Source organism: Peromyscus maniculatus, chromosome 2, assembly GCF_049852395.1.
Source record: "Peromyscus maniculatus bairdii isolate BWxNUB_F1_BW_parent chromosome 2, HU_Pman_BW_mat_3.1, whole genome shotgun sequence".
In the NCBI taxonomy this organism is placed as follows: Eukaryota; Metazoa; Chordata; class Mammalia; order Rodentia; family Cricetidae; genus Peromyscus; species Peromyscus maniculatus.
Genome location: NC_134853.1, coordinates 117,213,684 through 117,357,862, shown reverse-complemented (window position 1 = coordinate 117,357,862; position 144,179 = coordinate 117,213,684). Strand labels below are relative to the sequence as shown.

Sequence of the window (144,179 nt, the reverse complement as noted above, 5' to 3'; positions counted from 1 at the left end):
GGACAAAGGCCTTAAGAAGAAGAAGATAGGTAAATTAGGGGCAAGGAAATGTGAAAAGCCATACTATGCCTGACTCAGACCAGATGCCTTTCCTCAGATTTCAGAAAGAAATAGGCTTTTGCTGTGGCATGCCTTTGCTTGGTATTTAGCACTCTTTAAAGGGCTACAAAGAAAACTTTCTTCTCAGAGAAATCCACAACAGAAAAACTAGACAGGTCCAAGGAATATAACAACAACAACAAAACCTAGTATGTGGGGAGGCTACAGGTTCAATCCCCAAGGGTCTTCCCAAAAGGAAGATCAGATGAAATGTTCTCACTTCTATTTACTGCCTGGTTTGTTGTGGGCTTGTCACACTGCAAATGAATTCCAGTGGCAGCAGAGTCAACAGCACCCTCTGAAGAAACTTCTGTTCCTAAAGAGAACCAAACACTGGACACCATGGAAAACATTAAGAAATGGTTGTATAAAATAATAGACACAATATCCAACTCTTATGTATGGTCATGTAGGTCATGGATATTCCATAAAGAAGACTGGTGGAGAAAGCCAATGGAACTAGGACTCCATGGCGACCTCATAGACAGTTGCTTCTGATTAACATGGAAGTACATTTACAATCTGTTATTATCTTAGAAATCAAGAAATAAAAGTCACAATATTTTTATAGCTCTATTCTAAAAATAAATTTATTCTTCAACAATTTAATCACAATGGTGTAAGAATAAATACATAAATATTTTTAAAAATGAATTAATTTAAATCATTTTGTTTGTGTTTTGCTGCAGTTTGGATTGTAAATTCTCCTCATGCATAGTAGGCTTGTTTTCCAAAGGGGTTCAATTGGGGTGGTGGAAATTTTAAGGCAGGAGGTTTAGGGAGGGATTGTTCTTCAAACCATTGGGAGTGTGCCCTTGAAGGAGACTGTAGACATTTGTTCCTTTCTTTCACACCCTAGGCAGGAAGTGAGTATTTTTGCTCTACCAAGGACCACTATACACTTACCAGAGGTATAATGGGTCTACCTTATCATGGAATAAAGCCTCTAAATTCATGAGCGAAATGAATTGTTATCTTATAAAATTGGCTGCCTCATATATTTGCTATAGTAACAGAAAGCTGATTTCCATACTTTTAAATATAAAGCAAGTCCAGGTTAGATGGCAGATGCAAAGGTATATATAGAGAAGCATAGAGAGAAACCACTCATCTATCTCTGAACCCATTCAAATAGAAGTGTATTTCTCCTAAAAGTATTATGAAAATCATAGCATTCTGTCACATATCTGTGCTGTTGTACTTTTGCTACAATATTCTGTAATGTGGGGCATGTGTTTTCATGACCAATGCATATAGTATATCAAACTTGGTATACATTCAGTTTCTATTTGTTGAATTAAAAAATCAATCAATTAAAGAAAAACTGCAACATATTTTCTATCCTATTTAATTTCTTTTGGCTCACACCACATGGAATCATGATACCACCTCAAGGTTAACTAATTAACCTTAGTTAAAGATATTTGCATGAGTCTTTACAGTCTTTCTCATAACTATTTCTGAGTGCCATAAATACAAAACTGAAAGTCATGTGAGTTCATGGCTGAGGGATGAGCCTTCCAAGCTATTAGTTTCATACCTGAGATGAGTATGGCTGTATTTCCTTCAGAGTAACTTGATGGGTTGGTTCATGGCCATGAATCATGTTGGTATTCATAGACTTTAAAGAGAAGTCTGAAATTTATTTTCTTTATACAAATGTAAAAAAGGTAGATTGTCTTTTTGTAGGCTTCTTTGACAAGTCACTCACACTGGAGTCAATTCCCACCACAGCCCAAATTTTCCTACAAAGAGAACTTTTTCTTAACATTTTCTTAGTTATTATGCCTCATTTCTCATATGCTGTGGGATGTTCTGTATGTCCTGCGGGAGCCCATTCTTGAGTTCCTCGTGGCTTGATCCAGCAGGTCCACATGGAGGATGATTAGGACCACGGCCTGAGTGCAGGTGTCTGAGATGGTCTGCACTTGGCTGTGCTGGGGTATGGTCTGTATGTCAAATTGCTCTGATTGGTCAATAAATAAAACCTGATTGGCCATAGCTAGGCAGGTAGTATAGGCAGGACTAACAGAGAGGAGAAATAAAAGAACAGGAAGGCAGAAGGAGTCACTGCCAGCCACCACCCTGACAAGCAGCATGAAAAGATGTTGGTAAGCCGTGTGGCAGAGTATAGATTTGTGGAAATGGATTAATTTAAGCTATAAGAACAGTTAGTAAGAAGCCTGCCACGGCCATACAGTTTGAAGCGTTTACTTGGTTGGGTCTGAGCAGCTGTGGGACTGGTGGGAGATAAAGATTTGTCCTGACTGTGGCAAGGCAGGAAACTCTAGCTACACTTATAGAAACAGAATAGAAAGAGAAATCTGAACTTTAATTCTGATCTAGTCCTTGGTCCAGTACATGTGTCTCTACCTCATGAACAGAATTAGAAATGAACAAATGGTTAGCATGGGCTTAAAAATAACATTGTAACTTTCTCTCAGCATTCAAGATTGTTAATATACATTGGTTTTTTCTATATAAAACAACTGACTATGGTTAGCTCTTATTGGTATTTGCAAGAATGTGTGGTTAGGAAACTCCATAGATAATTTCACAAAGTTGTAAACTAGCTGATGAAAAATGAAGATATTTGGAGAAACTATATATGAGTTGTCAGTGAAACAGATAAAATGTTTATCAACCCTGGTGCAGAAAGTGATGTTAGGCAGGTAACAATTAGCACAGCTGATGATGTCCTGGTAGGCAGTGGTATAGGATAATACCCCAGGCCACCTCTATGAATGACACCAGCACCATTCTAGATACCTGGAACTAACACACATATGATCTCATAGAGATCTGTGGCAGCATTCACACCACCTGTTCATGTCTAAGCCTGATGGTTTCCAAGCATCAAGAGTGAAAGTTAACACATGTCCCCATTACTAACCCAGAAGCTATATCCAATTGATAACCTGCTGTGGATGTTGCTCTGTATGCTATGAATGTGTTGTTCTGGTTGGTTGATAAATAAAATGTTGATTGGCCAGTCACCAGGCAGGAAGTATAGGCAGGATAAGCAAACAAGGAGAATTGTGGGAAGGCTAGAAGGCTGAGTCAGGAGATGCCAGCCTGCCATGCAGGGAGCAGCATGTAATGGATACAGGTAAAGCCATGGAACACGTGGGGACATATGGATTAACAGAATGGACTGAGTTTAAGAGTAAGAGCTAGTCAGTGGTAGGCCTGAGCTAACAGCCGAGCAGTTTTAATTAACATAAGCCTCTGTGTGTTTACTTAGGTCTGAGCAGTTACAGGACCAGGCAGGACACAGGAATTTTATAAGTGGCTGTGGGAACTTGGTGCTAGGTGAACACAGGAAAGTTTTGTCTACATTAACCACTCTCAAAGGAAAAATTAGTTTTCTCCAATGGAGTCTCACTGGGCATATAAATCACATTTAAGAGCAGATACCCCATGGCCAGCACAAAATGAACTCAATGGAATTTTTAGGTTGTTGTTGTTTTTTTTTTCTCTCACAATTCTTTGTTTGGACATTATTTTTCTCTTGCAGATACTTTACTTATATATTATGGCTCCAATTTTGTTTTTATGGGTTTTCTGTGCATAAGAATATGTGTCAATGGGAGTGGGCTTTGAAGTTTTAAAAACCTGTGCCAGGCGCAATGGCACTCTCTTTCTGCCTGAGGATTGGGATGTTAAGGCTCTCAACTACTTCTCCAGCACCCCACCTGCCTGTGTGCCACCATGCTCCCCACCATGATGCTAATGGACTAAGTATGTGAAACTGTAAGCAAGCCCCAGTTAAATGCTTTCTTTTACAAGAGTTGCATTGGTTGTGGTATCACTTCACAGCAATAGAATAGTAACCAAGACAATTGTACAGTGTTATTGTCTGATTCAGCTTCTTAACAGACATTTGAAAAGCATTATGAATAGTCTTAAAAATAAATATTGCTCCTTTCCACTTCTCACGAATCTAATAACCTGAAGATATAAAATAAAACTGCAAAAGCTAAGCATTTTTTAGTGTAGATAGACCAAAATGCAACAATATTTTCACTTTTTCTTTCACACTTTTCCTCCAACTGACATTTAACGTTGGATTTTCCCTTTTTGCTATTGAAGAAGGGAAGTGGGATCAAAAAGCTTCTCCCCTAAAATGAATAACCTTCTGGGGCCTCAGACTGCAGATATCCTTGTCTGTGTTTTATAAAACTGAGTTCTGTAGCTACAAGAATGAGAGTTCTGGGGACAGCATGATTTTGTCATTTTGGTGCTGCTACTGATTTGAGGGCTGAAGTTCAGAAAGCCACTTTCCAATTTTAGGCCACACTTTTCTCTTTCTCCAAATGATAGGGTGCAGTGAAGGAAATTGGTAAGTTCAATTTACACCTCAAAATTCCTTTAATTGATTAAGTTAATTAATTAAGTTTAAGATCTAGATTAGCTTGATTTTCTTAGGCATCTAATTTACTACAAAGGAGGCAAGACTTTCTGACTATTAAGTATAGCTAGTGCCTGCATGTGGAGAGAATGACTGCTAACTTTGTCAAACATTGTGAACATATTGGAGTTTGCTTTGGGTGTATGTAGTGGTTAGCCATTCCAACTTTTATCTGGAAGTTCCAACCCCCATTGAGGCTTCAGTAACTGTCACTATAGGTAACTATAAGGCAGGGCCTAGAGAGGACCCTGAAGTCCCGAGATCTGGATGGGCCAGCTCTCTTGGTTCCTGGACCCTGGACGCTAGAGGTAGACCGAGCAGAGTTCTCCAGAGAATACTACTGGACTTCACCACACCTTTCCCAGACCGTGTTACCTATCCCTTCACTTGTAAATTACCCTACAAAATAAACCTCCCTTTTAACTGCGTGGAGTGGCATTAATAATTTCACCAATAGGTGTGTTTAAGCAATCTTGGAAGATCTCATTTGCATAGTCAAGAGTGTCCTCAGAGATTAGAAATATGTCTGTTATGTGGACAAATAACTTCAATGTCACAAGTGGGTCTTTCTCTGTTGCTGTTTTTTGGGAATAGTCTTTCTTCTTAAGAACATGTGCGTTATGCAGATGCCCACAGAAGTCAGTAGAAAGCATCCGATCCCTTGGTGTTCGTGATAAACTGGGTTGTAAGCTATCTGGTATTGGTGCTGGGAACCGAATTTACTTCCTCTGCAAGAATGTTAAGTGCTCTTAACCACTGAGCCCCTTCCTGTTCCCTGTTCTACTTTTAAGTCCAGACTGTGCATTTTAGAGAAAATGTGCAGTGTTTGTCTTTCTGGGACTGACTTAGTTTGCTGAATATGATGATCTCCAACTCTAACTATTTTCCTAAAATGACATAATTCCCTCAGTTCCCTGAACTCATGGTCCTCCTGCCTCACTCTCCAATGTGCTGTAATAGCAGGTATATACTTAGATCAACAAGTCTTTCTTTCTTTCTTTCTTTCTTTCTTTCTTCCTTTCTTCCTTTTTTTCTTTCTTTTTTTTTTTGGTTTTTCGAGACAGAGTTTCTCTGTGTAGCTTTGGCAACTTTCCTAGAACTCATTCTGTAGTCCAGGCTGGCCTCAAACTCTCAGAAATCTGCCTGGCTCTGCCTCCAGAGTGCTGAGATTAAAGGTGTGTGCCACCACCACCTGGCAACAAATATTTCTTAAGTATCTAACAGATGCCAGAATTTGTTCTAGGTGTTTAGGATAAAGCTATAATAATGAATCCTTTACCTGTGGAGACAATGACCTAAAGAACTATTTTTTTTTTTTACCAACTTTGCCTCAGGAAGATAATTCTACAGTTATTTTCTTAAAAATAGCCCTTAGGTGGGCAGGAGAGATGATGGATCAGTGGTTAAAAAATGCTTGCTGCTCTTCCAGAGGACCCATGTTCAGTTCCAGCACATATGTAGCTACTCACAACAGTCTGGTCTGTAATTCCAGTTTCAGGGAGTCTGACCCACCAACACCTGGCAACAGAGATGTGTGTGTGTGAAGGTAACTGATTGACAGGTGATGAAGTCTAAGGTCTTTAGTTGACAGCCAATAACCAGTTGCCAACTCTGTGGGGAGGGAGCAGCAGAACAAACACTCAGCCTCATTTCCCTCTTGTTCTCCAAACCATGTTGTCTTCCAGCTTCTACATTCACACCATGTACACTCACATTCACATATACATACATACAGGCTAAAGATGATAATTTTTGTCGTATTTTAGTAGTTTATTCTCAGGAGACTATAGTTCCTAATATTTAGTAGATACAGTTCAATCGACTTTTGGGTAAACAAATAAATGATTGGGTGTAAAACACACAAAGGAAGGAACTAGAGAATATGTGTTATAAGGCTAGACTAACGAATCAAATATGGGAAAATTTCATATCTCATATGTACAATGGTTATATATCGTTTAAGGGAGTCAGTTCTTCATTTAGATACTCATAAATATTGGTCAGGGATTCTGCAGAAGAAAACCTGGCATTAGATTAGGGGTGCAATTTGGTTTCCTTAATTCCTATTTCAACACATGAAATTAGATACTTCCCTGAGCCCTTCTGCTAGAATGTTAACTAGCCTGTGATGATCATGGCATTGTTGACATGGAGCTGCTTCCAGTGTCACTGTCCTATCCCTCGGTGGCCTAGCCAAGTTAACTTCTCTGAGCTACAGCTTCTGCATTTATAGATTGAAATGTACACAGACGTCTAAAACTGAGTTAGTGATGATTTTAAAGTACTGCTGTAAGTATCCATTAACTGAGCGCAAACACTGGACTCTTCCTCAATCTGCACTCCCCAAACTTGCTCTCATCCATAAGTCATGCAGAATTCAGAAACTATGGCATGCAGAAAAAGAAAGAAACCACTGCTGAATCTGAAGACATGATCTTACAAGCTGCCTGTAGCCCTGATCATGCTCATGACCAAAAAAAATAAAAATAAAAATCACACAATATTCAGCCTCTGGTGCTTCAGTTTAAACAGGAAGGCCCTGAATTAAGAGTTTATTTGATTTCTGGGTGGGCTGGGGGGAAGGAGAGGGGGCGGGAGGGGGGAGAACAAGGGAATCCATGGCTGATATGTAGAAATGAATTGTACTGTAAAATAAAAAATAAAAAAGAGTTTATTTGATTTCCCTATATCTTAAAAATACTTATTTGTTTCATCTACAGTTTGGAAATCCCTAAATTCTCAGAGAAATATTAGCTGGAAAAACATTCATATGCCTGTCTCCTTTTCTGACTATTGTGTGCAGGATGTTAGCACGTGGCTAACTCTGACTTGGTCTCATGAGATTTTTCCTGTGTATTTTGGGCTTTGTGAAATGCAATAAGGCAAATGTAATTCATCTGCAATAATCAACCTGTCTCATCAGCTATCCTTTTCAAGGCAGATCTCTTCCATAATAACTTCATTTCTTCCTAGAATGAGACCAAAAATGAATACAGTATAGCTATTAGGGTTATATTGCAATTTTTGAAAAGGGAATGATCCTAACATGAGCCTGGTTTCTTCCCTGCTGCTACACAGTAGGGTCTTGTGCTTCTGTCTTTGAACCCTTCCCTCTAAAGTCCTGAAAACTCATTCTTTGCTAACTATGAGCTTCTCTATCCATGGGGGAGGACAGCTTATTTTAACCTCCTGCCTTGAAACCTTACAGTACCTTGGCATATCTTCCTAAAATTCGATTAGTTCTTCACATAAAAAGCCCGATACTTATTGTTGTATCTTCTGTCCCCACACCACTCCACCCCTGAATAATTTTTAATACTAGTGATATGAATGATGGTGCTCAGCATTAAAAAGGGGGTGAGCTGCTCAATGGAGGTGAAGAGCAAGGGGCGAATAAAAAGACTCTTTTGCTTCTAACTGGAAAATTAAATGACTTTCTCAGTTTGGGTTATAAAAGGAAGAAAAAATTTCACTCAACTCTGAAGGCAAAAGATTTGATTGATGGAGCTGTTATCCTTGGTTAGCTTTATAATGACTTCATTTGGGTGAGTTGATTTTAAGAAAAATTGATTTCAGAAATCTGCCTCTGCCTCTGTGTTCTCAGTGAAGTCCACCACCACCACCACCCCACACACACTGCCCATTCTACAGCACTGTTATCATTAATGACCAGTGTTCAGCTTCTGATGAGTTTGTCCTCTAACTGCAAATGTACTGGTAGATGCTGGATGTGCTAACTTTGAAATTTTCACCCAGCGTTCTCAATAAGAAACATATAGTCTTGCCACCTACCTAACTCCAGAAACTCACAAGTTTGCTGCTCGGGCTGTTTCAGAACTCCCTACAGACAAAATGACCCTGACTCAAAGGGTTCCCTTACTTACCAGTGAGTCAAGTATGTCTGTTGAAGCAGTCATCATTAACTGTTTTACATCACGAGGGAACTGAAATTCAAAAAATTTGCGTAAATTTCTCAAGGTGACAAAGATATTTCAGATTTGAAATCTGAACTCACTTGACAGTTTATGTCCTTTTTATAGTATTTCCCTAGGAGATCAGAGTCCTGTACCTATTGTTCAGTCACCTGCCCTTTCTAGGTCTCTTCTCTCTAGCAATGAGGAATGTAAGAAGGGTGCACCAGTCCAGTGATGCCCCAAAGAAAGAAAATTCCATACCTGTCTGGCATGAGAGAAATTGTCAACAATGACCTCTCAGAACAAAATAAATATGATTAAAGCTGCTCTTCAGCCAGGATTGAAGAACTGCTTATAGTCACTAAGATCCCATGTTGCTGGTAGCCTTGGCTACTCATAGTTTCCAGGACAGAGTTCAAGCTTCTTGACTTAGCCCTCTGGGGCCTGTCATGGCTTTCTTTATTGCTTCCACTCTGCCTTCCTGTCTGAGTGTCTTAGTCTTCCATATACTATCTACTCAGCCAGTAATTTCAATAACAACGTTTCTGAAACACCTCGGACTTGCTTACCTTACCATCCTTGTTCTTCAGTCAACTCAGACTGTCCTTCAAAAACCTACTTCAAAGTCTGCTCTTCTGAAAAGCACACCCTCACTCAAGTTTAATTTAGAGATCATTGTTAGGTGTGCCATAGGAGCCTCGAGGTTCTTTCTCAGCATTACTATAATGGCTGACAGAATTTTCTTGCCCCTCACAGGTTTAGTGATCACTAAGGAAAAGGCTATACATATTGAATCCATTTGTATCTTCCACATCATCACACTAAGCAAGGTAAAAGTAATTAGTGTGTGATTTTGATTAGTAAATGATTGAGAATGGCTACAAAAACAAACAGTAAATGACTTTTGAGATGCCACAAAGGAGTTTTCCTATGTGTAAAATTACATTCTTTGCTTCCTGTTTTCACATCTTCTTTTTCCCATCTTAAAGTAGATAAAGTAGTGTCTAAAGTCATTCTGTGATATTATCTGCTATATTAAAGTTTATCATTAATGGCCTCAATTTTCACTGACAGAAGCTATGACAAACAACCTAAGACCTTGCTGTACTCTCACTTGTTACAATTATCCATACTTTCAGTTTCTTGTGGAGTGTAGCCCTTAAGAAGTTTTGCCTCATCCCCTTTTTACACTGTAAGCTATTTAACCAAGCATGAATTCAGTTTTGCTTTAAAATATAGGAACATTAGAACTGAATTTCTTGTCCAACCATAGCAATGACATAGAGCTTGTTTGCATATTTATATTCTTATTTTGTTTTATATTCTACTTCAAGTCAAACAATACTTACTACTGAAACTTTATGTCATACACCAAAACAATCTACAGACTTGGTATACATCAATTTACACAGAGAGCAATAAAAGTCCACCCCTGTGGAACTTATCTAGTTTGGAGGTCCTAGTTCGCTTTCTATTGCTGTGATAAACACCATGACCAATGACCACTGAGGGAGCACATGGTTCATTCCATATTTAAAGGATCATAATTCATCATTGCAGGAAATCAAAAGAAACTCAAAGCAGGAATCTAGAGGCAGGAACTGAAGCAGAGGCCATAGAAGAATGCTACTTATTGACTTGATCCATAGCTTACCTAGCCTGCTTTCTTGTACAACCCATGACTGCCTTCCCAGGAAGGGCACTACCCACAGTGGACTGGGCCCTCCAACATCAATCATTTAATCAAGAAAAATGACCCAAAGTCTTGACCTGACAAGTCTTATGGAAGCAATTCTTCAGCTGAGGTTCCTTTTCCCCCAGGTGACTCAATTTGATTTCAAGTTGACAAAAACTAACCAGCACAGAGTATCTTTAATTTTGCACAGGATAGTAATCACTTTCAAATAAGTGCAGTACATACAAACAAAGTGGATGCTTATATTCATTAAGTTGGTTTCTTCTTTGATAATGTATTCAACATAAGTACATCTCCCATCTAAATATAAATGCTGACTTTCTCAGATTTGAAACCTACAAGACAAACATAAAATGCTTGTAGAATTAGAATCAACTCACTTCTGATGTTCTTAAATAATGGTAACATAAAGCTTATAGGCAGTTTCAGTAATCCCTAATCAACGTTTTCTAACACATTAGCAGTTGGTGTCTGGAGTCTGACATTTGCTGTGAATGAGTGCCTGACAGTTTTTGTTGTGAGTTTCAGATGCTTTTGCCTAGCAGTTTGTTCCTTGTTGCCTTGGGGTAGGGAACTTTACTTTTCACTGTTACAGGAATCTCTCTGGATTTAGCACTCCACTGTCAATGAGAGTGGAAGGGAGGAAATGTATTCACTGGTGGGCTGAAGCCAGGGTAGCTCCTGAAAGACTTCGTTCGGTTCCAGTCTGGCTTGCATTCTCATTCTATATGCTAAAACTCCAAAGTGGGATGAGCAACAAGCAAGAAAGCAGAACTTTCTGGGCCAGGTAGTTTGGGGGCTTTGCTTTTGTTTTTCAAAGGCATATGGTACAGTTGACAGGTGTAAGCTTTTGAGGTCAGGTTGCCAAAAGCAACAACGACCTTGGGGTTGGGATGTTTCAATTTTTTTGGCCTTGTCCAGATCATTCAAGATAAAGTCATGTTTGACAATAGGCAGCACAAACAGTGCTTTTACTAAATAAATCAATAAATTGGTATCTAATAATTGGTCTTTTCTTCCTTATTTACTTCACTGGGCCACCTTTCACAGTGTCAATATCAGTTTTACAAAACACCCTACAGCTTCCCCTCAGGGTTCAAGGATGACTACCCTGAAGACTCCATCATGATTGTTCCCATTCTGGGATTGTACAACCCTTCTTCTGAGATATACCCATCAGTGTTCAAAAGCATATAGGGAACCTTTTCTTTTCCTTGAAACCTTACCAAGACCACTAAGGCATGAGCTGGCTCCTTTATGAACTAATGATATACAGTCTGTGGTATGTATAACTAAAAGATAATGTCTATGCAACTATATGTGCCACACATGGGAACATGTCATTTATTTTCTATGTCTCCAAAGGGTTAGTGAAAACCTTGAGAATTATGGGTAAGAAAATGAGGCTGCTTGCATCTTTCCTCTCTCTCATCATTATCTAAGCATTTTTTTTCCTCTCCTGAATCCTCTGCTTCTGGGTCCCCTACTTATTTGTATGTCTGTTTTGTCCGAATATCTGGTCAATGAGACCTGATATGAAATTACCTTCATTGTAGAGAATAGCAGAAATTATTCATTGAATCTGAGTTCGCTGACCATATTTCTGTGTAACTACTTCACTCTTGCTGTATATAAACTATACACACTGATACTGTATCCTTCAGCCATGCCTTACAGAGCAATAACTTAATGAAACACTTCTGAGTTTATAAAAGAGTCAGAAAGTGACAAGAGAAACAACAAGGATGTGGCCCTGGGATAGTTCACTCCAGATTCTATGAAAAAATATCATCACCTATTGGGTCAAGTTCACACTTTGTCTTTTTTACATGTTGATAAAAGATTGTGGACTTGTAACTATAGAAAAATAGAGGTAGCACCTTCATTTCACCAGTAAAGATACCTAGTCCACTCTAGGTTGTTAAATATATTACATAGTTTAATGTCTTTTCCTTTAAGTAATTGGTGGGAAAATAAACTCCAAGCAATTTATAAAAATTATAATGCCAAGAAGCCATAAATAAATGTATTGGATAAAGGAAGCCATTCCTGAGCCATTCCAGAACTTGGGAGGCTGAGACAGAAGGATCTCTACAAGTGGCCAGCCTTGGCTACATAGTGAATTCCAGACCAGTGACTACTATGTAGAAAAAGAATGGGGTGGCAGAGATGAAGCCACTCTTAAAGGATTGCATATTGTATGAATCCATGGAGAAAAAAATTCAACATATCTAAGTAGTTAATAAAAGGCAAAACATGTGATGATTAGGAAATAAACTTTTATTTCTATTAAAGGAAAATAGAACAAGGCAATGGCTCTTAGGGTTGGAGGAAGAGAAACAAACTTGCCTAGAAGAAAGAAAGAAAGTGACAAACCTTGGCAGAGAGACTAAAGCTGACTAAGCTGCAGAACCACAAACTGTTTTTAAATAAAACAAATGCCAAAGGTCATATGATTGTCTGCACAATGTGATAGGATGAGCAACTGTAGATTCCCTGTGATATCTGTGCTGCATTTATATCCTGTTTATTTTCTAGACCTTGGATTTACATTGATTTAGAAATTGACAACAATAAATTCCAGTATTTAAATAACACCTTCATAGAAGCTGAAGTTAGATAGATATGCAGCAGTCATGCCACACCCATAATCTTAGCACAAAGGAGGTAGAAGCAAGATGGTCAAAAGTTCAGGGTCAGAGACAGTTGCATCGTGAGTTGGGCCAGCTTGGGTTACATGAGGCTCTGTCTCAAATTAATTAGCTGACTAATTAAAATAAAAGTTAATATCTTGAGATTAATTCACTATGCTAACAGAGTTACAAAAACTCTATTTATTATCTCAGAAAAAGTTTTCCTAAAATTTCCCAACATTTAACTCTGATTATTTTTTTATTAGACATAGAAGGAATATCCTTAACCAGGTGAAAAGTATCTAGAAACACACCCTAGTTGGCAACACTTAATTAATGATAAGAGACTGAATTCTTTCTCCTAAGATGAGAAAGATGGCAAGGACATTTGTTTCACCATCTCTGTTGAAAAGATGTTTCACCATCTCTTTCCTCTGGGGGTTGTATCAAGGACATAAGGGAACTTTGGGGACTGGCACAGTGGTGGTGATGATTTTGCTCCAGATATATTTATATATCAAAACTTGCCTAATATATACTTCAAAATGTTGAGTTATATTATGTCTAACATATGTCAACAACGCACAATTGCACCACTTGCTGGTAAGCACTGTATGATCTGCAGTCTTACCATTCTTGATGCTCAGAGTAACCTGCAAGTTGCTGAGTAGAGACAGGCATGGTGTTTCAGAGATGTTTGAACATCTTCTACCACTGAACAGAACCACGACAAAATGAAAGACTTCCAGAAAGCACTTCACCAGCAGCAGATAAATTATAGGTTTTGATCTCACCCAGAAGCAAGAGAGAACAGAACAACAACAAAAAAAACCTTTAGAGTTCTATGGGCTTAAAAGTGACTTCTGAATTAACAAGGATTCATGTGCCTTGTGTACATTTATTACACTTGCTAATTTTCAGTCCTTGATCAGTCAAATGAAAATGATAAGTATTCATATGTCTACCCACTTAAGTTAGAATACTTTCATGATTCCTCATGGTACTTCTGCAGAATAGAAACAGGAGTCCAGGATCTGAAATGGCATAACTTCCTTAAAAGAATTTCATAACCAGAAGGAAGGAAAAACAAAGTGAACTCCTTATTCATATGATACTACACTAATGTCCTACTCAAAGTCAATAATCACTATTATTGTCTCAATTATAGAGATAAGGAAACTGAGGCTTGGGATAGCAGTTAATGCACATTTGTGATTAGTCAAGATGCTGAGAACAAATAACTGGTGAGTGCTCAGCATTAAAGAGTAAATCCATATCATCCCGTCTAAAATTCAGAGGACATTGCAGAAGATGAGACTAAAAGAATAAAATACCTCAGTGAGAGGAAGAGGGCTTCAAAACACAGGGTGTTTGTTTGTCTGTTTGTTTGTTTGCTTGACATGACATTGCCTAGGTACCTATGAACTCACAGCATCTGCAGTTAACTGCATAGGGCCTACACAAGACTGAGCCAGTGAATATTCAGTCCTAGATGGGGGAGGGGCGTGTGAGGTCTTGTCCAACCCACAGAAGTGAATGGCAGTCAAGAGCTATTAGAGGCAGGGAAGTCATTGCCTATATTGATGCCACAATGAGGAGTCACTCATGTTCTAGCACACAGCTTTTCACCCATGCCCATGTATGTGGCCCTGGTTATGTTCAGCAGGTCTGAAGGAGAAATCAGAGCAAAAATACATGGGAGTATGATAGGGCCTTACTGGGATGAAGAAAGGTAGAAATTGGGGTGGGAGAAAGATAAGAGAGAGTAGAGGGAAGAGAGTGGACAGAATGGATTACATACATGTATAAAATTGTCAAAGAATAAATTTAAAGAGTGAACGACTGCACAAAGCCATAAGCCTTCTGTAAGTCATAATACTCTTACCTGGATATCACATGATAATGTATCATGTATTTCAATCTGCTATCACCCTTCATGCCCTAAATATGTCTTGCCTCATTTCTACTCAATTGAGAATCAATATCACAGAGCTAAGCCAGACCAATGACTACAGAGAGAATCAGGCATAGAGGAGCATGAAAGAGAAAGACATGGTACACTGTGGAATAAATGGGGGAGAAGACAGAATAGTGTCCAGAGAAAGCATTACTAAATGTGGATTCAGTCATTGCAATGTATGTGGTTTTATGTTTGTCCAGGGGCTTGCCCTGAGGCAGGCTTGAATAGAATATTTAGCTTTATAGAAGACTAGTGATCATTTTCTTATTTATTCAATCTACAGAAAGGTTAATTATGCTTATGACTGTGGTTGGAAAACAATTCTTAGAAAATGCTTTAGTAACAACAGGTTGGCAGTATATGGAAACCATCTGCTTCCCACAAATGTTAAGGTAAACTTTCAAACTTGTGGGCTTAGCAGTTACAGATTGTAGAGTAGTTTAGTGGAGTGAAAATACATGCTGTGTTGATGTCGACTTTCTGAATCTTCTTGACATCCAGCCTAAAAGTTGAACCATGTTATAAGAAGAGTGGTCTCTGGGCATGTCAAAACTTAGAGCCATCTTTGCTTGCGCATATTAAGGCTAAGAGAACAAGAACATCACACAAGGGAATACAGTATTTATACTGAATGTCTTCTAAGTAAATTAAGCTGCTCTGGTTTGTGCTTGCCCTGACCTACTAATGGGAACAGGATCATAGAGGGAGGATTTGTTTCTTATAAAAATATTCAGTTTATTCTACAAAGGAACATAAAATGCTGCTCTCCTGACCCCATGGTGTGAGCTGCTCTCAAGGGCTGCAATTGCCTTGGTACCAGCTGCTTCATCATAGACCTGCCCTCTCCTCTTCCCTGGACTGCAGGGTTCCTTATCTCCCTACCTCCTCTCTGAAGGGCAGGGAGAAATGGAAATGGCTAATGTTCTCCAAGCTTAGCAAATGCTACAAGGGAAACTAATCAATCATTTATGTGCTTCTCAAAGAGACAAATTCTATGAGAATCACTCAGCTGATACTGAGAGGGAGCATTTTAAGTAGAGAGAAATTCAGAATTATGAATGGCAGTGAGGAGTGGACACAAATCATATTTGCTAATGAAAGTGAAAACTCTAATTAGTCCCTTGTGTTTCCAGCTTGCATAGCAACACCTTATTATGCTTAGACTCTGGGTGGCTTATGGCCATTATGTATTGAGAAATGGCCACTAAGATACTTGTGCCACATCCACCTCAGATCCAAGGACAGACCTGATTAGGGCACTGAGAAATGAAGAAAAGACAGATAGATGGACACACAGACAAAATGCTTGAGTCAGGTGGACTGGGCCCTTTGGTGAAGAAACCACAGCACCCCAGAAACTCAGCATGTTTATTATGAGTTATTGCATATGGATGGATGAGGAGGCAGGGTTTAGGGTACACAGATAAACAAGGGAGCAGGACTTAGTTTGTACAGCTAGATTGAGGAGAGAGATTTGGCTAATCTTGGTAAGAACAGTCTCTGCAGAACAGTCCTCAGACTGTAAATATCAGGATATTTTCTGCAAACACTGTCAACATCCACACATGTACCAGAAGGGAAGGCTTTGCTATTTTTGTCTGGGCCTGAGGCTAGGGTCCTTGACATGGCCAAGACAATGTTAGCAGCACACATTCACTCACTCTGAGCTTCCTACACACACTAATTAAAGTTTTAGGTAACCCTAGACTATATATGATTAACCCTTCTACACAACATCCTCACTCTTAATGCTTCTAGTGAAGCCTGAATATGTAGGGAAACAACCATGCTGTTGACCTTAGTTTATATGATGAGAGTCATGTAGAGATGATTATAAGAGGAAATTTTGTTCAAGACAGAACACAGAATCAGATTTGCTTGAATACAGATTACAGAGCATGATTCTATATACTTGACCTTGTGCTGGGCATTTAAAATCTTCAAATATTCAAGTTTTTATATTTGAAAACTCAGCAGATAACTGTACTATGTTTCTCAGAGGGTTTCTGCAAAGGAAAGTGGCATTTACCTATCATTGGTCCTTCTTAATCAAGTCAACTTTTGCTTATCCATGCTCACCATGACTATGTGATCAGATAAAAGATCCTTTTTCCAGTGTAAGAGGTTATTCTTGACCAATAGTAAAACAAATATTTCCTCTGGAAGAATATAGTTTGGGCATGGGTATGTGACTAATTTCTGGATAAAGGCTGGTGTGTGATGAACCTTTGGAGAAAAGAGACCTCTGGAAAAGTGGATTGTTCACTCTGATCTAGAGCTCTATGAAGGCAAGCCTTGATTCCATTTCTCAGGCTTGTGTCAGCCAAATGCAATTCCTAGATCTGCCCCAGCCATACAAAGCATCACAAGAACAAAGCTCAGAATATCCCAGAGAAGTAAAGCTAGTTGGATGATTGGTCAATAGTACAAGTCTATGAATTAGCCAAATAACTAGCTTCACTTTAATGACAGAATTATGATGTATAAGTCATTGTTTTATCCTTACCACACAGTAGTCAAAGTAATTATGTATGCTATAACCCAAGAATCAACTAAATAATAACCCTAGGGGCAACATTCTAGGTACAGAACAAAGTAGAGGCAAATATGACTGTGTCAAAAGGGGAACCCTGTCTGAAATTATCTCAGTCCTAGACTATGTGATAGCAACCAGTCCTCTACTTACCATTTCAAAGATGGGATAAACCCATTCTCGGGAATATGACATCATTTAAAAATACCATAAATTATCATACATACATAGTACTTGACAAATGATGGTCCACACCAGGTACATCAAGACTAAGAGTCAGATGACTGTTTTTCTAGTCATCAGGCAAGAAATCTACAGAACTATGATTACTATACCTTAAACAAGCAAATAATAGGAATGTAATCTGAGTGCTAGAACATTAAAAATTAAATGAAATCTCTACAACTCAAAATGTATTAATCTACACTAAAAATTTGAAATCTGGCATCATGTACATGTTATCTCAACCCTTGAGAAGTTGATACAAGAGCCTTGCTGTTAGTTCAAGGCTAATCTTGGCTAATAGTGGTCTCTAGGGAAAACTCAGAAACTAAATAATAGTAATTTGATATATAATAATAATAAGCTAAAAAAAGGTCAATAGAAATATTCACACTAAAAAACAAAAGGCAATATTTGCAGCTGATTCTGGTACATTGGATTCTTCTGACACTGTCAATAGATTTATGCTGCAGAATATTCCTTTATACTATGTGAAGATGTGTCACTGTCATTGGTTTAACAAAGAGCTGAACAGCCATCAGCTAGGCAGGAAGAGGTTAGGTGGGACTTCTGGGGACACAGAAGAAGAAAAGGGGAGTCACCACCTGGATGCAGAGGAAGCCGGACATGCAGGAGGAGAGGTAAAAGCCATAAACCATGTACTAGCACATAGATGAATAAAATGGTTTAATTTAAGTTATAAGAGCTAGTTAATAAGCTCAGGCAGAGCTTTCATAATTAATTACAAGTCTCTGTGTCATGATTTGGAGGCCAGTGGTTCAAAAACATGGCTACAAGGTTACATTAATAAATACAAGAAAATTTTTATCCAGGCTACTAAATATGCTCTTTAAAATTATTTAATTTGGGCCAGGCGGTGGTGGCGCATGCCTTTAATCCCCGCATGTGGAAGCAGAGGCTGGCAGATCTCTCTGAGTTTGAAGCCAACCTGGGCTACAGAGTAGGTTCCAGGAAAGGCGCCAAAGCTACACAGAGAAATTCTGTCTCAAAAAACCAAAAAAAAAAAAAAATTATCCTATTGTTTTCTCCCCAGTGTTTTACTATTTATGCCAAAGAATATAACACATCCATATCATATTCCACAAAACATCACTGTTTTTATTATACAAAACAATATTCATTTAATTTTAAATGCTTATGTACCTTCTTCCACTGTCTTAAATTCTAGTAGTTTTTTTCTCTCTTTTTTTTTCTAATGCGGGAAAGATTTATTAGGCTCAGTTAAAAGTGGCAGTGTCATTCTATGGGCTGGTCTTCTCTGCACTTGATTTGTTCTGGATTTCTGTCTCAATTTGCAGCAGAAAGCAGCTTCCCACACTTGTCTGTGGGTGTGTGGACACACTTTTAGGATGGAGTTAGAGATGATGCTGTCTAGGAAAGTGGCAGTTGCAGGTTCTCCTCCAGTGATGGTGCACTCACCAGCCAAGGGTAGTTGACTAAATTTACAGTACCAGGCATGGATAGTCTCCTACTGAGGAGGCCTTAAGTCCAGGAGGCAAGAGTGATTGTAAGAGACAGAGGCCCAGGGCATCTGCATCAAAATCTATATGATAGAGAAGTTACACCTGTGAAATCTTAAAGCTATCATTGGTTAAATCAAATCTGCATCTGGACTCTGATTACTTTGAAAGGCTAGTTTAACAAGTTGTTGGGCATTAAAAATGCATCATGGTAGTTCTCATCTCTCTTGCTTTTGATGTTTTGTTGACTCTATTATTCTCTTCTATAAACCAACTTCTTAAGGCCTTCTATCCTGGCCAACATCCTCCACACCCAGAAGTCCCTCCTGTTTTTTGGTTCATATATATCCCACTGAATCTAATGGTCAGGCTTTCACCCTGGAGCCACCCTAGAGTCATTTAATAGGATGAGAATGAGAGGTTTATTGTGCTTGGTTGGGCCAGGACACATTCTTCCCCATGGCCACAAAGGCACACAATCTTTATAGCCCCATCAAAAACTGTGACATGTGTCGTGGGGGAGGGGCTATTCTCAAGAGTAGAGGGTTTAGATAAAAGCATGCTGGAGAGCTGAAATTTGACATTAGAATTCAGTACACTTAGTGTCCCAAAGGTTAAGATTCATGGATTTCTACAAACACTTTACTGAGTCTAGCTGTGTCATTTGGCCTAAATATTCCTATATTTTGTGCTTTATTCTCTTCATCTACTAAATAAGTTACCAACATGGCTGTTGCAATCAAGTGGATGAAAACCCCCAAGATGCTTAGAAATATTCTATACATAGTAGTAACTACTAATTATACTAGTGGAGAGCTGTAAGTCTTGAGCTCCTAGGTACAAAGAGGTTGTGATTTGCCTTTGGTCACATCTTTTAATTTGCCAATGTAGAGACCATAACAAGTAAAAGAGATTGGAGCCCCACAGATATCTTTTAAACTCTGGAAGCTATGCATGTGATTTGTCAAGGATGACACTGGGTCCTCAGAGACATAAAGGCTCACTTTTATCTGTGCTTAGGGACAGTTGTATGATAATCATAATATCTTGTGCTGCATGGTGCTTTTATTTTTCAAAGTGTTTCCCATCAATTACATCATTTTACTTTTAAATATCCCTATGAGTCAGGAAAGACATTATCACCATTAGTTGTTGTTCTTATTATTGATTTTTTAAAAATGTTCTGCTTGTTATGAGCAAATATAGTCATCCTCATTTTTAAAACTGTTTTAAATATATTTGTTTCCAGTGAATTCTAGTGCCTAGCTTTCTCTGACAAGAGTGGCTTTATCCAAATTGGAAATGACAAACTTCCTTGACAAATGCACAGCAAGATGGCTTAGGCAGAAAGCCACTCGAGAGCGAGAGCTGGAAAAGACTTTTTTTTTTTTTTTTTTTTGCATGCAAACAAATGAATTACAAACTCCTCACTTCCTAATTCTAAACTTTTGCAGCAGTTAAAGTCATGAGGACGAAGGGCTCTGTGAACTAGCTAACTCCACAAGTTAGCATCTGTTCACATGGATCCCAGACAGCTGCCAAATGAATATGCTTGTCAATGTAAACAGAACCGAAGGAGGCCTGAGCCTCATGGAATCTTGAGATCTCCAGCACTGCTCCAGCTGCATGGAAACAAGTTTTCACCTCCTTTATTCATTGTACAGAATAGACTCTGAGAGGCTGAAAGGGAAGAATTTGGGTAGAGTTTGAAGCCACCATTTCAATTTAGAAAGTCACATTCCCTCCCTGAGCCCCATTACCTCTGCAGAGTTGAGAGACAATGCATTGTAAGAACACAGATGGATGTGAGCTGTACCCAAGTACACAGTTAATTTTCTGTGTTTTTATTACACAATATGAACAGTTTATATTTAAAGATCTTTAAATAATGCCAATATATGAAAAGATCTTATATATCACCAGGTGCATAGCAAGTAGTCAGCAAGTATTATGAAAGCAAAATAAGCAATTATGTATGTATGTATGTATGTATATATATACCTTACAGATGAAAATACATAGGTAATATACATAATTATAGTATATACATACATATAATTAAGAGGGTGTTTCTTAAAATAAAAACAAATGTATAAAATATGGTATGACTCAAACATATACTGTGTTATTTATAAAATTTTTGAATACATCACCCCTCTTTAAAATGAGAGCCACTGTGTTACACAGGTTAATCAAGGGTTATCTATGTAACGTCCAGTAGTACAGCAAGCATAATCTCTGCCCTGAGCATAATGAAAGCAAAGGACTTCTCCTCCATTGGGAAAGTACCTAGACAGGGCATTTTGAAAAACACATAAGAGGCTGCATCCAACCTAGACTCAGTGAACTTTTGCCAGGATGAGAAGGCTGAGAACAGCACGAAGACAGCAGATCTACTGAAGGTAAAAAAACAAACCTGGGCCAAATCTAAGGAACTGATTGCAAGAGGTAAAATCCTCAACTAATAATAGAACATAAGCAGCCTCATGTGTTGAAAGTACTAATAGAACATAAGCAGCTCCCATGTATTTAAGGTACTAATATAACTAAGCAACCCCCAAGTATTGAAGGTTCTAATATAACTAAGCAGCCCCCAAGTATTGAAGGTTCTAATATAATTAAGCAACCAACATATATTGAAGGTATAATATAACTAAGCAGCCTCATGTATTGAAGGTATTAATATAACTAAGCAGTCCATGTGTTGACAGTAGAGCTTTTCCAGCAGCACCTTCCTTTTCAAAGATGATTACTGCACATAGGCACAAAATCAAAGCAGCAAAGGTTCAGCCACTCACCAACTTCAGAGACAAACACTGCTGTATGACTCTAAATGAATGGATTCTACAACCTAAGACTGTTTTGTGGGAAGTCTGACTTCATCATCTGTCAATCCATTCAACAGTGGTGTTTCTTGGCAGGTCACTGAATACCCAGACCACAGTTTTACCAATGGTGTGTTGGGTCAGCTATAAACCAATTCAGTCTCTCTTTCCTCCTCCTCCTCCTCCTCCTCCTCCTCCTCCTTCCTCTTCTCTTTCTCTCTCTTTCTCTTCCCCCTCTCCCCCTCCCCCTCTCTCCCTCTCCCCCTCTCCCTCTCTCCCCCTCTCCTCCCTCCCTCCCTCCCTTCCTCCCTCCCTCCCTCCCTCCCTCCCTCCCTCCCTCCCTCCCTCCCTCCCTTCCTTCCTTCCTTCCTAATTGGCATAAAAAGATGGGTTTTGTTATGCCATTTTCATGGATGTGCATTACTTCCTTTGTTCAGATCCCCCTCATTATCTCTCCCCTTACTTTCCCCAAGTGGTCTCTTTTCTACTCTCATATCAGTCTTTGAAATGTAGATTCTGCACATAAGAGAAAAAGTGATGTCTGCCTTTCTGAGTCAGGCTTATTTCATTTAATACGATGGCCACCAGTTTGATCCATTTCCGTGGAAATAAGGTGATTTCATTCTTCTTTATGGCTGAATAAAACTCCATTGTGTACACATACCACATTTTCTGAGTCTTCTTTTCAACCAAGAATACGTGATTAAGGTTTTCATGAGAGCTCGCTTTGCTGATACTTTCTGCCATGTGCTTTTAAGTGTTTATCATCAAGGCTGATTTTATCATCAGGCAATAACTATTTATGAAAGAAAATCCCCTGCATAATGATACCCTGTGGAAATAGAAATTGGAGCTTACTTAGAAAAATCAAGCAGCAAAACGATTTAGCTCTTGGTTTACTCCAGCCTGGGCTGTGCTCTGCATGTGAAATGAACTCCGCTTCTAATGCAGCAGATTCTTCTTGTTTGGGTCGTGTTTCTAATCGAGGCACATATATTTTCCCTCAATTGCAGGAAAACAAATTGGCAGTGGCATATTGCTTTGATATCTCAACCATGTGCTAGATTTCCATCCCTCCAAAATATCTTAAATGGAAGCATGAAGCATGAGCAAGGCAAACCAGAGAGCTCAGTATTTATGAGCCTATTTGAGCCTTATAAAGATTTGATCAGAAAATACGCCAATTGATACACGATAATGTTTTACAACCACAGTTGTCTTGGTCTATAAAATGTATTACGATTCTGAAGGGATTTTTACTTTGTCTGCAGACATTTCTGCTTTACTGCCACCAAGTGGTCTAGACTAGGATTGGCAATCTTGTTGCAGGTGTTTCAAGCAGAGAAAAGGAGGGTGATTTTAGTTTTAACTGTAAGATGCAAATAAGCAATGTTGAGAGGAAGCTCCCTTTTCTGCCAGGTTCATTCTGTCAGCTCCACCCAAAAACCTCCCTCACACACACACACACACACACACACACACACACACACACACACACACACACAAACAGACATGCAAAAGTGAATGCATATGGACACACACGTACATAAGACATAGTCCCACTTGAATGTATTAGGTCGTCATATGAATGATCAAGTGGGCATTCTGTCATATGAATGATCAAGTGGGCATTCTGTCTTTGAGTAACTATTCAGTTTCTCTGGCTTTCACTTTGGGTAAAGGATATTTTGTTTTTGTTTTCTAGACAGCCTCATCTTGTAGCCTGGGCTGGCTCCACACTCTAGATCCTCTTGCTTCAGTTTACCTATCTGTAAAGGAGGCATACTGAAACTGTAACAGTCCTCTTTGTTCTGATAACTCTTGTTTATCCACTCATCATCTGATATTTTAACATTATCACATAGCAGGAGCAAAACTATATTCTTAAAATATTTACATATTGAAGGCATAACCAAAGAACTCAAAGTCTGCTATGTAGATGAGGTGATTTATGGGGTTAAGCTGATGTGAGGCCATCAGGTAGATGGTGATCCATCATGACTGGTATTTTTTAGGAAGGGAATATTTGAAATGAGACACACCAGATACATGAGCACACAAAGAGAAGATGACTATCTGCAGGACAGAGAGACCCAAAGAGAAATCAAACCTACTCATGCCTTGAACTTGGATTTCCAGCTTCCAGATCTGTAACAAAATTCTTTGTTTAAGCCACATGCTTTGTGGAACATTGTTATGGCATCCCTATTAACATATTATAAACAAATGTCACAAGATATACGAGGTATTTATTTAGAATTAAGCAACTGATGTCTTTTTTATTTAAATGTTTTTCTTTCCTTTTACATACCAACCCCTGTTCTGCCTCCTTCCCCTTCTCTCACTCCCCCGACACCTACCTCCATTCTACCCCCATCTCCTTCTCATAGAGGGTAAGGCCTCTCTTGGGTAGTCAACACAGGCTAGCATATCCAGTTGGGGCCGGACCTAGCCCTTCCTCCTTGCATCAAGGCTGAGTAAGGCATCATACCATAGGGAATGTGCTGTGGATATCATTCTATATAAATAAAACACTGATGGCCAGTGACCAGGCAAGAAATAGGTTGCCAGGCAGAAAGTAGGTGGGACAAGGAGAGAGGAGAATTCTGGGAAGCGGAAGGCTGAGGGGAGAGACACTGCAGCCACCGCCAGGACAAGCAGCATGTAGAGACTCTGGTAAGCCACCAGCCACGTGGCAAGGTATAGATTTATAAAAATGGGTTAATTTAAGATAAAAGAACAGTTAGCAAGAAGCCTGCCATGGCCATACAGTTTATAAGTGATATAAGCGTCTGAGTGATTATTTTATACATGGATTGTGGGACTGAGGGGCTTGGGGAACCTGGAGAGAAGCTCTCCAGCAACAGGAATGGGCTCTAAACAGCCAGTTCCTGTACTCAGGATAAGTCCTGGTTCCATTGCCAGGGCACCCACAAACACATCAAGCCACAAAACTGTCACCCACATTCACAGGACCGAGTGCAGTCCCAATGCAGTCTCCCCTGCTGTGAGTCCAGAGTCCATGAGCTCCCACTAACTTGGGTCAGCCATCTCTGTGGTTCTTCCCATCATGATTCTGACCCCCCTTGCACTTATAATCCTTCCTCTGTTCAACTGAGCTTCAGGATCTTGGCCAAGTACTTGGCTGTGGGTCTCTGCATCTGCTTCCATCAGTGATTGGATGTAGGTTCTATGATGACAATTAGGGTAGACACCAATCTGAGTGCAGGGGAAGGTTAGTTCAAGCACCATCTCCATCATTGCTATGATTCTTAGCTGGGACAATCTTGTGAGTTCCTGTGATGCCTTATTGAAGAGCTTGTGACATGGAATTGTCTGAATCTCTAGTGCAAAGGTGCAAATCCTGAAGGAAATTGAAAACTAGAAGCTCCATCTATGTCTATATTCATTCATGGACAAACATATTTATATTTATATGTAATATATCAAATATTCACAGTTAGATGTATACATGCATAAATACACAAGCATATCCATATGCAGCACATACACACAACAGACTTGAGAGTAAAGCCAAGTCAAGTTCAAATTCAGGCTCCATCACACATAATCAGGGTGGCACAAGTAAGATACCAACTTTTCTAAGATCTCATGACTTTATGATAAACTAGAAAATAATTGACTGTGATGGTGCCATGAGGCAACACATGAAGCCTTAAAGGGTAAGTAACCCTTTTTGTCTTTATCCCCTATTTGTTGCTCAGACCATATAGAGAAAGCTCTCTTCATCTATCTTTTTTAACTCCCTGTGTAGTCATAGTCCCTGGCAGGGGGGCGGGGGGGGGGAGGGCAGTTAATACTAATCAGTAAATGTGGTATGATGATTAATATTGACCATCTATGTGACAGAATCTACAACCACAATGGAGATAAACCTCTGGTGTGTCTATGAGGGAGTTTCTAGTTTAGGTTATTTGAGGTAAGATGGCCAAACCTTAAATGTGGGCTACAGATCTGAACTGAATAATAAACAAAAACAACAGAGTTCAGCATTCATAACTCTCTTTTCTGATTGCTGATGAAATGTGACCATCTGCCTTGCACTTCTGTGGCCATGCCATCATGTCTGCCGTAATGGACAGTATCCTCAGACTGAGAGCCAACAAAAACCTTGCTTCCTTTGTTAAGTCGCTTCTGTCAAGCATTTTGTCACAACAACAACAAAAGTAGCGTATACATCTGACAAATATCAGGCCCTATCTGAATGAGGGGACAATGGCACAATCTTAAAGGAAACATCCCCTTTCTGTATTGTATGCTGCAGATACTTGTCTCTCTGAGCCAAGAAGCTTTTGACTAAACACACATCTCAAAGTCTGCTCTAAAGACTTGACCATGCCTCCCAGGCAAGATCTTAGTTTTAGGGAAGTCAGAAGGATGCCAGATCTATTTTTATCAGAATTTTGATCTTTAATATTTGTTGAACAGGGAACAAGATATCAGTGATATTGCAGACCAAAGTCCCATCTCTCCAGAGAATACAGAAATTACATTGGCAGAGACTTACTGTGCTATCGAGAAGGATGGGTTGTTAAGTGGGGCTCCCGCCTGGAAGATGCCCAGGGCACTAAGCACCAAGAAAAAGAAACTCAGTCACATGTGCTGAGCACACAAATAGAAAAGGTCTGTTCGGCAGAAGCTGCATGGGTCTCCATAGAAGCAATGGCCCTCATCCAACACAGCAATGCTGAGAGCCTTTTGATCAGTAATTGAAGTACTACTACAAATGGTTCACACTTCTGGAAGCCAGTCCCTAAGAGCAAGGGATTCTAAGTGGCCTGTAGTGCTCTGGACAGTCCATCCCAATGAAAAATGCCAGTAGTGTCTCAACTGAAATAAGAGGCCTTACCCAGACAACAGAGACAAACATGCACTTTTATTTATACTTTTCTACCCACATTTTCTGAAGGCCTTCACACAGGGACCTAAATTAGAATTGATGCATCTATCTGATAGTAAAGACATTTCTTCTAACAAATCCCAATGTATCCCACTTGGGTATTCCTCCCAGTTTCACCAATACATCACTGCTGTACTTTTGTGGATTTTCTTTTCCTCTCTTGGGGATATCAAGGAGACCACATGAGAATAGTACTGTCTTGCCAGTCTCGGATGAAGGGGACCCAAAGGAGGATATTGGTTACCTGCCAAGGATGCCATTGTCCAGAACGCTCAAAATACAAAACTCTTGAGGGATGACCACATAACTGCCTTCCCTGTGATCCTCACAGTGTGAAGGCCACACTGGGCCTCATGCCAATGTAGAAAGACATGCCATCACTTCTCTGTTGCATAATTCTTAATCACTGACTGTCTAAAGAAGTATTGCGTGTATTATTGTATTTCACAGTCTCCTACATATTTTTGGTAATCATACCCTAGCAACTTGTAGACTGGGGTGCCTGAGACCTAGATTTTAGATAAACATTAATTTGTATCCTACTTCAGGCTTAGTCCTATTCACATAATATTACTATGTTCTTTTCTTTCAGCAACTCTTCTCCATCCCTGAGTGGGAAAAGATCGTCTCCTGAACCCACTCCCCAAAGGTTGCATGCCTGTTTAGATCAGTAGATACTATGTAAATCCCGGGTTACAATCATAATGGAATCTCTTCTTCTAGTTCTTCTGAACTGAACCAACTATATTTCCTCTACATATGTTGACAACTGACAAATAGATGGCATATAGAGAGAGACAGGAAGACAGATACATGAAAAAGAGAAGCTCCCTAAATATAGCACCAGCAGCACAGACACTGAGAGCATCAACTAACCCATGGGACCTCCTGAAACTGAGAAGCTTCTGTAAGGTGAAGGACATTGTCAGTAAGACAAAACAGCAGTCTACAGAATGGGAAAAGATCTTTACCAACCCCACATCTGACAGGGGGCTGATCTCCAGAATATATAAAGAACTCAAGAAACTAGACATTAAAACACCAAATAATCCAATTAAAAATGGGGTGCATATCTAAACAGAGAATTCTCTACAGAAGAATCTCAAATGCCCAAAAGACATTTAAGGAAGTGTTCAACATCCTTAGTCATCAGAGAAATACGAATCAAAACAACTTTGAGATACCATCTTACACCTATCAGAATGCTTAAGATCAAAACCACCGATGACAACTTATGTTGGAGAAGATATGAAGAAAGGGGAACACTCCTCTACTACTGGTGGAAATGTAATCTTGTAAAGCCACTCTGGAAATCAGTATGGTGGTATCTCAGAAAATTGGCAATCAACCTACCTCAAGACCCAGCAATACCACTCTTGGGTATAGATCCAAAAGATGTTCAATCATACCTCAAGGACATAGGCTCAACTATGTTCATAGCAGCATTATTCGTAATAGCCAGAACCTGGAAGTAACCTAGATGCCCTTCAGCTGAAGAATGAATAAAGAAAATGTAGTATATATACACAATGGAGTACTACTCAGCAATAAAAAAACAATGTCATCATGAAATTTGTAGGCAAATGGATAGAACTATAAGAAATCATCCTGAGTGAGGTAACCCAGACTGAGAAAAACAAACATGGTATCTACTCACTCATAGGTGAATATTAGATGCAAAGCAAAGGATAACCAGGCTACAATCCACAACCCCAGAGAAGAGAGGAGGATCCTAAGAGGGACATGCATGGATCTCCCCAGGAAGGGGAAAGGGTTAAGGTCTCTTGGGAGAGGGGAGTAGAGGGGAAGGGATGGGAGATGGTAGCATGAGGGTTCGAGATGCCCAAGTTGGGGGAGGGATGGAGAAGGAGAACAATGAAATCAATATCTTGACAGAGTGAACTATTAAAGGGTTAGGGAGAAATCTGGAGCTAGAAAAATCCCCAGGAACTCACAAGCATGTCCCCAGCCAAGACTCATAGCAATGGTGGACAGGATGCTTGAACTAGCCTTCCCCTGTAGTCAGATTGGTATCTAACCTAATGGTCATTATAGAATTTATAACCAGTGACTGATGGAAGCAGATGCAGATACCCACAGTCAAGCACTTGGCCAAGCTCCTGGAGTTCAGTGGAAGAGAGAAAGGAGGGATTATAGGAGCAAGAAGAGTCAGGATCATGATGGGAAAAACCACAGAGATGGCTGACCCAAGCTAGTGGGAGCTCATGGATTCTGGACTGATAGCTGAGGAGCCTGCATAGGACCACACTAGACCCTAAGAATGTGGGTGGCAGTTTTGTAGCTTGATATATTTGTGGGTCCCCTGGCAATGGGACCAGGACTTACCACAGGTACATGAACTGGCTGTTTAGAGCCCATTCCCTATGGTGTGATGCCTTACTCAGCTGTGATGCTGTGGGAAGGGACTTGGTCCTACCACAACTTGGTATGCTAGTCTGTATTGACTACCCAAGGGAAATCTTTACCCGCTATGAAGAGAGGATGGGGGCTGGATTGGAGCAAGGTGGAGGGGAGCAGGAGAAGGGAAGGGAGGGGGAACAGGGTTTGATATGTAGAATGAAAAAAAATGTAAATAAATTTTTAAAAAAGAGAAAAAAGAGAAGGAGAGAGGCAGCCAAGCATAGGACATGGAAATAGTTTAGTAACATGGGACTCTATTTCTACTAGATTATGCACATTCCATCTTCTAATCATGCACTTGATGGTCAAATTCCTTTACCTGTCTTTTACCTGCACACTAGGCTCTCTCCTAATAACTCATTTAATAAACAACTTTATACCCCACCTGCACTGGGCTGTGAGTACACTCCTCTCTGAACAACGTAATAGGCTTTTCCTCCCCTAACAAAAATCAGACTTAGAGATTTTCTACTCCAATATATTCCCAGTGTATCCAAAAACAAACAGATTGAACTGATTTTGGATAAGTGAACAGTCAGATAAAACTGAGTCCTCCTGTGAACTTTTAAGGAGATCCTTCCCATTTGCCATCCTATACCTATGAATAATTGGGCATGCATATATTATAATCAGATGCATTATGGGAGAGACATGCACTATAGAAAAGTGATAGTCTGACCTAATCTATCAAGCAAATTCCTATCAACCCCATAAAAAGAAGTTTCAAATAATAACTATGGTCCTGGAGGATCTTTACATATATGGCCCACTGCCAATCTTGACCTGTACTATTACTTTCTTTTACATAAACTTTTCTTGCTACTTTTGAAAATATGTGTAATTCTTTAGGTCATTCCTTTGAATAAATGGTCAAGAACTTTGAAACTCAGCCCAAGCCCCTATAATCAGTAACAGGGAGGGCATAGGGAAGAAGGGAGGAAGGGAAGAAAGGAGGAAGGGAGAGAGAAAAAGGGAAGCATGTGAGCAAGAAAGTCAAATGTATGTAAAATATTTAGCATGCATTTTAGTTAAGATGTTGTAGAACGATGCCATTTTTATCAATGGCATCTTCAAAACAGAGAAACTGAGACTCAAGGCCACAAGACAATTAGTTCATAGAATTAGATTCCTAGCTCATTTTTTTTTTCTGACTCCAGAGCCCAGGATTTGATTAAAGCATGTAAACTCTACATTTTATCACAGAGAAAATGAAAGTATTTTGAGGTAATATAGCAAAATATCAGACATCAGAGGCTATGTGGATATGAATGTGTGTTCACATTGTACTCATGTGCTTTATTCTGTAAGCACTGTATTCTCTTTCATCATGTTGTAACTAGGAAGCTGGATGATCATGATTAAGGCAGGAAGCATATAGCTGAATCCAAAGGAGGTGTCAGCTGTGTGTCAGCAAAGCTCACTCACATCTCATGCAATGCACACCAATTTACACCTCTCTAGAGATAATAACAAGCAGATTATAGAAGGAAGTAGGTATCTTTCTTTCAGTATGTGTTGTGGGTAGATAAACAAAATAGTAAATGCAACAGATGGGAAAATGCCTATTAACATCCTATTAAAAATCTTACATGTCTCCATTCTGTTTGAAAATACAAACATGTTCTGAACTACAGCTAATTTTATGCAAGTGGAGAATGGCAGACCAGTGGGCTCATCATTACACACTTTACTCTTTCCAGTCACATGGAAACCTACTTTCCAACTCCTCTCTTTTGCTGTTCGGGAGGTCTGACTCACTCATTCTAACCACTGTGCTGCAAGCAGAAACTGCACGTGTTTCTTATAAAACAAACCATTTTCTTTAAGTTGGGTAGCTCTCCAACACGTTTTTTCTCTTTCCACAGACATCAAGAAAACAAGAAACTTGGACCAGATATTTGAACCAGCACATGGAGGAAAATTGTCTTAGAGAAATGTCTACATTTTGTGTGAATGAAAACTTGACTTTCATTTACTTCTTTTTCTATTATATTCAGTGTGTGTGTGTACGTGTATATGTGTAAGGCAGAGGACATCTTTGGAAGTCAGTTCCCTTCTTCTCCATATGGACCTTAGGGATTGAACTAAGGTTGCTGCAAGTGCCTTTATGTGCTGAGCCATCTTGCAGGCCTGACTTTTATTTCTATGAGTACTGAGATGTAGGTAATATATGTTAGTATATGTCATTTATTTTTTCTGACTAACACTATAAGAGAGATGATTTCATTCACATATGAAATATGCACATCTCTCTGCTGTTGTATGATATTTTGTTTGTGTTCTGACAAATAAAGCTTGCCTGGAGATCAGAGGGCAGAGCTAGCCACTATTTAACCACAGAGGCCAGGCAGTAGTGGTAGCACACCTTTAATCCCAGCACTTGGGAGAAAGCAGGAAGATCAGGAGTTCAAGGCCACCCTGGCCTACATGAGATTGGACCAGTCTAAAAGAGAAATAGAGCCGGGTGGTGGTAGTGTACGCCTTTAATCCCAACACATGGGAGGTTCATGCCTTTAATCCTAGCACTAGGTAGGATAATTCTTTTTATCCCAACACATGGCAGGCTTCTGCCTTTAATCCCAGCACTAGGGAGAATCGCGCCTTTAATACTAGCATTGGTAGGTAGAGACATGAATATAAGGCAGGTGGAAACAAGATCTCACCCCCCATTCCGTCTGAGATTTCATAGAGGTAAGAAGTCTCTAGTGGCTGGTTGCTCTGCTTTTCTGATCTCCAGGCAAGCATCATTTGTCAGAACACAAGCAAAATATGTAACACTCTGCCCTAATTAAAACAAATAAATGCATTCTAGTCTGATACTCAAGATTTTCAACATCCTTCCTAATTCTGTCCTCCACCATTCTCCAGATGAAAGTAGAGTGTTCCTTGATCATATCATAATTTTTGGCTTTGTTATTCCCTCTGCTTTGTATATTTTCTCTCCCCCTTTTATCTGCCAATTATTACCTTTTAGTATATTAACTCTTCAATATTATTAATTCATATATATATAACATATATTAACTCTTCAATAAAATCTTCCCTTGTATCATTATTTTGAAGTAATTGTCATGCGTTTTGACTTTTATTACTTATTTTTTGTAACTACTTCTTACCTTATATTCCATAGTATTTATTTGTAGTCATGTTTTATTTCTCGAATCCCAAAAGTAGAACTGCAGCTTGATTTATCATTGCATCTTCAATGACTCACTATAATGCCTTAATATTATATCACTATATGTTTGATAGATAGGTCTCTACCTGTGAATTTCATCATTAAAAACAATTGAGGTCACTTAAAAGTGCTATCAAGAAACATTCCTTCTCTGAGCCACTTTCTGTTTCTCCCACAGAAGTTTATGCTGATTGATGAGCAGTAGAGATGTTATGTGTTGAAAAGTCCTGAATATACACACAAATTCTTCCTTCAGACCCTGAAGTAGTATCAGGAAATAGATCCAGCTTCTTTGCTCTTCTTCAATCGTTCATGAATGAAGTATGACACTGAGACTCTCAGTAATAAGAAGCTGGAGCTGACAGCAGCAGGAACTCTCATAGAGGAAAAAAGGTGCACCTAGACCTCTGATATACTCTGTCCATGTGCTATATGTTTACTTGCTCTTCCCTCAGATGTCAAGGAGATAATTATACAAAGAGGAGTCAATCTACCTGCCATCTTGTATACATTGCTTAATTTCTCCCCATCACTATTCCCTTCAGTGGGGACAACACTCCCTACTCTAATGATGATTAATGTGTTGGTGAGTATATAAAACATTCAGTAGAATGTCTTTACTTAGTAAATATTTTACAGTAACAAGTGTTTTTTAAAAAATGCAGTAATTGATATTAGCCAGTATTGGTAGGTTACTATATTAACCACAAATGCCCAAGGACGTGGCAGAGCCACATTTGAATCCAAACTTCCAGCGTTAGAGTCAAAGATCTTACTTGTTCTAATTTACAGCCACTCTGGGGCCTCCAGCACCACCAGGCTCTTCTCCAGAGCCTCTGCTTTTAGACTATCACTTTGGGGGTATGTTTCAGCATATGAAGTGGTGGAGGGGTATATTCAGTCTGAAGTGCTAAATCTGTTTAAATATTTTAAAGCTTAAAAGCAAGTACCTTACCTGACAAGCCAGAGCATAGGAAACTTTCTCCTGTGCTTCTAATCTTGGGATTTCTTGGTTACCTTCTCCTGACTCGTCTATTACACTCCATAGTTTATAAACATAATGCTCCAAGGAGGAAGCATAAGCTATCTACCTCAACAAACATGACTCAGAGTCATGCCTTACCACTTACTGTTGGCTAGACCTTGGGCAACTTATTCAACCTCCTGCCAGGTTACTCTAATTCGGGCTTCTAAACCTTAGAACCCCTGGCTAAGGGCTCTGAGCAACAGTTTTACTTATGATTCTGCACTGGTATATTCTGCTAATACAAAAGTTGGTCCATTTAGACATTCACAGACCTGTGCTAGACATACTGATTTTTTTCTCAAGGGGGACAAACTAAGAAGTTTTATGTTTGGAGACTCTTTAATAGAAGTGATGTAAGCTCATGAACTAAGTTTGGTTATTTTCTTGCCTATTGTCTGAGGGATGAAAAAAATGAATATCAGACTCACAGAGAACAACTTATCTGAATCAGAAAAGGGCAATTCTCCTCTAAGTCCCTGGCATGCATTCTATGAGAGGCTTTCATTTGGCTAGAGTTGGCTCTAGTGGTCTGTTCACTACTATAATGAGGCATATTGGTTAATCCATTCTGAGAGCAGTTTCCTTGTCATCATAATGTTATTGGGAACCTACCAGAGAAGACCACTAGAGCCAACTAGACTATAGAGACACAATCTATAGTCAATTGGAAGTCTTTATTCCTGTTGGCTGGGACTACATTTGGGTGTTCTGGACCCAAGCATAGCCCCAAGAATTTAGAATAAGGGTTTTTTTTTTAAAGGCAAAAACTTCATTCTGGTGCGGGGGAAGGTTTTGTGCAAGCAAGGAGTTTAACAGAAGCTAAGATAAGCAGTTAATTGAAGGTCAGGGGAGATACTGCCTAAGCACACAGTTTAACAGAAACCAAGCTAATTTGCTTGGGAGCATCTCTACCTCACATTCCTAGAATAGAATTGAGTAATTTTCCATGAGATTCTCCATCAAGGAGATCAAATTCTAGTCAAACCTAAACTGGCCTCAGCAAGAATACAAAATGGAGGAACTTCGCATGGTCTTGTCCTATCACAATAACAGAGCATGTAATACATTCCTGTATTACTAAAATTTAAAGAGGTACTACATAAAAATTGCCTTGTCCAGTAAGTCACACAAAGGAAACCTTAAATAAATAGACCTTGAATAAATTCTCTATTTAGAGGCTTTGGTTCTTTTTTACATATGATTACTTGTTAACATCATGTTATATTACAAATAATCATGATCATTTTTCATAAATCTAATATACATTTGTGATCATGCGCTATGTGCCAGTACTCTGCCTAGAATGAGTGATATGAATAGGACATAGAAGTTATCATTAATAAAAGCGACCGACTACTAAGTGTAGAAAAGATTATGCAGAAGGGAATAGAGGAAATGAGGAGGTAAGGGGAGGGCTATCCAAAACAAAGGGAATATAAAAAAAAAGCCACATGGACATATATCTTGCAACAAAATTTAAAATATAGTTATATAACTAGGTATAGTGGTGTGTTGGGAGGTCTTCATGGTCACATATTGCAGTCTGTCATGGCTTGGCAGCTCTTTCCAATGCTCAACAACACAAGGGACTCTCTTTTTTAAAAAATTATTTTATACTTTAATTTAACTTTACATATCAGCCACGAATTCCCCTGTCCTCCCTCCTTCAGCCCTGCCCCTCCCCACAGCCCACTCCCATCCCCATCTCCTCCAGGCAAGGACACCCCTGGGGATTCAGCTCAGCCTGGTAGATTCAGTCAAGGCAGGTTCAGTCACCTCCTCCCTTCACCTAGGCTGAGCAAAGTGAGAATGACTCTCTTCTTAGCAAGACCTTCTTTTCTCTACCTTCCCTTATCTAGAGAATGTGTCTAGGCCCAAATAGAATTGACCTTATCTGAAAGCTGTGTCTAAACCTGAATGCCTGATTTATCCCTCCTGTGACCTTTGGCAAGGTTTCCTGCTAGAAGAACTTCCCCCCTGCTCAACATATGGTGACTAAGACTTGTACTAGGAGCTTTGCTATAGGACCCCTCTGCCACTAACCCAGCCTTATGAATAGAGTGTGCTACTTAATGCAAATTAGAATTTGCCACCAGGCTTCCCAATCCTATATTTTTCCTATACTCTGGGATAAAGTTGATCTGATTCACCAAAGTCATCTCCCAGAGGGCTGTCTCCATCATATCCACAGCCATCTGAACTCTGTTTCCCGCTTCTGCTCCTTCCACCCTCAAAGACCAGCAGCCACGGTCCCAAGGAAGGAGGAGAGCCACAGTGGTGTATGCCTTTGATGCCCACAATCACACCTGGGAAGCAGAGGCAGGTAAATCTCTGTGAGTGCAAGCCTAGTCTACACATTGAGTTCTGAGCCAGTCAGGGCTAGACAGTAAGAACCTGTCTCTAATAACACTAGGAATTTCTTTAAAATAGTTTGAAGAGAGATGGACTAAACAGCTGGACATAGCTAAAGGGTTAAAAGAACAAAACAGAAATTTGTAAGTCTGCACAATGGATTGCTTGGGGAGTCTGAGATGGAAGGGAGATAAGAAAGAGTAGAAGGGGAGAGTAATTACAATGTAATCATGTGCATGGATGAAATTGTCAAAGAACAAATTTAATAAAAATATTTTTTTTTAAAAAGTGAAAAGTGGCTGAGCAGGGGTGAATTCCTAAAGCAGTGATCACTAAGGAAAGAGTACTTTCATTAAAATGCCAGTTTACTGAAGAATGGATCAGTTGATAAGAGACATTATGGCACAACTTCACCAGTGGAATCAAATCTGAGCTTCCAAGTCAGGAGCTGAGCTATGAGGAAGCTTTGCTGTTTCTCAGGCAAACAAAGACTGCAAAGGCATGCAGAAATCCCTGGTGCCATGAGACTGCATGTGCAAGCAATTGACTAAGAAGAGAAATACTAGACATAAAGGATTAGGGGCCAAACAAAAAGGCCTTAATAAAGCCCATTGAGGAGGTGAGTGCAAAGGCAGCAACCTTGTGTGTGGACCAAATATTTTTTCTAAGCTATCTTTTCAAACATTGTATGCTCATATTTATGTATGTAATTAGTATTGCCCAAGAAGAAATCTGATCACAGAAAAGCAAGGTAGTTTGTGTGAAGTGATACCAGTACCATGCTAAGTGCAAATTGGGCTCCTGGGCTTGTTACATTGTTGATTTATGTGTTCCTGAATTTGTCAATAGAAGTACTAACCTACCCTTCAGTATCTCCCACTGTGGCTCTATATAGATAGAGGGTAGTAACAGAGGAATGTATATGGAAATTTCTCTGGTCCTGCCTTGCCCAGCAGTCCGGGCAAATCTATCCAACCTGCAGTCCTACAGCTGCTTATACAATAATTACTCAGAGGCTTATAATAATTACAAACTGAACGGCCTTTGACTGTATGGCCTTTGGCTTCAGCTTCTTGATAGCTAGCTCTTTCATCTTAAAATTAACCCATTCCTATTAATCTATAGGTTGCCACATGGCTGTGGTGTGATTGATCTGCTGGCATCTTGTTGCTCCTTGGGCAGCAGGCAGATTTCTCTCTGGACTCCTCCTTTCTTCTCTCTGTATCTCTGCTTGGATTTCCCACCTGGCTGTAAGCTTTCTTGCCATAGGCCAAAACAGCTTTATTTATTATCCAATGGGAACCACACATATTCACAGCATACAGAAAGATATCCTACAGCAGAGGAAAAGACAAAGTTACATAGAGATGAGAATCTAAACCACTATCACTTGTGCCCTTGTAAAAAAGGAGAAATGTGGACTCATACACACACAAGAGAAGAATGTATCATGAACATCAAGTTTATCTACAAGTTAAGAAATAAATGCCTGAGTGGCCAGAAAACTGCCAGTGGATAGCAAAGAGGCACTTTACACTCTGATGGAATGAGCCCTGTGAAACTGCCAGCTTCCAGAGTTGGGAAAGGACATATATCTTTTACCGAGTTTACTCATTTTTATGGCACTTCAGCACTCCATATCCAAAGTGTTTCCATCTAGTCTGTATGTTACAGCCTCTTTTCAGCTTTCTACTCTGTTCTCTTCTAGAAGCAGTCTGGCACTCCTTTGTCTGTTCAGCTAAGGTCCCCATTAGTCTCCTGGAGAAAAGAAGACTGATCTCAAAAGTATATAAAGAACTCAAGAAACAAGACATCAAAATACTGATCAATCCAATTAAAAAATGGGCTAAAGAGCTAAACAGAGAATTCTCAAAAGAAGAATCACAAATGGCTGAAAGACATTTAAAGACATACTCAACATCCTTAATCATCAGAGAAATGCAAATCAAAATGACTCTGAGATATCACCTTATACCTGTCAGAATGGCAATGATCAAAAACACTAATGACAGTCAATGTTGGAGAGGATGTGGAGTAAAGGGAACCCTCCTCTACTGTTGGTGGGAATGCAAACTTGTACAACTACTGTGGAAATCAGTATGGTGGTTTCTCAGAAAATTGGGAATCGATCTACCTCAAGACCCAGCCATACCACTCTTGGGCATATACCCAAGGAATGCTCAATCATACCACAAAGATACATGCTCAACTATGTTCATAGCAGCACTATTTGTAATATCCAGAACCTGGAAACAACCTAGATGCCCATCAACTGAAGAATGGATTAAGAAAATGGTACATATACACAATGGAGTACTTACTACTCAGCAGAGAGAAACAATGACATCATGAAATTTGCAGGCAAATGGATGGAACTAGAAAATATCATCCTGAGTGAGGTAACCCAAACCCAGAAGGATAAACATGGTATGTACTCACTCATAAGTGGATTTTAGATATAAAGCAAAGAACAATCAGACTGCAACCCACAGAACCAGGGAGGCTATATACCATGGGGGACCCTAGGATGACTGTGGCTTATAATAAGTTTTGGTTTTATTCAATTGCTGGGTAAGCCTCAATGAAGTATTTCACTATTAGGATAAGAATTTATACTGTATCATGCTGATAATAGAAAAATAAATTAATTAATAAAATAATAATATTAAGGAGAGAGGGAAGGTGGGAGGAGGAGAGGAGGAAGAGAAGATGGGAGGGAGAGAAAAGAAAGGAGGAAAAGAAGGAATGAAACAGCAAAATCCACTACTTTTTGTAATACAGCTCAGTATTGATGTCTTCTCTGTTGGTCAGGGAATTCACTACAAAATGCCTCATTTTTATAGATCTATGATTAAGCTGTTCAAAGAGCAGTTTTTATTACTTCCTGTTTGTATACTCATTCAACTTTGACTTATATGGACCAAAGCAAAGCACTGGATCCCATTCTTCTCTCCATACCTCTGTTTGATGGTAAATGGAAAGTCCTGACATTTGGGGAGGGGGCATTCTTTGGTTCTCTTATTACAGCAATTCATCTTTCTTTGGGGAAAAACAAGAGAGCTGACATCGAATGGAGACGTTTCTGTAGAAGCTTTCTCTGGTGACTCGTAATCTAAAGCTGCTGAATCCCGGGAAGGTGGTTTTAACCACAGTATTTAATCTTATGGAGACATTTACTGCAGAGCCTCTTGTTTTGCCTTGTTTAATATAAACCACAGGAGAGGTGTTTCTTGGTCATGTTATTTCATAAAGCAGAGTGAGAGATGAAAATCCCCAGTCCTGCTTCATAACTGCTGTGCATTCTACAATGCTGTAGGAGATCTCAGCCTCAAAATACCATCACCAGGAACACTAACAGGAATGACTGTAATGACAACAACTAGCATCCACAGAGGAACCGAATAGGAATAGCTGACTATTCCTGGAGTCAGGCATACCTGGCCTTGCCTTACAGTTCTGACATCCCAGCTACATCCCCGCAAGCAGGGTATCTTTGCTAAGCTCAGTTTCTCTTCTTTAAAACAAGAGAATTAATAGTCTTTTAAAGTTGTAAAGACTGTTACCATGGAGTGTTGATGGTAAAACTCTCAGAACAATTTCTAGCACATGATAAATATTTGCTGTGTTACTTGCACAATTACTAATAAATGTGTAGTCTACTGTAAGTCTATTAAATTTGAGGGGATGTTTCCAAGTGCCTAGTGTGCAACCCTGAAACAGTCATTATTATTAGGCTCCACTCTACAGACATAATAATTAAATGGAATGCTCCAGCTCATGGGTTCAAAAGTGGCAAAGCAGAATTTCCCTTGGGTCTGAAAAAAATATATCAAATTTCATCTGACAACAACCAGCTTGGTTAAAGGGCCCAGTTGATCCTGCCAATGTCTTAGTTGAAGTAGGCCATTGTAAAACCTATAAAGTCAAAGGACATAATTTACTGCTTCTTCAAGCTTCACACCAGAGTTTACAGTAACACTGAAAATGCCATCTTAGTTAGGGTTTCTATTGCTGTGAAGAGACACCATGACCTTGTCAACTCTTATAAAGGAAAACATTTCATTGGAGTGGCTTACAGTTTCAGAGGTTTCGCCTATTATCACCATGGCAAGAAGCATGACAGCATGCAGGCAGACATGGTGCTGGAGGGTGAACTGAGAGTTCTACTTCTTGATCCGCAGGTAACAAGAAGTGAACTGTGTCCCATACTGGATGTAGCCTGAGTATATGAAACCTCAAAGCTCATCCCCACAGTGACATACTTCCTCCAACAAGGCCACACTTCCTAATAGTGCTACTCCATATAGGCCAAGTATACAGACACATGAGTCTATGGGGGCCATACCTATTTAAACCACTACTCCATCCAATTGACTAACTGGGTCCCACATCTGAACTTTTAAGAGAATCTGAATTTTTCAAGAGAAGCAATGGTGATTTTAGGAATTTTTATTAATGAAGGTCTATCTCAAAAATATCTTCAGCATAAAAGGAAATTGTTCACACCTGTTTCTAAGATCACTAATCCCATTTCAGGCCCAGCTGCACCCAGACTCTGTGCTGACCTCTCCTTTCTATTTGTTTCATTTTCAGCTCTGCTTCCCACTGTTGACCAGCTATCCTGACAGAGTTTGTTAGTACAAACCTGCACCAAAAATCTCAACATCCTTCCTCACTTCCTGATAGTCCCACCAGACATCAGGCTTCCTTCGTTTCTAAAGTTAGTTGGTCAATAGTCTAATCAGTTTTAGGAAGATGTACTGTTGAAGGAACAATTTAAGTGACAGCCTCACAAAGATTACTTAGAAAGGAAAAAAACAACAACAAAAAACAAAAAACACCCCAAAGAAAGGGTTAGATGGGAAAGTTTCCAGGAGAATGGAAAGTTATACTAAGAAACTCAAATTTCAGGGCATGCTCTATCTACGAGTGGTTTGCTCAAACAGAAATTGCTGTGTTTAAGCCTGGAGTGAGAACAGAATATGTAAACAAACCATGGGCCTCTGGGACTTTGAGCTCTAACAGAAGAGGTTCTGTTAGAGCTGGGCCTTGGGAAGGCTGGGCGGTCTACAGTGTGAAAACAGGGCTGCAGGTGGGAGAAGGAGATATTTTGTTCCCATGGCACTGTGTATCATGAGTTTTGCTTGTGTCTCCTGACGTCTATAGAGTGAGGCCCTGAAGTAAGGCCATCCTTCTTTGCCTGCAACTGGCAGCAGAGGCCCCAGTAAAACTGCAAAGACAGCAGAGCCAGGGCCTGAAGGCAGGTCCTTAGACTGGAGTTGATACAATGATACCATTTTGGAGTCAAATTAAAGTGCCATTACTCATATTTACAGTCTTTGAACAGAGGACAGAGAACCTAGAAATCTGGGTTGGACAGAAAAGTTATGCAGGAGGAGGGATATACTGAGTTACGCTGAGTAAATCAAACTCCAATTGGTGTGCTAAGCCAGTGGAGCCAATGTTCTCAACCTGTGGGTCTCGACCCCCTGGCAGTCATACAACCCTTTCATGGGGGGGGGGCGGTGCAGGTCATATCCTGCATAGCAAATATTTACATTATAATTCATAACAGTAGCAAAATTACAGTTATGAAGCAGCAATGAAATAATTTTGTGGTTGGGGGTCACCACATGAGGTCTCAGCATTAGGAAGGATGAAAACTGCACTATAGGTTTGTTCAAATAGAAATTGCAGGGTTTGAGCTGGAATCGAGAGATCTATCTTGAGACCAAACTATGCAAACCATTGGTCTCTACACCTGAAGGGATGTTTGATACAAGAACGGAGAGGCCCTGTGATAATTGAGCTCCTTCTCTTGACTCTTGGGGGAGGGGGTCTTGGTAATTTCACAATACCCAAGCTTCAGTTACTTGTCCTTAAAAATAAAAGCAAAATATTTAGTTGGCAGTTGTCAATAATGCAATACCTCTCTGGCTCAAATAAATGATCTTGCATATAGATGGCATTCAAGGTCATTATTAAAACTTTGTTTCTTTACTTATTTTGTAACAGGATCTTATGTAGCCCAGACTTAACTGGAACAGGTGGCCAAGAATGACTTTGGACTTCTGGTCCTCCTATTATCCGAGTTCCTGGATTATAGGCACTCACCATCACCCCTTGTCTACACAGTATTGGGGATCGAACCCAGATCTTCATGGTGGGGATTAAACACAGATCCTCACGCAGGCTAGACAATCAATCAACTGAGTTACAACATCTCCAAGTGTTTTAAATTTATTTATTGTTAACAAATTATCTTGTTTGTTGTTTTGCATCACTGTACAGCAGGAAACAATCCTGGAGCAAAGAAGAGGTTTACCCAAAGCCATGCCATCCCCAGCATGGGTTAGTCTAAAGACTTCAACCTGTGCAAGTTTCAGAAAACGGAAGTCTAAGTGGAAGGGTGAAGCAACATCAGTCCAGAGGTGAGCAAGATGGGCTTCTGGGAAGGCTCAGAGAACCTTCAGCACAGACTTCAAAACATCCAGCTTCCTCCTGTCAGCAACCACACCCTGGGACACCTGGTCCCTCCCTCCACCCCCAGGACTGGCAGCCACCAGTAGGTGAGGAGAAATCTGTTTTCCACCCAGCAGCAGCCTCTGTGCGTCCTTAGCAACAGGGCTGCCAGGCCCCTGCCGTGATCCAGGCGCTGTGATTGGCTGGATTCTGAAGCTCCTTGCCAACATTCTGGGTTGTTTTTTTAGACTGAAGCACTCGTACTTCTGAACTTCCTGGGTAGGAAGCACCACTTCAGCGGTAAGACTGCCTGCCCCTCTGGTCCCAGCACAAGGCTGATGCCCCACTGCGGGGCAAATAGCAAACCTGATAGTCTCAAATCCCAGTTTTGGTTTTCCACACCCACAGCTTTAAAGAGCCTGTGGTGGGCTGGATGCAGTTTCTTCTAGGGCTTTAGTGCTTGCTATTCGTACTAAGTGAACTGGACTCTTGGGAAGGACCCTGTGGTAGCTATCAGAGCAGAACACTGGAAAGACTCCTACCCTCTCCTTTCCCCTCCAATCACCGTGGTGAGCTAGCATTTGGCCTCAATTTCCCAATCAGTAAAGCCAGTGTTTAAATTAGAGTAAGTTCTAGACGTCTCATGGACTCTCTGAAAAGAAGTGGTCAACCGGGTTCACCTAGCATCACTCGGTTTAAACACCCTGGGCTTATCTCAAGCTGGTTTTCAATTACTGAGGCTGGTAGCTGTCAGTACCGATGGGAGATAATGAATCCCCTTTTCAAAGTACAATGCTTCTTCAAACACTTTGTTTTCTGGAGGCACCGAAAGTCTCTGAGCATAACAGGAATCACAGATGGCAAAAGGGAGTATCAGAGATGATCTTTGATTCAAGTGTTCTAATACAGCCCAGCTTTCTCCTCTGGCCTCAGAATAATCCCATCCCAGGCCCTGGAGTGGAGAAAAATGTAGTCACCTAAGGACTCAGTTTGTGTGCTTTGCAGAACTTCTTCTGGAACTGACAGCTCTAGCTATGCGTACCTCTTCCCTTGACGGTGAAGCAAGAACGGTCATGGTTATTAATAGTACCTCACACCCTGGCTGGGGAGATGGCTTGGCCTTTGAACATGAGTTCACTAGCTAGGAAATACATGGTAAAAGGAGAAAACTGATTGCATCAGGTTCTTCTCTGACTTACACACACACACACACACACACACACACACACACACACACACACGAATGTAATTTTAAAAATGTAAAAGGAAACTTTATTGGGAGTGTTAAGTGAGGTATAGGGATGACAGCCTTTTACCCAATTTTCCCAGGCTCTGGATATTTGGAGAATTAACGGAAAAGAACCATATGCATTATGTAATACACGCTTTACATAGCACAAGAAGCTGCTACCCCACCCGCAATAAGGAAGTGAGACTTCTCCAAAAAGTATTTAGAATAAATTGCTTATGTCAGAACTGGATAAGGAATAATTGTAATAGAGCAACTGAATTATTTGAGGTTTGAAGAGAGTCATTTTAACAAGGTTTGTCAGACCTGTTTTAGTCTTGCTGCATCCTTTACGTAAGAATTTCATCTTCTGCTTTTAAGGAAAATCATGGAATGCAATGATCTTTCTGTTCCTCCTGATGTTTTCAAATATCTTTAACTTAGTCACTATAGTGGAGTAGTCTATATAATGCCAGTAAGTCCTGATGTTATTGTTGATGTGGTTGATAAGGAATCCATAACTACCTGGTGGGAAATCAAGAGGAGAACCTATTTATTTTCTAACCCTAAGGACCTAACAAGATTTGGAGAGAGACCATTCATGTCTTCAGGTTGGCAGACCTCCCATAGATCAGAGCCAATGCCGGAAATCATGGTGAAAATCATTGGAAGTAAACACTTTCGATATGTTGTGGAAAAGCCAATGATGTAAGTTTCCTCTCTGAAAAAAATGACTGTATTTCTTGGATAACAATGAAATTGTTTTTTTTAATCTAAGAAATTTTAAAAGTGCCATCAGTGCAAAATTAAGTCATTAAGATGTAAAAGTAGAAGTAAAATAGGGTTGATAACTCCATGAGCAATTTTTCTGATATTTTCATCTTTATAATTCCCCAATTCTCTTTAATTACTTGGGCTGATTTTCCAAATATATGGGAAATATGAGCATTATGACACTTATAAATATTAATGGAATATTGCTGCTTCTCCTAGTCAAGTTTGTAATCTACTACATGCAGTAATTTGGTGTTGGGAGGGAGAAAGGGAGGCAGACTATTAGTCAATTTGTTGTGAATTACAGGAGTGGGATTAATAATGAATCACAACTTGTAAGGTTTTCACTTACTCTTCTTGCATTTGTTTCTTCTCTAAGCAAACTTTTCAGAGCATTGCCAGCACGTCTTTCTTCCCTTCCCTTGCTGACAGGTCATTTGAGGAGGGTCATTTAGACATCTCCAAAATTAACTAGGTATTTAACACAGAAGAACATGGCAACCTCTTTCTACTAGAGTTTTAGTGCTTTGCAAAAGAAAAGAAAAGAATGCCAATTAGACCTATTGTCTTTAGGCAACTTAGCAGCTAGTTGCCTTTCCCTCCAAAGATGATTTCTTTGGTTCTTCCCACTGTTGTGTTATTGAACATAGCTACAGGAAGTAATACTTATTAAACTCAAAAGACGATCACCAAAAGCATACTTAACAATGAACGTATGGACCGACTCAACAGCAACTGAGTCAGAACCTGTGAATGCAGATCCCATGACCAGTGTTGCCAAAATGGATTAGTAACATCAATTGCTTTTGCTTTTCCACTACTAGCGTTGTCACACCAGAGCAATTCCAAAATGAATGCTACTGGGAGTGATGTCTGAATGGACTAGGAAGTGAGCATGTCAGGACCTGGGGTCCATGATTTGGAGGGCTCTGCAGAGCAGAAAGATGGGAGTTTAGTCCTAGCCCTGTTCCTTCCTGGTCTGTTGACATTGCAAAAGTGTGGTGATATGTCTAGCATTCTATTCTATATCTATAAAGCAGGAATTTAATGGCATTTATCTAGTAGGTTGTTGAGGGGATTAAGAAAAGTATGTGGGCATTTTGCAGTGTCTTACACATTCTGGTGTAAAAAATCCCAATTCTCCACTGTGGCCAGCAGGGTCTTTCTAAAATTCAAACCCACTGCACCTGGTTGCACCCACAACACCCTTAAGTATCTTATTGTGTTGAAACTTGCTACATTTCTGTCTGTCCTATTTAACTATGAAGTCCTATGTGCTAAACTGTATCCTTGGCAGAAAGTACAAAGTCCTGTACATGTTGAAAGCTGAGTAAGTGAATTAGAGCAATGCAGTTGCAAAGAAAGGTAAAAATTTGAAAGACAATGTTTAGTAGCTTTAAAGGATTTCAGGCCTACAATTCCAAGCTTCCAAATAGCATGCAGATGTTACTCAGGATTCCTGAATAGTCTCTGATAGCCCAGTGAAAGGAAAAAATGCCTTTATCTCATTCCCAAAAAAGAGTAGATAAGAATGGGGAATGAAATTCAGAGGCTTGTGAACAACCCCTGGGCAAATTATAGCTAAACAGACAAATACATATCATTATGAGAATGAAACATAAAGTGATGATCTCCAAGGAGCAGTGCATGTTGACAAAAAGCAGATTCAATTATGCAGTCCATCCTCTTACTGATGAGACTGTGCAGCCCAAATGAAGGGGATGAAAAGATGCAGTATTGTCAATTCTGATGAATCGTCACCCTCACAATGGTCTGACACAAGGCATACTATTGAGGCAGGTTAGATCCTGCTATTCATTTGCTGTTGCTAACAGCACAGTCCCACAAACCAGACAAATCTGAGCAAAATAGGTTTATTTGGGGCCCATTGTTCTGGAGGTCTAAGGCTGAGGATTGTGCCAGATGATGGCCTTCCCCATGGCAGAGTCTTAAAGTGGTGCAGCCATGCATGGCAGTGAAAAAGATTGTATGCATGTTTATTTCATCTGTTTTCTCTCATTTTTTTTTTCAAATTCAGGATTCTATCACAGGGTGCTGTTCTAGATTTTTTTCCATCCAAATTGCCTCATAAAATTCCCACTCTAAAAATAATAGCTTGATTAAATTTTCACCCTCTTAGTATTTCACAATGAGAATTAAATTTCAACATGAGTTTTGAAGGGCACAGACCATATTAAAGCTATAGTGCACATCAAAATAGTTCCTCTTAGGTAATGGAATGATTAACAATTCTACCTCCTGAAGTGGGGATATTTTGTGTGTGACACTTTCTAACATACAATCAAGGAAAACTGGGTACTCATTATAGTAAAGAAGCAAGTAGTAGAATCCTAAGGGGCCTTGGCAGGAAAATATGCTAACAACCAAATCAATGTGGTATATATAAAGTCTACAGTTGGTAAGTGTGCATGGGTCATGGTTATAAAGATTAGATGCTTAGGTTTTAGTCTTTGTTTGTGCTGAGCATGCACTAAGAAACCCAGAGAGATGTGGATATCCTCTGTACTCAGTACTCCATGGAGGACTGTGCTCGATTCTAGATACAAGGAATCCCATCACAGTGAAGATGAAGGGAGTATTATGGAAGATCCTTATGGCAGAGCTATAGTGAGTGAAATGTGGCTGGAGTGGAATAATAAGAGGATCTAGGTATTGAATTGATGAATATAAGTGAAATGTATAGAGTCTAAGAAACCTCTTTCAGTAAATAAAGTTGACCTCTATTATTTCTTCTAATGTCAAAGGTCAGTGACAAACCCCTTTGGCCTGTAGATAATATTATCAATAGAACAGTATTAAACACCAGGAGAGTTTTCTATAAAGTTTTAGGGGGGAAGATTGTAAACATTTGTAACAGTTTACCTTGGTATTACAGGTTCATGTTTTCTCTGGTATTTTCTCATAAGACTCTCTCAGAGCACATAACTGTCACTCTTTATCCTATGAGGTCATTCACAATAATAAATTTTGTATGATTTTTCTCACACTTGTTAAAGTGCCAAAAGAGTTAGAAATCAATGTGCTATGTGCGATACCATCACCATCCTTTCCACAGATAGGAATGATCACCTACTGATAACTGAGCCTTGGGGATTCAGCAGGACACATAAAGTGCCAGTAGCAAGAGACACACAGCAAGTGGTGACTACTCAGATGAGAACAGTACAATCAGAAAAAGAGGAAGGGACTGCAAATACAAATACAAAAAGTATTCTCAGAAGGCCTCTCTGAGCAGGTAGAATTTGCCCAAGTCCCTGAGGAAACACCCAGGCAGCAGCATGCATGAGAATGATCCCAGGTTAGCTGGCAGTAAGGGGCTAAAGATGAGCAGCCAGTGTTCCACCAGCCACTATCCTATTAGATTCTAATTTAGTGTAGAGATGTATGCATCTTCTTTCTTCCTCTGTTTCAAAAGATGAGGTCACAACTTTCCACAGGTCAAAGTTCAGGTGTCAGCCAACTGGCCTTCCTAGCAACTTTGACCAACACAGGGGTGCTAAATTGACTGCACAGAGCTCAAAAACAACAACAACAACAAAATGTCTGAGATCAGAGAGGCCAGCAGGCTTGGATTTTGGGCTGTATGACCTGTGATGTGAACTCTGTTTTATGTAGGGTGAGAAACCATTGGAAAATTGAGAACAGTGGATAACATATCATGTTTACACTTTCTAAAACATGGTTCTAGCTGAATGGTAGATAAACTGGGAGTAACAGAGGAGAGAGAAACCATTTAGGGTACTGTAATGATAATCTGGGAAAGAGAAATTATAGCTTCTAGATAAACCCTGAATAAACTTCATGATGTAAAATATTGACATTAGTGCATGATACATGGATTGGTTGAAATATTATAGGACTGAGAATAAAACTCAATGATGGAATAGAATGTGCCAGACTCAGGGTTCAATTTCCAATACTGGGAAAGAAGGAAACATCAAGGGAGGAAGGGAGCATGGGGGAGAATAAATATCACACTAGAGTCCTCTAAAATGTACAACTGGGGCCTGAACAGATGCCTCAGTGATTAAAAGCACTTGCTGCTTCTGCAAATGAGTCAGGTCCCCATACAGCAGTTCACAACTGTCTAACTCCAGGGAATCTGGCACCCTCTGCTGATGTCCAAGGGCACCAGGCGCACAGGTGGTACACATATATCCATACATGTCAAACACTCATACACACACACTAAAAATAAATAAATCTTTAAAAAACAACTGAACACCAGAGTTGATTTTCTCCTTCCTGTGACAAAACACGGGACAAAGAGAAAGTTAAGGAGAGAAGGGTTGACTTTGGTTCTGTTGGAAGACTTGCAGAGGAGCATGAGGCAGCTGGTCACAGTGCACCCACAGTCAGATGCACAGTGCAGTGAATGCTGGTGCTCAACTTGCTTTAGTCTTACGCATCTCTCGTAACTTCCGTCCAGACAGTTATAGTGGGTCCCTCCTCAATTTATCTAATCTTGAAACTCTCATTGGCATATCCAGCAGCTGTCTCCTAGGTGATTCTAGAACCTGCCCGGTTGACAGTCTTAACTGTCACCATGGTTTCCATGGATTCCCTGTGTTTGGTTTTGTGTTTGTTTGAGGTATTATGAGAAGTACAAAGAAACGTAAGATACTGCAGATGTGGATGCATAATATAAGGCACAGGCATGAATCTTCAGTCTGCAGCATTCTATAGAATATCAAGAAAAATGTGTACCTACTGATCTTGGATGTCGAGACTATATAGTTAAAGTTGTCATTTTATCATTTAAAATTCTATTTTTCAAGAAAAGGAAGAAAAGACTGGAAGGAAAGAAGGAAGGAGGGAAGGGAGGGAGAGAGGGAGGGAGGAAGGAAGGAAAGAAGGAAGGAGGAAAACTTCAAATAAAACACTAAGTACTATTTGAGATGTCTGTGACTCTCACCCTTCACAAAATAACCCTCTTAAAATACAGGACTCCTTCAAGCCCATAAGGAAAAGATGAGCAGTCCAGCTACAAAACATGACAACAGGCCCAGACAGGCAATTCACAAAAGAAGAAATGAACAACCAATATTACCAGGAAAATTCAGCCTGCAATGTATTATAAGAAATTTATATAGCAATGAGATATTTTCACAAATCAAATTTAAAACATTTTAAAAATGAAAATATTCAGAGTCGACAAGACTTGGAGAAAGAATGTGTGGGATTTTTAAAAGTATGCTCTCATCAAACCTTTAAATGTCTATATACCTCAGTATAATCAAAGCTTGGGGACATATCCTGTCTTAGAGTTCTTATTTCTGTGATAAAACCATAAACAACTTGGGGAGGAAAGAATTTATTTCATCATACAATTCTTAGTTTGTACTGCATCACTGAGAGAAGTCCAGCCAGGAACTCAAACAGGACAAGAACCTGGAGGCAGGAGCTGATTCAGAAGCCACAGAGGGGTGCTGCTTACTGGCTTGCTCTTTGTGAATTGCTCAGCTTGCTTTCTTATAGGACCCAGGACCACAAGCCCAGGGGGTGGCACTGCCAGCAGTGAGCTTGGCCCTCCCTCATCAATCATCAATAAAAAAATAAAAATGTACCACAGGCTTGCCCACAGGCCAATCTAGTGGCAGGACATTTTCTAAATTGTGGTTCTCTCTTCCAGATGACTCTAGCTTGTATCGAGCTAACTAGGACAGATCCCCAGCACTAGAAACATCCCAGGCAGCTGCAGAAGATGGCAGAGGGGCAGGTTTTAGTACTGAGTGGCCAAGGCCATCTTTTGCCCTGCCTGGCAGCCATTGTGGCCAAGCAGATGCTGCTGAGCTGGACAGTAGTGGTTATGTTCTGTGAGGGCATCAACATTTCTGGAAATTTCTACAGAAACAAGTTAAAGTACCTGGCCTTTCTCTGAAAGCAGATGAATACCAGCCCTTCTCCAGGTCCTTACCACTTCTGAGCCTGGAGCTGCATTTTCTGATGCACTGTGAGAGGCAAACTGCCTCACAAGACCAAGTAGGTCAGGGTGCCTCGAATGCCTCAGTGGGATCCCTCCACCCTATGACAAGAAGATTGCGTGACTGAAGCCTACTAGAAAGTTTGCATACCTGGGCATCAGGCTCATGAGGTCCGGTGAAAGCGCCAGGTATTTGACAGCCACTCTGTAGGAGAAACAGAAGGAAAAGATCAAGATCCACTTTTGGAAGAAGCTCATGAGGCTACAGAAACAGGCAGAGAAGAGTGCGGAGAAGAAAATCAGAAAGTTCACCAAGGTCCTCATGACCATTGGACTCCTGGAGTGAGCCCAATAAAGACTGTATCTTAAAACAAAAACAAAAACAAAACAAAAAACAAACAACAACAACAACAAAACTATGTGCTCTGGTTTAAGTGTTTTATGGTTCCATCTTGTGAAAATAGTGTTGATCATAATGGTTCATTTCTTAGACTTCCATAAATTGTAAGGCTGGACTCTAGCAGTAAACAGATTTGTGCATTTACCCTCCACATTTAGAAAGCTTTAGTTGTGACTAATAGCAGAGGTACAGAATCAGATAAGAAAAGTCCAGTGTGCAGCACAGGGATGATGGGTCAGCATGGACAAGGTGAGTACCAGCATTGAATCTGGAACGAACACGAGAGGAATGGCACTGAAATTACGTGGAGCATTCTGCAGCCCAGGCAGGATGCCATAATGGTGGAAGTAGTTTTTAGTACAGAGGCATGGGAAGACTGAGCCAAATTACAGGAAAAACCCCATCCCTTGCTAAAGCCACCAGCAGAAGATGTGAGAACTGCTGACAGAGTCTACCTGGTCAGTTTCTCAGGCAAGAGAGTAGCATGAATCTAAGCACCAAAGGAATACATTTCACAGAACAGAGTATTTAAATTAATGAAAATTTCATGACTAAATCTTAACAGTACATGGTGGGTTAGGCTCTTCTGTATTAACACATCAAAAAAGTATTAAATATTTAAAATAGTAAAGAGTTTAAGGTATTGGTGTGTAAGTTTGCCCACAGTATATTGGCAACCAGAAATATGAATATGAGGTCCATAGGTTGCAAAACATTACCACTTTTCTCAAGAGTCAGTTGATCCATTTTTCCTGGAATACTTCTTTCTCTATTTTCTCTTTTAACACTGACTTATATGTAATTCTTTCATGAGGCCATTTTATTTTCCTTAAATAGGTGCAATTTGAACCTCTCCTATAGATTATATTTCTTTTTATGTAATTTAGATTTTTTTCAATTGTCACACTACTGAAAATTTATGTTTAAATGTGTACTTCCTCTTAATGAGTGCTTCAAGATAACACAGTCTGAATACAATGGCTAGATTTAATGCACGTCTATGCCATCAGAATAAGGAGGTAATAACATATTCACCTAAACAAAAACAGAAGACGAGGTCCATGGTGCATGCATATCTATTACTACCAAACTAAATATAATGAAGAGAGATTTAAGGAGAGCAGAGATATTGAGATTATTATTATTTACAATTTAAAATCACAGCAAAGAACAGTTGTTGGTTGTGTTAGTAACTAATTTTATACCCTCTGTGATCATGCCAATTTGAGATATCTGATCTATTCTCTAAAATACTATAGTATAAATGGGCTGAAAACCATAAGCTTTGATTATCTTCATTATTCCCAGAGCTTAGCTCAATGTTATAAGGAGTTGAGCTACTTTGGGATTTTAACATCTCTATCTCTGGGAAAATACAAACACCAGCTAAAGGACCACGTTGGTGTTCTACAAAGACACTAGGTCAACAGATAGAATAGATACCACTCTGGGTTAGTTTTCACTAAAATTTGTATTAACATTGTAAGGACAAGAGGTTTAAAACCCTATTTATAGATAGTTTGAAAATTGCAGGTATGAAATTGAGGCATGCAGGCTTCGGAGCCATATGGGGCTGGGTTAATGTCATAAGTCTCCACTGACTAGAAAGGTAGCATTATAATTTAATCATCTACAGTTACCATAGCAATATATCTACTTTGGATACCATGAATCGAGCATGAAGGAATGTATGTGACTTTATGTGGGGTGATATATACATTTATGACATCATTAGTGATGGAGAAGTGATTTGATTTAGCATGGGTACAGGAGTAAAATTAACGTAATTTAAACATCTTTCTGGAAATTAAATCATTTGTCATATTCTCATATCTTAAAAAAGGAAAGAAAAAGTTTAAAACCCTCAGATTTTCACAGTAATATTTTCAACATACTTTATCAAACTTAACCGTCAGTTATCGAGTGGAGTTTGGAGATATTTCAGGTGTATTCCCTCTCCAATTGCTATTTTACATTTAATATCTTTCTAAAAAAGGAAGATGGTGACCAGGCCCCTGATTATGTTGATGATATTTTATGACTTTAAATAAGAACAGTTTACTAAAATTATAATTAGATCACTAGCCCCGTGCTATCACTCTCCAGACTGTCTACTCCAGAGGATAGCTGGCACATGGTTGGAAATTGGGAACATTGACTGGCTGCCAAGGCTCACAGACCTTTAGGATGTATCTAGTGACCTTTGGCTGGGCCCCCTGGGTCCTTTATTTGAGATTTTATGTAATCCAAATGAAATGCGTGATCTGGTGAGGTGGAGTTACATGGGGGAGCCATCAGGGACCCTCCATCACCAGCTCAAAGAATTCTGCGACTCACCCTGCAGTGTTTCTCTCTAACCTCAAGACTCCGACTTTCAGGAATGTGTTTCCCTAAAGGTCTGGGTAGAGCAAGTCTCCAGTGGGGGAGAGGGAACAGTTGGATAGCTTCCTCTAATTTACTGAGTACTCAGGAGCACTGTAATTCTTCCTCATTGCTCTAGCCCAGGATGCCACTGAGCTCTTCACAGTACCCGTAAGGATCAGAAGCTGAGGTCAATAGTGGCTGTGGGGAGACTAACTGCTAGGTTTCAGAGATACTAGTAATGGTGTGTTTCCCCCTTTCTTTTAAAATGGCAAACTTCTATTTTCAGTAAAGTAGGTAGTTAACACACTGCCTAGAAGAAAGAACTGTGAGTTTGTGAACAACACAACAAGAAATGTGTGTTGAAGAATTGTTTGTGCTAAGCAGAGACACATGTCGTTTCTCAGCTGGAGAGTCTACTTTATGTTAATTTTTTAAGTGTTATGTATTTTTTTTAAAGACAGTTTTTAACTTGAAACAGACCTAACAGGCTATTTTTGGTTTCACATCTACTGTGGTTGTTCTAAAAGACAGGCAGATACATTGCAGAATTTCTTGGGCATTTCTGTCTTGAGTCTGCCAAGAGAAGGATTTTATAGGTACATAAAGCAAAGATGATATAGGTTTTTTGCCTTCATCTATAGGTGTTATGTCTGCTCCATAGCCTTCAAAGACTGCACTTCTAGCTTTGGTTGTCTATGTCTTTATTTTCAGATCCTCACACAATCCCAAACCTCCATGGTCTCTCTATAACTCTACTGCCTACAAGATATAAAGCTGGGTATCTAGTAGAGAGTTTAAATCAGAGCCTACCATTAAACAGTCATGTAGTCATTTAAAATCTCTGAACCTTAATTTCTTTATCTGAAAATGAGAAGAAGAATCCTCCTTCTATGGAATTGATTTGAGGAACAAATAAACTAAGATATGGGAAGAGCTATAGGGTAGGCATCATGGAGGTAAACCATCTGTAATATAATTATTTTACTAGTTGTCACAGACCATAGTTATGCCTCTCTCCTCTGAACACCAAATAGTGCTAATTCTTTGTAATGTTCACTAGATATGTATATGTCAGGGAGATATATTTGTAAGTTTTATGCCATTTTCTCTGGACATTTCAGAGAACTATATCCGCACTGAGATAAAAGCACATACTCCTTGTCTGCCACTCACTGGATTTTCACATACAGTCATGCAGCAAATGTCCCATTCAAGGAAGGGGAAGATACTAGTATCCGCAAAGTTCCCCACACTCCCTTCTGTACTCTGCATTAACCCCCACAGATAATCATTATCCTGACTTCTAGGATCAAGTCTAGATCAGTTCTAAACTATAAAATTCCAAACTTTATCGTTTGTTATTTTTATTGAAAATTTAAGTACCTTGAATAAAGAAACCAATGTCTTTTTTTCTCACTCTAAGTACTATTTGTCAAATATGCACTCCCTCCTCCTGACACTCTGCCTTTCACTATTGCCTTTGGACTTCACCAGTCTAGCAAAGGCGTAGTCCTTGGGGAATCCCACTGCTTCTTCTGCATCTCCATGAGGGCATCCATACTCCCAAACTGATGCTCGAAATGTCCGTGTTCTCCATCTTACCTGGCTGGCTACCTCCCGTCCAGCCACCAGGTCTCTTTTCCACCCTTCATACCAGATAAATAAAATAATTTCTCCTTCACTCAGACTCTCTATTACATACTTTCCAGTGAGACTTAACGAGTAACTGCCATGTTATCAGAAAAAAATCAAGCTGTTAGCAGTTATCAACCTGTCGTCGCCAAACACAAAACGTTGCCTACACATTTCTCCGGTTGAGTCTTCCTTGTTTTCTTTCCCACACTGGGCCTCTCTGACGTAACATCTTACTTTATTGGGGTCACTGCCCTTCTTCAGTGACATCTTCTCCTTCACATTTGTGTTGTAATGTGTGAAAAAGTCTTTGCCATCTTTAAATGCAATGGTAGGAAAGAGTTGTCTGAAAACCCAGATTATGTGCCTGTCGCCAGCCTCTTCACCTCGTGTAGATAGATTTCTTCACACCATTCTTTACACTTTCTGTCTATGATTCCTAGTTGCTGTCTTCCCTTACCCACTTTATTCTAGTGTCCACTTTCACTAGCTCATTGAACCCCCTTTTACTCTCATGTACACCCCTTGCTGAGATTGCTGACACTGTCCATATGGCTAAACTGGAGACACTTTGCAGAACGCACTGGCATTTGAACATGTTGTCAGAGCCTCTTTCTGGAAACATCCTCTCTGGTTTGCTGCTGAATCTATGCTCTTGGGTTTTCCCCTGACTCCCTGGGAATTTCTTTCTACTCACCTTTTAGGTATCTTATCTGTTCTTTCACATAGATGCCAATCTGAGGTCTTTCTAAACTTTCTTTTTCATTTCATGCACCATTACAGAAAAAGATAACTGCAAAATCTACACATTTATTCAATGGACTGATCATAGTTTAACTTGGATCAGATCAATAAATACTGGAGCATCTGTTTCATGCTCAGACATAAGTCATATTTTAAAACAAATCTTCTTCATCATTAATAACAACTGCAGTTTATAAAATGCTTTCTTGACACCAGGCATAACTACTTTGAAAGTAATTATTTCTCATAATAAGAAATATTTTGTCATATAGAGAAACAACATAGTGTGACAGAATGTGACTTCCTAGAGGTAATGTTAACAGCCTAGGTTTCTTACCCAGAGATACTGGGTAATTTCTGGCAGACTTTTTAGACTTACTATGCTTTCATATTGTATGCATACATTTTTCATAGCTGAAATGGTTATTTTCATTTATTTTTATAATTGGACATTTGTGTCATTAAAATTATTCACAACTATTCTAATGGTTTCATGTATTGAGTTATAAAAAGGAGGAATATTCATTATATACACATATTATTAAACTCTTAATATCTTTTGCATTTTTTTCATTAGTACATATTTTTTTGAATGTGTCTATGTATTAAAAAGTTTCAGCTCTTTGATCTTTGGTGCTCTACAAGACACCACTTTAAAAACTGTATCTGTTTCTGTGGCCATTGGCATTTTAATTTTTTTTAATTATTACAATTATTTACTTATTTATATCTGTGGGAGATGGGCAGGTACTGTAATGGAAGTCAAGGAACAACTTGTGAGAGTCAGTTTTCTTCTACCATCTGGGCCCTGGGGATTGAACTCAGGTTACCATAGATACGCCTTTTTGCCAATTCTCAATTTATTTGTAAAGAAATTTTGTACATATAAAGTGATACCTTGTTATTTTTATTTATAAATCCTTACTTATTAAACAAGGCTGACTTTACTTTTTGTTTATTAGTTATAATTAAATCATTCCTATAGTTTTATTCTTTTTATTGCTGGTTAACATTGAAATGACCATTGAGAAAAAATAAGTTTCTGGGTAAAACAACTGAGGAGAGACAGAGCATGCCTGGTCCTGGCAAAACACTCTTCTAGGTGCAAAGGCTAGAAATACCTGTTTGATTTATAAGTGAGCAATGTGCTAATGGTCAGTGTTCAGTTTTTACTATGTTCATTTCTTATAGTAAGTGTTCTGGAGCAGATAGGTAGATTTTTCGCAAGCTGAGTAGAGAAAAGATAGTCTGAGAAGACCAACAGTAGCATGGGTTCTCTCTGGTGTATGATGCTTAGACAGACAGCCACGTTTACCACTACATCCCACGGGGCTGTTACTGCTGTTCACGCTTCCAGACTAACACCTTCTGCTTCTCATGCCAACATTGTGCATGATGAGTGTTCCTTATGACTGACAAGGTGCAAACTCTCTCTTCACAGCAAGCAGAATGAGAAGTTGAAGACAGAACCTCAAACCACACTCCAGAAGCCCAGAGCTGATTATGCAAGGCAGGTGAGCCGAGACCTGCTAAGACCCACCGACCCTTCTGACCAGCAAATCACTGCTAACCCAGCTGATAAGAAAGACAGTAAGCACCCAAGCAGCAGCCAGAAACCAGAGAGCAATCAAAAGTTCTTTAAAGGAGAACTCAGTAACAGATTCCTGGATGGCAGGGTGAGTAACAAGAAATAGCTATGCCTTTCTTGGTAATTCATTAGGAAAATACAGGGAAAAACAAATTCACACAAACTTATACAAGGGGAAATTAGTACGTTTTTCATAGAATAGAAATTATAAACGATTCAACTTAAATTTTAAGGAGATTTTATGTATGACATCTTTGTCTACAATGAATTGAGTTGTTCAATATAACTTGTCTGTGGCAAACTCACTGATACTCAGTAATCAATACAGTAATAAGTATCACTAGCCATGTGTCTTATGTGGTTGATATATTGTGCATCCCAATAAACTTATTTGGGGATCAGAGAACAGAACAGCCACTATGTTAAGCACAGAGGTTAGGCAGTGGTAGTATATGTCTTTAAACCTAGCATTCTGGAGGCAGAGATCCATCCAGATCTCTGTGAGTTCAAGCCATACTGGAAACAGCCAGGCATGGTGACACACACCTTTAATCCCAGGAAATGATGGCAGGAATCAGAAAGGTATATAAGGCGTGAGGACCAGGAACTAGAAGCTTTTTAAGCTTTCGGGCTTTTAGCAGCAGTTCAGCTGAGATCCATTCAGATGAGGACTCAGAGGCTTTCAGTTTGAGGAAACAGGATGGGCTAAGAAGTTGCTGAGGTGAGGTTAGCTGTGGATTGCTATGTCTCTCTGATCTTTTAGAATTCATCCCAATACCTGGCTCCTGGGAGTTTTTTATTAATAAGACCTTTTAAGATCTGTCTTAATGTCTTAGTTTACTTTTTATTGCTGTGATAAACACTATGATCAAAAGCAACTTAGGGAGGAGGAAAAGCTTCATTTTACCTTATAGTTTATAATCCATCATGAAGAGAAATAAAGGCTAGATAGAACTGAAGGCAAGAACCTGGAGCCTGGAACTGAAGAAATGAGTTCAGAGGGATAATTGAAACAACTTCTGAGGGATAACCCTTACTGGCTCTCTCCATCTGCTTTGCTTGCTCAATCTGCTTTCTTATAGAACCCAGGATCATCTGCCAAGTGTAGCACCACCCGAAATAGGCAGGGCACTCCTACATCAATCATTAATCAACAAATGCCTCACAGACTTGCTTCCATGTTGATCTAAAGAAGGAATCTTCTCAATTGAAGTTCCCTCTTCCCAGATGACTCTAGCTTTTGTCAAGTTGACAAGAATTTAACCAGCACACCATGTAAGGTTCCAGTCTGCTGGAAAAGGAAAGTCTGCCTGCTTTCACATTACAAGAAGAGATTATTAATTTTCAAAATCCCATGCAACCATGTCTAATTTTAAAATATCCCCAAACTGTCTTGATAGAAATGCATATCACTGGACTCTGCTAGTAACCATCTACACAATCCATAAAAGCTGTCTTGAGAAAGATAAATTTAAATGATTAGTAATTTGAAATTAAAAGCCAAGTATAGCACCAATTGAAAACTGGATCCAAATCAAGACAAAAACTAATGATTCATTGATAACAAAGTGCCATTTCCAAAAATTACTGAAATTTCAATTAAATGGATACATAGAGTAGGCGTTTTGCAATGCTGCCAAGCATTAAGTGACAGCCAGATATTTTAGTAGAATACTGATTAAATTCTGCATAAAACTCAAACAGAAATATTTTTAGCTTATAATTTTAATAGCCCTTTAAAAATCACTGGGATGCTAGCTAGATTTTATCCATATGAGGAAATGAATGCCTATGGATTCCGATTTTCTGTGCATAAGAACCAGACAAAAATATTATATATTTGGAGTGCTTGACAGCCCACCAGTAGATTTCAGAATGCACTCTGAAGCTTCCAGCTGAGCACTGGATTCCATTTATGAAAGTAACTTGGCCAGTAAGTTAGTGGTATAACCGAGGCTGAAACCCAGACCTTCTGGCCCCCATTTAGTACATTTTATTGGCTTTCTCAAGATGAATCCTTGAGGTCCCTGGTCTACTTAGACCAGGGAAGAATGAATTAGCAAAACTAAAATAATATTGTATGAACATCTAAACGTCTATGAGTTTTTCTCTAATTTCGATTCTGGCATTGATTTATTTCTTGTTTTGTCACTCCCAAGAATGACTTTGGTAATAACACTATGGTTAAAAAAAGAAAACACTTTATTATGAATAGGTGCTTCTAGTACATCTTTTTTATTTGCATTCTCTGTGTTATATTACCTGGTGCAGGTGCCACTGCTGTTTCTCTTACTATGACAGATGACAACCTGAGACTCCAAAGCTGAAGTCACTCATGAGTGTGCAAATAAGACGCCTGATCCACTGTTGCCACTACTGTTCTCTGCCTCCTCCCCCTGCTCTTCCTATTCCTCCTCCCTCTGCTCCTCCTCACTCTGCTCCTCCTCCCTCTGCTCCTCTTTCCTCTGCTCCTCTTCCCTCTGCTCCTCTTCCCTCTGTTCCTCCTCCCTCCTGCTCCATATCCCCTACTTTTTTCCTCCTCCACCTTTTTTCCTAGACAAGGTCCAATTTATCCCAAGCTGACTTCAAACTCTGTGTAGCTCAGGATTACCTTCAACCTTTTCTCCTCCTGTCTTTCCCTCTTGGGTGCTCGGATTACAGGCATGTGCCACCATGCCTGGTTTATGTGGTGCCAAGGCTGGAACTTAGGCATTGTGCCAGCTAGATAAACACTATACTAATTTAGCTACACCCTTAGCCTTTTACTTTATTTAAATTTTAATTGATTTTCCAAATCATGAAATATTACACAATTGCTAGAAAGCAACATAATATAAATAATTAGAAAATAAAGCCTAAATTAGAAAACTGGTGGCTTTCATTTTCTTTTTTTTTAATGGTTCTGCATTATTTATTAAGTTAGGAGTATACATTGAGCCAGCCACCATAGGGTGGGCACATGGCCATGCCCATCGCTTTGTCACATTAAGAAAATAACTTTTTGAATTGCATTTCAACTGCAATAACACCATTCTGGAAGAAAAAAATACCCTCAAATCAATGCTGCATATGCAAGAGAGGGCTTCAGAACTAGTTTCCAAGATTCCTTGTTTCTTGACTCCTTGATGTAAGCAGCGTCCTTGTTCTCAGCCCTAAGAATAGGAAGTGCAGCCAGGGTTTCTATGTGACACTTCATAGACAGAACTTTTATGATGTACTGACGAACCAAACACCACCCCTCTGGATGGCCAGGGCCAACCACAGCTGGAACCAAGTCCCCATAACTCAGTAGCACTGAGATTCCAGCAACACCCACAGTTAGTAGTCCAGTACTGGAAGTTCTGGCACCCCAGGGGGGAAAAAAAAACAACAACACACTTGAATGACAGTAACTCAAGTAGTCGGAAAAACAAGGTGGTTGATGGCCTCCAACCAGCTGCTGGCCACTGTCAGGTCCTATTCAGAGTCTTACTTCCCAGGTCAGAAACACATAAACTGCAAAGGAATTGTCACACAAATATGTATGTCACAATATAAGTGATGGGACATGCAAGTGACAAAGATTTCCAAATACCTTTCCCCCATAATAAAATAATCTTAATAAAAAACATAATTTAAAGGAAGTGTCAAAAGCAGAGTGTAAAATCATAGTTGTAAAGTATCAAAAGTTGAAGGCTTTCTTGAAGAATCATCCAGATCAGTCCTGATTTATTGGTGGAAACTTCAGTTCAGTGATTTCAGAGTCACAGCTGCTGCTCCTGCTTCTGCCACTGTAAATGTCCCTGGGTGAGAGCCGGCAACCTTTATACAGGTAGTATGGGAGCTTCCAGACAGAGGGCAGAAGAAGGCCAAAGTAGGACAGGGAGGGCTTGAAAGGACTGGACAGCAACCCAGGGTGATTCTGCACCCCAACAAAGAATGGGTGATCTTCCATCTCCACAATCTCCATCCTCTAGCCTTCAACAAGTTTGCCAACAAACCTTAACCCTTGTTCTTCCAAGCACTTTTTCAAGACTGGATTCACCTCAGATCGGTGGTGATGCCTCTCTTCTAAGTAGTCTGTGTCTCCCTAGAGTTCCCTCATGATTGAGTTCTTGGTGTGGATCAGGACTCCCCCACTTCCCCTTGCCCAGCAACTTATAGAAGGTAGAAGAAAATGAAAACCACTTGTGGTGGCCTTCATTTTCTTCTACCCTGTATATGTAGCTGTAGAGTGAGAATAATTATGTATGTATTCTTTGCTCTCCTGCTCAATTAATTTCACAAACAAGGATTCTATTAGCAAGAGAAAAGTTTGTCCTATCTAAAACTTTTTAAGAACTCCTTCCTCACAGTTTAAGCTAGCAGCCATGATTTGCTGCTTTCTATCCCAAATCACCCAGTGATCCAAGGAACACATCTTTAGTTCGTGGAGAAGAAAACTGAAAGATGAGGTCAGTTGCCTTGCCAGTATCATAAGGCTGAGAAGTGTCATCTGATGATTCATGCTCAGATTCTAGGCCCTGCTGTTCCCAGATTGAATCCACTCCTTTGCTTGGATACAAACAAAGCCATTGTAGCACATAAGCTAATTTTAATCTCGATGCTCATCCCCCTATGTTCAGCTCCTCACTGCTGACATGGAGTATGCATTTACCATGACCACCTGGAAGAAGTTTGCTGTATCAGCAGTTCAGCTCATGGACTTGCTAGATTTGGAGTCTTTGCTGGTTCTGTAATACCAAAGTGAAATGACTTTCTTCTCTCCACTTAGAATTCATTATGGGTTTGTAAGAGGCTCAGTGTGGGACACCAGTTACCAAATACAGGAAGGCCTCCTGGGAGGTGTGGGGACTGACTAATTGGTTCTGTCTGCCAGGCAGGCATGTAATGCTGCCTTGCCAGATGGCAGCCACAGTTGCCTGGTACAGAAATCCTCATTACCACCTTGACTAAGTGGTAAATAGAATCCTGCTGTAGTTATAGAAGCACACCAATCAGAACAACTTCCAGATCTTTATCACTCACACATAGATAAAAATAAGCCTCGGAGGTAGCCCACAATCTGGACAGATTAATTCGCTCTGAAAGAAAAGTTCCTGATGAAGACTGATCCAGCATGAAGGACGCAAGCAAACATCAAATAGCAGATGATGGTTAAAGGATGTCCTTAAGAAGAGGTAAGGCTTAGCATGTTATGAAAACACAGCACTTTACATATGCAAGAGTAGTAAGACACCTAGAAATCAACAGGACAAGCCTTAACCTCACACCTGAATGAGGCTCGGAGATCTTGAAGTTGTCGTCTAAGGTCTCCTAAGATGAGAATTGGGCTATTACGTAACTAATCTTTTTCTTCCTATGGATAACCCTCTGAAAATGTTTCAAACATGCACACACAGTTTCTCAGAGACATTAGTTCCGATTTCTCTGCTAAAAATTTCTTTTAAAGAATGTGTGACTAACATCAAAGACAGTAACACGATTTTAAAATATGAATTAGAGTGCCTATAGCACCTGGCAGTATGAAGATAAAAGTGTGAGTGCTTTCATTTTACTAGCTATCACAGCCAGTCTGCAACAGTGCTCTTCAAAGCCCTGTTGCATAGTTGGCATTTGGCTACGTGGTAGAACCCTATGATTTTGCCTTCACTGTAGAGATAAATAGACAGACACGAGGGGACTTCCCACTGACGTGTGTATTTGCAGTTCAGTTCTCCATGTTCAGAGCAGGGTCTTTGTTCCTGCTCATCTCCGTGTGACCTGATTCCAAACAGTCTCTGTTGTACCCCTGCATTTGCATCAGCAAGAAACCTAGACGTGCCTTCCTCTTCTCACTCCATAACTCTGATGTCTAGCCAGCCACTGAGCTCCTTCAATTAGTCCTTTCCAATGTCTCTTTCTTTTGTTTCCTCTGTTATTGATCTAGTCAGAGACCTATTCTGTCTTACTATAGCAATTCTAATGATCTTCACACCCCTGGATTTTTTTTTGTTTATAAACTCCCCTCCTTGTCTTGGCCAGCTATTACAAGAAACGTTGCCATGTGACGCCTAGTATTTGGGTGGTTTATGACAATGACCATGTGCACTCACATCTACAGGTGTGAGCTAAGTCAGCCTTAATTGATCCCAGTTGGAATTGGCTGGGCTGTCTCCAAACTGTAAATTTGTTTCAGGTATTATTTCTCTTATATTTTGTCTTTATTATATTTTCACTTATTTTGATATATATTGTTCTTATTGTAATACATATAATGTATAATATATAAAAATATATGTATTATTAAAATATACATACATACACAAAAAACATCAATTAATTTTTAAAAAGAGGCCCTGAATTTGAAAAAGCAAGGAGCGATACATGAGAGGGTTTGGAGGAAGGAAAAGGGAAAGGGCAAATGATAGCGTTATATTACAATCTCAAAAAATAAAAGAAGTAAAAAATGTTTCAAAGAATATGTATGTATAAACATTTTTAAAGAATATATATAAATATATATGAGAAAGGAATTCTAATAAAATAGTGTGTGTGTGTGTGTGTGTGTGTGTGTGTGTGTGCCACATCTTTTAGGAAGAACTTCAAAACCTATCAGCTTTAGCCTCTACTTCAAACATTTAAAATTGGTTGGTAACCCCATTGCCCTGACATGAAATTCAAAGCTCTTCACCCAGTTCTCTCTACTCTATTTCCTTTCATTAAATAAAATTCCACCCCATAAGTAGAATTCTCTTATCCTTCCCTAATTTTCTTATGCTATTAATTTTTTAAATAATTTATTTTTTGAGAACTTTCTCCATGGCCTACATCATTCTGACACATCTCACTCTCCCTCCAACTTTCTCCATGTCTCCTTCTCTCAAGTTTATGATCTCTTCCCTAATTAAACACTCTCATTCCTAATAGTCTCAAAAAACAATATAGGAATAACCCTAACCAAGAAGAAAGCTACAAAAGACTTCCAAAGGGATTTAATACACTTTAAATCTTTGAATAAAGAGATTGAGGAAGATATAAAGAAATAGAAATATCCCCATTCTAATGGGCTGTTAGAACTAATATTGTGAAAATGATCATTCTATCGAAAACAATTTATAGTATTAATGCAATCTCAATCAATATCCCCACAACATTCTTCACAGAAATAGAAAAACCATCTTAAAATTCATCCAGAACTACAAAGGACCCAGGACAGCTAAAGAAATTCTAAGTAAAAAGAGAAATTCTGGAGGTACCAGAAGTCCAGATTTCAGGATATATTAAAAAAGCTGTAGGAATAAAAACATCAGGGTATTGGCACACACACACACACACACACACACAAAAAAAAAAAAAAAAACCAGACACATAAACAAATGAACAAAATAGAAGACTCAAACAGAAGTGCATATAACTACAGCCATTTGATATTTGACATAGATGCCAGAAATGCACACTGAGAAAACAGAGCATCTTCAAAAATTGGTGCTGGAAAAACTGAATGTCCATATACAGAAGAATGAAATTAGACCCATATAGATCAATAGATAAGATTGTTTTGGCTTACAACATTTCTAATGCCCCCAAGAAAAATTAGTGTGTGTGAAATTCTTATGCTTTATTTTTAACAATTCTTACAGGCAAATGTCACAAAACTAACATTGACTGAAATTATTGCAGACTGCTCTGTCATCCAAAAGCAGGATTTTATGATTGCCCTTGAATAAAGAACAGGCCCTAGCAAGTCATAAAGGGAATTCAAGGCTTTCCTCTAGTCTCCCTCTGCAGCTTTTTCTTTTACCTGTCCCAAAAGTTAAATTAGATTGTGAAAAGATCTGTCTCTCTTGCTAGTACACTGTGTACTTCTTTAGCATTTTCTATATTCACGACCCTTTTTCTGTCATCTTTCTTCCCTTCCCCTTCCTCCCCAGTGGTTAGCCTATCAAATCTAACTTCTTTTCCAAGAGTAGACATAGGTGACACTGCCTGTGGATCTATGAGTCATTCTAGTAGGGCTTTCTCTACCCTATATTGCATTTCTGTCACCGTTCCTTACTGTGCATCTCACTCTTTTCAAGTTATGAAAGCAATGGCTGATTCTGCTCTGTTCATTCTCGGGCCTATCGCAGTACCTGGCAGATACTAGAGAAACAATTATATATACAAACATACATGCATCATACATACATGAATGCATGCATACATATGCCTCTGTGTGTGTGTGTGTGTGTGTGTGTGTGTGTGTGTGTGTGTGTGTGTGTTCTGCAAACCTCTGCTTTCTAGCTGTCAAAAGGAGCTAATTCCATCTACTCCACGGAGTTGACATAAGAGTAAAATTGATTGATATAAGTCCCCATATGGTACTTTGTTCAGAGTATGTCACATAACAAATAACTCTTCTTTATGTGAATATTCTGTAACTGATATTCTTACCCACTCTGGAGAATCTGTAGATTTGCCTTAAAACAATTCATAATTACAAAGCACCTGTAGGCTGCTGTTATGTTGATGGGTATTTACCACCATGGGCAGTTGACTGAAAACCATAAGTTGCCCCAGTCCCTTTGATAGTATCTCTAATTACCTGGCACTAAAACTAATCAAAGATCTGGATTTTTACCAAGATTTTGTTAAAACCAAGTATGAGCCCAGACTATAAATTGATGAATACAAATATCTTGGAATTAATGGTTGCTTTTTCTAAGAGTGAAGAAGATATATTGTCCTATTGTGAGATAATCTTTTTGTACACTATGAAAATGTGTCTTTGCCAAGGCACCTTCTGATTGGTTTAATAAAGAGCTGAACTGTCAATAGCTAGGCATGAGAGGATAGGTGGGATTTCTGAGGAAAGAGAAGAAGAAAAGGAATCTAGGTGCTTGAATTATGCTGGCAAGATGCAACAATATGGTATAGAGGAGAGTTGACCGAGCCATGTGGCAAAATGTAGATTAATAAAAGCAGGCTAAGTTATAAGAGCCAGTTGGGAAAAAGCCTAAATTAAAGGCCAAGCTTTCATAGCTAATACTAAGTTTCTATGTCATTACTGGAGAGCTGAAAGTCTCACAAAGGAAAGTCTCACAAAGGAAAGTCTGGCTACATTTGAGAGTTTGCTAATTTGGTGCCCAATGTCCAGCATATAAATCCACATAGGGCCTGCAAAAGCTGAAAAAAATTCTGAACATGGAGTCATGTGGTGGTATTGTGTTCCCCAAAATATTGTGCACCCAAAGAAATTTATCTGGGGTCAGAGAACAGACAGCCATTAGATACAGAGGCTAGAAAATGGTGGCACTCATGCCTTTAATCCTAGCATTCCAGAGGCAGAAATCCATCTGTTCAAGGATACAGCCAAGCAGGGTGACTCATGCCTTTAATCCCAGAAAGCGAGCGTTTAATCCCAGGGAGTGGTGGTAGAAAGCAGAAAGGTATATAAGGCGTGAGGACCAAAAACTAGAAGCATTTGTCTGGTTAAGCTTTTAGGTTTTGAGCAGCACAGTTCAGCTGAGATTCATTCTGAATGAGGACTGAGAAGCTTCCAGTCTGAGGAAATAGGATCACCTGAGGAATTGGTGAGGTGAGGTTAGCTGTGGCTTGTTCTGTCTCTCTGATCTTCCAGTGTTCACCCCAATTCTTGGCTCTGGTTTTGTTTTATTAATAAGGACTCTTTAAGATTCATGCTACAGTGTCAGACACAGCTTCTGGACAACCTTGGACTTTCAAGGAGGCTGGGTACTTGTAGCATACAGAGGCAGCCCCTTTAATACAGCAGAACACTTCAGCAAACTGCGCACTACTGAGGCAGGAGATTAGGTAAAAAACAGCATGAGCCCAGAAACTTCCCAGGAATGTGACAGATAAATAAGGCTCCAGGCCAGAGATCATGAACATGAGGTTCAGCTAGCATTCACCAGAGGTGAGGTGGAGCCAGCCACCAGCGACATGTGCTAGTGGAGTTTTGCTATGGCTGGCATAACAGTTTAAAGTTTGACTCATATGGTCTAAAAAACACTGCAGAGGTAAACACACACACACACACACACACACACACACACACACACACACACACAAAAGAGCCAGTTCCAAGAATGCCTCTAAAGAGATGAACAGATAAAGTATGTTTAAAAATATACTTAAGTGTAAAGAAAGAAAAGAAAATGTATATAGACAGTTATCAAAAATAAATAAACAGTTTAAAAATAATAAAATAAAGTCTTTAAAGAGAGTAAAATAAACAAACAAACAAATAAGCCACATAAGGATGGGAAATACACAGGGTGCCTAGATCCTGTATTTTGTTAACTTTAAATTTTTGAATGCTAATGGGCTAATGACAAATCCTGCTGAGAGACATTCAACTGTAGAAAAAACTGCTAAATTAAACCAACCTATATATCTCCTTGCTCATTGATGCAAGGGGTGAACTCAATCAGGAAAACACCAGAGAGCTCAATCTGGTGGTGAGGACAAGGGAGAGCTAGCAGGCTGACCAACCCTGCAACTGCCCAGTGTAATGGGTTGGCCTGTCCCAACATTCACTGCAGCTGTGATCTGCTGGAGCACATGAAGGGGCTGGTCCTGCAGAACCAAAGCTGCAGGATCTCCACAACACAGGGCAACAACAGGATCTCCAAGAGGAGTTCTAATGAGGGCCCAGCATCAATAGTTTAGCAGAAACCAGAGGCTTTGAACCAGACCAATGACTTTATGCAATGAACACTTACAAGTAAAAATATATGGATAAAAGAGTTTAATGTGTGACTTACTGTATCACACTACAGCCTCCATGGTGAGATTGGGTTTTTCCCTTTTTTTTTCTCTTTTTTTCTTTCTTCTCTTAAATTTTAATTCATTTTATTTGGGGTTGAGGAGATTGCAAAGGCAGAGGGTGGATGTGAAGGGATGGCAAAATGTATGGGATGGAGATGCATGATGTGAAAAACACAAAGAATAAATAAAAAGAAAGAGAAAAAATGTTTTTAAAATGTTTTAATTTCAAAATGGAAGTCAGAAAATATGTTGCATTTGTGAAGAGGTTTTGCTTTTGCTTCTATGTGAAACAAAATATTATGGATTTACTCAAAATTAATAAATATTAGGTTTGATTAGGGAAGAGCGCCTGAAAATCCTGGCTACAGATATGAAGGAAAAGAACAAGAAAAACTATAAGACAGGTAACATACAAGCTGATCCCTTGACATAGAAACAACTCTGAGACTGGATGAGACATGATAAATCGTGTTGGTTACAAAGTCCTTATGACTTATTATTATATGCCATCTTTTCAGATAGCATGGATAGAGATTTATAGTATAGCTTAGTTATGCCATTCAAATAGGCTTATAAAGTGACAGATGCCTTTCATCTGCTCAAACATAAATTAAAAAAAATCTTTAGCTGATTGTGTACACCTCAATTCCATACTTGTGTTAATTCAGATGTACATGTTACCTTTAAAAGTTTGTGTGTTTATAGAAAAAAAAAAGGACCAGACAAAAATGAAGACAAGTAGCCCAGGTAATCCAGCCTCTCAAAATGCCTTTGTTGTAGGTTTTTCAAAATTTTACATCTGGAACAACTTCAAAGCTGCTAGCTGACGTGGTCAAGCCTCACAGACTACTCCAGCCAGGAGTAGTACTTCAGAAAAGCTCTATACCTTCCCATCACACAGAGACTAAAGAAAAAAGTAATACAGCTAGCTCTCCCAGGACTTGACCATTATTCCAGTTTTCTCAGGATCCCCTAAATGTGCTACTGCCCCAGAGAACAGGAAGCAGTCTAAGAGAACATGTTGCCCACATTCTCAAGGTGTGGCATGGGGGAGGGCATTGGTTGTTCAGTGAACTACAGATGTTTGTCATTGTTTGGGGGATTGGTTGCAAGTTGTTATTGGTAATGATCAGGAAAAAACTAAGCAAGTGAGGTTAGATTCAGGGATCTTGTTCTGAAAATAAAAAAGGTGGGATATAGGAATGATAGGATAAAAGGGTAGATTATTGAATCTATTTTTTAAACTAGAAAGCAACTACTAATCTCAAATATTTTACATTGTTATGTATTTGTATCTATTGACACAAATTTAAGCTTATTTTTGTTTTAACATATTGTATATATATTTCTTCTCTTGTTTGAGGTATTGTACCTATGTACCTCATTTGAAAATGTTATGTCATGTTCTAGTCCTTAAAAGCTATTATTACAAACTGATTAAGAAATGTAGGTTAGTAGTTAGTCATATATAACAATCAAACATAGAGTCATGTTAGGTATGTTTTCAAGGTCAAACAGAGATATATTTTTAAATAGATACTCTTCAAACACTTCAGAGACCTACATAATATGGCATTTAAAATATTTTTAATTACATAACGTTTTGCATGATAGTGAGACACATCTGCTCCTGGCAGCACCACTTATTTCAAAAAAGAATGATAGGTATTGAAGAACCTTCATATGGAGTTTGCTTTCTTTGTGGCAAACTTAACCACTGGGAAAAGAAATTGCCCTTGCCTCAACTGCTGACAGTATGCTGTCCACATTGGACAAGCAGGACACAAAAGAACATTGTTGAAGGCCACTACTGAATATTACCAAGACAAGGTAGGACAGTCCTTCAAAAATTTCTGCTTCACAGAAAAGTATGCTAGATATTCTAGGCCTATAAGTCAAAGATAGGTGCCCCAACATTGCAGAGGAACATTGGGTGACTGTCCAGGCAGCCAAATGTCTTTGTCATTTCTATAATTTTGGAAGTTGTTTGCTCTGAACTTCCTGTTTACTCAAGTAATATTATATCCTTCACAGGTCTTTGATGGGATTGAAGTCTAGATAATTATACCATTTTCTTTATTACCAAAATCAAAAATGAAACTTAGAAAAGAGATGTAAAATTTATAAAGGTTGAGAGACATAACAGCTTAAATAGTTTATCTAAGGTCTAAAAAGATATTTTTTAGTTGGTAATACAAGTTGTAATAAAAAGTGATTTAGGTATAAACCTTTGGATTCATCAGTATAGGATAGACAATAGAGTTTTTTTCTCTGAATTTTCCAAATATAGATGGACTGGACATTGTGAATGTAATTCTTACCAGACAATTATTCTTGTCTATAGTTTCACTGTATTAGAGTTAAAACCTTTTCTTTTTATTTAGACAAAATGGAGAAATGTTGTGGGATATTCTTTTTGTATATTGTGAAGATATGTCTTTGACAAGGCACCTTCTGATTGGTTTAATAAAGAGCTGAATGGCCAATAGCTAGTCCAGAGAGGATAGGTGTTATTAAGAGAGAGAGAGAGAGAGAGAGAGAGAGAGAGAGAGAGAGAGAGAGAGAGAGAGAGAGAGAGGAGAGAAAGATGAGAAGGAATCTAGGTGCATGATGTGAAGCAAGTTGGACATAAAGTACAGAGGAGAGATAACTAAGCCATATAGCAAAACATAAATTAATAAAAAACAGATTCATTAACATATGAGAGCTAGTTTTGGAAAAGCCTAAGCTAAAAGCCAAGCTTCCACCATTAATATTAAATCCCCATGTCATTATTGGGGAGCTGGCAGTCTTACAAAGGAAAGTCTGACTACATTTGAGAAATCTTGCTGTGCTGTCCTATTTAGGGCATGTGGGAAAATACCAACTTTACTCAAAATGATGAAGAAGATTGGAGGGAAAACACAAGGACAAAGTTTGTGAAGTTTCTTGGGGTCATCAAGGCAAGACAGCACAAATGGCTTGCTGGTTAGGTTGAAGGATTTCCCCCAAAGTAGGACAGAAAGATTGCTCCTGAGCATCTGAATTCCGGTACTAGCTATTCAATAATTTAAAGTATGAAAGTTACATAAAGGCAGTAGCTAGTTAGCTTATGGAAAGTGTTTCACTAGCAAGTCATTTACTGTGTCCAGGATCTAGCTATCCCTAGGCAGATCAATCTCCCCTGTCAGCTAACATGATCAACCACCATAAAATACAGAAAAAGTTTAAAGCATCAATAATTCACCATATTCTATGGCACGGTGTAATAATGTGTTAACCTTGAACCTAAATCCATTATTATTTTGTTATAAACTTTAATGATATTTTTGGAGAATAACATTTTTAGTTTCTTTTATTCTTGGCAAAGTTCATAATTGCCTTTACTACCCTTTATGAACTTGCTAATTAAAACAGTCAATGAAGAATCCTGTTTTTGATAAAAGCACACTTTACCTACAAACACATTATGTTCTACCTATTTTTGGTTTGTCAGAGACACCTTTCTTGCATGGATAAAACTATCTAATTGTTCACATTTTTGTTCAACATGTGTTAATTGTCTAATGCTGAAAATGGTGTGGAGCAAACCTTCTTCACTGGAAATTCAATAACTCAATGATTCAATGGGCTGAAGTTCATTTACAACTGAAATTTGCTGAAAGAATATGCTTGGCTCACTCATGTTTTCTCTGTTTCTTTTCTTTTCCTTTCCCCATTTCTTCTCTTTGCTTACATTTGTCTTTGTTTCTTTAAGATTTCCCATGAGGCAAATGTCTACTGCAGCTCTGTACCAACTGGAGACCAGTCTCTATCCTATATACACTGTCACCCCAGTAGAAAGTCTAGAGATTGGTCCTTGGAACATATAACAAAGGACAGCTCTGAACAACCTGAGGTGTGTATAGTGAATTATTGGCTTGTTTTCTGTAGCTGTGTGGATAATGAGCATTATTCATTGACTGCATATTTTCATGTGAAGTACAAATTATAAAGTCTGAGGATGGATGGACATATGTCATAACCTCTGTGCTCAGCAATTTTGCAGCAATCTTCCTTGGGAACTTTATAGGCAAACATACAAACCTCAACTCCTTTCACTCCAAATTTCCCAGAAAGGCTCCTCAAGTCCAGTTAACCCAATATGAATTCAGCTTTTATCTTTTGTTTCATTCTCAGCACTGAGCTTGTCAATCTGGAAAGTCTTTAAAACTTATTGTTCTAAATTTTTATTCAAGATGAAATGTTGTTATGCTCATTGTACACAACAATGATAGGTGTTAAAGAGCCTATGTATGCCCTCCCAGAAGAATTGTTTCCTTTCTTCCTAAGGAACAGATCCAGGGCCCCATAAACTAATGAAACTACCTTCTTGTCTTGGCTTAGGCCAGCCCTGCAGGTGCAAGCTGTGACACTTGCCCCAGTGGTCTCTGCTTCCTCCCCAGGTCTTTAGCCATCTTGTCTCAGAGCTCTGTTCACATTTCTATCCTTTATTATGTTAGGAAATTATCCAAAGACCAAGTATAATGACAAGTGAAGATTCTTTTCTACTCACTTTGGTCAGAAGAGAACTCAAGTCATGCCCATTGAGCTCCAGCCTATGGGACAAACTTCTGAAAGAGCTGAAGACTCTGGACCCCATCTCTTCAGGGTTTCTCCTCCAGTCACAGTTAAGCCGCCTCTTCCTAAGACTTGAAGTCCCTCTTCAGTTCCCAACACTCAAGCTCCTCTGCCAAAAATTTTCCAGAAGGGATTCTCCTGAAATGGTATGACCATCATGTGATCTGAGATGTGTGTTCCTCTTATGTCTCTGCATTTAACCAAATAGAGTAATAAAATTAAGTTAGTTTTATCTTTGACCATGGCCTTTCCTAGGGACCCCTAAGCTTATTCATATTCATGAGTGGAAGTTTTCATCAGAAAACACCAGAATAGGAGGTAAAGTTAGGGATCTCAGCTCTATTCAGTTTCTCTTTAAAGAGTCTCAACTTTCACTGTCTATTCTAATCATATGAAGCCTGGACTGATTCAAGACAATGGGCCTCCCTGTGTCTGGTGGTAAGCTGACTTGGTCTGCAAGCCTCAGGATAAGAGTAGAGAGCTTGACTAAGACTTCTCATGTGTTGTGACAGTTTCGTAGAGGTCAGAGGTGAAATATAATTTAAAATATAATTTATCACTACCATTTTGGAAACTGGAACCCAAGGGATTAATGGCAGATCTGGAGCTGAGACATGAGTTCACTAATGATAAGACCTCAGTGGCTTTGGATACAGCCTATTTTGGGGTATTGAGCCCAAACACACTTATGTCTGATTGTAGTACAGTCCAAGTATAGACAAATCACAGAGCTACAGGAAAATATTTTGAAATGGAAATAATAACAATGAGAAAACCATGAGTGAGTATCATTGACTACAAGGTCTTAGACACAGTAGACCTCACAAAGGAAGGGCAGGGTGCTGACCCAAATCCCAGCAGCTGTAACTCTGTGACATGTGACTATTCTACTCAATGCCCCCGGTGCCCCAGTGATCTTATCTAGGAAATCAAGTCAAAACCAATTTCGTGGGCCTCATATCAGGATTTAATGACATGACAAATGAAAAACACCGATGTTGTATTTAGCTCTTAGATGCTCAAATAAATGTTTTCTCTCCTCTAAGCTGTTGTAATTGAACCTTTTCTATCCTTATGAGCATTATTTAGCAGTATGTTGACAATGCATGACACAAACTATATGAAACTTGAGTTTAATAAAACTTTATGGTTGACTGGCGGTGGTGGTGCACACCTTTAATCCCAGCACTCAGGAGGCAGAGGCAGGTGGATTTCTGTGAGTTTGAGGCCAGTCTAGTCTATAGAGTAGGATCCAGGACAGGCACCAAAACTACACAGAGAAACCCTGTCTCAAAAAACCAAATAATAATAATAATAATAATAATAAAACTTTATGGCTCAAGACCTGCATCATATAAGACTATCCTTAACTGTCTCCTCTGGTTTTCTGGAGGTTCTTATATCCACCGTCTCTGGATGGCCTCTCTCTTAGCAGTGGCAAACAGTGACCATCCTTCAGTCCCTTACTACGTTGGAAAGGAAATTTGGCTTTTTGTCACCTAGCTCAATACATTCTTGTCTCTAGATTAAGTGAATGCATCTAAACTTATAAACATGCATTATATACAATAACCATTTCTGAGATATGAGAGGGAGAAAGAAGCTAAACACTAAGTTATTTGCCAGTAGCAATCTAAATCCTCAGTAGTTTAAAACAACAAATGTCATTGATTGATGTTTTGAAACATGGTCTGATGCAACCCAGCCAGCATCTGAAGATACCTAGGTAGCTGAGGATGACCTTGAGTTTCTGATCCTCCTGCCTCCATCTTACAAGAGGTATGGTAATAGGCATCTAACACCATGTCTTGTTTTGTTTGGTGCTGGGGATCAAAGCCAGGAACTCTGTGCCAGCAGGCACTTTATCAATGGAGCTACATTCTCAAGTCCTAATAGTTGTTAGTTTTTAAACATCCATTACAATTAGAGGCACTAATGCTCTTTGAGCTGCTGGATCCATCCTGATGAAACAGCTGCTTAGGAATACTTTTACTTGTGATACTTGAGGGGCAAAAGGGAGACTTTCAAGGCTCTCATGCTAGAAGCTTAATCTTCAACCCAAAAACTGTTCTCTGTATTTCTTTTCATAGTACCTTAGCCAGAACTAGCCACAAGGCTCTTCCATGGTTCTGTAAACTTCGTCACTCCTGACACTTTCTTGCCAAAGGAATTTTATGTGGCCTCAAGATATATAGATATATAAAATAGATATACAAATAACATTTACTGATAATGGATCACAAAGAACTTTCAAAAGTAATTCTTTGGCATACATCAAATTTTAATATTTATAAAAGATGAAAGCAAGTTTACATACTAATGAGATGAATGTGCTTATTTACTTAATTATTTATTTTTAGATTTTTTTTTTTACTTTTTGTGTGTGTATATTTTGCCTGAATGTATGTATGCATGCCATGCCTGGTGCCCATGGAGATCAGAAAAAAGCATCAGACACCATAGAACTGGACTTCCAGATGGTTGTGAACTACCATGTGGATGCTGAGAACCAAATTCAAGTCTTCTGTAAGAGCAACAAGTGCTGTTAACAACTGAGTCATCCATCCAGCCCTTTATTTATTTTTTAAGTTAAAATATAATTATATCACTTGACCTTCTTTTTCCTACCTCTGGTCCCTCCCCCCCCCAACCCTGACTCAAACTGATAGCCTCTTTTTCTTTGATTAAGATTATTATTACATGTTAGCCAGGTGGTGGTGGTGCATGCCTTTAATCCCAGCACTCGGGAGGCAGAGCCAGGTGGATCTCTGTGAGTTCAAGGCCAGCCTGGTCTACAGAGTGAGATCCAGGAAAGGCACAAAGCTACACAGAGAAACCCTGTCTTGAAAAACAAACAAACAAAACAAAACAAACAAGATTATTACTACATGTATAAATATGCATAAATACAACTTCTGAGCTAGTTTTCATTATGTATGTGTGTGTATGATTAATTTCAAGGTTGATCGCTTTACATTGGATAACCATTTAGGCATCTCATTGCTAGGAGAGGGTAATTCTTCCTCACTTAATGGTCATTAGCTACCTGTAGCTTTTTCTCTAGGAGGGGTAGCATCCTACCTATAATCCTAGCCTATGGGAGAGGAAAACAAGATCCCTGGAGCAAGCCAGTTAGTGAAACTAGACAAATCAGCAAGCTCTGGGTTCAAGTGAGAGATTTTGCCTTGATACATAAGGCAAAGCATAACCAAGGGAGACATCCAACATCAACCTCTGCCTTCCACACTTGTGCCCACACATGTAAACATTTATACATACATGGACACCACACACATTCATATACACAACAAAAGAATTCAGTCTCAGATGAGTATTTGTTACTGTAGGATGTAGAGCATCTTCAACATTTTTCAGATGTTGGTTGATGGAAATTGATCAATACTTTGATTTTGTAATTATCAATGCTAAGAACACTTCATCACAAAAAAATATGTAGTTCAAAATGGCAGAAATCTGTTTAATGCTATTTCTGAAGTTGAAAATTCTATCCTAATCCCAGGCCAAACGTCACTGAATGCATTTTCATGAAACTCAAGTTAGGAAATCAACTAACAGCTTTTAAAACATTATAACAAAATATCCAAAAATACACTAATTTGATATAATATGCTGAGGAATTATTGTATAAAAATATCATCTTTGTTTTATGTAATTAAACCCACTGTTTTTGTATGAGCAGAAAAAACTATGTACAGTAAGAATCCTGCAATTCCCAACACATGTGGTCTACAGTCCAAGGCAGGGTGTTTTATACAGGGCTCACTGGTGTTGTACGATATGATGCAAGCACATTATAAGTGTATATGCTGTGTGATCAGACCAAGGCTACAGTGAAGTAAACAGTGTACGAGAAAAATGTCTTGTATGTTGGGTTTTGAATGAGTATGTGGTTATTGCATGTTCACTGCCCAGAATTTAAGTAGTTGGGCTATACCCAACCACCAGTAACCATGATGAGGTACTATTTTACTGTTTATTCAGATAAGACCATTTAGTATAAACCATTAATAATTATTGGCCTGAATATTTTAAATAGGATTTTTTAAAACTATCAATGGTAAACATTTTCCAAGTACATTGACTCCATTAGGCCTCTTTCCCTTAAATGCAAATTAAGTAAAGATGTTCTATTTTTATATTTAATTTTCAGGTGAATTATGGAGAGCTACTCTGCTTTTTAAAAGGGGCAAGTTCAGATAAACTGCAGAAAAATGGAACTGCTGTACACAGTAACCCAAGGAACACTCCAAGTCAAATCCACCATAGACAAAGGTATTCTCTCCCTTTTTTGTCGGCATATTGTTCCTCTATATCTCAGGCCATGCTGCTGTAGTGAATTGAAGTATTGTTGCTAGCTAGTTTTGAAAGTTCAATGTCTAAGATGAAAGATGCTTAGGTTTTGGTTTCCAGATGTCACTTCCTTTCTTATCTTTATACAATGGGGGGGGGGGAGGGAACCCTGTAATCTCTCCTACAGCAGTGTTAATCCCTTTCATGAAGTCTCCAGCCTCATGAGCTAAGGCTCTAGAGTTTGAATTTGTGAAACCAACATTTAGTCCATTGCCTAAGACTTCTAGAGCTTTCAGGATAGTAGAGGCACATTCACTAGGGTAACTTACCCAGTTCATAAACACTTGGCTTGTGTGTATTCTCTCTCTCTCTCTCTCTCTCTCTCTCTCTCTCTCTCTCTCTCTCTCTCTCTCTCTCTCTCTCTCTCTCTCCTTCCCACTCCACTCCTTTCCCCTCTCCATCCCCATCCTTATACCCTCTCCTCATCTCTTTCCGTCGCGGCATAAAAAGAAGTAATTCACATTAACTTCATGTATTTCTTAATACCAAACTATCTGCTTTTTTCTTTATGTTTCAAAAGGAAAAATCTCATCACAAAATAAGAAAGAATCATGTAGGGTGTAAAACTCACCTATAAAGTGTTTGGTTAGTGAAGTCCTAGATTATTGGTACTGGCACAGGGTGTGAAATATAAAAGTCACTAATATTTCTGCTTAATTGCAAGCAAAAGAAATGACAGAAAGTTTTTATCAAAATGTATCCGAGAGTTATATTAAACATGAAGCAGAATGAAGTGTGATATTGTCTGTGTTTCCCAAGAACAGTGAGGGAGTTCAATTGTCAGGAACACAGGCTTCATTGCCAAGAGCCTGGGTCCAACTTCTTTACCACAGAATAACTATGTAACCTTAGAATTCACTCATCTCTTCTGTGCTTTCAGAGTCCAGTTGGAAATAGAGAGTCAAATAAACTTCCTTTGATTGATTTTTAACTAGTAATAAAGTCAAGGATCAATAAATAAAAATTTCCCTTTTCTGAATATCTTTTATCTTAGATTTAAAAGTGTGTATATCTGTGTTCATGTGTGTGTGTATGCATGCATGCATGAGTATGTGCATACATATTTATACTTGTGTGAGTATAGGTCAGGAAACCAATAGATATCATGAAAGAGGAGAAAGAGACCAAAAGGGATAGAAGAAAAGAAATAACAATACAATGCATATGTCCAGAAGGCAGATTTTTTGTTGGGGTGGCACTCTTGGGGAAGGAAGGGAATCACTCAGAGGTATGCACAGGATAATAAGACACAAGGAACAGGATGATTGAGAGCAAAGTATAATGAGTCGTGTCTGCAAAACTGTCATAATGAAATGTTTTTGTATTGTAGTCTAACACAGAAAATTCATTTTAAAAGTAAGTAACAGAGACAAGAGGGTAACTTTGAGCTTCATGCCAGCCTTTTCTACAAAGCAAGTTCAAGGCAGGAAGAGGTATGAAGTGAAATTCTGTTGTAAAACAACTAAAACTCAGATAAAATGAAAGAAAATAAATGTGTACAAGTACAAAGTTCTTTAGAACAGTGCCTGGCATGTGGCATTTTTATTACTTCTCTTTTCCGTTAGAAACAAGACTACCTCATAGTTAGAAGCTGTAGCATTGGGGATACATGTCCCTGGGCCAGGCAGTGGAGTCAATTGTGTTCTAGAAATCTTGACACATCCCACTGGAGTTGCCACATGTACTAGGAAAATCAGGGTTTACCCTTTGGGTTTGTAGTGTCATTAATAACATAATTTATGAAAAACACTCAGAAGAAAGCTCAAAGACAATTTTATTAGAAATAAAACCCCAAGGCAGGCAAGATGTAAATCCTGGCAGCTGCCCCACCAGGCCACAAAGATAAAGAAGAGGAAGGAAGTCATGACACACTGTGACATCTGAGTTGAGCCAGCAAAGAGGTCAGACATATGGCAGACAGGCCGCTGCTTGGCTGGGAGAGTGAGATTTAGAGAAAAAGTGAACCCCAAAGGGTTATGAAAATCATGCTTAGAAAAGAAATAGAAAGAAGAAAGTCAAGTTATGCCTTCCTGAGTAACACAGAACAGTAGAAAGACTTAATGAAGCTACATGGCTTTGGCTCAGTAAGTGACTGTACAGAGAGGGTGGAAAAGCACATTGTATCGTTAGGGGGATAATTATACTTCCCATCTGTTTTACATGGCTTATTGTGAACTTGACTTTTTTAGGGGTGGTCTCTTGGCCAGGTGATTCAGTTAACTCTTAAGGGAGAAGACATGGTATGTCTCCACCCAGAGATAGTTTACTCCTTGACTGTGATTCTTAAATTTTACAAAGTTTCATTGCCAAGTACACTCTGCTGGACACAGTAAATTCCTATACTGGACAGGCCTAGTCTCTCCCTTATGGGATCATAATCAACAGAAAATTATATTAGTATGTGGATACTCCAGCTAAGTATGGCTCAGGAAACAACTATGTTACTAAGAGCCATGAGCCATAGAAAGTTTAAGTAAGCAGCAACCAGCCTTCATGTGCTATAGATTATGAAATTATGGTCCTGGGAATTTACTGACTATCCAGATCTTGTAAGTGCTAAACAGGAGTGCTCTTCTGGCCTTGGGACAGGATTACATTTCTTTTTCTCATGGTCCAGAGTTCTTTTTGTTCTTGACAGGAACTGCATTAGGAATTATTTATTTGGCATTTGATTTTAGGAATGGTATGTAACCTAGCCAGCTTTGTGTCTCACTTAGTCCTACCATAGTTACTGGCCTATAAAAGGTACTCAATAAATATTTATTGAATAAAATTATATTTCCAGGTATCTAAAGATGTCATATCACAATACTTGGAGGGACACCTAGGAATTTCTGTTTTACAAAGAGAGATCACTTTAAGTGTTTCAGAGAAGACATTGATTTGTTCAGAGCAGACAGTATGTTTGTAGAAACATAGGACTGAGCCTGCAACTAGGGAGGAAGTCTTCTTTATCATCTACTAGGTGTGGTAGCTCTGTGACAGGAGGGCTACCACACTCATCTCCTAAAGTAAGACAGATGAAATATACTCCTGGAACAGCCTTTCCAGAAATCCTTCCATCTACAGTACATTCCACACAGAACCTACCCAGTAAGCATTCAGCAAACTGACCAAGGGCCAAAGCCGAATATATCCTGACCCTTAGTAACTGTTATGGAAAGAAAGGAGGGGGGAAAACTTGTAATTCAAATCAGAAACCCAAATATCTGATTGACAGGGTCTGCATACCACTGAAAGGAGCCTGGTGTATGTGGGTGTGAGGTGTGGATGCCACATCTTCCTTCTGAGGAAGTGGCGCTTCACTTTGTAAGTGTAAATCAGTTTGAACTTCACAGAGGAGGTGTGATTCAGATGGATCAGGAGGAACAAATGGATTTAGATGTAAAGGGTTCATGAAACAGATCAACATAACATATTAGTGCCCAGCTACTGTTACCATTCATCAATTATTTAAAAAAGAAACAACAAGACAATGACTGTCTTAATAATTTTATATTTGCATGTTAGACTATAAGTAAATGTAAGTCCCAAAACACTAGGTCTTCTAGACATAAAGAGGAAGTTTAGAAGGCATGTAATACCTCTGCCCAGTACAGGGTTTCCTATGTAAATCTCCCCATTACAATATCACAGCATCTCTATGGCTTTGCTTGTAGCAATCAGTAGTTTAGAAAACTATGAGTAATTAATTCAATTTAAAAACAGAAAGATTAAGTAAGTTAATATCATGTACTCTTTGTTGCCATTTTCTTCTCCAGTGAGAAATGAGAGCTAAAGGACAGATTAGGTGCCTAGGTCCATGCAATAACCCAGTTAGTTTGCTCCTCTGAGAAGAAATTGCAGAGCTCATTTCTGTGAAAAAGAGGTGTGTTAATCTATGAAAATTGTACATGCATCCTATGTCCAGGTTACTAAACTTACATGGAATCCCAGGGAAAAACTGAACTGAGAAACACAACATGAAAACACAGACTTTTAGCAGGCCATCTTTTTCATAGCCTTTTATTTGCCTCTGTAATCAGCACACCACCTCAAGGTACTGGCTTACTGTCCGAAGTGAACAAGAGCTTGCTGGAGATTTTGAAGATGGCACTAAGAACATGCCAAGGCAAATTCAACATAGACAACCTCAACCTGAGCTTTCAAAGAGAAGATCACTCATTCTCTGGCTGCCTCCCTTTGCCCAAGGTAACCGAAAGTAGATTTCAGATTTGTCAAGAGTCAATAGAACTAATGCAGAACATTGAGTCTATATTAACAGTAAGGCACAGCTATGGTCTGTGTTCTCTCTGTGGATTACATTACACAATTGTTTTGTTGTGTGTGTGTGTATGTGTGTGTGTGTGTGTGTGTGTGTGTGTGTGTGCTTGAGAAAAGAAAAACAAAATAGAGGAGAGATTTTTGAAATGTGCAGAATTGGTCCAGCAATTACTTACATTGTGCTATATTTAATGTTAATAATAGAAAATATGATAATATCCAAATAATACTTCACAATGGAAACAAGTACCTTTTCAAAGCCAAACTCACTTCTCACATCCTCTCCCAGCTTCTACTGGGGCCAGCATGTGGCATCTCATGCCTTGGGAACACCATATTTTAGGATTGATGTAATTTATTGTGGATAGAGCGCAGCATGCTGATTTGAGACAGTAATTACCAGTGCAGATGTGTTTCATGGAAGAGGACCCAGAACCATATTAATTCGTGAATCTTTCGTAGCCAAATAAACTGATGTCTCAAAGCTATGTTGGATAGAAATGGAATGATGATTGCTGCTATTACTATAACTGCATTGATAATACCACAGCTTCACACTGCTTAATTCTTACTAGGTGCTGAGCACTGTGATAAATACTTAACTGACATGATCTCATATAACATCAACAAAATTAATTCCTTACACAATCTCATAAAATATAGGTAGATGTTGTTACTGCCCTTTCATAAATGAAATAAATTCTGAATTTTGAAAAAGACAATTGAACTAATTCCTGGGCCACCACTAACAAGGGGCAGAGTCAAGATTCCAAGCTTAGAAAAGGTTGGAAATTGGTGAACCATGGGAACTCAACCAATAGGTGGTATGCAGAAGTTTTTACTGAGAACAATACTCAAAAGATAGAAATTGGAGCATTAGGGAAGTTGGAAATTATGGGTGAAAGGTTCTGTCAGACACATTGCCATATTCCCTTCATCCTGGGCATGCAGGAGTTAAAACTGAGGGAGTCAGTAGTTTCTGATATTTACTGAGAAAGCAAAGATACAATACAGTACAGGCGGGTTCTTATTCCCAAATAAAAGCTGCCTTTCTCTAGGACTGCATTCATGTAGTCTGCATACAAAGCAAGGCTTATGCTAATGTCTTTGCATGCATGTACCTGTGTACTGTACATGCAAACATGTTTCAGTTGAAAGAGAATAATGCAGGGCAGTCTGAACCTCATGACTTGTCTGTTTTGTGTTCATGAGACGAGTAAAAATAGACTAAAAAGCAGCAGTTCTTTGTTAGATTGGAAACCACGTAATGCCATTGGCAAAGCCTCACGTTCTCAGATATTATGCATAGACTATAACACAAGAAAATTGAAAATTAAAATACATTCACTTAATCTCTTTTGGTCTTAGATTTTCATCTGGAAAACCTAGGTTCCAAATAGCCACCTCTTTTGACTATTGTGAAGATTAAATGAGACTAAGTATGCAAAAGTATTTGTGTACAGCCTGGTATACAGGCCCTAAATAAATTTTATCACACACACACACACACACACACACACACACACACACACACACACACAACTACACACATACACGTGCACGCACGCACGCACGCACACACATACACGTGTACGCACGCACGCACGCACACACGCATGAACACACACATGCACACACACCCATTTTCAGAGGTCTTTGTCCTGTGGTCAGATGATACAACATTAAACACTGGCTATCGTAGAGTCTTTAAATGTTCTTGTCTACAGCTGGCCCTGAAAGCTTAACTTTGTGGTTCAGATCCAAGGAACTGGGGTGCATTTTCCTTAAAGCTGGCCTGTCTTTCATGAGCCATCTGGCATCTCTTAAGACATCTGGAACTCACTCAAAGAATAATACAGTTCTGGGAGGCATGTTAAATAGAATTCTGTTTCCTCAGAATGTGAAGCAAATTAAGGCCCAAGGGATATTTGATACAGGAAGCAACAGGGTGCAGCCACACCACAACTTCCTTGCTCCTGGACCCTAAGTTGAGAGTAAAATATAAAGACTAGAAGCATTGAAAATTTGGAACTATAAGTCGTAACTTTCTTAAAGTGCAAAAGAGAGAACCATGAACTTTCTTGGGTAGTCCATGACAGCTATACACTAACCAAAAATAAGGATAATGTGGGAATAAAAACACCCCAAACCATCAATTCAAAGTGTTTTCAGACTACCTGTGGCTTCCAAGAAAACTAAACATACCAAAACTAATCCACAGATCTCGCCCACATCACTTGAATTTTAAAAAGTCACAAAAATAATATAGAAACAAATTTAATATCAGTCACCTTTAGCTATGGACACCTTCATCTTGCCTTGCACATCCTCAGTACGATGATGATTTGACAAGACTGAAAAGGCAGTGTGGAATGACTTGCATTTCTTTATTAACTCTTTCACTCTCTTAGTTATTCTTCTTGTTGCTGGGACAAAATACCCTAGCAAAATCAAGGAAAGAAGGGCTTATTTTGGTTCACAGTTAGAGGGGACAGACCATCATGACAGGTAAGTTACAGCAACAAGAGCTTGAGGCAGCTAGTTATATTGCATCCAAGATGAAGAAATAAAGAATCATGATGAATGGTCATTTTCAGCTCACTTTCTTCTTTTTATAGAGTCAAGGATCCCACTCAGGAACTGTGCTACCCACAATAAGGAGGTCTTCCCACTCAATTAACCTAATGAAGATAATCTTTCACAGTTATCCCCTGAGACCCATCCCTCAGGTTACTCTAGATCTCAACATGTTGGCAATTGAGATTATCTATCACAACTGCCCATCTCCTGAGTAAGGTATACATTCACCAGAACTGTACAAATTGAGATCTTGAGCATGTAGTTTAAGATTAACACTTTTAGAGAACTTCCAAAATTCCCCCTTTGAACGTCTGCTAGGACAGCAGATTCCCCATCCACCTTCTACAGTTTCTCAGTCACCTTTTTCATACTTCATTATTTCTATATCTCTTGCCTAAAACAGTCCAAATATTTCTACTACTCCTGTATTGTTCTCTACCTTCAATGCAATAGCCAGATTTCTGATCAATATTATTTAACTGGCTTTCCATTTTGAATGCATTAATTACTGTTTGTTCTAGGCACTAGTGACAACAATTTCAATTTTCCTTGTTTTCCAGACAGTTAAGGAAAGACAAATGCCATCAAAATTCTGTGGCAAAGGTAGGGGTACCTGTCAGTTGGACATAGAACTAGACATCCCTGTAGCTTAGCTAAAAGTGGTCCAGAGAGTCACTATAAATGTTGTACCTTGGTCAGCATATAGGTTTGACAAAGAGCAAAGGAGGAAAAGATAAAATGATGAGGCAGGTGATCTGGGTCAAATGGACAGTGTGAACCATCTGCAGAATAAGGACTGAGGGAGACTATGACCAATTGAGGGAATGGCTTCAAGTCAACTGTGGAATAAAAAGTGTGAGCCTGCATATGAAAGACCTTTCCAAGGAGTTTATATTTTATTCTATAGAACCATTGAAACCACCAAAGCACTTTATATGTGTAAATGACATTATCACATTTGAACTTTCAGAAGGACAATTTAATATAATTTAGAGAATTTTTCAAACACCTAAACTGAAAGGAAAGAGATCCTTGCAGGAAGCTGCTCCAGTAATGCAGAAAGAAATGATGATGCTTCAAGTAAGGCACTAACAGGAAGGATGGAGACATTAGGAAAGATAAAGCAGGTTTTGGTGTGTCATTGAATGTGGGCCAGATCTAAGTCCAAATTCATCAACTTGTTGGATGATAATGCTAGTTACTAAGATAAGAAACTAAACAGTAGTAATGTGAAGGAATAGAGTAAGGACTGGTGGACTGAGTTTTGACTTTGTTTTTCTGGGTAGTAAGACTGAAAGTACATAATGATTTGAAACTATTCAAGATGGATCAGACATCTTGGGAGCAGTTTAGACCACTCCAGAACATACAGGAGAGTGAGACAATAAGCAGATTAAAGAAGGTACTCATTATTAAGTCGGTAGATGAAAGAAGCCAATGAAAAAGATTAAATATCATCAAAGGAGATATGGGAGCATTCAAGAAAGCAATGAATGAGAGTTTGGAGGAGCAGAGCATGGCCATTTAGTCTCATGCTGCAAAGAAATCATCTTTAAATAGGACTAAATCTGTTAACTGGAAATCCATACAGGTTCCGTGTAGCTGGTAATAATGGTTGAGTCAGGTAACAGTGTAAAACACAGTACATGGGAAAACCAGAACCTGTGACAGTGTGCCAACTTTCAAGAGACATTTTTAGCATGAATAGTCACTTTGTTTGTCGCTTGATAAATAATATAGGTTATTGACTTTTTAAAGAAAAGAATATTTCTAATTGAAGCCATTTTCTCATTGAGAGAAGAAAATAACATTTCTTACTAGAGGTCATCAGTATAAATATTTATGCTTTGAAGGATTTTAATGGTAATCCTGAGTAACACTGTCTTAATTAATTTTTCTGGTAGATGTTTTCATTGTTCCTTATGACTGTCAGTCAGATTTTAGTAGCCATCAATCAGTCTGTGTCTAGGTACCATGATGTACCCTTTTTAATCTGCTATTCATTATAGCCTACAGAAAAACTGGATATTGACAAAGTGATCTATTTTGAGAGTAAACTTTCAATATAGGTGTTCAAAAACACATCAGTATGCTCTAATTGTGAGGATAATCAGTTTTTATTTATTAAATAAAAACAGCAAAATATGTGATCAATCTCTATGCCTTTTTGCTAACCCTCACCACACACATTTCATTTGCATTCAACCTTTCCTTGAATCCTTTATTTTCCAAGCTAACCACTAAGCAATAGTGGTAAGAAAAGAAATGAATAAAGGACCACCTCACCCAGGAAAAGACACTATCTCACCAGGAAGTTCAGAAAGCAATAGGATTGCTGTCCTGCCAGGAAAGGGCATAAAACGTCAGCAGAATGGGCAACACAAAAATACTTACCATTCTAAAGAGCACTGCAATTTTTTCCACCTATTATTTATGTCTTCTTGTTCTCTGCTCAACATTCTCCTCAACTCCTTATACTTTTGGTAAACTGTTTGTTTTTTTAAGTGTTTCAAAAAAATCTATTATTTATATTCTTCTACAAGTCTTTCCGACTTTTAATTCCTCTACACCTAGAAGGTAGCAGGCAAGTTTTAAAACCTCAGAAAGACAAGTGAAGGTGAGCATTTTGCCTCTGCTTGCTTGCTTGCCTACTATGTGCTGAGGATAAACCCAAGACCTGGCCTAAAACAAGAAAATGTTACAGAGCTAACCCTTGTCACTGTTTTAAAATGTAGACTCCATCATTATTTAGCTGTACTGAGGCTAAAAGATCAGTAGACAATTGCTATTGAAAAGAAGATAGTGGCTCAGAGGTTAAGAGCACTGCTTGCTCTTCCAAAGGTCCTGAGTTCAATTCCTAGCAACCACATGATGGCTCACAACCGTTGGTAATGAGATCTGGTGCCCTCTTCTGGCCTGCAGAGATACGTGCAGACAGAACACTATACAAAAAAAAAATTTTAATTAATTAATTAATTAAAAACAGCAGTAAAGAAAAGAAGATATCACACCATGTAGGACTTCCTAGGGAGGTGTCATTGTGGTGTAGGACAAAAGGGGAAGGTGGGCAAGAGCCTGTTACTACAATTTTTTTTTGTTTTGTTTTGTTTTTTGTTTTGTTTTTGTTTTTTTGTGGAAAGCAAGGTAAGCAAGCTCAAGATTAGCTGGTTTGAATAACTCCCTTGAACTCTGGAACTTTGGAAGCTGTCCCTGGTTTCCTGGTCCCTTGTCCCAGGATGAAAAGTCAAAGGAGTAGTGGAGTCCTGAAGGTATTTAGAAAGGCTTTTGTCTAATTGGATTGCTCACATTCAGCAGAGTTTTCTACTCTCTCTGGTAATTAGCTACCCTAAGAAGGGCAAGATTGTAACGGTTAGTGTTAACTGTGAGTTTAATAGACTCTAGAGTTTGGGAGACCGGCTTTTTGCCAGGTCTGTGAGGATCATCTTGGTTATTTTCATTAATGAAGGAAGATCCTCCTTACCTGTAGGTGAGACCCTTCCCTGTGCTGGGAATTCTAGACTGGAGAAAATTGAGAAAGCAAACTGAGCACTAGCACACATTTCTTGCTTTTTGCTCCGTGACTATGGATGCAATCTGACCAGATGCTGTCTGTTCCTGCTGCCTTGCTGCCACCATGATGGACTAAACCTTGAACTGAGTCACTTCAAACCCATTATCTCTTAAATTGCTTTAGTCAGGGTAATTTCTCACAACAACAACAAAAAAATAAACTAAGACAGAGACATTAACCATGAATACAAGACACTTGATTTTATAAATCAAAGTAAATGATTTACAAAATATTTTACAATTCATCACGTGAAGAAAGGCAGATACGTCCTATACCTTAACCACACAAGAGTTGATGAAAATATAAGATCAGTATTAGAAAGCCTAGTGGCTTCTGAAAAATAAACTGCACGTGTCTGCCAACTAGATAAAAGTTTGTACCCACAAGCAGTGAGCTGAAAAGGCTTATGCTGAATGATACCTCAACGGAAGAAAATACTCCTGAGCAATAGCTCCTTGTCAGAATCATATGGGCCATAATAGTGGGAAGAAATTCAAACACTCATTCCATTTTACTAAGGCTTCAAATTCTTTCTTATTTCTAGGTCAGGGCTATATGTGGCAAGCATGGATTGTATCTAACCTTGACCCTGCTGGAAACATTGCTTAACCACCAAGATTTGGGTTACCAAGGTGAAATAAAGTAAGTTGAATTTTGAGGTTTACATCCCACCAAAATGAAAATATGGCAAAGTCCTAACTCTCAGTATGGTTCTAGGGACTGAGGACTTTGAAGTTCAATAAATTTAGATGGAGTTGGACTACCTTGAGAGAAATAGTATCTTTCCAAGAAAATAAGACACTAAAGCTTCCTTCTGGTCTCTACCAGAGAAAGACACAGCAAGAAGGAGATAGCCATCTACAAGTCAGAAATAAACCTTTTTGTCATCTCAAACCCCTGAGGAAAAAAAAGAAAGAAAGAAACAATGATGTTAGATATGTTAGCCACTATGCTATACTATTTGTGAAACTATGAAAACTCCTTATCCCTGTTGCCTTCTAATAGGATGCCAAGCACAGAGATCTGCCTTTAGAAAACAAGTTTCATGTGGGAACCAATAAATTTCAATCGCTTGACAGCTAGGTTAAAGAGTGTTTTATTAAGACCAAAAGGGGATGGCAAAATGGCTCAGTTGGTAAAGGCCTTTACTGCTAAGCCTGATGACCTGAAGTCAGTTCCTGATCGAATGAGAGAATCCCACATGGTAGAATGAGAGAGCACACTCTTCAAAGTTACCATCTGACCTCCACACATGTGCATGCACACATTTACTAAATAAATAGATGTATTTATTTTAAATATTTAAGACAAAAAGTTCTCAGAAGTTGTAAAAACACAAATTAGGAAACCTTTCCTTTCAACCCTTAAGAACCACCATGGCCTGTACTTGCCATTCCTCTTGAAACAGCTGAATAGTAGGACCAAACAGATGGAATAAAGTTAAAGAGGTTGAGAATTAAGCATTACCATCAAACAGCAATTATTAAGAAAGAAAAACAAAGCTTGTTGCAGAGGAAAGTGGAACGCTAACAGACTGGAACCTTCACTTAGTTGGAATAAGACAGAGTTGGAGGTTAGGAAGAGCAAGGAGGATAGAGCATACCTTACCAAGAGTACGGGACATATATCCCCAAGGACATCCCCTGGAGATGCTCAAGAGTTCTTTTCAGGGTTTCCTTTAGGTACTGGCTTATGTATGAAATTAGAAAACTGTTCATAGCACTGGAAATGAAAAGACAGAAAACCTCTTAGGGCTCACACAATCTGTGTGGGCTATACTAATTACTCAGAATACTATCCCCCACACTTTCCCCTTTACCTGCTTTCCATTCATTTGCTCTATGAACCTCCCAACTTCTTTTTTAAGTGTTTCATATAAATATACATTCTACACTGAGCTTAAACCTCCCTTAACTTCCAATAAGTGAAATAACATTGATTTAACATGTTATATTCATTGCCATATTGTGATAAACAATAAACTACAGTATCATAGGGCAAGCTGTACTGAGTTCTGTATCCCAAATGTCTAAAGCAGTAGATATTATGATGATGTTTATGGACTTGAACTGAGTTAGGAGAGAAGTTATCTCAAAATAGCTCATGGTCAAACTGATGAGTGCCTTTCCCAACCATCTCAACAACAGCAACATATCACATTCATGGTACTAAATGCTCTAATAGCACCTAGTCACCTTATTTCCTAGCACTCTTTAGATCATGGCTTTATTTGTGTGGTTTCCCAATTGATGTCTACACAATGATCACAAGAAACATAGCTGCCCTCCTCATGCTAAATGGTTGCAGCATCTAACCTACAATGTGGCTCAAGGTAGGTACTCAGTGTGTATTCGATAAGCTTGATGATTCATTTATTTAAAAAACATTTGCCAAGAACCAGCAATATGCCATTATTCTAGACACTGGGAGTACAGCTACGAGTAAAGCAAAGCCCCTTCCTTATGACGGTATCATCTAGTTATAATGATAGATCAATTTAAATTATAAGGCATAGTCAGGCAGTGGTGGCACATGATTTAATCCCAGTACTTGGGAGGCAGAGGCAGGCAGATCTCTGAGTTCGAGGCCAGCCTGGTCTACAGAATGAGTTCCAGAACAGCCATAGCTTCACAGAGAAACCTGGTCTCAAAAAACCAAAATGAAATAAAATAAGATATATGGCATATCACAAGGTCAGAGGAGCAATAAGGAAAAATAAAGTAGGTGAAGGTTTCACAAAGATCAGTGAATAAATGAATGAGTTTGAGTCCAACCCAGTGAATGAATTTCTATGGACCAGTTTTGTACATGAGCATATCCATAGAGATGGTTAACCTACCAAAAGCAGAAAAATTAGTTAGGAGCAGACTAAAAACCAAAAGGAGATTCTCAAAGTGGCTCTAATCTAAAGGGAAAAAAAACTCAAAAGCACCAAAGTTGACATTACACCTGGGATATAGGAAAGACCCCATTGATATTGTTGATTAACAACTAATTCAGAACAAGTATTGCAGGAATCTGGAATATAAGAGCAGAGATTTGCCTTCTTTGACCTTAGAACATTCTAGGATTTCAAAACCATGAGAATCAAAAGAAAAATGTGTTTATAAGAGATAAACCTATTTCATCTTTAAACAGTCATTGGCTAAAGCTTCGTCTGTGAATTAAACCCATTCCATTATGGGCTTTGTATGCAAACCCATATCCTTAAGAGATTAAAGATGCAATTTAGGCACACATTTTAGGAGCTGAATTCTCGAATCATTATCCCAGTACATATTGTCCATTAATCTGTGTTCAATTGGAAAGCCATTTGGAATGTGGCTGTCTGCTAATTAGCAGGATTCTAGTGCTGAGCTGCTTCCTGATTAAATGTCCTTTAGAATCAATAAAACATCAGGAGGGATTGTGGTGATGGGGGATTAGCCCCATCTAGCCAAATAAAATGAGTTGCTTTCCCTTTTTAAACTAGCATGTTGTAAGAGCTGATGAGAGGGGCAATTTCACCAGCCCTGAAACAAAATTGTGGGGATTTTTTTTGTCGTTGTTGTTTCTTACATAATTTTTTTAAACTCTGAGATTTCATTTTTATTTTCCCATTTTTCTAACAATTAGTAGGGACATTAGTGAATGACTGCCAGGATAAGGCGATTGTGAGGAAGACTCAATTACGATTTCTAATCTCCACTCTGAATCATCCTTATGTAAAATGAGCTCAGGTTGTGTTGGATGGAAATTATTATCCCTGTTCTTGGCCAGGGAGATGGAAGTCAGAATTCACATTTAATGTTTCTATGTGACTTTGTAATAAATGGTAATTAAGGAGGGCAGAGCAAGAACAGGAGGCAATCTAATACTCTAAAATTATATTGGCAAAATTAAATGCTTCAAACCAGTTTAGAACACACGTGCACAAGCCAAATTGTGTTGGGGAAGGAGATAAATAATGAAGCTGCTAGGGAGGCTTTCATTGAGTAGAGCAATTGACATAGCCACAAGTAGGACTTAGAATACACATCTGGCCCATTATTGAAGAAAGAGTTAGGTTGGAAAGGACTTTTTGCTAATCCTGGGAACAAGCAGAGAATTTTGGAAGATAAAGGAAACATGAGGTGTCTTATTCAACAATTGTTGTTTAAAGGGAATAGGAAAAGTGTTACACAAAGAACTATTAGAGGTGTACTGTGGTCTGCCCATTGGCTCAGTGTTAGATAGCAAATCCAACTTCCCATTCTACATTCTAATGATGATGACAGTGCTAATAAAGTTGTTACTGTTTATAGAGAACATTTGTAGAACTTAAGCAATCCCAAGCAATATTTCAAGTGCTCTATTAAATATTAACCTTTTTAATTTCTGCAGCAGCTCCATGAGGTAGGTATTATTCTACTTTTCAAATGAGGAAACTGAGGCATGGAAAGCCCCAAAATTGTAAGTACCTGATAAATGAACTTATCAGGAAGGCTGAGTTGATGTAGGCTCTCCAGCTCGTCCTAGGCCATAACCACTGTACTGTAGCCACTTTCCTGCAAGTTCTACAGTTATGAGAAACTTGTGTGGGGCTGGTCCAGGGGCTTTAGATAGACTGGGTGCTGGAGTTCATCCTTGGGTTTGGTACTGGACACAATTTGGAATGTAAGGAGTCTATCTGGAAGAATTTCTCTTTGTAGCACCTAAACCTTGGATTTCCATCCCAGAATCTATGGGTTTTGTCATGACAGCCTGTTGTAGTCTATGTGTGCTCCAATAACACAGCTCCACGAGCCACAGACACCATTTTCTTACAATTCTGAAGATTGGTTTTAGTTTTCTCACTGTACCCTCACATGATAGAAAGGATGAAGGGTCTGTTATAAGAAAATCAGTCCGATTCCTGAGGATTTTGCTCTAGAACCAAAACCTTCCAAAGGTTCTACCAACTAATATATCATGTGTGAGGATTTCAGTCAAGGGAGACATAAATATATGAGATTACCCTAGGAAACTTTTGCCCCTTGCTTGCTGGATGTCTCCTCTGACAAGCCTATTTTGTGCCCTTCAGTGAGAGTTAAGAATTACAGGAGTCTGAAGGGAAAATTGAACTTCTCAAATCCAGGAGTATCATTTCTACCTGGCAATCTTAACAGAACTGCCTCCTCTGTGCCCTCCTGGCCGAGAATGGTCATATCTGCAGTAACTAACCTGGTGAGCCATTAGAAACAGAGGCAGCCCAGCAGTACAGGAAGGAGAAGCCTTGCAAATCTGGCTTACCACACCCTGGTGATAAGACCAAAGTGAACAGATTTGCAGGTGAAGAAAAGCAGCTGGTTCCGGTAGATGTTCAGAGTTCTTTTTGACTATATGGAATTTCCAGAGGAACATGCTGCCCAGAACTAGCTCCATTGAGATTACAAGCATGCACTATAAACTACCTCATGTTTTGATTTTTCAGTGTTGGGGCTTAATTTCTCTTTAAATATCAAAGGTTTTTTATATAAAAAGGCATCTGCTTTGTAGCTCCTAAATAAATGAACAAAAATTAAGGCAAAACTCACAGATATTACTACAATTTATGGACACTTCATTTATGTGTCAGAATCAAGAATGAATAGTCACCAGTCAAAAACTAGTGGAATGTGGGGGAATCAGCAAGCTACCTGTCCTGGGATTTTGAGGAAGATTACCAGGCAGAAGATGCATTGCTACCTTCCTCTTGGTTGAGAGACCACAAACAAGTCTTCTCATACTACAAACATGAAGTGGTACTGATGAAGGGCTACCCTCTATCCTACCTGAGCACAGATGTGTGGGTGCTTTCCCACAGAGCCCTTATCCATACCTATTCAGAGAACACATCTCTGAAATTGTAGCTGAAGTTTTTCTGTGTCCTGCCCAGTCCTCAGTCACTCAGACTCAAGTAAACACACAGAGGCTTATATTAATTAAAACTGCTTGTTGCTGGGCAGTGTTGGCGCACGCCTTTAATCCCAGCACTCAGGAGGCAGAGCCAGGTGGATCTCTATGAGTTTGAGGCCAGCCTGGGCTACCAAGTGAGTTCCAAGAGAGGCGCAAAGCTACACAGAGAAACCCTGTCTCGAAAAACCAAAAAAAAAAAAACAAACAAACAAACAAACAAAAAAAAAAAAAACTGCTTGGCCATTAGCTCAGGCCTACCCCTGACTAGCTCTTGCATTTAAACTCAGCCCATTTCTATTAATGTATGTGTCACCACATTTTCCGTGGCTTTACCTGTGAGTCATTAAATGCTGCTCCCTGGGTGCGAGCTCCATCGCCTGTCTCAGTCTTGCTCTTCCCAAATTTCTCTTTGTCTGTTTATCCTGCCTATACCTCCTGCCTGGCTACTGGCCATTCAGTGTTTTATTAAACCAATGTACAAAAGCATTATCCCACAGCATTCCCCCTTTTTTGTTTAATTAAAAAGGAAGGTTTTTAACTTTAACATGAAATAACAGAGGAAAGAGTTGGGCTGAGCAGAGCAGGAAGTGGAAAGCCTAGATTTAGTATTTGCATTTGGCGGTACCATTCCCTGAAAGTTAAGTTGTGTCAGTTGGCACAGAGTCAGATGGTAGTTATATGCACTAATGAGAATATGGATTATGAATATGATAATAGTATCTTGTATCCAACAAGTATGTAGAGGGTAGCCCATGTGCAGCTTAGAAAGAAGAATCTGAGATGCCAAGAATGCACAGGAATTGTCATCTGTCCCTCGTCTGCAAGCCTCCAGGAACAATGAGCAGAAGCATGGAAACCAGGAAACTGGATATGTTTGGTTACACTATATGTAGACAAATTCTTATTTGATGGTAATGAATACAGAAAAAATTCAACATATAAAGCCTGCTTTAAAAGAATACTGTTAACTTAAGAGATAATTTTTAAAGAAAATTTAAAACTCTAAAATAAAATAATCACCATAGAACATGGAAAAGAAAGTATAATCCTACTTGCTCTAAGTTTCAATAACACTTTGAAAATATTTCTGCTCTAAAAACTAGAAAAGTTTGAGAAGTTATTGTGGTTCTCCTAAAGATGCAAAAGCCATGTATCCTTTTGATATGAATTAGAAAGTGATAAAGAGATAAGAATAGTGAGGTAAACCAATGATCTAAATGAAGCTTAAAAAGCATTAAAGATAATTGGATAAAACCATGAAAAACTTGGAGAAGTATGGGTGATTTCAAGGAACCTGCAACTTCTCAAGGAGAATTAAAGTCACTAGGAATCAAAAAATAATAATAAATATACAAAAGGAACACAGGAGAAAAATCTAATATATTATGTCAAACTTAAGGAACTCCTACAGAATCTACCCAAAAATAACTAAGGAAAAAAGACAGAGACTATTACACATATGGCTAGAGTGGAGACTCAACCTAAAGTGACTTGGCATCATTGGAAATTAGGAACAAAATAGAGAAATAAAATAAAATGAAAAACAAAGACTTAACTATAGTAGCCCTTTTCTTTACTTCTGATATAACAAAAAACTCTAAATTTCTCTGCTGTATTTTTAAGTATATTTAGCTGAAAGCATTAGAGACTGAAAATCCAAAATCAAGTGGCTTCATCACCCTGGCCTCTGGTAAGAACCTCTATGCTTGAGTCACAACATAACAGATGGCATTATGGCAGAAATAGATGCAAATGCAGAGACTGCATGGCAGGACAGAAAGCCATTGAGTTGGAAGAGCAATGTTGTTATTTTTATAACAACTAATTGTAGGGGAATTTACCAGAATCCCTTGAGGACTACATTAATCTCTTCCAAGGGTAACAGTCCTAGTGTCTAATAACTTTCCTCTAGACTCCACCTCACAAGGATTTTACCACCTCAATATTGTTATGCTGCGGAATGAAGGTCTAGTATATAAGCCCTTAGGTGACCCACACAAGCCATACCCAAAGGTTTGCACCAACTGAAGAAACTTTACAGAGCTGGTGAGAAAGAGCCTCTTGATACAAATTGAAAGAACTCAATCTAAGCTAAATTAAGAAAAAGAATGTACCCATGTGTTTGTATATTACAATGAGAATTTGTATTATAAAGACAAACAATTTGTCAAAGATCTTTACTGAAAAATAAAATAAGGGGGAAATTAATTATTAAGGAATAAAATCAGATTTCCACAATAGTTAGTATTAGTAGACACTGAAAGAATGTCCATAATTTCAAAGTGAAAAATACGGATAAGAAAATAAGTTCTATGACCTGCTCACTTGTGAAGCTAGAGTCAGATTCATTAGCCTGTGTCTCAGAGTAAGTAGTTTACATGTCTTACATAATGGTTGTCTCCATGAAAGGAAATAATGAATAAAAGGTACCAAGAACACTCTCTGAAATCTATTGAGGTGAAAAATACAGTTGAATTTGGAACATGTTGTTGCTGTTTGTGAAAGAGTATCATGTAGCACAGGCTGGTCTGGAACTTGCTATGTGTCTGAGGATGACTTTGAACTCCTGATGATTTGTTCCTACCTCCCAAGTGTCATCATCACAGGTACAAAGCACTATGCTCCCTAGAGATCAAACTTAGGACTTCATGCCTGCTAAGCAACCTCTCTACCCACTTAGCTACACCCCCAGCCTGGAAATGGAATGTGAAACCAAGTCTTCCTGAATAGAGAATCAGGGTCAAAGTCTTTGTCCTCTAGCTGGAAGGTGAAAGCTTGGTACATACTTTTGTTACTACAATTACTAGTGCCTGTTATTACAATGGGAACCTATTCTTATATTTGAATTGAATGGTTCTTTGAAGGTCTAGAACTGTAAGAGATAAAGAAAAGGGAAACATTTAGTAAAATAATCTTAAGAAATGTATTGATCACGTAAGTCGTATATGCTTTTTATATCAGACATGCCCAAGTTGTATACTTAGGACCATTTGCCACCGTCTCCTCCCCTTATTCTCAGTATATAATCAAGAAAAAGTGGAAAACTTCTAACAGTATTTTATCTGGGGCCTTGTCTCCTACATTTTTTCTGTTTATGTACTCATTACTCATCAGTGTGTGTGTGTGTATGTGTGTGTGTGTGTGTAGAGATCAGAGGAAACATTTTTAGGAATCAATTCTCTTCTTCTACAGTGGATTATTGGGATCAAATTCAGGTTATTGGGCTCATACTGCAAGGTCCTTTATTCACTGAGCCATCTCTCTGGTCCTTCTCTTCTTTTGGTATCTGGTAGAACTTGACCTGATATTTCTTCACAGCTCTGAAAAATAAATGGAAGACAGTCTGTGACTATCAGTAGATCTACACTCTTGGTTGTGTTTTATTGCCAAAAGTTTAGAAGATGGTCTAAGCATATTCCTGCTCTTCATAATAGTGTCTACAAAGAAACAGTGAAGAAAATTAAAGCATGAATCCATTGCAGTCTATTTTGCAGACCTGAGCTAATATCTGATGCTTGAATGACTATTATCCCATGAGAGCTTCTTTTCTCCAGCTTCTCTTTACCATACTAGACCTGATACAGTCACCTTGTTTTCTGGTGGCATCATTGCACATTATGCCTTATCCCCTTTTCACATGGCGCTCTGGAGGCCACATGTTTAAATCTATTAGAATACACATGCTGATCAAAGAATGCTTCTGACATGTGACCCATGTATAGGAAAAGATTTATGAGGTATAAGCAAAACAAACTGGTTTTATAGTTAACATATCACTTCTATTTAAAGAGAATAAAAATATATGGCATTAGAACTCCTTGAGAAAACCCAAGACACATTTTTGCCAACTTCTCCATCTCAGTTGGTCTTCTGCTGGGTGGGCTAGCAACAAAACTCTCCGTTTACAGTTTGTTTGTGAGCAGCAGATGCTGTCTTTCACCAACGTGAGCAAAGGTCAATGTCTTCATTTTTTCCCCTCATTTTAATAGTTCTTTGAGAACTTCATATAGTGCATATTGATCATATTCACTTCATTCCCTAATTCATTCTAGATTTATTCCCTCATCCCACCCACCCACCCATGTCCTGTCTTTGGCTGTATGGAGTTTTAATTATGCTGCCTATGTATTCTTGAATGTGTAGCCTTCACTGAAGCTTGGCCAAAACACCAGGGATCTTACTCTTAAAATAACTGGCTCTCCCTCTACAGAAACTATCAACTGCCAACAACTACCTCATTAGGGAGTGGGACTTTATGCCTCTGCTCCCCTCCATGCTAGGACGTTTTTCCACTTGAACTTGTGCAGGTCTTTCTTGTGCATGCTATTATAACTCCTGTGAATTTATATGTGCACCCGCTCTGTTGTACCTACAAAACAGTTTCCTTTCAGTCAGCCACCATCTCTGGATCTCACAATCTTTCTAATTCCTCTTCCACAATGATCACTGGACCGGGGGTGGGAGGTGGGGGGGTGTAGCACAGATGTATCATTTAGGACTGTATAGTTGGCAGTCTCTTATTCTATGCACCTTGACCAATTGTGAGTGTCTGTATTAATAACATGAAACAACTCACAATATTAGAGGAAAATAAAAATCACAGAGGACCAGAAACAAATTTCATGACAGAGATAGAAGCAAGAGAAAGAGGCAGGAGAGAAAAGGGAATAAGGAAATTCATAGATAGGTGGGTCACAGCCTTAGCTGAACAGGATACAGATATTTGACTATAGTCCTAACCACGCTATATCAAAAAGGCACCTATTACTGCCAGAGAAATGTACTTATATAACATATAAATGGGTGCTAGGCAAGAAAGTATGAATGATTTCCACTGCCAAAGCTTTGCTGGACTATCTTAAGCTTTAGATAACTGATTTTTCAGTTGTGACATATTATTACCCAATACATTTCTTCTTGGGAATTCATGAAATGTTATCTAAGCCCAGGACATGTAACTATCCTCCTTCTATGTTTGTTCTGTGTTGCAAATCTTTCCACGGTCATGGCAGCAAAAAGGGACATCTCTGATAGCCACTTGAAATGAAGATTCCATGCCCAATTTAATTTATGTTACTGATAGACAAATGCATAAGATTGTGCGGTGGCAAAGAGGGCAGAATGGTGCTAACACAGACAGGTCATGGACTTCATCGTTTTCCTATGTAACAATGCAAAAACCAGCTAGTCATGTTTTTATTTCTATCAGAATAGTAATCAATTTCATGGCTTCAGTTGATTGTGACATTGGCCAGATTTTCTCATAGTTGCCTGGTCTCTGGATGCCCTTGACAGCAGACCCCAGTCCCCAGTCTGTTGGCTTTGCAGTAATTTGTTGGATTTCTAACCCAGGGTCCACTATTAGGTGTTTGTTTGTAGACAAGGTGTCACTGTACAGTTTAGGCTGGCCTTAAGCCCCTGATCCTCCTGCCTTAGCCATGCTCCCTACCCCTGATATTCTGAGATGGATAGCCTAGGCCACCACACTCAGTTCTCACTGTAACCCTGAGGGCATCTAATTCCCTGTACCGAAGTCCTTTCTAGTAGATATACCTAAAGTAATTTTTGTTTCCTGCACGGATATCAAAACCGCTTTCAGTATTGCTGCCAACCAAGAAAACTCAGCTTCGCTGTGCATGCTTCCAAGGTAAAGGTGCATTACTACTCATCACTCAGAGTCTGTCTCCTTTTCTTACACAGGTGGCGGAATTTTGTTAAGTGGCTAAACAGGGCTTCTTCTGAGTTGTTGTGTGATGTGCCTGTAGGTGAGTACTGCTCTTTTTTGTTACTCAGCCAACCTAGCTGTTTTTTTTTTGTTTGTTTGTTTTTTTGTTTTGTTTTTGTTTTTGTTTTTTTTGTTTCTCGACACAGGGTTTCTCTGTGTAGCTTTGTGCCTTTCCTGGAACTCACTTGGTAGCCCAGGCTGGCCTCAAACTCGCAGAGATTCGCCTGCCTCTGCCTCCCAAGTGCTGGGATTAAAGGTGTGCGCCACCACCACCCGCCTAGCTGGGTTTTATCTCATTCTTCCCAAAAATACTCAGCAAAGGAACAGTAAGACTGAAAATTTCCTTAAAAATCATTCTTTTAGGTGAGTTGGATGATTAAAGGTATGATTCCTCAAGCTCTGTATTTCACTTTCTGTGGTAACCCTTGGATATGAATCTAGCACACTTGCACGGGAAGGTGGAATTGTTGGCTTAAATTTCAGATGCAGTCTCTTTAATCTAGCAGTCCTTCAGGTTAGTGTCTACTTAGCTAATAAATCATCAAATATCATATACAAATACATATATCAAATATACATATGCGAGTATATAGATATATGTTTAGTGCAGCAAGGAAAAGATCCTTCAGTGGCTATTTAATTGAATTACAGTACAACTGGCAGATTAAATTGTGGAGTTTTAAAACGATACAACTGGGCTGCTACATAATGGTTTCCAGGACATATTATTAAGTGAGATTTTAAAGATGAACATGGCAAAATATTTAGCAATTAGTAAGTTTAAATATGACAGGTGAAAAATATATGCATTTGTATTAATGTGTTGTTATGATTTCTCTACTTAAACATTCACTAACTACTGTGAATCACAGTGAAAGGTACCAAGTATGTATGGTGTGGTGTGTGGTGGATGATTATATAAGTCTATATCCAAGTGAGCAGGGGAAACATGGAAATAGGTATAGGGCATTAGTCATATAAAGATCAGAGGCTAAAAAAGTTGAAAAAAGTATGAAGAATATATTCATGATTTTGGCCTCTATAACAAATTCTTATAATCTTGGGACTTTAAAAAGTAGAAAATGTTTCAGTCATAGCTCTGAAGTCTGTAAATATTAAATCTAAGTATCATCGAGGGCCATAGTCCCTCTGAAGTCTCTAGGGAAGAGTCTCTGGTTGCTTCTTCCAGCTTCTAGTAGGCCCAGGCCTTCCTTAGCCTATTACATATGACCCTGTTGTCTGCCCACATCTTCCCTTGGCCTTCTTCTATTTCCTTTGTGTCTCTGTATCCTGCGTCCTTCTCCTTTCTCTTATAAAGAAAGAGCTAAGCTGTTGTCAACTTGATTGTATCTATAAAGACTGTTTCCATATAAGACAAACTCACAGATGCCGGTGGGTAGGAAATGAACATATAACTTGAGGGAGAGGACATAATTTGATGCTTTGCTTTGACAAAGTCCAGACCTTAGTGACTAACAAACTTTCCAACCCTTGGGGCTGGAGAAAGCATACTATAGATTGGCGTAGTATATCAAAAATCTAGAAGTCAGTATCCTGACACACCTGGTCAAGTATTTCTAAAGAAAAAAAATCAAGGAACTAGAGAAAGCATTCCCCAGGACATCTGATGAAGCTGGGTCTTAAGTGCCACATAGTTTTGAAGGTTGATGTACTTGTGTTTCAAAAAGAATACCATCTTATAATGCTGAGACCACTAAATGGGTGTCCTGTGCCTGTGGATTCACATATAACTCCCGTTGAGAATGATGAACAGCATAATAGCTCTGCCCTTCCTCAGCACCAGATGAATGCTCACTATATCCTCAGGGGACTTTTCCTCTGCATCCTTGGCCCTCTCTGTCCAGAGGCCCTTCACTTTTAAGATCACCGGTGAGATTGTGTTGGTACATACCCAAACAGGCTCAGTTTCATAATCACATTTTTTAGGCCCTATCTCAAAATACAGTCACATTCCAAGCTATCCAGCATTAGAGTATCAATGCAGAATTGCTGCAGAGACGCAATCCATCTGTAGCATGTGTCACAGACGAAGTACTGGTTTTGTAGCTGAGTGATAACCCTATATTAGTGTATTTCCTTTGCTGCACTCTGACTTATTTTATCATCTTTAAAATGGAGAGAAAGAAAGAGGGAGAATAGGAGAGTACATGTGCTAGGGAGATAGATTCTACTAGGTGTGCAGAGAGACTTGAATCTAACAAAGAAAACAGAATATTAGTCACTGTAGAGCAGCAAGGAAGATGGGAGGATTGCCATTGTTGCATTGTGTTATGGACACATGCTTATTGACCATTAATGTGATGGGCCTTTTCCATTTCTAGATCACTGGATCTGTTTTGAAGTTTGATGTCCAGCTTGGAACCAGGAAAGATGGTGGTTAAGAAATTGTTAGAGGTTTAGATTAACTAGAACAAGCTCTGAGTTAGAACTGGATCTCAACCTACCAAACCACAGTGGACTGGACTGGTAGTTGAGTGGTTCTACAAAGCAAAATGTAGTTTCTATCACGAAAAGGGGAAAAGGAAGAAGAGAATCTCCAGGAATGAGTAAAGGCTGGAAGCTAAACAAACAGAAGGTGACTTACAGCCACCTCTGGTATTTAGCAGACATTTGAGATTTTCATCTTCTTTGTTAGGCCATCTGTTGAATAGAGATAATTTCCACCTCGAAGAGTTGTTCTTTAGATGATGTGGGAAATGCCTGCCATTGATAAACACTTGATGTGTGTTAGTTTGCTGGTCACACAAGCTTCACTCATTAGAGCCCATGAGTCCAGAGGCTTTTACTTCAGCCGAATACCCCCAAACTTGTTCCATTTTATAATCACCTAGAGAATACTTTTCAAAAGTACTATGGTGGGTTCTCCTCAGCTGAAATCAGGATTTAATTGGTCTTGTGAGTCATTTGTGCAATGGCCATTTTTTGTTGTTGTTGTTGTTGTTTTGTTTTTTTAAGACAGGGTTTCTCTGTGTAGTTTTGGTGCCTGTCCTGGATCTCGCTCTGTAGACCAGGCTAGTCTCTAACTCACAGAGATCTGCCTGGCTCTTTGTCCCAAGTGTTGGGATTAAAGGCATGCACCACCACTGCCTGGCTCACAATCGTCATTTTTTAAGCCCCCCAAGTTGGGCTAATATACAGCACCAAAGAGTACTGATTTCAGTAGTCAGTGAGAGCAAACAGGAGAGGTTGACTATATATAAGAATATCACAATCTCCCAGCAGCCTTATGCATTCTGGTCCTTCCCATGCTTGGAAACTTCTAGAAGCCAGTGGGGTTGATTTCCCCCAGTGCAAATCTTCCACTGGCTGACTAGACAGATGGTTCTCATTTACCCTTCCCGCTGTGTTGAGGAGAAGTAGAAAAAGAGATCTCCAGCCCAGGTCTTTCAAACAATGTTTACATATGCAAGTGATTACCTTTGTATATGCCATCAGATATGACAAAGGAAAGCAGTGCTTAAAAGAAATCAAGTAAACTTTTTGTATATTCTCCTAAGGAAACACTGAAAGGCTCAGACAGCAAGCAAGAGCTAGACAGAGACAAATCTAGGTTCTAAGTCGTATTCTAAGAAGTGCCATGTATTAACTTGTGCCCAGGAAAAGGTTTGGCATGCTGTATGGTAAATCCTTTCCTGTAGGGAAATGAGGTTTTGCCTAATGTTAAACATCTTCTCTTGTTGAGTATTTTACATAAATGATTTTAACCTTATGGTATTACTGCAAGTTCCTAGATTTGCACAAATGAAAGAAGTGGTCCAAAAGTTCACAGTTGGTAAAAGAAAAATACAGGGTTAGTATTTAGGTTTGTATTTAGGTTTGTCTAATGCCATACACGGCAGTTAGAGTCCCTTTAGCTGTCTGTCTCTGTCAGAGTAAGCTGAATGTTTCCCCTTGTAATAAAGAACAAATTCTTTTCTTCCACAAATGTGGTGCAGTGAGCAGATCTCAGTGTGAGTAGGTGTTCATGGGTTCCCATAATAACTTAAATTCTCAACAGATTAATTCAGATTTGCCTCGAAGGGACTGCCATCACAGTCTTCAATAAGCATCTGTCTTAGTTAGGGTTTCTATTGCTATGAAGAGACACCATGACCATGGTAACTCTTATGTGGGAAAACATTTAATTGGGTGGCTTACAAGGCTTACAGTTCAGAGGTTCAGTCCATTATCATCATAGTGGGACATGGTGGTGGCATGCAAGCAAACTTGGTGCTGGAGAAGGAGCTAAGAATTCTATATCTTTTTTTTTTTAATTTTACATCTTGATCCACAGGCAACAGAAAGTGAGCTGAGACACTAGGTGTGATCTGAGCATATGAGACCCCACAGTGACACACTTCCTCCAACAAGGCCATACCTACTCCAACAAAGCCACACCTCCTAATAGTGCCACTCCCTATGAGCTTATGGAAGTCAACTACATTCAAACTACCATCATATCGGTTGAAGTTTATTCTATGGTATCTGGGTAGGTTATAAAGATATATCTGGGTAGGTTACAGATAAAGAAATACAGAGACACATACCTGTTCTCAGAGGATTGAAAAAGGAATTGGAGAAAAGAACTACACATTTAGTGGCTTTATTTTCCAAACTTTATTAAAAGTGCATAGTCATTCATCTATGAGCAAGCACTGAGGACTATTTTCATGCTGGGTGCTGAGGCTTCAGGTGAATATGAAATTTCATTGTTGCATTGTTTTCTCCCTCAACAAATTGAAGAAGAGCTGGAGAAATGGCTCAGTTGGTAAAGTTCTTGCTGTATAAACAGGAGCACCCCAACACCTACGTAAAAGAAAAAGTCAGGCCCAGCAGGGCAGGATATGGCTATAACCACAGGACTGGGAGTGCAGATACAAGAAGGACTCTGGAGCTTGCTGGGCAGTCAGTCTAACTCATCGGTGAGCTCTAGATTCTGCGAGACCCTGTCTCAAAAATAGAAGATGGAGAGTGCCTGAGGAAGATGCCTCTGGCCCCGACACTCACATGTACTCATGTTCATAGTGCACCTACACATATGCGCACACACAAACAAACATGTATACCCATGTGTACTATACATTCATTTGTATTAAAAAACAGTGAGGCCCAACTGAGAACTATTGTATATTTGTTGGTGACTTATTTAAATTTCACTTGGCACTATGTGATAGTCACAGGGATTTAGAGTCCATAAGATCCTCCCTAGGCTGGGGAGGACTGAGCAGAAGGTTGTTCTACATCTAAAGCAAGTTGCCTTTATCCATGAAGGCAGCAGCCTACAGACTGGGAATGGGAAGCATTCACATACCTGTTGGGAAAGGGGGTGCAGTACTTGCATTCTAAGAGGCAGAGTGGCAGGAAGAGGCTGTCAGCCTCACTAAGCTACATAGGCCTTTCTGGTTCAGTGCCTTCCACGGGTTATACTCTGGCTGATCCACACCTCCTCTTTGCGGGCACCATCACCTTGCCTTTGTCCAAATGCTCATCCCTCCAATCATCGATTTGCTTCACTTCCTCCAAGAATCACTCCCCCACCACTTCTACTGCTTCTAAATAAGTTTAAATGTTTTCTTATTTCCATATATTTCCTATCTGTGATATGTATGGTAATTGTGTTGAAGTAATTTGTTTGAGAAACTATTTATCATCCCCTCCCTTATTCTGAAATCCACAAGGTAGAAACCTGGCCTTTTATCCACCAAGTGTCCCCATTGCCTAACACAATGCAAACCACCCAACAGAACCACAGTCTTGCCTTTGTCTCATGGGTATATATATGCTAAATGTGTATGTCAAGTCCAACCCTTCTCTCTCTCTTTTTCTTGTTTAGGAAAGAATGGAAAGGAAACCCCAGGGGACTTGGTTGAAGTTCCTGAGAGACCCCAAAGCAAAACTGAACATGTGGTATGCAGCTGGCATGTGGTGCTCCAGGGAGGGCCTTGAGGACCCCTACCCCATCCTCCTACCTCTTGCTGGCCTGGAAGCCTACCCTCCCCCATGGGTTCTTTATTTCCATCCTACGCCTTGGTGTCAGACTGTCTTAAGGACCTGCTTCACACAGAAAAGGGAGGCAGATCAACTCCTAGAATGGTTTCACTCTCATTCTAGTTAGTATGTGGAAGTCTCTTGCCCTTGCTCATTGATGGGGTTGCCTTATGCCCCAAGCAATTGTTCTTGTAGCCTATGTACAACTGAGCTTCCAAAACTTGTGACCACCAACTGTCATCAGATTAAAGGGTGGTCAGGAGACCATTTTAATATCTTAACTCCAGCTTCCAGAACCAGAAAGTGTGACCTTTCCCCAAGGGATCATTTTTTAAAATGTAACAAGTTCTCTGATTTAAAAAGAAAAACAAGGAAGAAGAAAATAAATATGTAGCAAATGCTTAAAAATCCATCTTGCCAGGCGGTGGTGGCGCATGCCTTTAATCCCAGCACTCGGGAGGCAGAGGCAGGTGGATCTCTGTGAGTTCGAGGCCAGTCTGGTCTCCAAAGCGAGTTCTAGGAAAGGCACAAAGCTACACAGAGAAACCCTGTCTCGAAAAACCAAAAAAAAAAAAATCCATCTTAATATTCTCAGAATTTAGACAGAAGATTTTTGAAGAATTGAAAAGCAGCACGAGTTTTTCTATTGTTGTTTTGAAAAGTCAGGATTAGAACATAATTCATCTCAAAATGATGCGAGGCTTCTTCATGCCCTTCACACATGGAAATAGTTTAGAAAACAGTATCCATTTTGGCAAGCATCTTGCCATAAAGAAAACAACCACAAATGCTTTTCTCCTTGAGTGTTAAGTCTGTCTGTTGTGAATAAGATTGTAAAAAAACACATTTTGCTCTTTTATTTTGCCTCCTGTTGAAGGGTTGTTTTGCATTTCTGTAATAATTGACTCTTCTCACATGCTTGTACAAGTAGCCTTCATTGCCCCACTTTTAGAAAAGGAGATGGAGCAAGGGGTTGATAAAACAACTTTACTACGATACCAGAGAAAATAATCCATCCATATGTCCATTCATTCATTCATTGACATTCATTCAACAAGCATATATTGAGAACCTCTATCAGGCACTAACTAGACCTTTGGGATTTTTCAATAACTGTCTTCTATGACCTTGAGGATCTATCAGTAACTATCTCTAGGCAATAGATACTTAGACAAATATAGTATTCAGTGGTGAGTGCCTAGACAGGCAAATGGGTGACAAAGAATAAACTCTTGCCCATCGTAGGCTGTACAAGAAGGCAGTACAAGAGGCAGGATGTGAGATGTGTCTTGCAAGTGGCATAGGAGCCCAACCATTCCAGGCACAAGCATCAAAAGGGCTTATGTAGCCAATGGAGTGACATTATAAAGAGGTAAAGACGAAAGGAATATCCAGTTGTCAGGTTTTATGTACCTGGAGAAAACGATGCCTATGTAAGACTGAAAGGGATAAGCGGAGAAATAAGCAAAAAGAATGTTAATGTCCCTTGGTCCAAGCAAGGAATTTGGACTTCTCCTAGTAGATAAAAGTGATATAGGGTACATTAGTTACTTGCTCCTTTACTGAGCCTAATTTGGGTTGACACATATGTCTACTTCTCTTTGCCTTTATCAGAGAGTGGGGAAGTATCCAAAGAAATTTAAAAAACAAGTAAATAAAATTGAACTTTTTTGATAAAAACATCCATGTATGTAAGTACATCAAATGAATAGATTTTTCTAAAGCTTTCACCATTTCTAAAGTTGCCTAAAGCTCTAAAAACACATCAGAATAATTGTTTTTTCCTATATGAAAATTTTCTTTGTCCCCAAATTAATTTTATCAAAACAGAATTATTTTCCATTCACCCTGAAAATTTACCAGTTGCCTGTCAACTGTGTCAGTGCGATTTCACACAGTGTTCTAGTATGTCAAACAAAAAAATTCTTCACATTCCCTGGGAGCAACCTCATCCATGTCTGTTATCCAACTCAGAAGCGGGCTTGTTCCAGGCGCTCTTCTGCAGGGGTTTGGGGTGTTCACCCTTTACACATGAGAGGTTTGACATTAGAGAAAGACGGCAAAGCTCCAGATAGCTGAAGGTCAGGGGAATGCAGATGGTACCAATCAGAGGCATTGTTTTATAGCGAGTTATGCACATTTTAGATTGCAATGAACAGAATCAACTCTACTCGCTTAATTAACGGGAAAAACGGCAACTTTTATTGTGTTAATAATGGACAGAAGTGTAACGTAAATGAAATCAAGGAGTCAAACATGAGCAAGCTTCCTTGTCTTTATTGTGAGCTTCATGATCCCTGCCCCCTCTCTGCTGGACAATAGGTGCACTGCTTGTTTTGCATTGGATGCCCAGCCTCAAACCATGCAAATAGAATGGGGTGTTTCTTCCTATAACCACATGGACTGGATAGGCAAGGGGAAAATTTACCCAAAGACCAGAACAGTGCTGATGAGGCCACAGACATTCACCCCTTCTACACACTGAAGCTGTCAGGACGCCTTACTTGGCACCAAGGGGTCTCACTCGCCTATTTCATCATAAAAGCACTTTTGTGTTCTGTAGTGGACATGAGATTAGAATATTGAAGTGATCTAGGTATCACTTGTATGCCCTGCTTATAGTTTGGGGTCTAGTATGAGGCCTGCCCAATTTTACAAAGTCTCTCGTCCTTTCTGAGCTTCCATTTCCTTTGTTAAATTATAATCAGAGAGAAACGTAGGTATTCTTTAAACTTGGCCCACATGCCAAAGGTGACATTATTATTGTGCCGGTCATTCATTCAACACAAAACCTGAGGAGATGGTAGCTTTTCCCAGAAGCCCCTTCCATGTAGATTCCTCTAGCACCCTTTAGAGAATGATGTCAGATCTGTCAGCCTGGTCCCAAGTCCTTTGCCTGTTTCAAAGCAGAAAACTGAACAAAAATGATGATGTCATCTTTCTCAAAGAAACAAAACCTTGCCGTGTTTGCATTCAGCAAAAGCTTGGCAGATAGAGCCCTGTGCTGCCAAATATGTTAGACTCTTCCTTGTTTTCCAAAGGCAGACCTTGCAGTAAATCTTTCTGGTTGTGTGGCCTCGTCTTTAGCCAAGAGTCTGGAGAAGCTCTGGATAGTGAATATGTGCCAGTGAGATGCTTATGTTGTTTTGCTAGAAAACTCCAGAAGAGAATCCATGGCCAGAAAGCCCTACCACTATGACTTCAGCCCCACAAGATCCAGTGGACTCCTTTAAGAACAGGCCATCCTCTCAGCCTGTTTTGAGTCCGGCCATGATGAAGGATGCTGAACAACCTGAGCTCTGGATAGACAGGTTCAGGAAGCTGGAAAATGCCCTCTACTTATGTGACCTGAGCAACACCGGTAAAGTATGAATTCCAAAGCCCACTAACCTATCTCTATTTGTGTTCTAGCCTACACATAAATAGCTGGCTTGTTTTCATTTCATATGTCAATAGTACATTTTATCTAGAAAACAGATGCCTGGCAGAATCTGAAAACACAAAGATATGTTAAAGAATCCCCCACCCCAGGTGACTTAAAATGGTTTTGTGTTTCTTATCCCTGCCTCCACTCTTTCACCCATCAAACACATACTGCATCCTTGTAATTCCCTTAACTCCTTTTTGTTTCCATGATAAACTCCAAACTACTTAGCAAGTCAAAATCAAGGGTCTGTTGACCTGAGATGTCTCAATGTCTCTTGTACCTTTTTTTTTTTTTAGCATTTCTCACACAGTCATAATGGGTCACTTTTTGCCTTTCCTCCCATTTGTCTAAGTCGTCTGTTGGTCTGGTCTCTTTTGCCACAATATTATTTATACTTGAATGTAATCACTATTCTCTGGGGCTTGAGACAGATCTAGGTCAGACTTCATCTGGCTTTGCCAGCTTCTTTAATATCTACCATCATATTTGATATCATGTATTTTTTGCCTGACAGTTCATGTTCTCTCACTAGTAGACTATATTTTTTCTACTGCCTAAAACAAGCATAATATTTTGAACAGTTTTTCTTTAGTTTGGAGAAAATAAATGATTACATGAGCATAAATAACTAAATATAACATGCAAGGTGACATGTACTCATATTGTGCCATGTGAGCACTCAGAGAAAGAAGAATCCTTTTGTGGGATCAGCGAAGGATTTATTAATGTTAAAATGATCACTAAAGGTTGAGTGCAAGTATGCTCTGTAAAAGCACTATATGAAAACAGTGATGTCTTCATTCTCATTGTGTGTTCTTTTTTTATTATTTTGGATTTCTAATATAATTTTAGACTTCCTGAAATATAATTGCATACTATGCCAAGATTTTTAATAATTATGTGAAAGGAGGAAGAAAAAGAAATTTAGAAAAAACTAAAAACTTCACATACAAGATTAAGCTAGCTGAATAATGAAATAATTATTAAAATTGTATTAATGACCCCAGAACTGTGTTAGAGGTTAGAACAGGAAGAAAACAAGAAAGAATGAGTCATGGCTTCTGGCCCCAAGGACAGACTTCTAGGTAAGGTCCAGAGACTCGCAGTAGTTATAGCATTACAAAGGAAAAGTAAAGAGATGATACATAATAAAATTTTATGATTGAAGGAAGGATTGAAAATTAAGTAGTCAAAGAAAACACATCAGGTGCTCAGTTACTATTAAATATGAGAAAGGAGTTCTAATATACTATGTATTTTATATAATCTAAAAAGAAGGAATTTTGGATAATTTCCTAACAAGAAATGAAAAATATTTGAGGTAAATATGCCTACTCCAATTAAATTATGCAAAGTTTATTTTTAGCAGAACATCACATGGTATTCCATAATTATATATCGACTGAAATTGCTAATATAAAAAAGAAAGAGACTTCAACAATTCTCGCTCATATAAACCCTCTTCTTTCTGGGCTCGTTGCATGAGTTGGCTGTTTGAATCCTGGGACTTATGCAGGGACACTTGGCTCGGTCTGGGAGGGGGGAATGGACCTGCCTGGACTGAGTCTACCAGGTCAACCCCGGTCCTCGGGGGAGACCTTGATCTGGAGGAGGTGGGAATGGGGGGTGGGCTGGGGGGAGGGGTGGGCGAGAGGGGGAGAACAGGGGATTCTGTGGCTATTATGTTGAACTGAATGGTGTTGTAAAATAATAATAATAATAATAATAATAAAAATAAAAAAAAATAAAAAAAGAAAGAGACAAGATGCTAAAGGAAACAGCATATAATGTCAATGGAAGTACCAGAAACAGTACTGGGAAGACAGAGCTGGACCTAAAACATGATGTAAGGAATGCTTTAGTGATGTTAACAACTTATTCTAAGTTGAAACCACCTTCTGCAAATGTTAGGAGTTGAGCTCACTCATGACAGGGAAAAGAATGAACAAGACAAACCTGGAAGATGACATTAGGTCATTAGATGCATGGTGAAGTTGAGACTCTACCGTGAATCCTGGGAGCTAGGATAAGGCTTCCTTCTTTACCAGAATCCATCAAAAGTTCAACCAGAGAAGGTCATCAGGAAAGCTGAGATATATCATTTAGGGAAGATTTCTCTGGGGAAGAAGGAAGATTAAAAGGTTATTGAAGCAACCCTGAGCCTAGCTATATACTATGTTGAAAGAAAAGGCATTCCTAAATAAAATGTCAAATCATGATAATGAATGCTGGATCCTAAACTTAGTTGCTAAGAAACTCCCCAAAGATTTGGACCTTTCTCATAGGAATGAAACAGTTTAAGGGGAAAATGTAGTTTTGTTGACTTTAGGGACAGATTCTGATGGCTTTGAGATGCCTTTTTCATGCCCCCTTCACTGTTTATGCCTGTTTTCTCCGTTTCTATGAAATTTGCTCATTGCTCAACAGCCAAAGAATGTATCAGCCAGATCTGGGAACATCTACAACTGTCTTTAATGGGAAAGAGGATTAACTAAGGTCACGCTGTTGGTTCATTAGCCACAGTATTTCACAGACCATGAAGGCCTTTTCTAGATGTGGAGCTGACAACACCTGCTCTGCCCACAGATGACTCACTGTTCTTTATTATGTGCAAGGAGCTAAGTAGGCCAGTGCATTCCCTATCCAGGATCCAGGCAGACCATCCATCATTGAATCAGTGTTTCTGGGAACCTACTGAGCTTATCCTTTAATGGGGGTTGTGAAGAAAATAGCCTTGAAGAGAAGGAACAAGGAATGACAAGTATTCTAAAGAAAGAGCAAATGGTGTGCTAAGAATTCACCCAGTGAACCAAAGTCTAAATAGAAAATATAAAGTCAAAGGGGCAGAATGCCTTAAAGGACATTCTTTCCATGGGCCTGAATATTTCATGCTTTTCCTCTCTTAATTTTTATATTGGCCAGAAAATGAAGGGTTCGTGCTCTTTTTTGCAGAGGAAAAACTCAAGCTCAAAATGATAACATAGGAGCCAATAGGAATTTAAATCTATAATTCAAACCTAGGTCTTCCTGATGTGTCGCTATAGCTAGTACTCAATACATACTAGAAGGAGAATGAGGATTTGCTTATTTTTGATCAAGAGATATAAATTCAAGCCCAGATTCTCAGTTAATGTTTCCTACCATCAAGACTGTTCAAACCAGCTGCCTAAGATGGTGCCTCCTACAATGAGGTGGATCTTCCTATGTCAATGAACAATCCAGAAATCTCAAAGACATGCTTAGGAGCTAAACTGATTTAGATAATTCCTAACTAAGACTCTTCCAGGTTGTATAAAGTTGAAGTTAAAACTGACCAGAACACAGAGATCTTTTTTTGTTTTTGTTTTTGTTTTTTTGAGACATGGTTTCTCTGTGTAGTTTTGATGCCTGACCTGGATCTCGCTCTGTAGACAGGCTGGCCTCGAACTCACAGAGATCTGTCTGGCTCTGCCTCCCAAGTGCTGGGATTAAAGTGTGCACCTCCTTTAATCCTTAAAGACATTGGAAAGCTTTTTTGGGGGGATGAGGCACTTTATGGCATAGATTTCACAGTTCAAAGAACACAATTAACAAATAATATGACCCACATTTAATTTCTTACCCTCATTTCATGTGATATAGTAGTTAACTTTGAGCATCCTTAAGCAAATGATTGAACAACTCTATGACTCAGTTTTTCCCTTTATTAAATTGGTCATGGTAAGAGCCAAATAAATCAATATTGTAAAATGCTTGGAATAGAGCTTGAGATATGGGCTATTTTGTAGGAAAATATTAATTATTGTATTTATTGTTCCACTTCAGTGAATCTTTTGCATAACTTATCTTCCTCATAGTTTGGAGAACTTCCATAGACAACAGAATTATTTCTCTGTATTCTAAGTGCAGCATCTAACACATCTAAGCTTCTAATTCAGGCTTCTGAACCAGTTAGTGATCATTAATGATACTGTGATCCACACTTACAGTCCTCTCTGCAGCCATCACCACACAACCTTCATCATCGAGGTATATGACATATGGGTGACAGAATGCTTGCTGTGCATCCACACTTCTGTCACACAGATTAGTTGGAGAGAGTCACAGGAGAATGTCAGGAAGGAGCAGTTTAATGCCTACATGTTTTGAAACATCCATAGGTACTTTGATAAGAAAAGAAGCCGGGATATTTAGGAATGCTTTTAATAGGTACCCCACTTCCTTAAAAATTTGCCCTTAAATGTATAAGATATAAGAATTGAGCTTAAATTCCTTAGAACATACATGTGGTGTTACTGGACCCATCTGCTTTATTTTACCCCAAAGTCACCTCCTAAGATTTATAAGCATATCCAAGACTCTAAATATTTTAAGTCAATTTAAAGAATCTTAAAGATTTAAAACATTAGTGTTTAGCATCTAAACACTCATTCAGGCTAACATATATCTTTCCTTGATTTTTTCCCTTCCTCATTAAAAAAAAAAAACCTTAATCTACCAATGGCATCACAGGAGTTTTGGAGAAGGAGAGAGCCAGACGCCTCATACACAACTACAATCTCATTTACAACTTGTCCCTGAGTCCTCGGAGAATTGACCAGGCTTTGCGGAGGTTCCGTTCTGGAGAAGATGTCGTCTTGGAGCCAGCGCTGCGGTATTTAAAGGAGCTGTAAGAACAAGCATGCACTGTGAGAGCAATGTTTCGTTCATTTCCCTTTACCTGGACTTATGCTTCTCCTCAGTCTGAGTGCTGGGGTAGAGGCTTTGTTTGTGCTGAGACAAATGTAGCTGTTCTAGAAACTTTTGACTTGGACTTGGCTATGATGAGGAGCCGTTCACAATGATCAAAGAAATCTGACTTTCTCTTCTGATGTAACAAGAGTCTAATCACTTAAAGTGCTTTTCTGTTCTTACAGTGCTTATTATCAATGTGTTTAATATTTTTCTACATTGCCAAAAAACCGGCTTTGTAAGCAACGTGAGTTCATGCATCAAAAAGCATGCAGAATGGTATTGACTCACCAGAATGTCTGATGCAGAGGAGACCTCAATAGATTTTTTTGGGGGGGGAGTTGGTTTTGAGACAGGGTCTAAATATATAGTTCAGATTAACTTTCAACTTGTAATCTTACTGTCTCAGATTCTTGAGGGCTCCAATATATAATTCCCCATGTAGGTAATTAGATCCATATGCTAATCACTATTCTAGGAAGGATTTACTATAAGAAAAATAAAAGTATTGATACTGAACAGTAAGCAGGACAATAATTCCAAGTTAGAGTTTTCTATGTAAGTCCATCATCTTCTCCAGGGCAATGTGATCCGTGTCTCCAAGGATATTTCCCAGAGTCCCTGAGAGAAGTTTCAAGAAAGGATGCCTGGCAGTGGAGCCTGGACCTGTCTTTGGTGCATGGGCTGGCTTTTTGGAGCCTGGGGCCTATGCTGAGACATTTTGCTCAGTCTTGGTGTAGGGAGAAGGGGGCTGGACCTGCCTCAATTGAATCTACCAGGCTGAGCTGAATCCCCAGGGGATACCTTGCCTTGGAGGAGGTGGGGATGGGGGGGTTGATTAGGGGGGAAGCCTGGGGGTGGGAGGAGGGAGGACAGGGGAATCCATGGCTGATATGTAAAATTAAATTAATTATAAAATAAAATAATAATTTAAAAAGATATAATGTTAAAAAAATAAAGGATGCCTGGTATTAGACTTCGGAACATGCTCTGCTCTCTCAGGGTAGAGTTTCTACTAACCACAGAGTTCTATCTTGAACATGCTCTCAGGCTCTTCTCTTCCTAAGTACAACAGAAATAACCATAGGTTCACTGAAGACTTCAGAGATAAGGTGTCCCCAGGACCATCACTAATGTAAACTTATCTGGATGCTGACCTTGAATAGTATGGGAGATAAGATGAGTAAGTTAGACCATGTCAGGAAACAATCAAACAAAATGACCTCTGAGCATGCCATATTGTCCATTTCTAGTGAAGTGTCTCATGATAACATCTCATGAACAAACTTTCAAGAACAAAAGTACCTAGATCCATTAAAATAAACTCATTCATTTTTACCAACTTCACTTCTGGAACTCCTAGACCTGCCTTATAATTCAATAAAGTAAAGACAGGAATAAACTTTCTCATGCTGCCAACATGCCAAGTGAAGAAAATGAGGGTTTAGGTCTAATGGTTCAATACAGCTACTAAGTCCTAGAAAGTTGACACTTCATTTCCCCAAATTTGATATTTCAGTAAGATGTCTCACAGGTCCATTTCACAGACAAAAAAAAAAAAAAAAGCCTTAGAAAAGCGAAGAGTAAGAAAGCTTCAGGCTGTGCTAGTCATTTGCTAGCATTTGCTAGAGAGAAGTGGCTTCCTGTGGGGCTCTGGACCCTGGTAGACTATCTCTGGGTAGGTGGGCAGGAGACACAGCTGGGATACAGGGAGCTCTAAACCTGATTTGAGATTAGATTAATAAACTCAATCATAATTCTCAACAGCAAGAGGTTTTGCCTTGCCCAATATTTTCTATCCCTGTCCAATGGAGTTCTTGATCTGTGGCCTTAGTAACCAACTGATATAAATGGATGGGGCTCATTTTACATCGACTGCCATGCAATCGGTGTTCCCAGAACTGTGTGACTACAGGTGGAGTGTAACCAGTACTCCCATAGTATTGGCTGAATGAATGGGAAATATGGAGGGAAACCATGGCCAGATCATAATCCACACCATCCAAATTACACCCAGAATAGAAGAGGAACAGGCTCTACGAACAGCGAAAAGCCACTCAATACACAGTAGACTTGGCAGCCAGTGTCTTAATCTCCCTGAACTTCAGTTTCTTCATCTACAAGAAGGAAGTAATTGGACTTCCTTTTAAGAGTGTGATAAACACTGGAAGCAATGCCATTTTTACAACTCTTTGCATACAGAAAACATGAACTCTCAAAAAACTGAACAAATGGTCTGTGTGGCATAACAGAGGGGAGTCAGGCCAATACCATACCAAAACAAATTTTTATATGTATTTTGTTATTCTAGTTCCAAATAACGATTGCTTTGGAATCATCTCCTGTCTAGAGTTACTCACTGCTTTACCCCAACATGTATGTGGTATGTGTATGTATGTGTGTGTGTATGCACTGTTTTAAAACAAATGAGACATGACGTAGTATGGGAGGACAGGGAGAGGGTGGATCTATGAAGTGTCACAGGGAGGAATGGGGTATATATGATCAAAATATGGTGCATGAAATTCTCTAAGAATTAATAGAGTGAACATTATTTTTAAAAGAACAATAGGATAGGCTTTACTGTAGCAGTGGCCTAGTGACTACTACAAGGGATTTGTACCCTATAGGAGAGATATTGGGCTCAGCTCCAATATGCCCAGGGGAAATGGGAACATACAGCCAATGATCAAAAAAGGCAGGGGGATGAATACAGGGACAGTTAAAAAGAGGCATCAGAGATGGGGATGGAGGTTCTGACTAAAACTACCTGATATGATTCCAATTAAAGTCAGGGTACATGATCATAGGATGGTTATAGTTTGGGCAAGAAGGGAATGCTGTGTGTGTGTGTGTGTGTGTGTGTGTGTGTGTGTGTGTGTGTGTGTGTGTGTGTGTATGAGTGTGTGTGTGTGTGTGTGTCTGTCTGTCTGTCTGTCTGAATGTGTACATTTTAGGTGTGTATACTCATTACTTTTGTCTGAGTTAAAATTAAAGGAACAAAATCTAACCCTAAAGAGAAGTGTCTTTACCAAGGTAACAATGTGACAGTAGAGGTTATGTGAAGCCAACAAATGGGCATAAGTATCAATATACTATGTTGTCATTATGCTCAAGAATGTCATTGTGGCCTCTGTTGTTTTCTATTATTCTCAGATAGCAACATGCTACATACTCTCTGTGTGTCATTATGGAATTCTAGTAACATGGAGAAGTAAAGCCTGGTGTCTGTTGATTGATAAGCTTCCTGCAGTAGAACTTTCGTGAGAGACATTAGACAGTAGGCTTCTTAGAAACAATCCAGTAGTGTGTGTGTGTGTGTGTGTGTGTGTGTGTGTGTGTGTCCTAACTTTCCAAGAACTGCAAGCTTTAAACATAGAGAAAGTAGAGGACAGAGCATTATCTCACCAAGGGCAGACTCTCTCATACCATATAGCATTTCATTCATATTAAATGAGATACTGCTTAGCACTACATCTCCCACACCTCAGAAAAATACCACAGAGGAAGAGGAAAGTACACTTTATTTTTATACAGGATTTCCCTTTACCTTCAAGCAACAGGCCTAATCATTAGTTTTCTCCAGATACTGAAACTAGCAGTTGGCTCATGCATATAGGTCCTACTTGGTCAGCATAAAACTGTATTTTACATCATTCTCCTGCTTGTAATTGCTCTACTTGATACACAAAATAGGTTGGCATTACTGCTCCCATCCTACAGTTAAGAAACTGAGGCTCTAGGCATTGAGCCTCACATAGATTCTCACATAGGTTCTAACAGCCCTAGTGAGATCAACTGAGTCAAGACTGGAAAACTGTTGTGTCACCTCCGTGTCCAACAATCCCATACAGGCCACACTGTCAGCAAACAGCCTGCAGAATGAAGCTCACACATGAGAATGAAGTTCCACACATAGCAAACCCCAGCTGCTTTCTTCCAGCTCCATCACCCCTCTGAGCCAGAAACAAAGAGCATGCTCCAGCTACCTGGGGGTGGGATGTTCACAGAAGCAAAAACATAACAGAAGCAATTGCGAAGTCCAGAGTTTGCTAAGTGCTCACTAACTCTTCTAAGGAATTCCCAAAGATCATTAAAAGGACCAATAAGGAGGGGGTGATATTCTAATTGGGATCAGAAAATGGACAGCTTTGGTTCTGTCTAGAGAACTGTGAAGCTCTGGAAACAAGTGTGTGCCTTTCTTCTCTCCCTCTCCTCACTCCGTGTCTTTATGAGCCTTTCAGCTACAGTTCCAATGCTCCTTAGCAACAAAGGCGGGCTTCCCAGAGCTGGGTGCCTCAGGAATGCCAGCCCTTCCCCTCATTAGCATTGAGGGGCCTCATCTGCCTGCACAGTTGGCCTGGAACCATGCAAAAGGCGAAGTGGTTTGGGGGAGGCCCAGCATTTACCATGGCTTGTTGGAAAGTGGGAAGCCGCCACAAAAGTTTCCAAACAAAAGGCATCAATATTATTTGTGGAGCCATCAGGCTGCCTGGGACACAATATGGCTCTGGCTTGGCCACATGCTCCCTCTGCAGGTTCTGAGCAAAGACTCGGGGCCTTCCCACAACACATCTTGGCCTTAGACACCTGTACATTACCTGCTCCCTCTCTTCTATTTTGTTGCTCTTTAGACTCAGTTTTTCCAAATTGGACAATGGGTAGACTCCACCTGGTAGTAGAGTTGCCCAAAGGAGGGCAGTTGACAAAGGGTAAATGGTCAGATGGTAGGACAATTGGTAGCAGATGGTGCTTCCAGGAATGGAGTCCAGACAAATTCACAGGCAGATTGGGCTCTGAAAAAGGGCATGGGAGATTTATCTTGTGAAGAGCAATTGGCACCTGGTACCAAGCCCTAAAGCACACACACTGATATCCCACACAGTTTTCTATTCTCACTCAAGGGAGATTCATACTGAGATACTGCCTCATCAGAATTCCAAAGTACTGGCTAGTTAGCCAATTCCTGGAAGATTACAACTGAAGCTCATTTTCTGCTCTTTCACAGAGCTAGCTCTAAGGAGAAATTCCTTGAGCTTCCCTGTGCTTGGACACCTTCTGAAATGTGCCTCCTGACTACTTATCCCCTTGGACAAGTCTAATTTGTTTTTCCAAAAACCATCTCTACCCTCCCTGTGGACATAGAGAATGAAGATTGATGACTGTGCTAACATGTGCCTGGCCTTTATTGGCAGAAGAAAGAAAGAAGGGGGAGGGAGAAGGAGAAGTGGGGGGTCTTGCTTCTCTCCTACAGTACTGACTCAAGTTCCAGGGGGTCAAAATATGAAGGGAGCTAGAAAAACTCATGTATAAATAAATGCATTAGGTTACAAGGGGTTCTTTTTAAAATGTTCTAAGTTGTGAGAATTTTATACATGGATGCTGTGTTTACATCCTAACACACCTCTCTCTTTCCCCTCTAATTCTTCACATGCCCCCCATTCCCTTTCAAATTCATGGCATCTATTATTATTAAGTAAATATACATACAATCACACACACACACACACACACACACACACACACACACGCACGCACACAACCTACTAATTCAATTTAGTGTTGCTTCTACTACAGATGCTTAGGGCTGACCATTTCAGATTGGATAAGCTATCAGAAGGCTTGTTTCTTAAGAAAACTTATTCTCCCTCTCTCAGCACCCACTGATGGCTTGTAGCTCTTCATTGAATGGTTGAACCTTGTAAATTCTCTCCCATCCATGTTGATGGGTGTGGTCACTGTTTGGGTCTTGTTTAAACAATCGTACTATATGTTGAGATTTTTGTGGGTTCAGTTTTTCTGCCATGTCTAGAAGATACTGTTCTTTTTAAGGATTTACTTTTATTCATTTTTTTTGTTCAAATGACCAGTCTTTTGGAGAAAGTGAGGGTGTTGAAATCAATTACTACTAATGGGTTGAGATTAATCTACATGTTAAATCCACTAGTATGTTTTTTATGAAATTAGGTGCACTTGAATTTGGTGAATGTACCTTTAGCTAGTTACATCTTCTTGGTTAAGTATTCTCTTGATTAGAATGAAGTGTCCTTCTTTATCTTCTCAGAATAGTTTTAGTTGGAAATCTCTTTTGTCATATATCAGAATAGCAATGCCTGTTTGCTTCCTCTTTCTATTTTATTGGAATACTTTTGTCCATGCTTTTATTCTAAGGCCATGTATATTCTTTAAAACTAAGATGTATTTCTCGTAGAAAACAAATAGACAGATTCTTTTCTTGATCCATTTAGTCAGCCTGTATCTTTTGATTAGAGAATTAAGACCCATCAACAAGAGGAAAATCATTCCTAATATTGGACACCTAGCCAACTACCCATGGATAGTAAAGTCATGGATCTTAGAAGAGAACACGTAACTACCACTTACTAAATCAGCATAATTTTCAACTACATTCTAAATGCATATCCTAACACCCAGAGAAAAGTATAGTTAGTCCTTCGCCTTCATCAAAGAAATTTCTCTTTGAAACAGACAGTGACCATTAAAGAAATCTGCAACCAATCAAAATGCAGAGTTGTGGATATCAATCCCAGTGGATATATGTACAGCACAACTGCCACACTTAAGGCCCAGGGATTGTTACAGAAGAGTGAGCAGAAGGAGTGTAAAAGCAATAGATCAGTGAGTTAGCTGTGAGATTGTGTCTCCTAAGAATGTCAGGGCTACACCCATAAGGTTTTACCAACATGAATGCTTAAAGATGGGCTAAAAAGGACAACAACAGTAGACATGCTTGTGTGACTGGAGGAAAGCCTAGGAGGCTTCAATCCTACACAAAGAACTACAGACCAGTAAGACATCTTGCAAGAGGGGGATAGTCTTCACCAGGAAAGAGCTAACCAACTGGTTACCCAATGCCAAATTGTCAGCCATAAAAACATACAAGTAATATTATGAAGAAAGTTGTATTTATGTATTTACAAATATATGTGTGTGTCGGCTATTGATGAAAAATGAGACCGTGAATTTGAAAAAGAGCAAGGAGTTGGGTTATGGGAAGGTTGGGAGGGAGGAAAAGGAGGGGGAAATGATGTAATTGTATTATAATCTCAAAAATAAAAGAAACGATTTTTAGGAGATTTGTGTTTGACATTTTTATTTATGTGTGTCTAGCTATACCTGTGTCATATGTGTGGATAGGTACTGTGTACACATTTTCATAGAGGTCAAAAGAGGATTTTCTCGAGCTCCAGATGGTCATAAGCTGTCCAGTACGGATACTCAGAAGGAGCTGTTGATACTTTCAACCACTGAGCTATCTTCTTCATTCCTTGATAGGCCTTCTTTAACTAAATACAGCAAGTTAGGAGATTTAAGTAGAAGTGTACTGTTTCAGTCTGGAGGCTAGAAATCTCAAACCGAGATATGGCAGGGCTAGTTCTTTCTGAGGTTTGAAAGGGTTTTGCCCTGTGTCATCTCCCTAGCTCTGCCTAGTTTGCTGACATTCCTTGGCATTCCTTGAATTTTAAAAGCATGACCTTGGTCTCTGATTTAATTTTCTCATGATATTTTCCTTGTTTTTGTGTCCATCTCTGTGTCCCAACATCCCCTTTTATAAGCAACTACCACATTAAATAAATGTCTAGAAGTTAGGACTCCAGAAGTTCTTTTATGCTGCATGTGACCGAGATTATGACAGGAGCATAACTGATTGTGCAGGTGAGATAAACTCTTTCTTAGACTTACCCTGGGGAAGGGGGCATGATAGAAGGAGGGAATATCTCCATTGGAATGGATCAGTGGGCATTTCCTGAAGGAGAAGACACTTATACTCAGCTTAAATTCTGAGTTGGATTTTGACCTTCCTGAGAAAAAGACAAGTATATATAAAAAGACCAGATAGTGCTAGTGAAGTTGTGGTTATTGGAGGATATTCTACAACCTCTAATTTGCTAAACCAGCATAATCCCTAACAACAATCTATAAACATTTGTTGTTATATCCACAGATAAGTATAACCTTCACTCTTATCAAGGAATCTTCTTCTCTTTGTAACAGACTTAGACTACTCCAATCATAACCAATCAAAATGCAACTGATCTCAGTCCTATTGGATACATCTACAAAACATTCCCTTTCCTAAGGTTCAATGAACACTGTGAAAGATGAGGAAGAAAGATTGTAAGAGCCAGAGGATCAGGGAGTTTTCTGTGAGATTGTGTCTCCTGGTAACATCAGAAGCTACACCCACAAAGTCTCACCAATATGACTACCCAAAAGTGAGCTGAGCAAGGATGATAGCAATAGGCATACCAAAATGGAAAGGGAAAACCCTATGAGGCCTCACCCCAATGCAAAGAACTATAGGCAACTGAGAAATGCTGGGAGCAGGATCTCCCCAAGGAAGAGCACCCTAGTTGGTTGTTCAGTGACAAATGGTCAGGCCTGAAAACTTACATACAAGTAACATTATATGATTGATCAGGTTACATTTAGGAGTATATATGTATAAACATACATGCAAGCAATAACAATTAGTGAAAAAAGAGGGCATGAATTTGGAGGAGAGCAGGGAGGGTTGTATGGGACAGTTTGGAGGGAGAAAAGGGAAGGGAGACATACAGTAATCATATTGGTCCCATAATTAAATAAATAAATAGCGTGTATTCTCCCCCTTCCAATATCTGTCAAGACACACTGCCCACTTTCCCTAACAGACACAAACATTCTAGGTTGCATATCTTCCTCTATGCCCCAGGAATGAACTGTGGAATATGGTTTTCATGTGAGTACTATTCTCCAGAGAATATTGACTTGAGGTGCTAATAGCCCCTGGTGAATGGGATTTGGCTTCCGACATTTATAAGCTTGAAAATGGAAATCCAAATCCTCTCTTGTAAGAAGTACACTGACATCAGCTGATGGCGTGACCCTTGCCTAGGTTGGTGAGCAGTTCCACCAGTTCCAAAAGGTAAGGATTCTGGGTCTCTCTTGGCAATATTATAGTACTTTTCAGAATAATGATTACCCAAAGTTTGTTTCCTTCCCCTGGGAGATGATACTTTCTTCCCTCATTGATATCAGATTTGGCCTGTGACTCATGACTTTCTCCTTAGGGAGAGAAATATCAACTCTATTCTGCTTAACTCTATCTCATACTATCATCAGAAAAGTACATCTCATTATCTAAGCACAGTACAATTAAAATGAAATCAATTAAACAAAGAAAAAGTCTCAACTTTTATTTTACTCTGAACATAGTCAGCTGAAGTATTTTTTTTTATTTTCAAATAACACATTAATCATCCCTAAGAACTATGCAAGTCACTATAGGAAATACTATTCAAGGTGATGTTCCAACACCCCTAGTCTTCTAAGTTGCCTACTATATATATTGACTCATTTGTGCTACGATGTCAAGGTCCAAAATAGGGCTGAACCCTGGGTGATACTAAAACAATCTTGAGTAAATGAAAATAAATATCACAAACAGTATAATAACAGCTGAAGTTCCTGCCAAATGAAACTGTCTTCTGCTTGGGGACATCCTGTATAAATCAACACCTCATTGGGTTCCTTTGCTCTTGCATCATCTATCACTGGTAGTTCACATTCACTTCCAGGCTCATGAACTTGTACCTACTTCCTAAAGAGGCTACATATATATATATGCTTTTAGTTAAGTGGTCGAATTACTATTTACCTTTCAATGTGTAAACCACATGTCTTTTGTTTTTACAAAACTTTCTATAACCCAAACCTTAGCCTCTATTTTTAACCTTCTATGTGTGAAGCATGGTACAAACCAACCCACCCTATTATCCATTTCCATTTCCTGTCAGGGCTGGCCTTGGTTAACAAGAGCTGCCCTTTACTCACCATGGTCCCATCGACCCTCATTTTAGCATCTAGGAAAAAGAATGAAGTAATAAAAAGGCAAGTGGGAAAGAGACTCTGATTTTAAGGACCAGGCATATTGGAGGGAGGGGGGTATAAGAAGTTGTAAAGAGATGAGTTTTGATTAAACCTAAAGAAAATGTGCTAACAATCAGAACTGTTGCATGAATGAACTTGACTGAAAATACAATCAGTAGCTTGCTGCCCTCAGAAGTAGATGTCTGAAAAACTGTCTTTAACGACTAAGACAGGTGATTGCTTCTAAACATTAGATATTATAAATGACAGACTATTTCATTGTGAAGAATCTGAGCAATTGCCAAGTTCTGGCTACCTTAACACAAAGGCAGAAAAGGGGAGAACAACAACAGTGTCTCTAAACCAATGGTTCCCAACCTTCCTGATGCTGTGACCCTTTAATATAGCTCCTCATGTTGTGGTGACTCCCAACCCTAAAATTATTTCACTGCTATGCCATAACTGTAATTTTTATACTGGTACAAATCATAATGCACATATGTGATATGTGACCCTGTGAAAGGGTTGTTCAATGCCCAAGGGGTCATGACCCACAGGTCGAGAACCATTGCTCTAAACTATGACGTTCTTTTACAGTCACTGTCACACTTAGTAACACACCAAAATTTTCCCCAGGTGACTTGAGGTTCAGAAGATCTCATCTAAATAGGAATCTTCTATTTGTCAGTTAAATTCTAAGCAAAGCCCAGTTCACAGTGAGAGCTCCCAAAGCCTAAGATTTCAAATTGCATCTTGGAATGAGAGATTTGGGCTTGTTGTCCCCCATGTATCCCTGAAAGATAGGGTTCTGACCAGTCAGTGTGGGAATCTACATATCATCTAGTGTCCCTGATCTTGGAACAATACATAAAAATGGGCCAAAATAGGTGGAACACAAGAATAATGGTGACTATTTTCAGCTGAGGATAATGAGGCTCAGAGAACTTTCGTGACTTTGCTAAAGGCACCAGAGGAGTTAGAGACAGAGATGACCCTCTGCTTCCTTCTCTATAATTCTTTTGTTGTTGTTGTTGTTGTAGTCATCCTCATTAGACATAATAGTTCTATTGTTCCCTATTATCTAGCTTCCAAGTCAGGCAAAAACCTGCCAGATGGAATGCAAGGAATGTTAGTCCCACACAACATTCAGCTTCTGGGATTTATTTCCTGTTACCTCATGCCAGGGCTCACTGACTTTAAGGGTGAAAGAAGAACATTCAAGATTGGATGCATGTTGTGGATCTATGGAGTTTCTGTTTTGTAAATGACATAGTGAGGCTCTAAAAAAAATAAAACAGACTATCTATGAATTGCATACAGAGGCTCCCAGCTGTGGAACATGTGGTTACTCCCAACCTGAGCTGCTCTGGAAAGGTCAGTAATGGCTTAAAGGTATCTTCCTTCTGAAGCACCTACCTCTTCTGTCAAGGGATAGAAAAGAGGAGCTCAGCCTGTATATTTCACATTTCACTATTTAATAACTATTTGCTAATTGCCTATTATATACCAGGCATCGGTGAAAGTTTGAAAGGGTTTCCAAAGGTGTGTTCAGACTTCTTTTGCAATGCTCTTACCCAAACACCATTGATATCTCGGACATTTAACCAATATTGTCCCTCCTTGGGAATTAGCCTGCTGGTAACTTTGCTCTCTGATACTTAGAGAGTGAAAATATGTGTTCGCTCCCACTGCTTCTCTCCCAGCACAGTCTTCCTCACTCTAATAGACCACCCAGCCAAGACCACAACTTCCCTCAACAATCTTCAGACTCCCAATGACACATTAGTAACTAGCTCCAATACAAATATCTTAGCTTTTTTTTTTTTTTTTTTTTTTTTAATCTAAGGCCATCACAAATACTGCAGGTATACCTTGTGGATCTTTTAGAAGGAAGTTCTTGTCACTGTTGTCCATCTATCTGTCCATCATATCATTCATCAGTTTAGAAAACACAATCTGTTTCATGCTGGGATCCTTTCACATGGTAATGAATATACCAGAGCTGCTTTGAGGCTTTGGTGAAAAATGGATAGGGACCTTGTTCAGTGTGACAGTATGTTATGTTAATGACATGTGAAAGAATGCCAGGATTATCAACTATCATGCAGGGCCACAGTGCTCAGCAGGGTAACAGGCGTATGACTGCTGTCAGAGAAGCTAGACAAAGAAAAGCAACTGGCCAGAGTGGGTTAAATGAGGCCCATGAATAGCAGAAGTAAGTAAGATGAGTAAAATTTTTGAGTCAGAAATCCACTCTCTACTCTAGAAACTATGAATAGTTTGCAAACACAAATAATGACCCAGGTGAAAGACAAGGATACAAAGCCAGGGGAAGTAGGGTCAGACCCCAACAAACTCTGAATATTCTCTAAGATGCTACATGAAGGGCATAAGGGTATCATGTGGCTGGATTAATGTTTTGGTTGCCACTTGAGGTAATATGTCTGATATGCAAAAAACAAAGGCAAAGAAAAGCCTATTTCAAGCAATTTGAATGACCTGAAGAAATCAATGTCATTGAATTTTATAATCTTCATCTGCAAAGGCAGTTTTAAAGTGCCTGCTTTGCACAAATACCATACCAGTTGGCTATAAGACATGTAAGGGAACACACATAAGTGGCTAAGGCTAAACATGTCTCCTAATGGTAGCTATGTATTTTGCAATGCTCACGTTTTGTAAAAGCCAGTCACAAAGAGCAGTGTCTTTCATAGAAAGGACATGAAGGATAATTCCAACAGCAGAAATAGCTTCAAGGGAATGGTTGACACACACTGAGTAAATAATTTATGTGTTTGGACCATTTTTCAAAGCTCCATTATTATTCCTTCTCCCTGTTCCACAGAGACGAGACGCTAGTAGTCGCAGTGCATTAGTTAATTCCATGGCCCCATTGTGAATCTAACAATATTTCATCCTCTCAATACCACATAGTCACTCCAAGTGTTTCCAACTTCACAAATAAATAATTCCTGTCAGGAAATGGAGTTTTTCCATCTGTTCCTATGAGCTCATAGCAGGACAGAGCTAGGTCATGAGGCCCTGTTGATTAGTCCTGATGTAGAGAAATGGATTCTCCCAGATGGATCTCACATTAGTAATAAAGATTGTCCACTGTTGTTAGTTACTGTTTAATGAGAATGGATAAAAAGATACTTGCCAGAAAGAAAGGATGAAAGAGTCACATTGACTTGGATTCCACATGAACTTGACAACCTTCTAGACCCTATTCCCATAGCATGTGCATTATTGCACAATTGCAACAAATCAACAAGTCCATGAGATGCCCACTTGACAGAAGAAAAGACTGAGGATTTGACTAGGGTCACTTAATTTATACACGAGAAATTTAAAACTGTTTGCCAAACACAGAGTCTTTTTTAGAACCAACTATTCAAGTGCTTTTGAATGAGAGTCATTTACCTAAAAACTGTGATTTTGTATCTTTGGATAACTGTGTCATGTAATGGTGGAAGACTCTCATAGGAAATAAGGATAATTCCTTGTCACATCCTGACACTGCCCTGGAGCTAGACAGGGGGAGAGAATAACTTTTGATGAGATCATACTATTGGTGGAATCTGATGTTAGAAAAAAAAAAAAAAGAGTAGAGACTCTGAACTGGGAAAATTGTACTTAAGTTCTGGGTTCCCAATATTATCTCAATAGCAAAGGCAAATTACTTCACTGTCTAAGATCTATTTCAATTGGAATGGGCTATTTTACATTTATATTGATTTGGAAGAAGCGTTTCCAAGATCTGGAAAGCCTGGCTGCTACAACACGAGCCTGACAGCCAAGTTGCACCCACCAGTGCAATAGTGGCATGACTGTTATGGGGATAGCAATCTATTTTTCTGATTCAATTTGAGGCCTGCTCCCCTAGGGAACTCATGCCTAGTTCTGCTGGGGAAGTCATAGGCTCTAGGGAGGAACCTACTATTGCCATTTTCTAAGTGGTAATATCACCAAACTACTTTCTAAATTTATGTTTATAAGCATATATCTGTGCATTTCTCGATGTTGATGAGAGAAACTTCTTTTTGCAGTAGGCAACAGTCAATGTAGGGATGTATTGTGCTGGGAATAAGAGATTGTGAGCCATAAATGGGATATCTATATTGGCATCCCAGACCCCAAGCTTAGAGAACATCACAGAAGAGGGAGAGGAAAGAAGTGCCATGGACGATTTCTCAAAAAATTGGGAATAAGTCTTCCTCAAGACCCAATTATACCACTTTTGGGCATATACCCAAGGAATATTCAATCTTAACACAAGGACACATGCTCAACTATGTTCATATCAGCATTATTCATAATAGCAAGAACCTGGAAACAACTTAGATGCCCCTCAACTGAAGAATGGATAAAGAAAATGTGGCACATATACACAATGGAATACTACTCAGCAGTAAAAAACAATGATATCATGAAATTTGCAGGCAAATGGATGGAACTAGAAAATATCATCTTGAGTGAGGTAACCCAGACTCAGAAGGACAAACATAGTATATACTCACTCATAAGTGGATATTAAATGTGAGGGAAGGAATGGCCAGACTGTAACCCACAACTCCAGAGAGGCTAGCTAACAGGGAAAGACCCTAGGAGGGACACATGGATGACCCTGTGAAGGAGAAGTGGATGAGATCTACATGAGTAGACTGGGTGTGGAGGGGTGGCAGAGAACGAGGAGTAGGGGATGAGAACATAGGGAAATGGGAGGGTCAAGCTGGAACAGGGACGGAGTGGGAGGGCAGGGAGGAAGATACAATGATAAATGAGGACATCATGGGAATAGGAAGAGGCCAGGTGCTGGGGAGGCTCTCAGGAATCCACAAGGTTCACCCCACCTTGGTCTGCTGGCAATGGTCCAGAGGGTGCCTGGATTGGTCTACTCTAGTGACCAACCTAGCAAATAACCTAGCTGTAATCATAGAGCCTTTGTCCAGTGACTGATGGAGGCAGATACAGAGATCCACAGCCAGGCACCAGGCTGAGCTCCAGGAATCCAATTGATGAGAGATTTTCTATTTCCAACATTCCCTCTGTTTGTGTCTTCTTCATTTTTTCTATTTTCCTTTTCAGGTTTTGGACTGTTTCCTTCATTTGTTTCATTGCTTTTTCATGATTTTCTTTCAGTGCTTTATTGTTTTCTTGTAGGACTTTATTGTTTTCTTCTACTTTATTTGTCCTTTCCTCTAGTTATTTATAGTGTTCTTCCATTTTTTGTCTTTTCCTCTATACAAGCCTCTACCTTCTTCATGATGTTATTCATAAGGCTGTTTTCTTCTGCTTCTTCCAATTTTTGATGTTCAGGTCTAGATGTTGGAGGAGGGCTAGGTTCTGGTGATGCTGTATTGCTCTTCATTTTGTTGCATGTACTTCTGCCTTGACGTCTGCCCATCTCCTTGTAGTTCGTTCTTGGTCTTATCAGCGCACTTGGTTCAGACAGAGCTGACAGATTCAGGAAGTCTCTCTCTCTCTTGTCCAGATGGGAGCTCTCTTATCCAAATGGGAACTCCGGGGTAGGATGGGAGCTCTTGTCCAGAAGGGAAGTCCTGGGCAGGATGGGAGCTTGGTGCCAGTCTCTAAGTCTCAGGAAGTGGCTGGGGTCTTGGGTAGATGGGCATGGGGGCAGGGCATGGAGATTGCAGGGTCTGCTGGGGGTCTTGGAGAAGGGGAGCCTTCCTGGTAGGGCTAGAACCTGCTCGGTGGCCAGAACCTGGGGCCAAGTTGGACAGGTCTTCCCCAGAGTGGCTGGTGCCCAGGGATGGGGTCTAGGCTGAGCCCGGACACTCACCTCTGGTCCAGAAGGGAAGTCCGGCGCAGGATGGGAGCTGGGGGCCAGTCTCTAAGTCTCAGAAAGTGGCTGTGGTCTCGGGTGGATGGGTGTGGGGGCAGGGCGTGGAGATTGCAGGGTCTTCTGGGGGTCTTGGAGAGAAAGAAGAGATACTGCAGGTGAGGGACATCGAGATCATGATGGGAGGACATGCAGAGATGACCAGCCACACTAGTGGAAGCCCATGAAAAGTGGTCTGGTGGTTATGGTGCCCCCACAGGACTGGACTAGGCCCTCTGGATATGGAAGATGGTTGTTAGGCTCAAACTGTTTGGGGGGCATCCAGGCAGGGGGATCAGGATCTCTCCCTGGTCTATGGGCAGGCTTCTGGAACCCAGTGCCTGTGGTGTGACACCTTGCACAGCCTTGGTGCAGTGGAAAGGGTCTTGGACCTGCCTAGGCTCAGTGTGCTGTCCTCTGCTGACTCCCCATGGGAGACCTTGATTTGATTTGGGGGATGTGGGGATGCGTGGTGGCTTGGGAAAGAGGGCTGGGAGTAGGATGAGGGAGGAGGGGGGATCTGTGGATAGTATGTGGAGTGAGTAGAAAATTTCTTAATAAAGAAAAATGAAAGGAAAAAAAAAAAGAAGTGCCATGGAATGCTACCTTCTGAACAAAGCATAGGTGTTGTAATGCTTGAAAGCAAAAGTTGCTCTTATGTTTCTGACTTAGTGACCAAGGCTCAAGAAGAGGTTAGGTTAGGGTGATGTAGTCTTCAGGCTCTAAATCTAATGACCATTCATAGCAAAATCTAGCATAGAGGAAGAGGTGTAGAGCACCACAGAACAATTAATAGCACTAGCCTTAGAGGCAGAAGACCTGGGCCTGGGTCAAACATGCTAGGTTCTCTGTGTTATTGATCAGTGATAAAGAACATAGTACCATAAGATCTTACATGCTAGCAATGAAATGTCTTAGGACACATCAACACCTGAAGACCTGAAACAAGTTGCTCATTCTCTCAGTCTAACGTTCTTTCTCCTGCCCCCTCTCCTCGTCTCTCCTCTCCTCTCCTATCTGCTGTCATCCTCTACTTCTTCCTCCTTTTCTCCCCAAACTCAGTGTATATGTGTGAATGAAATTATGGTAAGAAAAAGTACTTACCAGATATCAAATGTTTGCAATATTAAATGGGATCAAACATGTGTATATTATAAACTGTCATTCATAATTAAGACTTCAGACTTTGGAGCCAGAGAACTTTGGTTCAAATCCCACCTCTGTCAATTACTCTGTGACCTTAGAGAAATCATTTAACATGACTGAGCCTCAGTTTCCTCACCATTAGAAAAGCCACAGTAATATTACCTTCCTGCTGTTTTGAGAATTTAGTACATTCAAATTCATAAAGTACATATAGACCAGTATTTGTCTCAAGGCAAATCTTACATATTGTATCTGCTCTCATTGTAAGTAACCACATGTTGCCCTTCCAGTTCTTCCTAGGGAAGTAAACCAAATTCACTGTGCCAAGTTTATTCTCCCAGACACTGTGCTGATTGCCTTCTTACCAAACTTGAATTTAAAGATTAGGAGCTAATAGCTCCCTCTGCTGCCCAGAACTGAAACAGCACTATTCCTTCGGACAGTTTTATTAATAATCTGTCCTTCATGCCCTGCCAGTTTTGCCTCCTGAAATTGTTCTTCCTGGACTGATGAAATTGCTCTGATGTACTAATATTATCAGCAATGCATTTTTCTAAGCAGCTGACTCATGATTTTTTTCAACCAAAAAGAACTACCCTTCTAGACTGGAGTTAGAATTTGAATAGCTGCCTTTATGGCACTTACATCAGGAAGGCTCAACAGGTTCAGTAACAAAGAGAGTCCTCTCTGCATCTGGAAAAAAGCTAGAACAGATTGTTCCCATCTACAAATTATTTCCATTTTGTAATGTGTAATGTAGCTGTTTTTAATGTGAAAGGCTTGGTCTTGGAGAGTCAAGAGAGAGAAGGAAGGGAAAGGAGGAGGAAAGGAGGAATTGGAGGGGACACAGAGAGTGGAAAGGAAGGAGAAAGACTTCATTTGTGTCCAGGACTCTGGGAAACTCTTCTCAGATTCAGAGGTAGGCAAACAGCCTTTCTACCTAGGTGGGCCTCATAGACTGAGTAAAATGGCTTCATTTCCCAAGAAAAGAAGTAGAGTTCGTTGAAAACCTATGAAGCCAGAGTACAGGGGTGCAGTGGGGTAGGCAGGATAAGCTGTCATGTTCCTCAGCAACTGTGACTGAGCTGTACATGCACTGTACATTGAAGGCAGAGAGTAGAGAGAACTTTGAAGGTGCCCTCACAAAGACATAATAAATGTTCAAGGTGACAGATACGCTGTTTCCTGATTCAGTCACTATACAATTGTGTAGGCAAATTTTTAAAAATAGATATATAGGTAGATATATACATGATAGATAGAATTATAGATAGGTACATAGGTGGGTGGGTAGGTACGATAGATAGATAGATAGATAGATAGATAGATAGATAGATAGATAAATAGATAGATATACAATTATTGAGTCTACCAAAAAATTCTAAAATCACTTCTTACTATGTTGTTAGATATCTTGGAAGTAACCTCTCATTCCATCCTTGTACCAAAGTGAGATAAAGTTCCTATGCCTAGATACAGAAGTAACTAGTGAGACTTTAGAGTTTCCAGACTGATGGCTAAAACTGAAGCCTCTTACCACACTCTCTCCAAAGACTGAAACTCCATTTGGAGAAACAGGAAAATGGTGGCCTGAAATTGTAAGGAGAACATCAGGAGTGATCGGATGAATGGTGCCTCAAGAGAATAGGACCCTCTGAGCTGCACTGTTGCCATGGAGCTTCTCAAGGACCAGGGGTGGGTCATCCTTCTCTCCCTTCTCAGGAGGAAACTTTGGTCATCCTAAAAGGACTCTCTGTCATCTGGGGTTCCCTGGAACATGAAAAACTTTCAAAATGATGCAGTCTACTGGAAAGGTCTAACAAACATTCAAGAAAAAAAATCAATTCTATACAGGTTTTTCTAGTATACAGAACAGGGAGTAGCACAGAAAACACATATTTTTCATGAATACCAAAGCCAAAAATTTACAATGAAATTTGCATGCTCTTACCTCTTATGACTAAGCACTCAAAATCCTTAGCAAAATATCAAATCCAATCCAATCATGTATAATACTAAGTGAGACTGTACTAGGGATACAAGGCTGGTTCAACCTCAAAAGCCAACTAATGAAAATTACAATGCTAATAAAGTAATGAAAAGAAGCCACCACATAGACATAAATGGTTGAGTCTAACACTAGAGTTCTTCGAATGATAATATGAAGGACCAGATGTCCTCAGTAAAGTAGAAATAATCTTGAATCCACCTCTTTGAACCACAGAACTGTGTGGACTTCCACTGTTGTGGAAAGCCGCAAAAGTCCTTAAGTATAGAAAGGCAATAGCACAGGTTCTCTACTCACAGGTCTCTATACTTCTGTTCTTATTCCATTCTAGTCATGTAATTCCTTTGTTACAATCACCAAAGTGATAATTTATTAACAGTCTTAGTTATGACTGTTGAAAAATATCACCAAAACCTACGTGTCTCTCTTTTTTGTCTTCAGGTAAATTTCATTGTTTCCATCTCTGGAAAATCGTACAGCTTCATATCTTCCAGTAAACACACACACACACACACACACACACACACACACACACACACACACACACACATACACACAAACACACACACACTGGGGTGGGGAGAGGGAGGGAGAGAGAGAGAGAGAGAGAGAGAGAGAGAGAGAGAGAGAGAGAGAGAGAGAGAGAGAGACTATCATCCTTTACTGAATTCAGAATTCTTTCATGGGGTATATTTAAACTCACTTGTGTCTCTATGACAATCATTAACTGCAAACTATTCTTAGCCTCAGCAATTTCAAAGTGAAGTAGAAATTGGCGGGGAAACTTCTCTGTGTATGTCTTCTTATATTGTGCCTTTTAAGTGGGCTTGGTTTTAAGATTTATTATTTTAAAAGTACTCAAAAATTTAATGTTCCATCTCATACATCTAATTTATAGACAAGGTAGTAGATATCAATGGATGGTATAAGATTCTGCACTCACTCAGTTATACATGACTGGAGCTTTGGATTTATACCATGCTATAGGGTATACAGGGGCATTATGGCATCCAACCCAAAGAGAATGTTGTCACTGGTAGCATTAAGCAGCAATGTAAACAATCACTTGTTAATGGCAACCATTCAATGAGATCTTACTATGCCCACCCTCATCATCTATATTAGTCATATTGTTGTTGTTGTTGTTGTTGCTGCTGCTGCTGCTGCTGCTATGACAAATTTTGAGGGAAACAATTTAATTGAGAAAGTATTGTTTTTTGTCTGGCAGTCTCTGATGTTTCAATTTCCTTATGCTGCAAGAGAATGACAGAGCAAAGCAGTTGACATAATGGCAGCCAGGAAGCAGAGAGGAATAGTGGCTGTGCCATTGGAGCCCACCATCTTTTCTTTGTGTTCTGGTGGATACTCCAGCTTAGGAAATTGTGCCACCCATGCTCACACTGACACTTTTCCTCATCCTCTCAGGAAACATGCTCATTTATAAAGAGTGCTTTACAACTGTTCTAGCATTTCTTTGATCTAATCAACTGGGCAATCAAGTTTAACTATCACAGTCTCACTTAATCCACCCAGTCATCTCTTGGAGTATAATCTTCCCCACTTCATTAAAATATGAAGGGCTAGAAAAGCTCTTAAAAGCATTCTTGCAGAGGACCTAAGTTCTCGTTACCCATAACAGATGGCTCACAACCACCTATAACTCCAGGTCCAAGGGATCCAACACCCTTCTATTGTCTCCACTTATACATAATATATATATAATTAAAATTTTTTTAAACAAGCAAATAAAAAATGAAGCTGAGATAGGTCATTTAACAAAACAAAAGTGATAAATAAGCAGTCACTGGCAGAGAAAGGACATGTAGCCAAACTCTGGGCTCATAATAGAAGACTTTCCTGCATCTTGGAAATTAAAGGTCCTGAAAGAAATGTATTCCTAATGTTGTGGAAGTGATGTGTAGTGTGAGTGTGTATTAGGAATCTCTAGGTGAACAAGACTCATATATACTTAAAATGTGATGTATTAGATTGGATAATACAACAATGGCTTTCTTCACACTATGGATGTTAAGAACCCAATAGTTTCTCATTCTGGTAGGCTGGATGCCTCGGTAGACTCAATCTGGTACTGAAGGCCTTGGGGATTCACAGGGAGCTGCCGGTCTCCCATCCACATTGGAAGCCTGAAGAGGTTGGGTTCTGATATCAGAAAACAAATGCAACAGTAGTGGCAGCAGCAACAGTGGTGGCAGCAAGAGAGTACATGAACTTGCAAACAGACATATGAACTCTCCAGCAAGACATGAAGACAAGTGAGCAAAATGGCAGCAAAGTCCTTCCTGTAAAGAATGCTTAGTCTTTCACTGTCTCATAACTCAAATATGATCATATAGACTTATACTGCTGACATTATCTGACTACCAATGCTATGTTACTTGATAAAGAAACAAAGGAAAGAATACACAAATATCTGCTTAATATATGTATAGATATGCACAAACATGTTCATAACAAAATAGGATGGAAATACTCATGGCAATTGCAGCCCTCACTTCTGTCTTGGCTAGTATTGACAACTGTGTTCCTCTACTCTCTACTCTGTGTTTCCTCCATTCTCGGCAAGCCCCTCAGCACATGTTGGTTCTTTACTCAGAGAGACCTAAACTGTCATTGATGAAGTATTTGGGCCATTTATCATCCCATCTGCATTAGGCTGTTGTAGTTTCCCATTGACCTTAATCATAGGACATGATAACACCAAGGTGTGCCCTAAAGGATCTACTGCACACTTGAAGTACTCCTCTTCTTCCATTACAAAAGTACTTCCATTACAAAAAAGCAGTGAAATTTCCACCCAAATAGCCTGGATCGATTATCCCACCTAGCACTATTATTCCTCTCTTAGCCTGTTGAATTAAGTGGCCAAGGGAAGTCTGAGCTTCCAATTCAATGGAACGTCTGTTGTGACCTTCTAGCCGAAGCATTTCCCCTTCTGGAAATAAAACTTCTGGCCAACAGAGCATAAGGTTGTGGGAATAGGAAACAATTTTTTTCTAATGGGTCTAGGAATAATGGAGAGCAATACTATTCCCATTTTTACTTCCTAATTGCTAGACCTGTGAATCCTGTCCACAGAAGAAACAGTGGATACTGATTCAGAGCTCATAAAGCCTTTTAGACAAACCCCAACTGAGTCCTTCAAGCTATTAACACCTAATTGCCACTGTAACTGCATCTTCAAAGGGCCATTCCACTGTTCTATCAAGCCAGATACATCAGGGTGGTGGGAGACATAGAAATCATAAACTCACTGTCACACTTCTTTGGCTATGAAATGAGTTCCTCAGTCAGAAGTGATATTCTCTGGAATATCATTATGGTGGATAAGACATTCTGTAAGTCCATGAATGGTTTTGGAAAAGGTATTATGTGAAAGAAATGCAAATAAATAAGCAGAATAAGTGTTTATTCTAGTAAGGACAAGTGCTGCCTTTTAACTGATAGAGCTGGTACAATGTAACTTACATACCATCAAATTCCTGGCTTGACCATCCCTAGAGAATCATACCACATTAGGGATTCTGATGCTCATGCTGGCATATTTGACACTCAGAAGCAGCTATATCTAGGTCACCTTTGGTGTGTGGAAGTCCATGGTGTTGAACCAAGCAAAACCTCCATTTCTAACACTACAGCTATGTTTCTCTATGTCTGGCTGGCTGGTGTCTGCCTGGCTTCTGGCCCCAGGCATCTCCCTCATTCTCGCCTCTTCTCCTCTTCTTTGTCTCAAACTTAAATTTCTCCTATTTATTTTCTCTGTCTGCCAGTCCCACATATTTTTTTCTCCTGCCTAGTGATTGGCCATTCAGCTCTTCATTAGATCAATCAGGTGCCTTAGGCAGGCAAGGTGAAACAGATGCAACATATCTTTACATAATTAACAAATGCAGCATAAACAAAAGTAACACACCTTTACACAGTTAAAGTAATATTCTGCAGCATAAACAAATATAACACATCTTTGCCTCGTTAAAATAATATTCTACAACACAGATGCAAAAATTTATCTTTCATCTTAGAAGAGATATCTCTGCAGGCCACTAAGATGATTCCAAATGCAGGATATAGAACTGTAACATTTAATGTTTGCCCTGCTAGGTTTTGGTCTTGCTTTGGTTGCTATGTACACCTTTCCTTGCTATGTCTCATTCCTTCCTTCTGGAGTGGGAACATATACTCTGCTATTGTATGTGGGAAGCATGTAATTTTTATAAATTGTACAGGGTTCAATTAGTTAAGAGACTGCCTTGAGTTTTGGGAGAAATTTTGGACTTTCAAACAGCGCTGTTTGGAAGATTTGATTGTGACATGTCTCCTATAGGCCCACGTTTTGAATATGGGGTCCTCAGCTGGTGGTGCTGTTAGAAAAGGTTGTAGAGCATTGCCATTGCCGTGGGGAGTGGGTCACTGGAGTGGGACTTAGGACCGCCCCCGCTTTCCTGTTTTCTCTGTTTCCTAAGCCTGAATGCAGGGTGACCAGCCATCCTCTGGTCACACGCCTTCTCTGACCACTGCCGTGTCTTCTCTGTCATGACGCACTGTATCCTGCTCGGGCTACAAGCAAAAATAAGCCCTTTCTCCCTTAAGTTGCTTTCGTCACCGTATTTTCATCACACCAAGGAGAAAATAATTAACCCGGAGTGCTAGGGAAGCAATAGCAAGAATGATCACATATGTGTGGGACAACAGGCCAGAGAAACTGCACAGCAATTGAGAAGCATCTTGATTGGCACACAGGATTTGAAAAAGTAGAGAAAAATGAGAGAAGGGATTGCAGATTTCTAAAGGAAGGCTGAGGTATAGGAAAGGGTTCTGTATATACAGACATTCATCCTGTGTGGAGGGAGGGTGTGGCCACTTGGTGTTGCTCCTGGTTATCTAGTGTTTTGCAAGAAATGTGTTCCTGATTGTAAGGAATGAAAGTTTGATTTGGTGTAATTTCCCCTATCAATTAAGTCGTTTTTTCTTATAGATAGCAGGGTTCCTGCACTCAGGACACTGCCGTTCTGCTGACAGAGAGAGAAGTCAAGCAAGCTACAACACAACAGTAAGTTCTATGAAGAGAGTAAGCAGAGCTTCAGTAATTCGGACACAATCAAGGAATGAGGATCGAGTTGAGAACTGGAGGCTGCATGGGTGTTGCTCACCAGACAAAGGAACCTAGTCTTGAGTTGTAGGAACAGCTTGTGCCAAGCCCAGACGGGAGACAGACCAGACGCAGCTTGTTTGGGAGGCTGCAGGTGTTAAGTACTGCAGAAGACAAGCGAGCAGGTGGGAATTGATAGCATGGAAAGCCAGGGGCCTACCAGAGGTCAGCTGCTGATGAGACTGTATGGTGTTAAAGTGAGGATGTGGTAGGGTGCCCTGGCCCTGAGCAAGCGTGGGCTGGCTTCCCAGGGCAGTCAGCAAATCAATTACGCCCTCCACCGACTTTCGCCTTGTGTATTTAGAATGCATGGTGTTCCCCTGCCAAACATCTGCTCTCGCTATTAAGCATGCCATGGTAACCATTGCACTCAGTGCGTCAGTGCCACCAGGATTGGTAATAATCACAAGTGTCAAAACCGAGAAAGAATGGGGAAGGAAAGCTGTGCAAAAATCCAGCGGCAAGATGATTGGACTGGAGCACCGGTCTGCAGCTCGCCAGCTGCGCCTTCTGCTGCCCTGCTGGGGGCAGGGGAGCTGATATGGCTCTGGTCTCCTTTTGCCCCTTCTGTTGATCCCTCTCCCTGTATTATTCATTCATCCACTGCTTCCCCCGACATTGGAAAATATGCCCGGCCTTGCCAGCGCAACATATGTGCCCCTGCGCCATTGTGTATGATGAATACACCCGCCAAAAGCTCACCAGACCTAGGGGCCTCTGGGTGCAGACCCAGCATTGACACAGGCAGGCAGTGGCGTGTCCTGGCGGGAGGCCACAGGAAGACACAAACCAGGCTTGGGCTTTCAGCATGACTACCTCAGAGCCTGGAGACCTTGGCAAATCTCTTAGGCTCTCTGAGCCCAGCTTTTGCCCCTTTTGAAGAAAAAAGAAAAAAAAAAAAAAAAAAAAAAAAAAAAAAAAAACAGGGGTTAGGAGCGCTTATCAACTACAGCCGCTTGGATGCTTAAAGGGAACCAGCTGCCTTTCACGAGAGCCCAGTGTAGGCCTTCAGGGTCAGCTATATAATTTTCTTGTTAATTGCGCTCTCAAAAATAGAGATAAATAAAATTGCTAGGCACTATGCCCAACTCTTTATTCAAATTATTGGATCTCCACAGTCATACCCAGGAAACATGGTTGATACTGTTTCACACGAAGACTGAGTTTAGCAGACAGTTAAAGGTTAAGTGGCTTGTCAAGCCCTAAGGTAGTAGCATTAGCAGGCCATAGGGTGAGCTGGGAACTCAGTCTCAGCCTAGCTTGCTGCTTCAGCCGCGCTGCTGACTCCCTTGCCTTGCTCTTCACTACTGAGAAGGAAATACTATTTATAGGCTCCGGTTGGGCTACAGGAGCCATAAAATGAAGTTATTTCCTCTTCCAAACAAAAGCCCTTCGGAAAGGCAGAGCCAGCTCCCACTGCCCCAAATTTGTGTTCGTTCTGACCAGCCAGTGCCAGGTCCCTGGGCAGATACCCATTTCTCCAATTATTTCCTACTGCCACCCGTGCCACCCCCTCCACCGTGGTGAATGCCTCTCTCAAAATGGCCTGAAATCTGTGCTGTGGGATTCCTGTATGGGAGTTAGGGCTTCCCTTTCTTCGAGTCAGCACATTTAGGGGTTCACAGATAGTCAGGCTGGCAAAGTTGGTGCCACCATCTGGAGCATGCCCCTTTGGATGGCTTCTGAGCTTCCCTGGATACTATTTCCAGCAAGGCTCGGTAACGTGGGTTCCAGCGCCCTCAAGTGGACAGGGAGAGAAATCCATGAAAAGGACAAGGGAGAGTCCTTTGCATTGTCTCCATTAACAAAGCAAGATGACCATAAAAAGCACCCCCCAAGGCACAGCTAGTGTTTGAATTTCTTTCCTGCTTGGGATGAAATGGGTGACTACCCTGCAAAGGTCCCGAGGCAAGCAGGACCCTCCTGACCACCGCTGTTATTTCTTGTGCCAATCAATGAAAATGCATGTGTCACTCCACCTCCTGCCCTGCCCTGATGCTGGTGAGTCTTCACTGACAGCCCACTCCAGACCCAGCGTCCTTCCAACTGTGTTAAGGATGTAAGGAGAAGGCAAGTGTGAACACCCGGGTCCAAGATTCTAACCAAAGAGATGCTTCCTTCCATCTCTGCCTCGTAGAATCTGGAGACTGAATCAGTGAGCAACCACATGAGAGCAAGGAAAGATATACCTGAGGCAGTACACATAGCCCAAGTCCAGAAGGCAACTTGAGTTACTTCATGGTTGGATAGATTTGTAAATGCACACAGTGACCCCACACTCCTATCTAGGCAAATGTTGTCTGAGAGCGTTTTTTTTTTTTTTTTTTTTTTTTCCTTGAAAAACTCAATGGGAATCCCTGGGCAAGATACTATGAGAGTGTCCCTCTTCAGTGAGTGCTAACATAAAATTGTCACCAGGTGCATTCCAGCTGGATCCAAATCCTGTGAGACTCGAGACTGCTAAACTTTTATAGCAGAGTTGGAAAGCATCCAATACTTGTTCAACACCTACCATCCCCCATACACTTGGTATTGACGCCACGGCTTTCTTCCTTCATGGTAACAGGCCAGTCTTCCAACACACCAAGACTGGGTAAACCATGGAGTTACTTCTGTTACCATCACTTCGTCAGAAGAACCAAGGGATCTTACGGATAGGAATCTCACTCTGAGTGACAGCTGATTTACCCCTCATATACAGGATTATAAGACAATAGCTTTCCCCGATGAAACCTCTTCAGTGGTTTAAAACCTTTCTAAGCATGCTGTTGAGCCGCTGAGGTGCAGCCATGACTGGAGCACCTGCAACCACGTGCTCATCATGAAGAAAGGTAGAACGACTGTCTCAGTAACCCTCCATCTCCCTAGTCAGGCCTTCCATACCCACTTGATGTCACTGTTGGAGGAGCCATGTGAATCACATGACACCACACCGCAGTGACAGTGAGCTAGGATGCCAGTGCCTCTTGCGAAGACTCCCCATGGAGGAAAGCCCTAGAATCAAAGCTAACAACCTTCTCTTCTATTCAGGCTGTGGCCCTTCCCTATCTCTCCTCCCTGGAACCCTATCTCCTACAAGTACTCTAGTAGCCTGCCTCTCCTAGGAGGATCCAGTTACTTGTAGTGAGGGAAAATTGACCAAGAAGAGATAAAATAGGTAAAGTGGGGGGGGGGGTCAACAAACAGTTAAGAGACGAGAAATGGAGACCAATATCAGGCAAGGGGAGGAAAGAGGGGATGAAGAAAACACAATGGCATAATAATTCTAAATAGTTTCATTTGTTTTAATTAAGATAATTTCATCTTACATTTGGTAGCTTGGAAATCTTCATTGACCAAACACATTTTTGAGGAATAAAAATGTTCAGGCACCACAAACTTTTGAGAAGTGAAATACCCATTTCAAGTAAGCAACTTCTCTTTCATCTCTGTCACCTTTAACACTGTTATCAGTACATGGAGATCCAGTATGGAATGGCCTGCGTGCCTTTCATATCCCATTTGTTCAGGGAAAAAATGAATAACGATCTTGTACAAGAAACTAAGATAACACAACCCAGGGACTTACTAGCAGCCCAAAACAGACTTGACTAGACTGGTGGAGTGCCTAGTACCTTGGCATTTCATATATTGAGTAAGTTGTATATTTTTGTATACTGACTTCTTGCATGTAGACTATTTTGTTCATTTTTACCTCAAGACAAAAATGACTAAATCATGGAAGTATAGAAATACTTTCCAGTTTTAGTTAAAAGATCACCATCCATTGCTTAAAATCCCCTCATCACCCTCTTCTCACGTGATGGAAATGTGAAAGGAACGTCTCCAAGACTCAGACACAGGAGGCAGGTACTTTACTGAGTATGCTGTCCATCCCATTCAAATTCAGATCCCAGATGGCCCAGAATTGCCCACAGACACATACTCAGAGACTTCAAACACAAAGCAAGAGTTAGCTGCAGGGGCTGCGTCCCCAACCCACCTGAATGCCCTGGGTCACAGAATCCCTTTCCCTGCTGCTCAGGGGCAGGCCATTTTAATTCATCTTACGGGTTATTTTCTTTTTTTAAGGAAGAGGCTGGTTTTTAAAAACTCATCTTCTTTCAGCCTTCAGCTTATATTCAGCTAAACTCTACTAAACACTGACTCATTGGATAGAAACAGCTCCTTTCTGAAGGGGAAATTTTATGTATGTCTGTGTAAACCTCCTTTGAGAGGTTTGCATAAACTGCTTGTGATTACATGGCTCATGCCTGGCTTTGTGGTGCCTCCAACCAGAGCTTTCTTTCATGGTTAGCTCAGGTCCTTCTTAAAACTCCTGTAGGCTTTTGAATCTGGATTTCTCAACCTGAACCATAAACTGTACCTTCTCAAAGGCTAGCTGGTTCAGAGAAACCAGCCAAGGTCATATTTCAAGGGACATATTACAAGGTGGAAGATTTTTGACTGGTGTATGGAACAATTTCACCCAAAGATCTAAGATTTCCAAAATCTACATAGTTTGAGACACAAAGGCTATGATGACATGATAAATAGACAGCCACCCACAGGATAAAAATAAAGCAATCAACGGTGCTTGGTTTGGTGATATGGATGGAAATGTGTGTTTTGTACCTTCTTCTGTCTAATCTGAATTTAGACAAACTCATTGATAGGTGCAGACAGTAAGAGAGAGCCTTCATCTTCTCTTACCAGTCACCTTCTTGTAAAGATGTTTCTACTAAAGATGCTCAGCCCATCTGGAATCTCAGTCAGCTCCATCTGCATTGTTTCTAGTGGAACCTATTAGAACACACCTAGCAGTTTTGTTACTTTTCCAGCTAATGCGTTAAATTCCATATGACATTTGGCAAAAGCAGTGTACTAAAACAGAAGGAAAAAAACCCATCAGCTTTGGAGTTAAATTGATCTGTTCCTAGTTCTGCCACTAACAACTACACATCTCCTTGATCTTCAGTTTCTACATCTGCAAACCAGGAATAGTAAAGTAAGAAATATCTACAGCACAGGGCTGTGATGATAATTCAGTTAAATGGGGCAATAAACAAGTTTAGACTGCCTGGAATAGATCAAGTTTTTCTTATGTATTTCTAGAAAAATATATAAGTAAGGAATTCTCAGGCCTGAGGAATGAGGTAAGCTGAGGCTTCCCTCTCCCTCCCTCCCTCTGTCTCTGTCTCTGTCTCTCTGCCTCTCTGTCTCTCTCTGTCTCTCTTTCTCTCTCTCTCTCTCTCCCTCTCTTCATTCTGACAGTGTTTCCTGTATTGCAAGCTGGCCTTGGATTTGGTAGGCAGTTAAGAGTGACCTTGACTTTCACCATCTTAGCTTTATTGCCCCAAATAGAATGATTTTTAAAACTATGAAATGTAGAATAAGACATAAGTTTTACCAGTTCTCACTCACTGGAGTTATTTACATGTTGCAGAGAAAACCAGTTATGCTAAGAAACAGAATGGCTGAAAAGAATTGGAACACACTGGTCTCAGAGAACTAACCTAAGTGGTTTATCTAACACAGTGCAGCCAAATGGCATGGAGTTTTAAACTCAAAAAATTTGGTGACCAACTTGAGTGCCTTTGTGTTTGGGGTTGAAATGTTTAGAATTGAAATGCCATCTTGATGACTTCTTTCTTTAATGAGTATATAGTGTCCTTCCCTTTCTCTTTTGATTACTTTTGGATCTAAGTCTATTTTGTTAGATATTAAAGTGGCTATTCCAGCTTGTTTCTTATGTACATTAACTGGGAATATCTTTTTTCAACCCTTTACCCTGACTACAGCAATGTTTATAGAGAAAAACATTTCCTTGGGGCTGGCTTACAGTTGCAGAGGTTTAGTCCATTTTCATCATGGTGGGAAGCGAGGTGGCATGTAGAAAGACATGGAGCTAGGGAGGAACTGAGAGTTCTACATTTGGATCCACAGGCAGCAGGAATAGATTGTGAGCCACTATGCCTGGCTTGAGCTTTTGAGACCTCAAGCCTGCCCCCAGTGACACTCCTCCTCCAGCAAAGCCACAGCTACTCCAATAAGGGCATGTCCTCTAATAGTGCCACTCTGTATGTGCCTGTGGGGGCCAATTTATTCAAACCACCAGATCTAATTTTTTCATCTATGGTGATTGAAAGTTTTGCTGAGTATAGTCTGGACTGGCATCTGTGGTCTTTAAGATTCTGCAGCACAATACTCCAGGCCTTCCTGGCTTTTAAAGTCTCAATTGAGAAATTGGGTACAGTTCTAATAGGTCTGCTTTTATATGTTATTTGGTCTTTTTCTCTTGCAGTTTTTAATATTCTTTGTTCTATATGTTTAGGTTTTCGTTGTTATAAGGGGACTTTGTTTTCTTGTCCAGTCTATTTGGTGTTCTGTATGCTTCTTATACCTTGATAGGCATCTCCTTCTTTAGGTTAGGAATTTTTTCTTCTACAATTTTGTTGAAAATATTTTCCAGGCCTTTGAGCTGGGATTCTTCTCCTTCTTCTATTCCTATTATTCTTAGGTTTGGTGTTTTGATGGTGTCTCAGATTTCCTGGGTGTTTTGTGTCAGGAGATTTTTAGATTTAACATTTTCTTTGACCAATGTATCCATTTCTTCTATTGCATTTTAAATTCCTGAGATTTCTCTCTCCATCTCTTGTATTCTATTGGTGAAGCTTTACTTTGTAGTTCCTGTTCATATTACCAAATTTTCCATTTCTAGAATTCCCTCAGTTTGTATTTTTCTTTATTGATTCTACTTTTATGTCTTAAATAGTTTTATTCATTTTCTTCAATTGTTTGTGTTTGATTTCTTTAAGGGATTTATTAATTTTCTCCAAATTTTTGTTTGTTTTTTATAGGATTTTGTTAGGAGACTTCTTTATTTCCTCTTTGAAGACCTCTATCATCTTCATATAGTTGGTTTTAAGGTCTTTTTCTTATGCTATATCTATGCTGGAATATTCAGGGCCCACTATGGGGGGATAGCTGGGTTTTAGTGGGCATATATTGTCCTGGCTATTATTGATTTTATTTTTATGCTGATGTCTAGGTGTCTGGGTTTGGGATGATTATAGATCTAGGTACTGATTTTTGGATTTTTCTTTGTTGGGTGGGTAATTTTTTCCTTGGTTTCCTGTTTCCTTTCTGGAGTTTTGGGCAGCTTGATGACTGTATGTTACCTGTTTTCCTGCCCTGTTTAACTGATATGTTCACAGGGAATTCCTGCTGGTGTTGGAGATTGAGATACTGGGATGAGTTGGGGGAGGGAAGGTTGGAGGAGAGGATCCTTGTGATCTCTTGGGGATAGGGTCAGAGAGGAAAGGAAGACCACAGCAGGTTTCCTGCTATAGAGTTGGGGATGAGATTTGTCATCTTAATGAGGACTCCTAGTGATAGCAGATATGGAGTCTCAAGAGGCCATTATTTGTTACCAGTTGAGGCTTGCTGCAGCTGGGCTGGGTTACAGTCAATTGAGTTTTTGTCCAAGGCCCCA

The 144,179-nt window shown here is 39.6% G+C and overlaps 1 protein-coding gene and 1 pseudogene across 3 annotated transcripts; both read left to right on the top strand.

The window, feature by feature from the left end:
* Nucleotides 1–42,310: 42,310 nt before the first annotated feature.
* C2H1orf87 (chromosome 2 C1orf87 homolog) lies at nt 42,311–113,057 on the top strand. 3 transcript variants are annotated; one of them, XM_076564529.1, is made up of 12 exons: nt 42,311–42,435; nt 43,935–44,071; nt 56,663–56,735; nt 71,277–71,417; nt 72,022–72,285; nt 76,311–76,432; nt 80,536–80,701; nt 87,469–87,566; nt 98,520–98,584; nt 104,378–104,451; nt 107,686–107,893; nt 112,451–113,057. In XM_076564529.1, exons 2-12 carry the CDS (start codon nt 43,965–43,967, stop codon nt 112,609–112,611), a joined length of 1,479 nt encoding a protein of 492 aa, XP_076420644.1. In that variant the 5' UTR covers nt 42,311–42,435; nt 43,935–43,964; the 3' UTR covers nt 112,612–113,057. The 3 variants fall into 3 exon arrangements, with proteins under 3 accessions (XP_076420644.1, XP_006974092.1, XP_042127373.1); XM_006974030.4 differs by having other exon boundaries at nt 56,663–56,897; XM_042271439.2 differs by lacking the exon at nt 72,022–72,285 and having other exon boundaries at nt 56,663–56,897; nt 112,451–112,850.
* Nucleotides 49,863–50,457, top strand: LOC102912735 (large ribosomal subunit protein uL13 pseudogene; annotated as a pseudogene).
* Nucleotides 113,058–144,179: the final 31,122 nt, after the last annotated feature.

Excerpts from the sequence above, each read along its gene's own strand:
- C2H1orf87 (XM_006974030.4), top strand. The coding sequence starts at position 43,965 with ATGTCTTCAGGTTGGCAGACCTCCCATAGATCAGAGCCAATGCCGGAA. Across the intron at positions 56,898-71,276 it reads ACAGATTCCTGGATGGCAGG|ATTTCCCATGAGGCAAATGT; the intron begins GTGAGTAACAAG and ends TGTTTCTTTAAG. Across the intron at positions 107,894-112,450 it reads ATGTGACCTGAGCAACACCG|GAGTTTTGGAGAAGGAGAGA; the intron begins GTAAAGTATGAA and ends ATGGCATCACAG.